Below are 136,502 nucleotides of genomic sequence, written 5' to 3'. Positions count from 1 at the left end.
ACCAGCAAAAAACAGCTGAATTTTATATTTTTGTTAAATGATCTTGTTATTAATCCATGTTTTATGGCTGCTGGGAGAAGTTTGACTTCAGAGCTTTAAGCCAGATAGTTTTCAGAAAAAGATCATGGTTTGGATTATCATGAAAATATTTCTCCCAGAAGGGGCTCTCTGACACAAAGCCCTGATGGTTAACTTAGCTGTTTTATGTGTTAGTGGAGTCAGTTTAAAGTAAAATTTACTGCACTTTAGCAGTTACAGTTATTTACATTATGTGTGGTTTTAATCTTTTATGGCCAAAAGCAGGAAAGAAAAAGGTGTCAGCTTCTTCTGTAACTGCTTGCATTATATGGGCAGATAATATCTTCTTATATTGATCACAGGCGCCTGAATCGCATCGAATCGTATCGTGGCAGACTTTGTTATATTGGCAAATACCGTATCATTTTCCATATAAACGATATAATATCTTATCGTGATAAAACTGGTAATTTACACCCCTTTTTATTTCTGCTGTAAAGTAATACATGGGAAACATTTTAACATGGGAGTCTTTGAGGATTGACTCACTTCTGAAGCCGGCCTCAAGTGGCCATTTTTAGCCTTGGTGGTTGCTGCTTGGTTTGGATACAACAGCTTTTGCCTCTGTTTCTCCAAAGGTTGTACTTTACTAAAGATCAGGGTGGAGCCCACAATTCAAATCATGTCTCCCACTAGCAGTCAGCATATTGTTGATCTCAAGTCTTTTATATCCTGATCATAACCTGCCTGAACATGCAAGGACATGGTTGGCATATGCTGGGCTCAACATGTTTTAGCAACACTGGAATCTCTGATGTCTTTTGCAGCATTTCTTTATTTAGTTGTGTTTTCTCAGTTTGCAGCCTTTTTTCAAAGCACGTGTTGTCAAATTGGTAAAGAAGTTTTCTTAATTTGCTTGTTTTTGTGTTTTTCCTAACGTGCAGTGTATTGATTCTCACAGCCATTGTAGGGCTGGTTTTTTTTTGCCTTGGGACAAACGAAATAGACTGTTTTGCATATCTTTGGAATTTGAGTTGTGCAATGGAGGCAAGTTTGTGAAGGTGTGTCATTTACAAATCAGATCATTGTGATACTCTGTTTAGGGAGTGAACAAGTCTAGGTAGTATGAACCAGAATCCCAACCACCATGTTGAGACGTTACTTGTCTGTCTCTCTGAGGCAGTGGACAAAAGCAGGCCAATGTGAACAAAGGGAAATTCTAAACAACGTTTTGTACAAGGATCCCAGGAAAAGAGGTGGGTCATATTTTGCCTAAAATCATGTACAGAAAAAGAAAGATATAGTATGTTTGTCATACATGCTAATGTTACATATGTTTTGGGTCACTTTGAACCCAACAAGCTCTAACTCTCTGTTAGAACAAACTGTTGTTACGACAAAGGGGAGACGTCCAGGGAGACGGGATGGGATTGGGTGCTGCGTAAAAAGTGCATTCAACACCAAGGAATTGTGTTTTTTTATAGAGGGAAAGAGCTGCTGTTAACTTTTCACAGTGAGTGTAGTTTCAAAAAAGATTTCTGTTTTAGTTGGTGAAATAAACTGATTCTGAGATTCTTCTTTCTGTGATAATAATAACAAAACCTGACTCAAGTAAGAAACAGTTATCAGCTATAACTCAGTAAACAAAGGGTTCCATGTAATTATTTAAAAAGCAGTTTGACATTCTCAACACTGCTGTGCATTAGTTAATATACTGTTGCATAAAAACGCGTAACGCTCACGTGATCTGACGCCATCACGCCGGTGCGTCCTACCACACATGACTGTGACACGGCAAAATGACAACCTCTGGTCGAACGCAGCAGGTAAGTTTTGACAAGCTGAAATAAACATACCTGTAACAGTATATGGTAAAACATATGGAATATTGCAGTTTAGGAAGTCACTGTATTGGGATGCAGATTGACTTGGTGAATTGATTGAATCAGAGATGAGTTTGTGTTCGTCTGAAAGATTAGCACTGTTAGCATTTCCTTCACATACAGCACTGTTAGCATGGGAAGGGATGTGACTTTAATTTGAGAAACTTGCTGTGAAAGTGATAGAGTTTGGTGATATATTGTGGGAATTACACAATGAATTTCACTATCGTAATGCATTTTGATGATTTTGCAGATTTCTCAGCAGTGTGCCAACAATGCTCATGGGTGTCCTGCTGTGGTCGTCTATGGTGATGCCACATTTCTCCTTCCCTTTCAACAAGTAAGATTTATGCTGTTTATTTTAGAGAACATTCACAGTGTTATCTGGTATTTGGGAGTAGTGCTGAGTAAAAAGTCCTGTCAACACCACAAACACGTTTTACAGCTGTAGTCTGTGATAGGTACTCACTGTCACTCCAACACATACACTTCATTTTCTGAAATAATACATACACAAAGAAGCAGAAGTGTTGCAAGTATGTGCAACTACTGCAGCTTCAAACAAAGACACTTTGATCACGATCAAAGTGTCTTTGTTTGAAACATTAATGTTGTTAGCATGTTGAGAAATTTGGCATAATTTAAGAAATGTGCTGTTAAAGTGTTACAGTTTGGTGTGGTAATATGGGAATTACATGGAGCAATTCATCATCGTTATACATTTTTACTGCAGATTTCCATCCAGTGCGTGGACAATGCTGATGGGTTCGGTGGTGTGATCGCCTATGGCAATCAAACATTTCCCCTTCGTTTTCAACGAGTAAGATTTATACCATTTCATTTGAAGTGTAGAATCTTATTCTGTTTAAATACACACTCTTACATAATACATTTTTATGTAGTGCATGTCATGTGTCTTGTTTTGTTTTCAGGATGCCATAGGCAGGACTGTTTTTGGTGATGGACAAGGCCCTTACAGGTTAGGAAATTTAAAGTCCTTTATGTGAGACACAGAGACGTACATACAAAAAGATACTTTTAAAGAAATAAAACAAAGAAAGCAAGAAAGTTTAAATAAGCTTATATGAAGACATATCAAAAAGTATAATCAAAATTATGGTGCAGCTACAGTGCAGTGCAAGATATGAATAAAGTCCCACATTTAAATTGATAAAATGTCTTAAGCACTATTATTTATCAGCTGAGGATTTTTTTTCTTTATGTCACTGACTGTTGTATCACCTGGATGCCTAATGCTTTAATTGTCTTACCGCTCATGTTTCTCACATAACAAGAGTTAATGTGATCTAACTTGTGCAATTTGTACATGCCATGTGTGGACTTAACTTACTTTACTAATCAATACTTGTTATTACTACAGACTTAACCTGTCTGATTTGTGTATCTCTCTGTGCAACTGCTTTACTGTAGTTCTGTGCGACCTTTCCAACCTGCCCATTATCAGAATGGAGACGTGGAGCCCATGGAGTGGGGTCCTTCACAGGCTGACATCAATTCATCAGCCAGGTAAAACCAGTCACAGCTTAATTTTTTTCTCTGTGTATGTCACAGACTGTTATACCACCTGCATAATGGTTTGTTTTACCACTTGCAGCATCTGTCATAGCAAGAGTTACTAAGTGGTGTACTTATTCCTGAGCCACCTAACAAAAACAATTGTGGTCAGAGATCATTTTGTCACACTAAGATCTGTAATGAAAACAAACACTACTACTACACTACTACTAAAACACTACCTGATGGAAGGACATAGCTCCACTGAATTGAAGCCCCATATCCATTTTTTTTTTTGTCTTACTGCTCATGTTTCTGATGGCAGCATCTGTCATAGCAAGAGTTAATGTGATCTAACTTGTACATGTTGTACAAGTTAGATCACAATGTTGTTGTAATGTGTGAACTAACTTCATCCAATTACCATTAATATCTGTTACTTTTACTTATCTGTCTATGCAAATTTTCTACTGTAGTTCTGTGCAACCTCCCAAACCTGTCTCCTCTGACAATGTAAACGTGGAGGCCATGGACTGGGATCCTCCACAGACTGGCAGTAATTCATCAGCCAGGTAAAGACAGTCGCAGCCTATATCTTTTTTCTCTTTGTGTCACAGACTGTTATACCACCTGGATAGTGTAATGTTTTATTGTCTTATCGCTCATGTTTCTGATAGCAGCATCGGCCATAGCAAGAGTTAATATGATCTAACTTGTACATGTTGTACATGTAATGTGCGAATTAACTTAATCAAATTACCAACATCTGTACCAACACCAATATCTGTTACTTTTACTTATCTGTCTGTGCAAATTTTTTTACTGTAGTTCTGTGCCACCTCCCAAACCTGTCTCCTCCGACAACAGAGATGTGGAGGCCATGGACTGGGATCCTCCACAGACTGGCAGTAATTCATCAGCCAGGTAAAGACAGTCGCAGCCTATATCTTTTTTCTCTTTGTGTCAAAGACTGTTACACCACCTGGGTAGTGTAATATTTTATTGTCTTACCGCTCATGTTTCTGATAGCAGCATAGCAAGAGTCAATGTGATCTAACTTGTACATGTACAAATTGCACACCAACACATGAACTGTATTTCTGCATAACAAAAACATTAAACTAAATTAAAAACACCACTATAGAAGTAATAAAACTGTAATACACACCACCTGCGTCGACCGACTCGAGCACAGTTCACAGTTCAATTCAGTTCAATCCACACAGTTCGCCAAACAAAAGAAAACTCCACCCCAGGTTTTCACGCAAACAAGGAGGTAAAGAAAATTCACTGTTTGCTCTGACTCAGTTCAGTTTCAAAACAATAAAGCAACCCGGCCCAAAGGTTCCACATAAGGAATAATGAAACAGAAAGTAACCCCCGACTTTTGCCAACTTCCGGGACCGTGTGTGAATGAATGCCATAATGCTCCGGTGTTGTTTCGGGCATGGAGGCTCTGTAGGATCCCTTGATATCCGTGGGCGGAATCTCTGAGGTGAGGCCGGTGGCCGGGTGGATGATATTCCACAGGGAAGCGTATATATTTCACAGACTTGAGCGGTGTAAAATGCCGTGGTAGGCCGAATACGCAGAATACTTCTGGCTCATTTCTCACTCGCCAGCGTCTCTCGTCATACTGCCAGGAGCGGCATAATGTAGGGGCCAGTCTACCTGGGCTCAGCTGACCGAGCCATCCCACTGGCGATAGCACCGGTGGGTGTGTCTGGAGGTACCTCAGTGTCTGAAGGTGAGCAAGCCATCAGTTGACTGTCGTACAAAAAAAAATGTGTTTATAAAATATACAGGATCGTCACACTTTATATATTGGAAAGCGGAGGTAACATTGAACAACATAGATGAAAAACCTGGCCATATTTGTTGTTTTGATTCCTCCAATCTTTTATTACCGATTCCGATAACGTGATCGGTGCCGATACCACATCCCTACTATTTAGTAAATAGGGTCGCAAAATAGCTAATGGTTATTAATCTCTCAAAACAGATTCTGCAATTTACATTGTAGAATAGAGTTTGAATGATGCTGCGCTTTAGCCAATCACAATGGAGGGTGGGGCCGAGACGTGCAGGTGTCCCCAGGAAATGTGTACCTACAGAAACAGCAAGCTCCACGTCCATGGCGACCGCTCCACCCAAAACGCTGTCTCGTCAACGTGAAAAAAATATTTTTTCCAGTGGATGTCTTAGTTACAACATGATTGAGCTAACTGGAGTAGTTTCATGTTGTATCCAACAACAGGAGGCTTTTAACAGATGACGTCCTGATGTTAGCTTTGCTGCTGCTGTTAGCTGTCCCTGTCAGCTGCAGCCACTGATGCTCTCTAGACATCGTAATTTCCCAAAACTGAATAAATACCACGCATAGCAACACAAGACTGCTTTGCCAACTCAATCATGTTGTAACTAAGATATCCACTGGAAAAAATATTTTTTTCACGGACCGTTTATTGAGTTACTGAGTTACTACAGACACCTCTAATGGGGCTAACAGCTAACGGTTAACCCAGCTAATCTACGATAACCATGTTATTAATTACAAAACCTGCACACACAGAAATAGTAATGCTATTTATATATATACATATATATATATATATATATATATATATATATAGCTAAACTCTGCTGGTTTTCTACCTGGAAGTTGTAAACAACAAGGCGATTCCCTGGGGGCACTGCCGGAAGTGATGAAGTTGAGCGATCCCAGAGGCCCCTGCACTTCCGTTAGTCGAAAAACTACAGGCAGTGCCTCCAGAGGTAAAGGAAGAAAAAAAAATCCTTTTTTTTTCTTTTTTTTTTTTTTTAACTGATGGATTTCCAGATTGAATGGTTATTAACTCCACGTGTTGGCTGTTAGCATAATGTTACAAACCTGGAATGGATGTAGATAAACTAGCTGTGCTAGGGCAGTCAAACACTGTACATCTTTCTGTCTGAATATGATGCACTTTCGCAAGGTGTTTTTGTTTTTGTGTGTGTGTGTCACTGGAACAACAGCCCCGCCCCCCTGCTCTCTCCACTCACACACAGCAGGCAGCCAGGGTGAGCGACACAGATCTCTCGTCTTCAGGGAGAATAGCGAAAATTATGATACAATGACGGATAATTGACAGAGTTGGTGAGATAAATGAGCAAGATAACGTTTAACTTGTGAAAAAAAAACGTGACTGCTCCAGTACCGATAGCAGAACCGTTAAGGTCAGAGCTTATCAATACTGCGGTCTTGAAGAATGTAGCCCCGGGGCTCGTTCAATACCAGGGTTCGGTACCCATCCCTATTTGTGTGACTCTCAGTTGACAGCTGTGCGTGTACACTTTGCACATGTAATGTGTGAACTAACTTTACCATTCATATCTGTTCATATTACTTACCTCTCTGCGCAACTTTTTTACTGTAGTTCTGTGCCACCTCCCAAAGCTGTCCCCTCTGACAATAGAGACGTGGAGGACATGGATTCGGATCCTCCACAGACTGATAACTCAACTGCCAGGTAAAAACAGTCGCAGCATAATATTAATTTTCTCTCCCCGCTAAACAGGCTGAGAAAAGAAAGTCGGAGGCAGAAAAGGCTGCGACGAAAAAGGCTTTGGATAAAGCAAGAGGGCAAACCAAACATCAACATCGGTGCAGCTAAACGGCAGAGACAACTGAGGGAGCTGAAGGGCCTGAAAAGTGATGCAGAGGTTGCTGTCTTTCTGTTGGACAGGTAATTATTTGTTTGCTTTGGGGGGGGATTTGTTATTTTACTCGGTTCTCCTCTGCTCTGCTGAGATGGATGCGTGTTCAAGTTTGTGGGGCCGTGGCTTTGGACGGAGCACTGACGGGAGGGGGAGGAGGGGGTGGAGCTTAGAGGAGGTGCCGCTTTCAAATCTTGCTAGCTCTCCAACATTACCAACTATAGCTTTAACTTGTCTAATGTATGTATCTCTCTGTGCAACTGTTTCCCTGTAGTTCTGTGGGACCTTTCCAACCTGCCCATTATCGGAATAAAGGTGTGGAAGACATGGATTGGGGTCCTCCACAGACTGATTAATTCACCGACCAGGTAAAAAAATAAAATAAATATCTTTCAATCTACAGTCTTTTCTAAAAAACGCCAAAAACTAAATACAGACTCAAAGTGCACACTTAATTATTTGAATGATCATATCTCGTTTTTCCCACAGTCTACAGGAGGGTGAAGACAACCACTGGAGGCAGCTACAGCCATCAGCATGGGTTTTCAAATTTTAAACATAATAAAATCTAATTTCATTTACAATTAATGGCCAATGTGTGTTCTTACATTCAGGATTATTTAAATATTTATGTACAACTGATGCTGTTCCAAACTCTGAACTACAAACCAGAATTTTATGTGTTGTCCTATTTCTTTTTTAGCATTTATTAGGCAGCAGAGACTGCAGCAAATCAAGCAATGGTCTACAATATAGGGGTAGGTGTTATGGCCCTAAAATATCATTGTATCTAAGGGTATTTTTGCAATAACAATATTCTGGACAATATAACAAATAAGTTAAAAAAAGATATATTTTTTATTATTAACTTAAGAAAACAGTATCGCAACAAACAAATATAGTTTACATATATATACTGTACACCTACATACACATACACCTACATACACATATACCTACATACACATAAGATACATATCTACCTATATACATACAGACGCATACGCATATACAATTAGTAAAATAAATGAGAGAGGCATGATGCATAGCTTACTAAGCAAACAAATATGTACATAACTTAAATACCTTATTCATTCATTCAAACCTTTATTTAAGACTTGAGAAATCAATTGAGGGAGACCCTCATTTTCAATGAACAAAGACATTAAAACAATTAATAGGCAAACAAAGAACAATCATGCATATCAATTAAAACAAAAATGAAAAATGAAAACAACCAACAACACGAGCAATAAGTGTGCTCTAAAAGGAGAAATACAGCGTGATAAACATGCTAAGGTGTAGATGTATAGTTAAAAACATTTACACTCAATTAAAACAAGATCCAAAATAAGGCACTTAAAGGAAATAACCACTTTAGAATGAAACTGCAGACAGTACTTACTCACCCTCATGCCGACAAGAAGTCCAGTGTAGTTTTTTAATCCACAAAACTTGTTTGGGGTATCGGAGGATAACAGCTAGCCGGATTTTTCCATACACTTGAAGTGCATGGAACCCACGTCCAAAATCATTTTGAAAATGTAATAAAACTCCGCTAATGCGTTTCAAAAATGTCAGAACGGCTTGTCCGTCGTAATCCAAGTGCCCTGAAGCTGCGGCATGCAAAATTGACTTGAAAAGACCTAACTGACTTCACTTTTATAGCATAATTTAGAGTTGCCATGTAAACACAGCACGCCTGCAGTTTAACTGACCACAGTGAGAAATTATGCTATAAAAGTGGAGTGAATTATGCTGTAAGGATCACCTGTAATGAACCTTAGAGCTGAGTGGTAGACAACATCAAGTGATTTCAATGTAGAGACAGCAGCTTTTCAGTATACAACATCACCATAGTCCAAAACAGACAAAAATACAGATTCTTCAATTATTTTCCTGTGTACAAAAGGAAAACAGCTCTTATTTCTGTACGAAAAGCCAAGTATTGTCCTCAATTTGGCAGACAAAATTTCAGTATGGTGCTTAAAATTAAGATTGTCATGCAGCCAGATACCAAGGCATTTATACTGTTTAACACCATTTCGCATTACACATACATATAATCAGAATCAGAATCAGAAATACTTTATTGATCCCAGGAGGGAAATTGTTGGCGTTACAGGTGCTCCTTACAAGAGTAGAAAGATATATCATATAGGGCAGTTCGAAGTGAAAATATAAGTAACAACATTATTTACAGTAACCTAAATCAAATATACACAGATACAGTGACATTAAAATAAATAATAAAGAGAATATATACAGTAAAGGTAAAATAAGGTTATTGCACAAGATAAATTATTGCGGAACTTGCATCTCCCCAATATATTACATGTTTCAGGAACCCCTTAAGAAGTTTAAGTATTTAGCCCACTCTCCATCGTACAGGTCCAGTCTACCAAGAAGTTTGTATGACATTTTTTCAAATGCTGCAACTTTTGCCATTTTTGCTGTCCAATCTTGCATCGAGGGCACCCCCTGTCTTCCAACCCCTGATAAGAATTTGTCTACCTATCATAATACTAGTTTGTACACAACTTTTAATATGGTTATCGCCTCTGATTAAAACTGATTGATCGCCCAAAACAAATAATCTAGGGCTCAATGGGATTGTCTTTTCTGCAATCTCACAGAGGTTGGCATGTATCCTGGCCCAGAATTGTTGAACTTTGTCGCAGGACCATAAAGTATGAAGTCCTTCCTCAGATTTACATCGCCAGCAGTTTGATGTAGCTAATAATCCTAATCTAAACAATCTAGAGGGAGTCCAATAGAAGCGATGTATAATTTTAAATTGGATGAGGCATACCCGTGCATCCCTTGACACTGTTTTAACATTCTTACAAATTCTGTCCCAGTCTTCATCATTGAATGTCAAATTTAGATCTCTCTCATGCCCTCTTCAGTACTGATATGGATCCATCACTTAGGCTCTGGATCAACATGCCGGAGTTGCAGGTACCTAAAAAATTGAGATTGGGGAATATTAAATTGTTGCACCAAATCCTCAAAGGATTTTAAGCAGCCATTATAATATAGATCCCCTAATGTGACCATACCCTTCTCTACCCATTCCCTCCAATAAATGGGAAATCTTCAGATACATAACTTCGGACTCAGCCAAGACAGGCATTTTTAAGTGTCTGTGTTCAGCTCTCAGTACATCTTCAGCATACATACATACTTCTGGTAATAGACAAGGCCCTTACAGTAAACTTCTTTTACCTGCCCTGCTGTGGAGAAACACATGCAGCAGTAGCCTACTTCTTAGTAAATACAGGGACATATATTGTGTATCGCCATTCTGCCTGAAAATACAGTGTTATTTTTGTCCATATCGCCCAGCCCATGAAGGAATGTCAGTTCAAATTCTGTTGTTTGTGGCACTTAATAAATATGATAAAGATAATAAGCTGTCTCTTTGCCTTTAATTTCACCCACCACCTGATATAGTCTTGGCCAACTTACATTTACAAACTGCACTTCTGCGTTCACTCAAGACAGTATGTAGCATTCATCATAAAAATAAAGTTTGATTACCCTTTTTTGTTTAGGATGTACAAGGACCATGAATTATGGTTAGTCAATTCTTTTCAGCTGGACCACAGCAAAGTGGGGCCAGCTCTATGAACAGGAAATTCTGTCCCTGAATTAATAGGTGAGTGCACAGTCAAAGTCTTTTTAAATATATGGTCTTACATACATTTTTGTATATTATTGTAATGCAAGTTATGTTTATAGCCAGGATGCCTTACAGTGGGCAGCTTCTGGTAATAGACAAGGCCCTTACAGGTCAGACAAGCAACACAAAGGAACTAAGGAACGTGACAAAGTGCTCAAGGTATTGACCTAGCTTTAGAATTCCCCAGATTCCAATCTGATAGAGCATTGGTAGGACAAACAGGTGCCCCAGAGGTCCTTTGTCCAGGCCTCGATAGGTCAGAGTCAAGTCCGATCTACAGTGGGGCCTCTAACCTGTTGAGGCCTGGACCTCTGGGGGTGTCCTGTGGTTTCTGGCACCATGGCGTTGTCGACGTATCCTTTGAGTCCTGTGGGTTGAGAGGTAAGGTACCAGCATGCCCAATGGAGTTTGATTGGATTGGAATCTGGGGAATTTGGAGGCCAGGTTGATGCCTTGAGCTCCTTGTTATGTCTCCCAGGCCGCTCCTGAGTAGTTTTGTGGTGTGACATGGTGCATTGTCCTGACTCGGGGGAGCACCTCCATCAGGGAGTGGAGTTGCCATGAGGGGGTGTAGAGTATCAAGTGGCATCTACATAATTGGCAGGACCCAAGGTTCCTTAGAAGAACATTGCACTGTAGCAAAGTGATCAATGTTATTTACTTCACCCGCCAGTGGTTTTAATGTTTTGGCTGATCGGTGTATCAGCTTTTAACAAGAAGGCAATTCAATGTGCTTTCATTATATTATAAAGGCATTAAGGTGATAGAAACACAAAGCACTATAAAGTAGAAATACCGCCCAGTGGTTGTATGCAGCCACTCACCCTGTCAAGTTTCTCCTACAGTTCACATTTGTGTGAAGTTTTGTCATAATTTGCTTGAGAATTCTTGAGTTAAGGCCAAAAAACATGTTTTGTGAGGTCACACTGACCTTGACCTTTGACTTTTGACCACCAAATTCTGATCAGTTTATTCTTCAGTCCAAGTGGATGTCTGTGCCACATTTGAATAAATTTCTTTTTAGGCATTCTTGAGATGTCACATTCACAAGAATGAGACAGATGCAAGATCACAGTGACCTTGACCTTTGACCACCAAAATTTAATCAGTTCATTGCTACGTCAAAGTGAACATTTGTGCCAAATTTAAACAAAATTCCCTCAAGGTGTTCTTGAGATATCACACTCACAAGAATGGGACCGATGAACAGACGCCCGAACGGACGGACCACCTGAAAACATAAGGCCTCCAGCTATGACCATTGCCAGCATGGAGGCATAAAAATACTATATAATTCATTATTAATACATATATGTACACACACATTTTTTTATCCAGCCCACTTTTTTAACATTAACTGTTGGCCTGGGTCTACCAACAAGTCATGGTTTCTTTGTTGTAAAGGGTCCCAACAGTCCAGAGGAAGTGGCAGAGGAAAGGTACGAGTGCCATATTACCCCACCAGAACACTGCGCTCTGAGAACGCAGGGTTACTCGTGGTCCCTAAAGTCTCCAAAAGTAAATCAGGAGCCAGAGCCTTCAGCTATCAGGCTCCTCTCCTGTGGAATCATCTTCCTGTTGCGGTCCGGGAGGCAGACACCGTCTCCACATTTAAGACTAGACTTAAGACTTTCCTCTTTGATAAAGCTTATAGTTAGGGCTGGCTGAGGCTTGCCCTGTACCAGCCCCTAGTTAGGCTGACTTAGGCCTAGTCTGCCGGAGGACCCCCCTATAATACACCGGGCACCTTCTCTCCTTCTCTCTCTCTCTCTCTCGTATTCTATTACTGCATCTTGCTAACTCGGCCATTCTGGATGTCACTAACTCGGCTTCTTCTCTGGAGCCTTTGTGCTCCACTGTCTCTCAGATTAACTCATATCACAGCGGTGCCTGGACAGCGTGACGTGTGTGGTTGTGCTGCTGCCGTGGTCCTGCCAGATGCCTCCTGCTGCTGCTGCCATCATTAGTCATTAGTCATTCTTCTACTGTTATACACATATGACTATTGTCACACATATATACTGCCAGATATTAATACATACTTTCAACATACAGTACAGGCCAAAAGTTTGGACACGCCTTCTTGGTCAAATAGCCCTTACACAGCCTGGAGGTGTGTTTGGGGTCATTGTCCTGTTGAAAAATAAATGATCATCCAACTAAACGCAAACCGGATGGGATGGCATGTCGCTGCAGGATGCTGTGGTAGCCATGCTGGTTCAGTGTGCCTTCAATTTTGAATAAATCCCCAACAGTGTCACCAGCAAAACACCCCCACACCATCACACCTCCTCCTCCATGCTTCACAGTGGGAACCAGGCATGTGGAATCCATCCGTTCACCTTTTCTGCGTCTCACAAAGACACGGTGGTTGGAACCAAAGATCTCAAATTTGGACTCATCAGACCAAAGCACAGATTTCCACTGGTCTAATGTCCATTCCTTGTGTTTCTTGGCCCAAACAAATCTCTTCTGCTTGTTGCCTCTCCTTAGCAGTGGTTTCCTAGCAGCTATTTGACCATGAAGGCCTGATTCGCGCAGTCTCCTCTTAACAGTTGTTCTAGAGATGGGTCTGCTGCTAGAACTCTGTGTGGCATTCATCTGGTCTCTGATCTGAGCTGCTGTTAACTTGCGATTTCTGAGGCTGGTGACTCGGATGAACTTATCCTCAGAAGCAGAGGTGACTCTTGGTCTTCCTTTCCTGGGTCGGTCCTCATGTGTGCCAGTTTCGTTGTAGCGCTTGATGGTTTTTGCGACTCCACTTGGGGACACATTTAAAGTTTTTGCAATTTTCCGGACTGACTGACCTTCATTTCTTAAAGTAATGATGGCCACTCATTTTTCTTTAGTTAGCTGATTGGTTCTTGCCATAATATGAATTTTAACAGTTGTCCAATAGGGCTGTCGGCTGTGTATTAACCTGACTTCTGCACAACACAACTGATGGTCCCAACCCCATTGATAAAGCAAGAAATTCCACTAATTAACCCTGATAAGGCACACCTGTGAAGTGGAAACCATTTCAGGTGACTACCTCTTGAAGCTCATGGAGAGAATGCCAAGAGTGTGCAAAGCAGTAATCAGAGCAAAGGGTGGCTATTTTGAAGAAACTAGAATATAAAACATGTTTTCAGTTATTTCACCTTTTTTTGTTAAGTACATAACTCCACATGTGTTCATTCATAGTTTTGATGCCTTCAGTGAGAATCTACAATGTAAATAGTCATGAAAATAAAGAAAATGCATTGAATGAGAAGGTGTGTCCAAACTTTTGGCCTGTACTGTATTGTACCACAGTAGCCAGAACTATAACTATAATATTATTACTTTCAATAATGTTGTTGTAAGCTACTGTCATTACCTGCATCTCTCTCTGTCTCTCTTTCTGTCTCATTGTGTCATATGGATTACTGTTAATTTATTATGCTGATCTGTTCTGTACGACATCTATTGCATGTCTGTCCGTCCTGGAAGAGGGATCCCTCCTCAGTTGCTCTTCCTGAGGTTTCTACCGTTTTTTTTCCCCGTTAAAGGGTTTTTTCTGGGGAGTTTTTCCTTATCCGCTGCGAGGGTCCAAAGGACAGAGGGATGTCGTATGCTGTAAAGCCCTGTGAGGCAAATTGTGATTTGTGATATTGGGCTTTATAAATAAAATTGATTGATTGATTGATTGATTGACGAGTGTCTTTTAATATTAAACAATGTCTGCCTGTGGTTGGACAAAGATTAACTTGTGTTGTCTTCAATTCACAGGCAAAGTGCTGACTGCTGTTTATTTTACATCCTATTTTATGCTAGTCATTGTAAATTGTTTCATCCGTATTTTAGTAAATTGGTTTTATTAATGTGTGGTTCTATGTTTTAGTGCTCCAGTTAGTGTTGGGCTCCAGTTCACCTTGGTGTGGTGATATAACTTAAGGTTTGGTGTGTCACTGGTAGAAGGTTGGGTGTTTCTCTGTTGGAAAAGTGTTTTATTTTGTGTGTAGTTCTGGTAATATCCACAGATAGTGTACTACAAGTGCACCCGCCTACAGATTGGTGTGGCACACCCCCTGCAGCAAGATGCTCCAACTTTTAATTGCTTTCATGATATCGCTGATTTAATAAAGCCTGTTCTGGACCCACACTGACTGTTGGCTTCCTTACTGAAGTTCACCTGCGGTTATATAAAGGCAAATTTGGATATTACATTACTATTCAACAAGTCATCACTTACTTGTATGCGCTGTCATTCTGTGATTGCGACTTCTGGCAGATGTCAATCAGCTGTCAGTGAGCTGTCATCTGTCTGCGGCTCAGTCAATGCGATGACGTATCGTCCAGTGCGCAGAGGATTGTGGGTCAGAATAGCCAGAAAAGCATGCTGGCTTGCATACTAAATTTTTGGCAAACTGCATTTGACATACTACGTACCGAGACGTACTAAATGTTTTTCTGGTGTACTAAATAGTATGCTAGTATGGGTATTGGAACACACAGCATGAACAAGCTGATCACATCTACCTCCATGACAGACCATGTGCTCACACTCGTCTTCCTCTACAATATAGGCTTGCAATGATGTGCCACAGATAAGTTACTCTGCCACCTAGTGGCGAGTGCTATAAATGTGTCATTTAAAAAAAAGCACTAAATGTTTATTATCCACGGAAGTGTATTGCATTCACTTGACAAATTAAAAAAATCTGTTTTTCTGAGTAATTTTTCTGTTTTTTTGTGGTAATTTTTTTTCTGTTTTCGTGGTAATTTTTTTCTGTTACTCGTGGTAATTTTTTTTGGGGGGGGGGGGAATTTTTTCTGTTTTTCTGAGTATTTTTTCTGAGTTAAGAGAACAATAGAACAGACACTTACATTCCATTCTTGAGAGCTCGATATAATGGAAGCAAACATGACCCGCTTGTTTAGTTTAATCCAGTTTTACTTTGTTTTGGGTTTGAGACACTGCGAGATACTCGTCTTTAAGTCATATAGCTGGTGTTATCATTAGTTTGTCGACTTTACGCAGGCACCTTAAGACTTTGCGGTTGTTCAGATGAAAAGCCCATTCAGATCTGCTGGACATTGCAGTGTTTCTCCAGAATCAGTTGGACACATAACCCAAAACCAAGTAAAACTGGATTAAACTAAACAAGCGGGTCATGTTTGCTTCCATTATATCGAGCTCTCAAGAAAGGAATGAAAGCGTCTGTTGTTCTATTGCTCTAACTCAGAAAAAAAATACTCAGAAAACCAGAAAAAATTACCCCGAAAAACAAAACAAAAAATACCACGAAAAACAGAAAAATAAAAAATTTACTCAATAAAACAGATTTTTTTAATTTGTCAAGTGAATTCAATACGCTTCCGTAATTATCAAACAAAATGTTGAATTAAAGGATAGAGTGGTGCATGAATGAGTCCTAAAGCCCACAATCCAGTTAGCATTTTAGCACCTCTGGTTCCCTCATCTTGAAATCGTTTTTGGCTGATGGCTAATAGTGCATTAGATCCAATTTTCCACTCGTTTCTTAGGTGACAGAGCACAGCTGTCAACTCCTAATTTGATGAATATGACACCCATGCAACTGTAGCAGTGCTGAATTGCTGAAGTACAATTTATTAATGTGATCTGCTGTAGCTACTCGAACAAAGCATCAATGTGAAATGACATCTCGTGCACGACTCTGGATGTGTTGGTGCAAAAATCAATTCAGTGTCTCACTGCTGTGACAGTTACAAATACAGACAAAAAGTGGATTTGGACAAACACGCTGAAACATTACAGAGAAGGAACAACAACAACAAAATATTGATCAGTGCACTTTAACACTTTAATACAATAAAAGAAGCTGAAACAGCAGTTGCATAGGACAGAGCTGTGTGAATCTCAGTACCCGCTGTTACTCGTTTCACTTGGTTGAGGTAAGAATTATAAGGCCTCACAAAGTGACGTTAGAGACGTTAAAGCAGGTAGCTACACTACTTAAACACATTATTTCACCTCAAGGTATCATTACTGTATGAATAACACTGGAAACTGTACAAAACAACCGTACCCAAACCCTTGTTCACAGTGAACTGAGTAACAAACGTACATTCAAGCCTCCCAACAAAGAAACATTGTTCATTGTGAGACAAACACTCCTACAAGAACAAAAGAATAACAGACAAACAAAAATAAAAAATGAAATGTACATCAGTAGCTGCAGTAGTAATCTGTCTGTGAGGCACATCTGTGGGAGCTGTTATTGGCTGATGGGGCGTCTGAGTTTGACATTTTGGGGTCAGATCGACAGGATCAGAGGTGGAGGCGACCCTGACTGCGTCTCATGTGGAGAGGGACCTGGAACAGAAGCATCAGATTAGAAGATCAGAGGTTTGTGAGAGCTGGGGTGTCTGTTTTTATTTATCTAACAGCTACTTAGCTGCAGCAGAGTTAGTTAGACACATCAGCTTCAGCAATAACAACAGCAACAACAATACAACCACAACATCAAGATATAACAAAATTTCGTAACGTTAGATCAAGTGTTAGAGTTAATGTGTTGATTCTCCAGACGTTGTCCGGAGTTCATATGTGAAAACGGCTTATGAGAAACAAACCTTGGGTGTTTCTGGACTGCCAAACGGCGAGAGCTCAAGCGAGTTCTCCTTATCAGAGGAATTGTTGTGGCGATGCTGAGCGAACTTTCTCTTCAACGCTTCTGCGATTAAAGCCGCTGGGTCACTGAGCAATGCTGTACCTCCCTTACTGCGTCTCTTTCTGACCGGTGTCCCCCCAGGTGATCTACGAAGACAAAAAAAGGAGGATGCCTTGTTTGTTGAATAAGTTATCACTAACCCTAACCCAAATGAGAATGAGGAGAGGATTCTACAGCATTAAGATGTAAACTATCACATGTAAGGATATTAACATTGGTACAAAAATTCAATCCTCGTGCCTACCTCTCCACTGATCGCAGTTTAACTTGATTTAAGTCCTTGAGAACATCCAGCATGGACGGCATCCCTTTAACTTTGGAGTCCTGCGGCTTGTCAAGGTCTTTCTCGTTCCTCCTGCGCTGGCGGATCAGCTCTAATACAGAGTCAGAGGAGGCGGCTGAGCAGGAAGGAAGAGGAGGAGGAGGTGGAGGCGGCGGTGGGGGAGGAGCAGCACAGCGAGGCGTGGAGGTGAGAGCTGGCAGAGGGGGAGGAGACATCAAAGGCGTGCCTATGGTATTCTGGGGCTCGGTCAGACCTGACAACACGTTGAAAGAGCACCAAAGGTTAATCATAAATCACAGCGCTGAACATATCTGTGAGAAGAAGAACTTCACGGAGCACTTGAGGTACCTGAGCCTGGAGCTGCAGTAACGATCATGGCTATCTGAGCTCGTAGTTTGAGCAGCTCGCACTCCAGCGCTGTGATCTTCCTCAGAGCCTCTGGATCAGCTGTCTGCCTCACAGGTATGCCTCCTCTCTGGGCTTTACTCGGCTGGGCCGGTCCTGGGTATCTCACCACATTCTGGTTTACAGTACTTTGCTTCTTTGGAGGTAAATGGTTCCTGTGGAGATCATACATCAGTTTTAAACTTATACTTACACCGCAGAATAAAAAGTAAGACACATTTTTGAAAACATTTTTAAAAAAACTGATTAAGTTTGAATATTTAATATTGCCCCGCCCTAACCAAACCATCCATACGTGTGTGTTTTCAAAGCTGTAAAACACAAATCCATGCAGATATGCACTTCCAAGATGAATCCTGAAGTGGTAGTGATTAAGGCCCTGATCACACTGAAAGTGTTGTAGCAGCTGTTGTTTTTAATGAAAATGAAGTTTTTGTGTTGCGACGTGCTTCGCGTTTCTGCGCTCTAGGCGCCTGGCATTTTTGCCAGAGCGCTCTGAACTCCTCCAGTTGAAAAAAACTCCAAGTCAAAGCAAAAAAATGCCCCATGTCATCTCTTTTTTTGTCATCGTTCTTCCCATCGTCCAATCAGATGATTTGAGAGACAGGCCTAACCGGGTGGACAACAAGTTTACAGTTGGTAAACTATGGAGGAGAAACTCGTGGTAGCGGTTGCTGGTTACCCAGAGCTATACGGCCTGACGATAGGCAGCAGGTTGTCAAACTGGAGAACGTCCATCATGGAGGAGAAGCTCCTGGACCAACTGGTGGTACTCCCCATGATCCACCCTCTTTTTTAGGGTCTCATGTAGCCACACAGATCTCTGTTTCCCTGTGCCCAACAAACTATTTGCTGACAGCCTCTCACCCTCAACCAGAGCTACAGCAAGCACCCTCTGCCTCAACATTTTAGGAACTAGATACTGATTACTGTGAAAAAACTAAAATAAATAAATGATAGATTGATGACACAGGAAGGTTAGAATAAAGTAGTAAGTCCATAGTTGCCTGGCAACAATAAAAAGGTGCAACCTGCAAAACTCTTTCTCTGTGATCAGGGCTTAAGGCAGTTAACACTTAACAGAATGTTTCACCTTTTTTTTGTACACTAAATAACTGGATCATGAAGTAAAAAGGGTGAAACATTCTGAATGTTATTCAGGTTATTCAAACATTCAGAATGTTTCACCCTTTTTACTTCATGATCCAATTATTTAGTGTACAGTAATAAATTGCAGTTATTCTCTGTAATCCAGTTCAGTGCTTTCATTTACAGGGGTCAGTGTTCTCCGGCACAGACAGACTGCCTACACATAGGTTACCAGTTTACACTGTGCCAGGAAGACAACAGATATATTTACCTGGCAGCATGAACTACTTTTTACACCTGCCTACAGAAAACAAGCCCCTTTTGCTTGAGAAAAGTACAAACACAATATGTGTTACAATATGTTCTTATGTACTGTTGCTAGGACTCATAATAGGGTTGTCAGTTATGGTTAATTTTGATCGGCTGACACTCATATACCAGCAACTAACTGGTTAATTTTTAAGGGGGGAAAAAGCTAAATGAATTACATACAAGAGGCCTTTCCTTTAACACACTGAGCTTTAGCTCCACATTTTTTCTATCAATTTAGAGGTAGCGGAATTTTAATGTTTTGTAATGTACATGTTTTGCCTTTTAATTTATTTTCTGATAGCTTAGCTGACAACCAGCTGGCTAGTTGTGTTTCCAGTGACCACCCTTCACTACTTCCTTGGCCACTCTGCAATGTGCACCATCCTGGTTGGGTGGAAGCTAGCTCAGTAATTCACTGATTATTGCTGTCCTGGTGGTGGGACATTAAGTGAACAGCCTACGTTCTCCCCCCAGCTAGCCCTGGAGAGCAAGTAGCTTCATTTTGAGTCGCAAAACACGTTTAGCACTGTTGACTATGTTAGCACCACTAGCCATGATGACACTGCTAACGGTGCTAACAGAGCCAGGGCTCAACAATAAGGATTCCCCGATTGCCCGGGGCAAGTAAAACTCACGGTCGGGCATGTAAACTAACAACTCACTTGCCCGATCGGGCAAGTTGCTAAAAATAGTAAAAGTTATTAACTAATTGATAAAATAAATGTATTTTAAAACGTGCTCTTCTGCAGCGGTCTCTCTGCCTGAAGTCACAGGCACAGCTGTGTAACAATGTCCTACCCACAGCCCCCATTGATATTATTTTGCGCGACGGACGCTTCATATAATAACATAACAATATACTATTTATGGTGTTATGCCATCATGTCATTTCTGTCTCTACATGGTCACACGTTAACAATTCTCCTCTGCTCTCTGTATCACGCACGGCGGAGTTCCGCCACACACAGGTGAGCACGCTAGAGCAGCTTGGGCCGCATTTTCCTGACCAAACCTGACCCCGAGCCCGGTGCAGTTTGTCAGCTGACAAAGTTATTGAAATGGACACTGTGTAAATAACCAACAGACTGCTGTTACGCACAGAGCAGTGTGTTTGTCTGTGCGTGTAGCACGGCACTCGTGCTAAGCTTGTGTTGCGTTCAGGCGTTGTCACGTAAATAACAACTTCCAACACTTAAATAGGTCATAGCACAGAACAGCAGCATGTCATGTGACTTTTTACTTTATTATATTCAATAAAATTGTATGTTCCTAAATCTTGAGACACCTCATATGTAAGCTAGACAGACATTTCACCTGCTCATTACTGTGCACACATGTACTGTATGTACTTAGTCCTAAAGAGCCCTTCTGGTGCCAGTAGATACATAGAAACATCCCAGCAGGCTGTGCTTTGCAAGCATACAAAAAAGTTTCACGCATGTGAAAATATTTTTCATGCGTGTGCGTCACCTCCGCTGCTACAACTCCATCCTAAGAGAAACACTGCTGTGTGTGTTCTGTGCAACAGGTGATGTTGTAGTCTACTGGTAGAGTAGAGAGAGAGCTAAGTAGCGTTGAAGTAGAGTAGAGCAGGGCAGAAAGATGGAAACAAAATATATTAAACCCGGTGTTAATACAGCAGAACTGGAGAGAGGGGTGAAAAATAAATAGAGGTGGGCATGGCTCAAGTAGAGCGCAAAATTATAGACGCAGAACGATTGACAAATTTTTCACTTTAAGCCTTGACAGTCATTTTTGTGTAGGAATTAAGCTACAATACATGACATATGTTGTTTTAATTAATAAATACAGTGTAAATAAAGATTACATAACATAAAAATAACTGCAGTCTTTGTTATTTGATAGCCGCTTAAATTAAACAATTTTTATAGGGCAAGTAAAAACAGACTTCGGGCAAGTAGATCTCTGACCAACTTGCCCGACCGGGCAAGTGAAAAAAAACCCTTAGTGTTGAACCCTGAGAGCTAACAGAGTTAAAATAGTTAACGATGCTTAAAGGAGGTTAAAGTAGCTTCATTTTGAGTCACAAACCCCCTTTAGCACTGTTGACAAAGTTAGCACCTTTTGCCTTGATGACCCTGCTAACAGAGCTAACAGTGTTAAAATGCTTAAATGAGGTTAAAGTAGCTTCATTTTGAGTTGCAAAACCTCTTCAGCGCTGTAGGCAATGTTAGCACCACTAGCCTTGATGACACTGGTAACAGTGCTAACACAGCTAACAGTGATAACATAGTTAACGTTGCTCCCACCAGACCCAGGAGATGCACAGTGCAGTAATCTATGAGCAGCAAAATTAACTTAAAAACCAACATGCGTAACTGGTCACAAATATTCTCTGTGGTCAACCAATGGTGGTCAGCTGTTGACATCCCTAACTCACACATGTAATCTTTGACTTATATGAAGTGGATTATGCACTGTTTGTTGATATGAGGACAAAATATTTTATCTGATGAACAGTTTATATGGTTTTGTTCTGTGTAAACTTGAACTATAAAAAAACATTGCTGTGTCTGTTATGTCCATTTGTGTCCTTACCTAGTCTTAGCAAAGCTCTCCCCTTCATCCTCGAACACCCACATGACGTCAGCAAACGAGGGGATGGACGGCGTCTCCGCGGTGAAGTCCACATAACCCTGGGGCCGATGGGTGAGAAGGGGGATCTGAGGACCAAACATGGACAAGGAGGGATTAAACACTGGGAAACATGACAAAAATAAAAGCAGATCACAGAAGTTAGGTGGCTTAAATTCGATCAAAATGTGAACATGATCCTGCAGAAGAAAGAGGGTATGACGTCAACGCAGAGCCTACGCTGTAGCTAAGGCATTGATTCAACACAAATTCTGCATTAGTCCTGGATCTCGGGACAAACAGAAGTCTTTGGTCAGACGATCTCAGCTCTCTCACAGTGTGATATGGTGAGAGGAGCTCTATGATGTAAGAGGGGCCCGTTAAATCTTAAAATATATTCTGTAGCTCACAGGCAGCCAGTGTAGGGAGGCAAGAACGGGAGTAATGTGCTCCTTTTTTTGACCGCGTTAAAACTCTTGCTGCTGCATTTTGGACAAGCTTAGCTGCAATGAATTTGACCAGGAAAAGACTGACATATAATTTCAGATAAGACAAGCAGCACAGTACCTGAAAGTGGATGCGTGGTGAAGGTGTCAGTGGGAGGTTGGTCCCAATCATCCGCACAATGCTGCGATACTGACCGCACAGCTGACTGTCCCACACTGGAACCAGCTGCAGGCAAGACAAGAAAATGTCCATCCTTACAAACTCACTCAGTCAGTTAACTTTCAGGGAGGAAGTAACACTACTGGTGATTTTTCTTGGCACCCATAAACACAACTAGTAAGCCCCTTGAAATCCCTGGATCACAAAACAGAAGTGTGTCTGTGTGCTCACCATGTCCGGAGGCACCCCAAAGTACTCCAGGACGACGCGCAGCACATCTAGAATATCCTCTATTAAAGACATTGGAAGGACTTTTTCATGCACCGGCTGATGACTGCAGAGCTCCAATTTCTGCTGACAGACTTGGTGAGAAGCCAACACACAATGGATGCCACTAAGTCACATACTTCACACCTGAAATGAAACAAAACACACAACACTTCAGCTATAACACACAAGAATTGAAAGTCAATCAGACAGTCTGACATCATCCACATTAGGACAATTACAGAAACTTTAAACCACTGCAAGAATTTAAGAACATATTTGACTCAGCAGGACAGAGCAACTCGCTTTTACCTACAGTAAGCTTGACTACAGCAGTGGAGATTTTACAGGTCTCCCTGAAATGTGGACGAGACAGCTGCAGCTGACTCAGAGCGCTGCTGCTGGAGTCCTAACTGAGACTAAGAAAGCTGACCGCATCACTCCAGAGCTTTAGTCTGACTTCCTGTGTGTCAAAGAATTGCCCCCCCATGGACATTTTCTCCTACACATCAAAAAGATGTACACAGAAATTGAAGCTGTGCGTGAGCCTTCTCATTCAAAGAATTGAGCTTACAGAGCCTACACTGTACCCTACGCCATAGCCTGACGTGGACCTACACGTTGCAGCGATGTAGACCTCGTGTCTATTTCTGTAAGCTGAAACCATTTCCCTCAGTTGTTTTGTCAGTGAACCTTGTGAGCTGTAATGGAGCTGAATTTTGCAACGTTACACCTCTATTAAACGTTGCTGTTGTCCCTGGCTTCATATGAGTAGAGATGTTCGCTAGCCGCTAGGCTAAATTATACAATGTAAAATGCCATAGGCTTGTGCTAAATCATTAGCATGTTGTATTTGTGGGGAAAATGTGTCCAGATAAAGACAAGTCAGTTGTCTGTGAATGCTGCGACTTATAGTGAAGCTGATTTGTGTACTTGTGTTTGAAATTATCGTTATTTAGCCGTGTTTAATGTGTGTTTTGAATCAACTAAACTTTACAGCACTTCACAGAAACCTCCACCGCCAACTAGTGTTTTGGAGGTGTAACTGCAGAGTGACACAGACACACCACCGCACAAGTATAAATGCTCACAACGGTGACAGTGTAGGCTCCGCATAGAGCTGATGCACAAGTATAAATCCTGCTTAACCAGGAAATATTGAGCTGATCGCAATGTGCAATCCTCACCACTAGATGTCACTAAATCCCCGTTTATCCTACACACTGCTCCTTTAAATGTCAGTAACTTTATAGGCAATCCAACCAAAAATGTACATTTTTTTTAATCAACAGCTGAATGTATTAACTTAAACAGGTCTAAATATTCAAGCTGGTGATGATTTTAGTTTAGAGACAAATCTTATAACCTGCCCTACACCCTGTTAACTAAGAAATTAGACACTTGCAAGCACAGAAAACACCCACTGTGGTTTTACTGGGGCATTTTCAGAGCTGGAGGTGCCAAACTGAAGTTATAAAACCTATTTGGATGTCCTATTTCAAACTTCAATTCTGTGCTCCCCTGACTGTAGTCCAGTAGTGATGCAACTGTCCAAGTGCCACCTAACATCACAAACTGATGCTCAGGGAGACAGGTGCCTCTGTACCGTTAGATGCTGACTCGGCTGTGAGGTCGCTCTCGGTGGATCATGAGGTGATTTTCTAACAACCCTACAACAGTAACCTTCTGTTCAGGACGGTGCAGGTAACACTAGCCCGCACAGGTACCGCAGTATGTCCTTCTGTAAAGCTGCATGGCTCATCGAAAGTAAACCAGGAAACACACGGGATAAACAGTAACTTAAGTGCGTACTCACCGTGGACTTTCCTCGTCAAAGCATGCGTGAGTAGCTACATTTGTCCGATATCTCCTTAAAAACAAATATTATAAACTATAACTGCAGATAAACACAAAGAACTTGCAGCTTCCCTCTGAGCTCACGAGTCTCAAGGCAGAAGATCTGTGAAGTCAAATAAAGCCGCAGCAGCAACGGCTCCTGTGATTGGCTGCAAAAACAGAAGTAGTACGAGGAGCCAATAGGAGGGCTCGACCATGCAGCGTCGCAACGGCTGCTCGACCAATAGCTTGTCCCGAAATGTGTGCACCAAATTTGTATTTTTGTGCACGAGCTGCTTCCCCTGTTGGGTAAGAACACCGCAAATACTTAATTTCATCATATTTATCGCACTTTCAGGAAGTTTATATTATCGATATGTGTAGATATCATTTTAATTCGTATGTAAACGGCGCAACGAAACAAATTAAAATGGCGTTTGCTTACGTTGGTCGACTTCTTCACGTTTTAAAAGCAGCTAACGTTAGCATCTTTAGCTAGCCTTAACGTTAGCGCTGCTGCTTGACAGGAGAACTTTTATTAAGCGTTTATAAACTAACGTCAGCTTTACTACCTCGAGTTTCCTAGCCTAAAATCATCTAGTTAACTTCTAAGTAACGATTGCTTATCAGAACTTAACTAATTAAGTTTAACGTTCACCGCAGCAGCGATTTTGTCCACCATTACTTTAACGTTCATCTTAAAACAGGCCACAAACACCTATAAATAACGTCACCACTCTCACTTTCAGGTCTAGTAAAGTTATCAAAGATGATGGATGCACTGTCGGTGGTGAGCCAGCTGCGGGACCTGGCCTCTGAGCCGCAGAATCGAGCGGTGATAGTCCAGGATCAGGGCTGTCTCCCCGGGTTGGTCCTCTTCCTGGACCACCAGAACCCAGAGGTGCTACTTGCGACTCTTCAGGTGGGTGATAGAGACTGTTCATGGTTGTACTGTCCTCCTGCTCAATACACATTAAAGGAAGCTGATTGTGCCTGATAATCAACATTATTATTATTATTATATTGAGAATGATATAACAATGAAAAGTAGTATTGCACATGACATTGACAAATGATCATGATATTGAAAAAGTGTCAGGTACATTTCAACATGCTGGGTAGCTGCAGGTTCCTGTTTTTATAAATGCTGTGCATATTTAATCCCTCTGATGTCTTCCTTTGCCCTCAGACCCTGCGCTACTTGGCTGAGTTGTCCCCCAACATCCCCACCATGAAGAATGAACTGGGTATGATGGTCAGCTTGGAGAATCTAATTGAGAGGTGAGGAGATTTTTATGTATTTTTAACTGCCTGTAGAGTATTTTCTTGTTCTCACTTGTGCACTAGATCTACGCCCAGAGAAGTGGGCAGTGATAGAAGTGGAACCAGGTTACATTAAGTATAATATTTCTTCACACAGGGACGGCTTGTCTGTTGACATCACAGCTTTGGCCCGGGAGGTGTTTGACATTCTGAGTGCGCCTGCTAATCCTGTGCCACGCTCACCTGAGAGGCAGAGGAGGAAGAAATCCCAGTTCTTTATCAACTCCTCCAACAAGAAGGCCAAGTCTGTCACTCTGCACATCCAGGGCCTGGACAGCACTGTGAGTCGGATCACACACACTTATATGCATGACAGGGTTGATTATTATCATTGCCAGCATGGTAACTAACACAGTCTCCCTCTCTTCTCAAGGACCAGCGAGGCCTGTGTGAGGAGGCTCTTCTGAAGGTCAGAGGAGTCATCAGCTTCACCTTCCAGATGGCTTCCAAGAGATGCACCGTCCGCATCCGTTCAGACCTGTCCACTGAGGTAACACACAAAGACAAACTTATACTGTCACCATGTGTTGAGGAAGAAGCCTGTTAAAGTATTAGGTTATATCCCTGCAGCTACTGATCTACACCTGGTGCAGTAATGTGGAGTGAGAAAACCCTACATCTGACCTCTGGTGTCACCTCCTTCCCTTGTGTTTCTTTGATTTGCAGAGTCTGGCATCAGCCATCGCTGCCACTAAGGTGTTGTCAGCCCAGCAGGTGGTGAAGAATGAGACAGGAGAAGAGGTGAGTGGTGGTCTGAGAGCACGTTTTGACAAAGAAGACTTGGTCGTGTACTGTTCAGTCCCTCAAGAAACAAGAATCACAGGTGTGTCTTCACACTTAACTCTCAGCTTCTCTCCCCTCAAACCACTTCACTCAGGTTTTAATCCCTCTGAACCCGTCTGGAGTGGAAGTGCAGCAGAACTCTGCTCTACCCGACTACCTCCCAGAGGAAGAGGAGAGCCCAGAGAGGGAGGTCAACCGAGCAATTTCCCGCACCACAGCTAAGGAGGATTCCAGCGGGAGCTGGCTCAACGCTGCCGCCGGCTTCCTCACCAAAACCTTCTACTGGTGAAACTGGTTTGATTCTCTGAGATCCAGTGACGCAAAGTCATGCTGAATGACTTTTCCCTGCCGCTGGGTTTGTTACTGGAGTGGACATTACTGGATGTTAGCACACCACAGGCCAAAATTGTGGCATCGTGTGCACGGTTTGAACTCACCATCAATTCTTGTGAAATACTACAGATTGTTAACGTGTAAAAGCACTTCTGATTTACTGAAGCCCCGTTTCCACCAAACACTTTCGGTATGGTACCTTTGGACCCTAGCGTTTCCACCACAAACAGGACTCTGAAATGTGGGCGGGGTTGTTGTCACTCACTGCTCCATCCAGCTCTCATGGATTTAGTTGAACGGAGTCACACACACTTGAAAAAATTACTAAACATGTACATAAACAAATTTTCTCTCTGGACTTACATGATGCTGATTTCTACCACTATTCTCATTAAATGTAAATATTTTCTTTAATTCTTTTGGTAAAACTGTCCATTTTCTCTCAATGTAAAAAGTGTTTGAACAACACTTTAATATACAGTTGGAATTTTACATTTTTTTTTGTATATTCGGCTGTTTGTTGGTCATGGTTTTGGTTTATGCTAAAATAAACGTATTACATTTTTTTTAGTGTGCATTAATTCTTTAATTTCTCCACCATTATTCTGTACTTTTGATAAAAAAGGACACAATCATTACATTACCACATCAGTAAATAAGTAATCAATTCAAAAAGTTTTATTTACTTGCCAAACGGTACAGCTGCAACAGTCGTACAGTGATTTCAGTTTTACAGTGGTTCAGAGATGTCACCCCACAGACCCTCCTGTGAAGTACAGGGCTCGTTAGTCGTTAGTCTCGTGGTCAGTCTTAGTAAAATACATCGACTTTTAAACATTATTTATAGGATATGTATGTATAATGTCATTTACAAGCAGTTTATCTTCAAGATAAGTTACAGCATGTTATGTACTGCTGGCAGAAACCAGCACTACATAACAAAGACATGGGTACGTCTCCTTCCATTTTGGTGATACTGCAGGATGTGAACAAAGAGGAAGTGCAAAGGTTTGAGAATCAAATGCTAAAAGAGCAGCTAAAAGATGAAAGTGAATATAACAGGAGGGCAACGGTTGGGTTCCAGTTATTTACCTTAAAGGGTGACTTCAGTATTTTTCAATCAGGGCCTCATATTTCCATGTTTTTGTGTCTAAGCGACTTATGGAAGAATAATTTTTGAAACTGGTCCAGTATTGAGAGAGATAGCGGTGACGCTTCGGGGCAATTGTGCACCGTCAATTTACATCCTCTAAAAATGCTTGTTTTTGTCACTGACAGCCCCAGATTGTTATTTTAAGCTTATGACAACAATATGGAAAGGATCCCTACAGAGATAGACCTTTTTGTTTAACCAGAAACAGCCCTGAAATCTTTATCAGCAAACCCACCAAACTCCATTTAAAAAAACAGTAATTTTAGCGTGCTTAGAGTCAGCATATTTCACATGTAACTTTGTGAATTTGGGGTTCATTTTAACCAAAAAAAGTTTGTGATTGTTGGAACAGTGGTAAGATGAGTCAAGATAGTTTTTGTGGGTATTATTTTGTTTTGTTCACCTTTGAATGAAGTGTGTTTTACTGTGATAAAATTACTGTTTAATTAAATGGAGTCTGGTGGGTTTGGCAAAACAGTTTCAGGGTTGTTTCTAGTTCAACCAAAAGGGATCATACTCTTTGACAAAAAGGTCTATCTCTGTAGGGATCCTTTCCAGTAATGCAGTCAGACACTTAGAATAACAATCTGAGCCTGTCAGTGGCAAAACCCAGCACTTTTAGAGGATGTAAATTGACAGTGCACAACTGTGCATTAACCCTTTGAAACCTGGAGCAACATCACGTTTGTTGTGCTGCTTTCAGACGCCTTTCACAAGTATTGTAACCCCTGAACCCTGAGCTGATTGATACAATTTCTTTCAAAAACATGGCAACTTGGTAAGAAATGTTACACAAATTGCAAAAAAAGAGATTTAGGGAATTATTTTTAAAAAGCTAGGGAAAAACTTTATTTATAATCATAATTATTATGTTACATAATTATCATACTTTTAAAGCTCTATTTCAAGGTTATTTCCTTGTTTGTTTTTATTAACTTTTTTTTTTCGTTTTTAATTTTTATAGAATTAAAAATTATAGTTTTTAATTAAAAAAAAAAAGCTAGGGAAAAACATTATTTAGAATGATTATATATTCAAAATTATGTTACATAATTATAACTTTTAAACCCTTTTGAGGTAATTTCCCTTTTTTTATTTATTAATTTTCTTGTTTTAAATTTTCTCCTTTTACAATTTCTTGCTAACTTCTTAGGTTAATTTCTTCTTGCATTGCTCATTGCCTTCTTCCCAGGTTATTGAAGGAAACCAAGCCAATTTGCTCAGGTTTTTCAGGGATAACATTTCATTGCAGCCTGTTTGCTCTCGCTCAATACTGGACCAGTTTCAAAAATTGTCTCCATTAGTCACATTGACAAAAAAACATGAGAAAACAGGGTTGGAAAATACTGTACGTACCCTTTAATTCCCCTCTTTTGTCTTTCATTAATGAAAATCTGCACAAAGGACCAGTAGTTTGTCATTATACCTCTCGTATGATGACTCACACTTCATCATGAGCTGTCATACTTTTAACATAAATCAAGATGCAACTGGAGAGTTGTGGCATGTGGCCAGAACCTCACAGCTCATGCTGGGAATGCATAACTTCATTTCAATGACAAAGACGAGTCATTCTTCCTACAGTGTGTCTGGTAAGGCAAAGGAACGTCAAAATTAGCAGCATTTCTTCTTAAATCCTTCATCAGAAAGATCAAACCAATCAGATTATTTCAGAATCAACATCAGCAAATTATTATTTTAATCTTTTTTTTTTACTTGGCCAAAACAAAAGTAAACCTCCTAAGCTACAGCGGAGTCCTCACACACCGGCTGGGTGTGACAGGAGGCAGCACTGACGGGGTTAACAAATGAAAATAAAGGGCAGTTAACGTTGAAGCAGGTTTTTCTTTTTTCAATTTAAACAAAGACAGGACGAAACAAAGAATCACATTTCATCTGTACAGCAATTAAATAAAACTAAACAAAGAATAATCAGTAGTTTACACCCTAATTCTCAGCTGAGAACAGTATTTTCATTTTGTCATTATTTAACTTAAACTCCATGATACTCCAACGCCCACGGCCTCGCCCCCCAAAAATACCCTCTAGTCTTAAACACTGTAGACACAGCAAAAATATATTACAAGACACTTTCCTGCAGTTTTAATACAACTTCATGCACTGACATCGTTCCTACATCTCGTCTCTTCTGTAACGCTGAAACGTGAGAATTAGGAGGTTCCAGTTAGCGCGTTAATGAAACCTCGTAATTCGGAGCCTGTTGTGTGAGTTCCAGTTACGCCACTGATTTCGTCAGTCTGATTACAGTGTGTTCTACAGCAACAAAAAAAAATCTCTTCAAGTATCACGGCTGAAGACTTTACAGCTGATCTCAGTTTACATTATTATTAGTCTCTCATTCACTCACACGCACACACACACGTTTATAGAGTCAATTCTGTGATTTCAGGACATTCACGTCAGAATCAGGGGTCGTCGGGGCCGCACACAGAACACTGTGACCGAGTGTGGTCAGAGACAGAGAAGACAATCTGTCCCCCAGAGAGTGTGTTGAAGGGAAAGTCTCTCTGGAGGTGTTTTAGGGAGATCTTTGGAGACACCATCTTTGGGAAATGGCTGCGGTGCTCTTCTGTTGTGGGAGGGTGAGAAAGTAAACCTCAGGAAGGGTCGGGCTGTGATGCTGCGAGTCCTTCCTTTGATTCAGTCCAACAGCGCTGTGTTACCTCTCTCTGGCCGTCTCACTTCCTGTCTCTCTGGGTGTGGAAGCATCTCGGCCTAACAGGACGTCAGGCAACATCTACAAACAAGGGGTAACAAAGAAAACTGTCAGTGCTATGAAGGCTAAGGTCAGGTAAATAACCCACCTCTTTAAAAAAAGATACAGAAAGTCTCTGCTTTACAGATAAGATAAGGCGAGACGAGACGAGCAAAAAGCTCACATCTGCAGCATCAAGTTTATGTTTGTGTAGCTAAAGTTAACCCCAACTTATAGGAGTGCTTCACTCCTCACTGCTACAAACCAGCTCTGGAGACAGACCCTCAGCAGCGGGGACCGGGGGGACTGAACTGCTTGGGCCGGATCGGTAAACTTTCTGTTGCTGCTGTTACACAGTTAAGACATGGTGTTGCGACTAGCCTGCTGTGGCACCTAGCACTGAAGGGTTTGCACTGGCCAAATTCAAGACGCTATATCCATCCCTCCATCCATTTTCAACTGCTTATCTGAAGCCAGGTCCCGAGGGCATCATGCCAAGCAAAGCACCCCAGATGTCCCTCTCCCCAGAAACACTTTCCAGCTCCTCCTGGGGGACCCCAAGGCATTCGCAGGCCAGATGAGATATATAATCCATCCAGCGTGTCCTGGGTCTGCCCCGGGGCCTCCTATTTGGTGGACAGGAGGCGCCTAGGAGGATCCTGATCAGATGCCTGAACCACCTCACCTGACCCCTTTTGATGCGAAGGAGCAGCGGCTCCACTCCAAGCCCCTCACCCTATCTCTAAGGCTGAGCCCAGACACCCCACGGAGGAAACTTGGCCGTTTGTATCCGCGATCTCATTCTTTTGGTCACTATTCAGAGCTCATGACCATAGGTGAGGGTTGGGACGTAGATGGACCAGTAAATTGAAAGCTTCACCTTCCAGCTCAGCTTCTTCTTAACCACGACAGTTCGGCACAGCACCCACATCACTGCAGACACCGCACCAAACCGCCGATCCATCTCACGCTCCATTCTACCCTCACCCATGAACAAGTTCCCGGGATACTTGACCTCCCTTGCTCACTATTTTTCCCAAATGCTGTGTATCGGCATTCATTATGTAAGATGATCACGCCCAAAGTTAACCACCACAACCAACTTCCTCTGGAACTTTATCAGGAGAATAAAGATGAGGAAATGTAGTAGATGATAACAAATGAAAGAGAGGGGTGAAGCAGACAGAGGAGGACACTTTCTGACCTGGTCCCTGCTGGGCTGATATGTCCTCTATTCCGCTCAGAGGCTTTAGGAGACCGTTCTCCCTGAAGGCTAAAACAGAAACTCCCTCCTCCTCCTGCTGCTGCTGCTGCTGCTCCTCTCCCTCAGGAGGAGACAACCTGGAATGTGAAGGCAGTACAATCACCTCCTCAAACTCCCCGTTCTCCCTGGAGAAAGATGACGGAGAGGAGATTTATTTAAATTTTAGCCACCTGGAGTACATCATGTTTTCTGTGAATGTACAGTACAGGCCAAAAGTTTGGACACACCTTCTCATTCAATGCGTTTTCTTTATTTTCATGACTATTTACATTGTAGATTCTCACTGAAGGCATCAAAACTATGAATGAACACATGTGGAGTTATGTACTTAACAAAAAAAGGTGAAATAACTGAAAACATGTTTTATATTCTAGTTTCTTCAAAATAGCCACCCTTTGCTCTGATTACTGCTTTGCACACTCTTGGCATTCTCTCGATGAGCTTCAAGAGGTAGTCACCTGAAATGGTTTTCCAACAGTCTTGAAGGAGTTCCCAGAGGTGTTTAGCACTTGTTGGCCCCTTTGCCTTCACTCTGCGGTCCAGCTCACCCCAAACCATCTCGATTGGGTTCAGGTCCGGTGACTGTGGAGGCCAGGTCATCTGCCGCAGCACTCCATCACTCTCCTTCTTGGTCAAATAGCCCTTACACAGCCTGGAGGTGTGTTTGGGGTCATTGTCCTGTTGAAAAATAAATGATCGTCCAACTAAACGCAAACCGGATGGGATGGCATGTCGCTGCAGGGTGCTGTGGTAGCCATGCTGGTTCAGTGTGCCTTCAATTTTGAATAAATCCCCAACAGTGTCACCAGCAAAACACCCCCACACCATCACACCTCCTCCTCCATGCTTCACAGTGGGAACCAGGCATGTGGAATCCATCCGTTCACCTTTTCTGCGTCTCACAAAGACACGGCGGTTGGAACCAAAGATCTCAAATTTGGACTCATCAGACCAAAGCACAGATTTCCACTGGTCTAATGTCCATTCCTTGTGTTTCTTGGCCCAAACAAATCTCTTCTGCTTGTTGCCTCTCCTTAGCAGTGGTTTCCTAGCAGCTATTTGACCATGAAGGCCTGATTGGCGCAGTCTCCTCTTAACAGTTGTTCTAGAGATGGGTCTGCTGCTAGAACTCTGTGTGGCATTCATCTGGTCTCTGATCTGAGCTGCTGTTAACTTGCGATTTCTGAGGCTGGTGACTCGGATGAACTTATCCTCAGAAGCAGAGGTGACTCTTGGTCTTCCTTTCCTGGGTCGGTCCTCATGTGTGCCAGTTTCGTTGTAGCGCTTGATGGTTTTTGCGACTCCACTTGGGGACACATTTAAAGTTTTTGCAATTATCCGGACTGACTGACCTTCATTTCTTAAAGTAATGATGGCCACTCGTTTTTCTTTAGTTAGCTGATTGGTTCTTGCCATAATATGAATTTTAACAGTTGTCCAATAGGGCTGTCGGCTGTGTATTAACCTGACTTCTGCACAACACAACTGATGGTCCCAACCCCATTGATAAAGCAAGAAATTCCACTAATTAACCCTGATAAGGCACACCTGTGAAGTGGAAACCATTTCAGGTGACTACCTCTTGAAGCTCATGGAGAGAATGCCAAGAGTGTGCAAAGCAGTAATCAGAGCAAAGGGTGGCTATTTTGAAGAAACTAGAATATAAAACATGTTTTCAGTTATTTCACCTGTTTTTGTTAAGTACATAACTCCACGTGTTCATTCATAGTTTTGATGCCTTCAGTGAGAATCTACAATGTAAATAGTCATGAAAATAAAGAAAACGCATTGAATGAGAAGGTGTGTCCAAACTTTTGGCCTGTACTGTATCTAAAACTCTACCTCTGGTCAGGGTGGCTCAGTGCGGTGGTGTTTGGGTCGGCTTGGCGGCCGTTGCTGTTGTGTGTTGGTGATGCAGTCACTGTGGATGGACTCGGAGCAGCAGGGGTCACTGATGACGAGATAATACCAACGCAGCAGTCAGAAACAGTGACATGGTAACAACTGAAGTGGCTACATTTCAAAATAAAAGAATGTATTATGATAGAAAAAGGTTTATTAAGGTACCTGCATTGTCTCCATTCCTGTTGGGAACAACTTTCTACAGATGGGAAAGAATAAAGAGAGAATGAACATGATGAACGACAGACTCTTTATGGTCAGTGAGACATTTCCGTGAGTCTTTACCTTCTCTGCTGTGTCTGAGCGTCGTGTTCTCTTCATGATCTCCTCCAGACGCTGATGGAAGAAACATAACTGTTACATGCACTGCACAAGAGGACTAACATGAAATACTACATGTGTGTGAACACGTGTCACCTTTTTCCTCTCCAGGCGTTCAGCCTCCTCTTTCTGGAAATGTTTCTCTCTCTCCTGCCTCAGTCGCTCTGCCTCCTCTCTCTGTCGAGACTCCTCTTCCTCTCTCTAACACACACACACACACACACACACACACACACACACACACACAGAGTTTGATTTTATTGTAAGATCAACAGACGTCTACTTTATAAGGTCGGCTTCAAAACTTTCTCTGACCTGTTTCTGGAGTCTCTCTGCCTCCTCTCTCTCTTTCTGAAGTCTCTCTTCCTCCGCCTTCCTCTCCTCCTCCTCCTTCCTTCTCATCTCCTCCGCCTGACGCTGAGCCTCCTCCTCTCTCTTTGCTCGCTCCTCGGCCTTACGGCGAGCCATCTCCTCCTGCGCCAATCTGTACAGACACACAAATGCATCACAGTCAAGAATGCAGACACACACCTTCAGTCATAGGTGCAGATTCAGAGGGTGCTTTGGGGCCAGAGCGCCACTTATGTGGCCTCCTGACCTCTGCAGCCCTGTTTTGTTTTTCTTGCTGATGTATTCAGTGTTATCCATCTCCTCGCATGCTACTCTAGATCACACAGGTTTGCATACAGCCCAGCCAGCTCACCTCCGCTGCTCCTCCTGTTGCTTGCGCTCCTCCTCTTCTCTCTCCCTCTGCTCACGGGCCAGCCGACGATTCTCAGCCAGGATGCGACTCGCCTCCTCTGGATCTGTAGTGCCAGCTGAGGGCTTGTAGGCTGGAGGACTGCTCACGCTCTCTAGAGGGCATCATAATGAAACTTTGACTAATCTATCTTATAAACGGACTGATAAAAGACAATCCAGACTGAGCGATAATGTGGGTGTGAAAAGGATTTGGCGTGGTAACTGACCGCTGTCTGCTGCTGGTGGTGTGAGCTCACTGCTGCTCTTGTTCTGACCCAGTGGCTGAGGTCGAGGCTGAGGAGGACTGAGGACCTGCTCTTCCTCCTCTTCCTCTCCGGGGGCTCTGGTGGGTTGGGGGCTCTCAGGTGTGACCCTGAAAGGACGAAGATTTCCAGGGTCCTCTGCCCCCGGAGACTTGAGCAGCTTGGGGGTCGGGGGGCGCCCTGCTGACTTCTGTGGAGGCCTGTTTGCAACAACAGACGCAGCAGTTTTATCTGTTTTTATTAAACCTAGTTTGATAGTTGTTACACCCTAACCCACCCTGCTCCCACCAGTCCATAACCCTAATCTGTCCTTCATATCATCAACCATCATGGGTGTGTTCTCCTACCTGCCAGGAGAGGGCGCTGTCACTTTGCTGTTCTTCTTGCCTGGAGAAGTGGAGCGCTTGCTGGGGGGCAAAGTGAGAACGGGAGCCAGTGGGAGTGACAGGTTGCTCCATGACTTCCTCACATTGTCACGGTCTTTCTGCTGTTGGTGCCAGAGATAAAGCGAAACAATAAAAAATTATTATTCAAAATGAGTAGGTGCATTTTTTTTTTAAAACACCTGATCAGGCTCCAGGTGAGCCAGCCGCGTAACGTCACCAGAATAGCACCTCACAAAAACATCCCTGATGACACACAGAGTAATCAGGTGATACAGAAGGTTCACAGAGCGAAGTTGTCCTGACAGCAGCAGCAGATGATCAGTAACAGGATTAGTCTCAGACAGCCTGCCTGTGGCCGTGTGTAACCTCTGGCACCGAGCCATGACATCAACATAAAAAAAAAAAAAATGTTGCCAAAATAAAAATCAACCTTTCCTCACTCAGACCAGCTCACAAGTTATTTATCATCTCCTGTTTGTAGAGGAGGCAGACATTATTACAGTCTGTGCGAGGCACTGAGCCCTCACTCACCTACAGTGTACTGTGCCTAAATATTATGACACATACATGTAAGAGGTGTAACTGGTGTATCACTGGTCTGCCGGATTGGGTCTGGATTATGGATTTGTGTGTCAGTGAGGGGTTTATACATGTGCCCGTAGGTCACAGTGTGGAATATAAAGTACAGAAGATGTCCTTCCTTCTAAGACCTTAATGGTATAAGCTGTGACAGCGCAGCAGACAGATGGACAGCAGGTACAGTATGTATGTGTCTGTGTGTTTGAGTTTGAGGAGCAGAGCAACAGAGATATATTGTGTGTGAGTGATCAGCAGTAAATTACAAACTTCTAATAGTAAAACACTGAAAAATAATAGAAAAATCAGCAGAAAGGATTCATACTACTGTTTGTGTACATAAAAGTGTGTTAAACAATAATACACACATTGGGTATGTGGTGCATAGTATGCGATTTTGGTCGTAGCGACGCACACAATCTGTCCAAAGCCATTGTTCAAGTAGATTATTATACAAAAAAAAAAAAAAATAAAAAAAAAGGAAGACTTAATTTTATCCCATCACGTCAGCACACAAGCACATTGTCTGAGCACCTAGCAGGTATCACAGGTTACATTTCTGACAATGTTGTAGTTGTCTTTTGTATTGAGAATCCATTAGGGATGCACAATATTGGATTTTTTTGCCGATATTCGATATTATGATATATAAAAACTTACTGTATTTGGCTGACTTCCTAGCAAGTCAACACTTAAATCCCCAGACCTACTTTGTTTGAACCAAACCAGCAGTTTCCAGTCAAGTTGCAGGAGAGAACCCTGAGGAACTAATGTTACATTGCTGAGCGCCAGTTGGAAAAAATGATACCAAAGATAGTTTCATTCATGTACAAAAAGCTGTGTCAAAAAAAACAAACTACTAACAGTATGCAAAATGTGCGGGTCGGAACTTACAGAAAAAGACGCAACAACTTCCAACTTCATTTGACATTTAAAGTTTAAAGAACGGTAAGCTGAGTCTAATGTTAGCATAGTTAGCAAGCTAACTGTTAGCTGTAGTTAGCTTAAAGGAAATGGCCACTTTAGAATGAAAATACAGACAGTACTTACTCACCCTCATGCCGACAAGTTTTTTAATCCACAAAACTCGTTCGGGGTATGGGAGGATAAGAACTTGCCGGAAATAATAGCTACACTTGAAAAGACGTAATTTACTCCACTTTTATAGCATAATTTCTCACTGTGGTCAGTTAGCCTGCAGGCGTGCTGTGTTTACATGGCAACTCTCGCGAGACTCGAGAACTAGCACCATCACTAGCCATCAGCTAGTCTCACGTGAGTTGCCATGTAAACACAGCACTCTATGCTATAAAAATGGAGTAAATTACGTCTTTTCAAGTCAATTTTGCATGCAAGCTCTTCAGGGCACTTGGATTACGATGGACGAGCCGTTTTTGAAATGCATTAGCAGAGTTTTATTACATTTTCAAAATGTGGGTGCCTTGCACTTCAAGTGTAGCTGTTATCCCGGCTAGCTGTTATCCTCCGATACCCCGAACGAGTTTTGTGGATTAAAAAAATACACTGGACTTCTTGTCGGCATGAGGGTCAGTAAGTACTGTCTGTATTTTCATTCTAAAGTGGCCATTTCCTTTAATAGCTAAATAATTTTTTAACAAACCTGTTTTAACAAATAAATACAAAAGTTAAGAAGCGCATTGCGACTTGTTAATGACTCGAAACTCAAAAGTCACGATTTGGGACTTGACTGTCTTGTCTTGGGACATGACTTCAAAGACTTGAGTAAAACAATGACTCGGTCCCACCTCTGACATTCAGTCAAAGACAGATGCAGGCTGATGCTGTGACCCACCTGTGTGGTGCCAGTGGTCCTCCTGCGGGGAGTTGTGGCGCAGGACGACACCGTCCCCCTGCTGAGGCTTCTGTCCTGGCTGCGGCAGTGAGGAAGCGGCTGGGCCTGCAGGGCTTTGAAGGACATGGAGCCCATGGGGTGGCACGACACTGAGCGAGGACAAACAGGCATGGCTACGATGACGTACAAGGTGGGAAGTTCGGAGTGTTTCAAGGAAGGTGTGGATCGGGACAGTGTGAGGGTTTGATGAGTAAAGGTTTGATACACAGGAGTGTGAAGCGAGAGATCAGGACGGAGAGGAAAGAATGAGAAGGATGTCAGGGGAGTTAATGAGGAGAAGGTGTGAGTTTGGGAAAACCAGCGAAGGGTGGAGAGGAATGAAAAAGATGTTTGGTGGAAACAGAGAAGAAGAGAAAGAAGGCGTTAGTGCTACTCACTACAAGCTCAACTACCAGCACACTGCAACCATCACCTGGGAACTGCATGTCAAAGAAATTAGTGTCATGCTTTTAAAAGAAGGTTTTAGTCAGGGTTAGACGTTAAGGAAAAAAATGTGACAGCTTTATAAACCACAACACAATATAGAAAATCTTCCATTCACTTTGTCCCATTATAGGAGTGGTTTGACAAACCAAACATGACTATGACAAGTCCCAGTGTTGGAAGCATCTCTAGTTTGAAAGTCATTCACTCAGAATAAACTACTTATTATGGATGCATTAGACCCGACACCACAGAGAGGACAGAGAGCATGCCGATAAACACACAAAACACAATAGGTTAAAGTGCACCTTCATACTGAAGACGTGTGTCAGAGTCGAGGAAAGCAAAATAAAGATACAGTGTGTTGTGTGTGGGTCAATGCAAGAGACTTCTTGTGTATGTGAGTGTAAAAACACAGCAATACAAACATAACAGACACAGGCAGAAACACACATTTTCAACAAGATGATGTGAACTGCCAGAGAAAGTAGTGCACTTCAACAAACAGGGCTGTCAAAGAAGGTCACATGGCCTTTTAACAACTGTTGTGGGCTCTCAGTCGCACAACATCTTCTGTCATACGATCATGTTTGCAGATGCCAGTGAAGCTGAGGTTGCCGCAGGTTACCATGGTTACACATCTCTAACCATTGAGGAGCCTCTCAGGAAGTGATGCTGATTTACAGCTCAGTGCAGCAGAAAGGATTCATACTACTGTTTGTGTACATAAAAGTGTGTTAAACAATAATACACACATTGGGTATGTGGTGCATAGTATGCGATTTTGGTCGTAGCGACGCACACAATCTGTCCAAAGCCATTGTTGCCGTGGTAACAACAGCAGGAGACAGGGAATGATATCAATAGGAGAACACTTCCTGAACAACTTACTTATTTAGACCTGTGTGTGTGTGTGTGTGTGTGTGTGAGCTTTGTATGCCTGATACAGGCTGGTGAGGGAAGTTTCAGACGGTGTAATGCTTTAAGTCTGGCCAAATCTGATTAACATCCGAAACTGTTCTGGTCAAGAGGCCAAAATAAAAGCAACATAAATATTTCTAAGAGCGGTGATTCTCAGGTAAAGATCCTCTTTTTCACTCACTACTGACCGGACGAGCTGCGAGGGGTCTTCACGTGGGATGTGTGTATATTACCTGCTTGTTCTCCAGACAGACTCATGGCGCTGCGGCTGCGAGCCAGGTAGGAGTGCGTAGGCTGCTGCAGGCGGTTCACCACATTGCTCTCCCATGGCGTCAGCGGAAGACGGCGCAGGCCTGAGCACACACACACACACACACACACACACATAACATTTGAGGTTTGATAACAACTTAAACTACTGACCGCCCACTGATTAGCCTGAGCGATCGGTCAAAGCAGATTAAAAATTATGCGTAATGACTGTATTTGTTTCTCATTCCTTCCCTCGCACTGCACAACAGTGGAGGCGAGAGCTTAAGTGAAGTCGTAACCATGCACAGGCTGCTATGTCACACCTTCACCTGCATGCACCAGTTTGTTAATTACAAAGGGAAGCAAACAGCCTGGAGTGAAGAGCAAACACAGGGAGGGAGAGCTTTCAAATAAACAGTGCAGAAGAGAGGACGTATTGCACCTGCGTTCCAGAAACAGTTTTTACTTGAGCTTTGAGAAATCTATGAATTAATCTGGCAAACAAGCATTTGGCCATGCAGAGTCCCCAGTGCCTGGGTAGACATGTACATGCAAACTGCATATAATGCGTCACTTATTAAAGGGTAACTTCGGTGTTTTCTAACCTGATAAACATTTTTGAAATTGGTCCAGTATTGAGAGAGACTGCTGCAGCTGCCAGCCGTGAAAATGGCTGCAGTTTAATCCTTACAAGCAAATGAGCACCATCAATGCACCAAAAGTGCTTGTGTCAGCCTGCCGCTAAAGGCTCAGATGTTATAAGTGTCTGACAACATTTTGGAAAGGATCCCTTTTTGTTTCAGAGTAAGATCCTTTTTGTTTAACCAGAAACAGCCCAGATATCACCATCACCAAACCCACCAAACTCCATTTATAGAAACAGTAGTTTTAACGTGTATAGACGCAGCATATTTTCACATCTACCTGGGTGAATTAAGGGTTTATTTCAATTAAACCAGAGTTGCAAATGGTTGGAACAGTGGAGAGACAAAGCAAGATGGCTTTTGTGAGTTTTATGATGGTGATGGTGATTTCTGGGCTGTTTCTGGTTAAACAAAAAGGATCTTACTCTTCAACAAAAAGGTCGACCTCTTACGTGATCCTTTCCATAATGTTGTCAGGCTACTGCAACTGGATTTGCCTCTTAGCAAAAGTAAGTGAGGACAGTAAACGCTGAGAGGTTGAAAACAGACAATTCTGACACTGGTAAATATGATAATTGTTTATTAACTGGCCCCTGGTCTACTGTAATTTTGCATAAGTGGCCCCTGGGGCAAAGCAAGTTGAGTTTCCCTGCTCTACAGGTTGGAAGGAGAGTATGGAGAGGGCAATAACAGAGACCTTATGTGAGAACGTATCAGAAATTAAGGCCTTGTTTACACAGATACCTATACAAATAAAAACAGATTTTTATTCATCACGTATAAAAAAAAATTCTGGGTTTACATGATCAGTTAAGAAAACGATATCCGATCCAATTAGCATGCCAGGACAGTAGGTGGGGATATGCCATATGTCAAACACCATAGAAGAACATTCTGGGTATGCACAGTGATTTGTTTTCCTCTTGGCGCTAGTGATAAAAACAATGATAAACTACATTTTAACCTTATGTAGCATAGTTAGCTGCTACGCACTTACTAATATTGGGCACAGCAGACGTCTTTGTGCGCTGATGTAGCGGAGATGTTGATGCAGCAGGGCTAAGTTCATTTGTAAGCTCGTAAGTAGTCCCAAAAGTGCTAACAAAACGTAAACAACCCGGCATATATCCGCCATTGTTGTTGTGGTTCCCGGGCGCCTAATGGGCATGCATGAACTGGATTGCAACGTCATCGTTTTCCGAAATCTCCATCTATCCTGTTTACACGTCTCCATAGAAACGGATATTTTTTAAAAACTTTCACTTTGGAAGCTGTTTTTGAAAATCTCCGTTTTCATCGAGAAAAACGCTGGTTACGTGTAAATGATAGGTGCAAACGCAAAGATAAATACCCGTTTTCAGAAATATACGGAACCGTATAAACAGGCCCTGAGAGTGTGCAGTGGTCTCATTAATAGTAGGTCCATGCTTGTTTTTCAATAAAAACTAGGGCTGTCAAAATAACATGTTCATTTTGATTAATTAATCACAGTAAAAGAAACGCATTAAGAAAAGTGCTGATTAATCACGCTCCGTGGTGCCCTTTAACCTGGTGTGTCATTGAAGGCAGTGGTTTTGTTACATAACGGAGGCAGATGAGACGACGCTGGTGGGCCCCATGAATGGGACATTTATGTTTAAGAAAGCCCTAGATGGAGGTGTTGATATGAGCACCGTTCTCTGCTGTAAGGAATTTTCATACCATCGGAGTACTTAAGCCTGAAATATCACCTCAGCGCAAAGCATTTAGGTCCGAGCTAGCAGAGCCTCCGATGCTAGCGCCAGCATCTAGCCTCGTCAAGCCACACTCGACTAGGCATTCAGAAGCAAACTGAGTCTACCTGTGACAGACTATCTCACTGAACAGCAGATTAGTTTTAGTGGTCAAGGACAGGGGGGCAGTTGTGTCCAAAATCCAGCAGCTTTACTACGACACATCTGCCAAAATTCATTTGAATTGACATTTTTAAAATACTTTCACAGCAAAAGTTGATGTATGTGATGTAGGCTCAAGAACCAGAGCTTATTTGGTGGAAAAGGGGTATGTGACAAAAACAAGCACTTTCACTGGACTTAAATTGAGGGTGCTGTAGCCTGTCTCGCTCAGCTCTGAACCAATTCCAAAAACTGTTGTTCCCATTAATCACTTTGACACAGAAACATGTAAAAATAGAGCCCAGGTTGAGAGATACTGAAATTACTCTTTAAGCAGACGTGGACAATGCAACAAGTAATTAATCTTCACAATAACCTGATTTGCCACTTAACAGAGACAAAGGACAGTTTATCAAACATGCAGCGCGGCTCGCTCTGATAATGAAGCACAAGGTTGCAAGTTCAGGGTGACGGGCAAAGATACAGCTGGGCTGGAAACTGTGCAAAGGAACCTGAGTCTCTAATCTACACCACTTTATATTCAGGGAACGCAGCACTTTCAGAGTTTGTGTTGCGCTTAGTGTGTGAAGTTTGTCCTGGCATGTATGTCTATATATATGTGGAAATGTCTGATTGTTGAAATGTTGGGTGTTCATTTTTCAGCTGGGATAAAAACAGCGGTACAGTGTTCCCACAAAAACAAAAAGATTATCCTCCAGAGGATTAGAGAAAGGGGTCACGCTAGAGGGGGGAGAAAAATCTTGATCCCTCTGATGAAACACAGAGAAGTGCAAACACATGCACATACATGGTACATGCCATTTGATGATTGTGTAGTAAATACTGCAGATCATATTATTCTGTACAGTAGGATCTCTACATTCTTTACTCAGTCATCAAATAAATAGCGTCCAGGTCCAAAGCTACGATGAAAATGCATGTAACCCATGTCTGTAATTCCTACACAGTTTCCAGCCCATGATCTTTTCTGCTTTGTAACATAATGTGTAACATTTAATATGAGGGACCAAGCTGTAAAAAGTTCCCAGAAAACACCTGTGTTTTTTTGCTGGCTGGTCTTTCCCTGGTGTAGGCGGGGTTTGGACTGAGCTTTGCTAATGACAGGGGAGGAGGCTGTTCTCATCTGTAAGCCTGTCAGCAACATACGGACATCAAAGAGTACATGATCTAATGGTTAAATACGCACTTAAATACATGTATACTTTAAGAAGAGATTGAGATTCTGAGAATTATGCTTATTCACTTTCTTGCCAAGAGTTGAGGACATTAATCTTATATCTGTCTGGTGGATATGAAGATACAGCAGAGAGCTTGTTCGCTTAGGGGGAAACAGCTAGAATGGTTTACTCCAAAGGTAATGAAATAAGCCTATGAGCAAGTCAAAAACTCACTAATTACTAGGGCCGCCCCTTAATAGTCGACCAAACCTTATTCGATCAGAAAGGTCATTAGTTGGCAAGATTTCATTGGTCGCTTAGACACAAAAAACCCCAAAACAAACAAAAAAAAAGAAGTAGTTAATAACATGAGACCCCCAAAAAGAGGGTGGATCATGGGGAGTACCACCAGTTGGTCCAGGAGCTTCTCCTCAATGATGGCTGTCTCCAGGCATATTTTAGGATGACTCAGGGGCAGTTTGACAACCTGCTGTCTATTGTCGGGCTGTATAGCTCTGGGTATCCAGCAACCACTACCACCAGTTTCTCCTCCATTGTTTGCCAACTGTAAACGTGTTGTCATGACCACCACAGAAGGCCTGCCTCTCGAATCATCCGAATTAAGAAAAGGCGGAGATGACGTGAGGTGTTTTTCTGCTCTGAGTTCAAGTTTTTTCAACTCGAGGTGTTCAGAGCGCTCCGGCAAAAACACCAGGCACCTAGATTGTAATAACACAAGGCGCGTTGCAACGCAAAACCACGGACAGCAAGCTTCGTTCTTGTTAAAAGCAATTACAAAAAGGCACCTCCAGCTGCTAAAACGCATCCTGTGTGATCAGGGCCTAAATTGGCCGTAGCTGTGAATGGTTGTCTGTCTCACAGAAAATGAATGATCTGTCTGCTCACTGTAGCTTCATATTAACCACATCACATTCAACTCTCAGCTGGAAAGTGAATAAGTGTATTTCCCAAAACGTCAAACTATTTTTAAAAAAATGTATAATTCTGTTTTTCCTCCATATCAGTGTCACTGTACCCCCATATCTCATTTAGTAAATAAAACAAAAACAACAATGAGCGTAGTCACAAGAGTCACAACAAACACAAATGACATCAGACACAGCCAAAGGCAGTGGATACCATCATGGATAACATAATGTGTGTTTGTGTTCATTTCCATTACCTCTGTCAGGTGAGTGCAGGAGTGTGGCAGAGGAGTAGGAGAGGCGCTTGGTAATGACAGGGTCTGTGTGTTTGGATAAATTCATTGTGGACACTGACCGCCTGTCAGCATCTGGAAACAAAGAAGAGACATGATAAATGAGTGCTATATTGAGCATGTGGAGCAGGGAGGAAAGAGAGAGTTGGAGTCAGTCATCTCTCTTTGAAGGGTTAATCTAGTCTATTGTGGTTAAATCAGGTTAGACATGAAGAAACTACCAACACGCTGCTAACAGGGGAAAAATATTAGACAATGAATTAGTGCTAAATGGGTCTGACGTCATCTAAAGATGGAGCTAAAATGGTTTGAATAAATGATCCTGTGTCTTGGGATACACGTTCAAGTTACAAAACTGTGCTGCTACATGCAGATAAACAACACACACTAATCATGCCATCCACATCGGCCTACGTTTACACTAGTGCCACTGCTATAACGGCGCTGTACGGTTACACTGCTAGAGCCAGCGCTCTAACGCTGGCTGCTATAATATTCACATTGGGAGGTGACTCCGTATCTGCGGTAGAGACTGAAAGCACCCTGCATGTGCTCCAGTCCAGCAAGGTCGAGTGGATAGAGGAAAGCCGACTCGACAAAACCTGGACCAGGAGGGGAGAGGACAATGGCAGAGAGACAAAGAGCAGAGAGGAGATCCGAGAGAGATGAAGTGAGTGTAAGTGAGAATAAGGGAGACAGAAAGAGAAAGAGGGAGGGGCAGAGCAGGGTGTGAGTCAGCAGTAACATCAGAGAGCAGGGGATCTGCAAAGTTCAAATACAAACATGGCAGAACAATACTGACACGCAGAGGCAGGCAGATATATTTACACAAGAGGACACACTGTCAGACATCTGGGAGATGAGATATCACAAGTATTCAACACGCATGAAAGCACCGATACTCTCCGCAGGTGCTGTGTGTGGGTCTGTGGTGTGTGAACGTACCGGCTGGCGTGCTGGGAGTGTTTGTGTGCAGCGCCCCTCCCCAGGACCATCGGTTGGGCTTCTGTCTGACTCTCTGGCTCCTCTCCATCGTCCGACGCATCACCGCCTCATGACGAGCCTTCAGTCACGGAAACAACAATACATAATTAGCATTCATAAAACACAACAACGCCCTGACATGCAAACACTGCTGACAGACTGGAACTGTACACGCTCTTAACGGACAGTTGCGGCGTATGTTTGATCTATGACAATGAGCTCAGCAGTTTTACAAGTGTCTGACAGATAAAATCTACATTGTGTTCATGCAACAGGCTCAAAATGAAAGCAAATCGTTTATCTGAGACTTGTCCTGAGAATTTATGGTACTCAGGAAGTGACAACCTCTGCTAGAATCCTCCAGTAACAAACATAGTACATGGGCAAGTATCTGAACAAGTACGATCACGACGCAGCCACAAGGCGCTACAGTTTAAAGAACATACACATTATTGACCCTGGTGGTAAATTTTGAGGATGTTTTTGGAGCAGTGAGACAGTTCTGTATGCTTTGGGGTGTGTTTGCACGAGACAGACGGCCTCAGCTTATCAGATTCAGCCATGGTGGTTTCCACATGCTCATCTCACCTCATCTCCAGCCACAACTTTGACAAGTTTTGTATTTCATAGCTTCAAAACATCCTGACAGAAATCTGTGGGTGACTTTGTAACATTGCTACACACTCTTTCCATGTTTCTCTGCAGTCTACGATACAGTGTGGGGATAAAAACTGGAAATAAGTTCAGGTTAGAAGATAGGAGCTGGCAGTAAAGGTCAAACTCCAACTCAGTAAAGAGGGAAAGGGCACAGGGCGTTTAATGGTTCACTAAAAACTGATATTTATTAGCCTGTTCAGAACCATGAGAATGGTGTTGCAGTCATATCTTGTAGTGACGGTGTGCACACATGAGTGTTTAGGATGTGAAACTCCTGGTTTTCCCTACCATTTCTAGTGTTTTTTTTTTCACAGTACATAAGCCAAACAGAAAAACTATTATGGTTACTCTGCTCCTTCCTCTGCTGTCTGTGTTGGTATTTCACAGAGGGCAGGGCTCAGCTCCTTCACACACATCAGGTGTACAAAGTTACGTCTGTGCAGTCGATACAATCAGCCAGATCATCTACTCTACTCTCCCATGCTCTGCTCTGCCTGTGCTGAATGAATGAATGAATGAATGAATGAATATATGGTTTGGCCACAAAGATGCGAATGACGGCTAACGTTAGCTCGACCGCAGTCTTTTTCCCAGTGAGCCCAGCTGGATCAAACCCTCCTGTGCTTCTCCTGTGGTCAAGAGGCAGCGTTTGATGTTTCGACATCAAGCTAGTTGTCGCATCTCTTTGGTCAAACCACCTGTTCATGCATTGAAACAACTACATCCCCTTTTCAAAATAAGGCGATAACCCCAAAAAATACATGTATTAAAATAAGATAAATTGGGTTATAATCACAAGAAGTTAAAACACATAATATGCGTCCCTTTGAATTAAGAAATCCCACTTGAATTTTGAGGGAAACTACGTATTACTTAATGTTGGGTTGACAACGAACGTTATTATTGGACCCTGAAGTCATCCAAAAAGTGGAAGATTTCGACACTAATGACTAAATTTAGAGCAGAGCAATGTGAAGCTCAGATGTGAAGCACTTTCTTTTACAAAAGCATAGCATGTTTTTTAACTGCTCTGCACTGGCATCCTGTTTCAAAGGTCCTCATCTTTGTGTACAAAGCCCTAAATGGGCTGGGACCGAGCGACATCGCTAACTCCCTTGTTTACTATTTGACCGCAAGAACACTGCCATCACCTGCTGCTGGTTTATTAGAGGTTCCTAGCAACAGCTGAAAGAAAATTGGGGATGCAGCCTTTGTCAATCATGCCCCAAAGCTACATATCGATATCAGAGATGTCAGCTCGCTTAGTGTTTTTGAGGGCCCTGAGTAGGTGCAGCACCATGTGTGTCAGACCTTGTCTTCCTCCAGTTTCTGCCGTCGTTTCTCCTCCACGGCGGCCCGTCTCTTGTCCTCCTTTATCCTCTGCTCCTCCAGCTTCCTCTTCCTCTCCTCCAGCTGCTTCTCATAGTGCTGCCTGGCTCGCTCCTCACGTGCCTGCCACTGGGCCTCCTTCAGAGCTGAGGCATTGTGTGCGCACGCGCACACACACACACACACACACACACACAGAAAGTTCATAATGATATGAGGCACATGCATGAGTGTTCATACACTGAAAAAAAAGAGAAAAGAAATCAAACATGTGTACAAACACACATGCCACATGCACACACACAGGCTTATAGCAGCAGTGTGATGATGGGTCAGCTGTAGATCATGTGACGAGGCTTTAGCTCTCAACACAAAGCAAATCCCTCGGCCCCTCAGCTGGGGTCGGACGTATGACCACTGTACAACACCACAAACACACTACAGTAACAAAACATACACAGAAACTCACTTCCTTTAACACATCTATTGCGGTATGTCACTCACACACTCTTACAAAAACACACCATCAAAACACCAGCCTCTCTTAAACCCTGTCCCACAGCCTGACCCATTATGTAAAAGTGGTGCCATGGCAACGGGGGGTGCCTGGCTTCAGCCTGGACTTTATGTAATGACCAGAGAAACGGGCACCACAGCTACCAGCTGAGTTCAGTCATGACATGTTGCGGTGAGGACAAAACAGAAAGTGAGGGATGCCTCCTACACACACACACACACACACACACACACACACAGAGGTAAAGAATACACACCATTCTGTTTCTCACGCTCCCCCCGGCGCTCACGGGCTAACCTCTGTCTCTCGTCGATCTTGTTGAATAGCAACGAGTCTGCAACACAAACAACCGTACAACAGCAGAGTAAACTACCGTGAATTAATAATAGATTATGTCTCATTAAATCTGTTAAAACATTAGAGACATTTTCCCCTGTGAGCCACGGTGCCTTACCTGTTTTGGTGGCAGCATTGTTACTGGGGCTGTTGCTGGTGGTGGTGCGAGATGGGGTCGGGGTGGGGATGGGAGTTGGGGTCAAGGTGGGAGTGTAGGTCTGCCCGGAGCCCGAGGAGCTGGGACGGGTGGCTGAGGACGCTCTGCCATCCCCATCCTCCGATTTATACTGGGAGTAAGACGCTGGAAAGAAAGACAAACCAAGAGAGTTGTTAGTGACGCAGAGACGCAGAGAGGGGAAACAAGGTGAAGCGTACATGACTAAGATCCATCACTGCAAAAAACTTCGTAATCATCTACAGCTGTAATTAAAGTTTTACAAATCAGTGAAACTCATAGTATTTTCCCCTTGGCTGACTGTTTTGGGGTGTTTGGGGGGTGGTTTACACCTTTTTATTTACACCTGCACCGCTCCTGTAGAGCCAGGAGGAGTATTTCCTCCCCGACAGCCAAGATATAACAAAGCCTGTCTTTCTGCAGCTGTGTCAGCAGGAGAGCCGCAAGCATCCTCGCTACTGGTGCCAAACTGAGGCTGGGCTGTGTGTTTAAAAGAAGCAGATATTTTAGCTTCATTTTCAGACATTTGGGGCAACTGACATCTGTCCTTCTTTAGTTTTTGGGAACTTGGGAACATCAACTCTCCTGTGCTCTACATGTGTTCACCCATCTACGCCATGGATGCCACACAGAGAAACAGAGAGGAGTCCATAAAAGACAGCAAACAAACAAACAAAAAAGGCAGCAAAGACTCACACAGAGCTCAAATGAAACATGTGCACATAAATCACATTTCGGAGCAGCACTGCAGAGTCCCCAACAAATAAAAATCACATCATGTTTTTCTAATGAATGGATATCTGGCATTAAAAAGTTTGTGGTTGGCTTGGCAGCCGTTCCCGTTGACCTGGAAGCTTGCCAGGTTTGTACAGTATTGCAGTTAAAGGGCAAACACTGTCACTGATTCAGCACAATCTTCATAGTATCTATCCTCCCTGAGGAAAATCAGGAAAGGTACTGCAGTGTTGAACAAACAGTCTTGAACGCTTCATAAATCCACTCCCAGTGATGCACCTATGCTGATGCTACAGTTTCCTCACCATGTCACTAAACACCCACAAAAAGCCGCTCTACCAACCTTGTCTTTCTTCAGTACTTTTCACCTCTGCACACTCAGATCTCTCTCTCTAGTTAGCAACTGGTTTGTATTAGGGATGTCACGATTACTTGATTTCACTATTAACCTCGATTTTAAATGCCACGGTTAATTATTCCCGTACATCAATCTGAATTTATCTAATGTAACATTGAATTAAAAGTATATGTTAGCGTGTCATTTGCAATTAATGGCGTAGTGGTATGATACGAGTTGGGCTTACAGTGCAACGTGACAAGCTGAGGCACGTCTCAAAAACTTTTTTGATGGATAGTTTTGTAGTTTGTGTGCACACAGCGTGAGGTTGTAATGGTTTTGGGTCCGTGTAGCTCTTTGGAGTGAGATGACAGGCAGAAACTCACGTCCACACGAGTGCGGGATTTCACAAATGCACGTCGTTTATTTTTACATCAACTTATAAACACTCCAAGCTTACCAAGCCCGGTTGTACGGCTACTACATTTTCATGCATGAACAAAATAGTCGCCACATGTACTTAAAACCATCACTGTTGTGTTGAGAGATAAAAGAAAAAGCAGGAGCACATAAGTATACGTCCGACCAGCATTGGGTGCGCTCAACAGACTCAAATCATAACAGGCGCTGTTTGACAACGTTGCTGCTAGGCAACACAGTATACACCATGTTAAAGGCACATTTCATATATTCGACTGTTACAAGTTCAAATCCTTTTTTTAGTCTCACTGTCAGACTGTTTCAGTGTCGGTGTGCAGTGTGGAAGATATACGTAATGTCTTTTCAAGATCCTCAGTCAGTGAACATTTAGCATTAGTATTACCTCCTGTTGCTTCCTCCCATCTGTGTTAAGTAAATGTTGGACTTGTCCTTCCAGCACGATGTCTGTTTCGTTTATTATTAACACTGCACGAGATATGCTCTCAATTTATTTGTGTAATTGTAATTTAAAGAGAACAAAAAGAAACACACATCCTAGAAAAAACTTAGACTGCTGGACCACAAAGAGGCATGTAGTAAAAGTAGAGTCCGCACACTACTTTTTGGTTACTTTTCTTTGTTGCTATATTATTTTTGTTATGTTGGCATGGAAATAAATTAAACTTAAAGATCTATAAGGAGTGTTCATGTGATTTTACACATTTATAGTGTGAAATTAATGAATGCATAATAATCGTGATAATCGTAAAACCGTGATTATTTCTCTGACAATAATCGTACCAAGAAAATCTATAATCGTGACATCCCTAGTTTGTATAAATAACTGTGATATGAATTTGACGGCAGGTGTTAATTTGCTCAGGTAAATCAGGCCTTATTGCCTGTGTTACTGCTCTCCTCTCACCTCTGATGCTTAAATCATACTTTTACACTTTGTTTACATGCACACTAATATTCTATTATTATTCTGAATATGACAGTAGTCTGAATTTGATACGAGTCATGTAAACACCAGTTTTGATATTCTAAAATAGGCCTTCTATGGCTTCTTCAGATTAAGACACATGGGATATACTGATAACATTCAGATTTTAGGAGCATTCTTTTGTTTTTCATGTATTCAGTGCATTCATAACATGTAACGTCGCATGAAAGACTTGAATATCAACAGGTTTTGGATATGTGTAAAATATCACAACGTTGATGGTGACTGACAGAATTTAAGAGGGAGGCTGCCTTTGTATGTTTGAACATGTCTGCCATAGGGCTGCCACTAACGATTATTTTCATTGTCGACTAATCTGTCGATTATTTCCTCGATTAGTCGACTAATCATTTCATCAAAAAATGTGTTAAAATGTTGAAAAATGTCGGTCTGTCTCGCCCAAACCCCAAAATTACGTCATCTAATGTCTTGTTTCATACTCACGCCAAAGGGTTTTAGTTCACTGTCATGGGAGAGTGTGTAAAGCTGCCAATATTTGAACGTAAGAAGCCGCAATAAGAGTATTTTGGGGTACTTTTAAAGTACATTTCTATGAAAAATGACTCAAACCGATTAGTTGACTACTAAAATAGTCACCGATTATTTTAATAGTCGATTAGTCATTGATTAGTCGACTAATTGTGGCAGCCCTAGTCCGCCACCAGTGGAAAATGTTTAAAAATCCTAATTTGATGCAAAGACGTAAAATGACAAGCCACTCCAGCTGTTTAACTTTTTATATTTTGACATGATTAACAGCATGTTAGGGGACATTAATCGGAGTATGCAGGGCTGCATGTAAACAGGAATATCTATTCTTATTAGCAACGTAAACAGCTTGGTAGGAACACTATCTTCTTCAGAATTAAAGGCAAAAAGACGAATTTTTTCTGCATTTAACGTGACGAAAAACGTGCCCTTTCAGTGTGGTCAGACACACAGTAATGTATGCTCTAAAAGCAGAATAAAAACAAGCAAGAGTGGAAAACTGCATGCAAAGTGGGGACACACAACATTGGCTTCGTTGGCGATATATGACAACTCATTTAGCCGATAACTGACACTGATACATCCATATATTATGGAAAATTATCCAATTTGTTCCCTGAATCCTCTGACTGAATACACCTCTTTATCTGTATCTTTACGTAGGCCGATTCATGTAATACCCTGGTTTAAGACCATGTATTTGTGCTTGCATGTTCTGATTTATAAAGAACATTCCCTTTAAAATGTGAAAAGCCCTAAGGGAAATAATAATTCACAGCCTTTTGTTTTCTAAAGGTGTTTTACTTAGTGGTGATTCAAGAAATTTGTAAAACTTTTTCAAGCCCTGACCTGCAGTGGTCAAAACATGTTGGCTCTTTAAACAATTTAGCCACGACAATAAAGGCTTTTTAATACTTCCTTCCTCGTTTTATATATTTTTGGAGTGCCTTCCTGTGTATCCTGATGTTTACCTTTCTCCATGAGAACCTGACACAAGGTTTTGATCTACGTTTGGCTATACAGAGCAACCAAGAGTCTATCTCTTTGTCTAAAAAAAAAACAAAACGGTTTGTCGTATCTGCAGATTCCGGTATTTCATTTTAAAGCCAGTATCAGCCATTATCGATGATGTGTCAATATTAATGGCATCCCTAATGCCAAGATAAGAAGGTGGTGCCAAAACAAATCTAAAATAAACTACCTTCAACCTGACAGTCTGCATGTGCTGCTTCCTCTGCACTGTCAAGCTATAGCTCTGGCAGCACTTACAGTACGGCCTCTGCAGTGCAGCCCGACAGGAAACAAATTGAGGTAAAACAATATATACAGTCCCACTGCTGTGTTCTCACATGTTCCCGGTGTGTTGCAGTGTTTCCACTCAGCTCAGAGCCAGGCTATTGATTAATGGCACTATCAGGCTCAGGGTGACTCAGCACTCTCAGGTCAGTCTCCTGAGCACAGACACAGAGCTTAAAGCACTGGGCTGAACAGATGAGCCTGTCCCACATGTTCCAATATGACAACACTTACACACTTTTGTGATACAAAGCTGGCTTGATTAGAGAAAGATCCAAAGATAAACAGTATTCAGACTAACTAACATAACTGTATACTGTGGGCGTGCAAGATAACTGTTCCAACACCTCCGTGTGTGTGAGAAGACAGAGAGACTCCACAGAGACCAATCTGTCCCAGAAAGTTGGAGACTGAACTAAATCAGCCGCCCTGACCCAGACTACACTGACAGACTACGACACCGAGGCTCAACCTGAAATAACACGGGCTACACACTAGCCTACATTTCCCTCTCGTACTCTTCTTTACATAGTTTCTTATCTCCTCACCTACATGACATGTTGGCTCAGCGGGGTAATTAATGCTGCGGTGGATGAGAGGAGCAAAGTACAGGTTTCATATTCACTGCTACAGGTGGACTCTAACACCTTAAAGAACAAGCTCAAGTGAACCTTGGATAGAGCTGCAACTAATGATTATTTTTATTGCTGATTAATCTGTCGATTGTTTTCTCGATTAGTTCTTTGGTCAATAAAATATCAGAAAATTATAAAAAAGGCCAAAGATGTTTCCCAGAGCCCAACATGACGTCTTCAAATGTGGTGTTTTGTCAACAACCCAAATACATTCAGATTACTGTCACAAAGGAGTAAAGAAACCAGAAAATATTCACATTTAAGAAGCTGGATTCAGAGAATTTTGTCTTTCTTTCTTTTCTTTTTTTGTTAAACATATTTTATTAGCATCTTAGGAACTGTCACAAAACAATTTAGTGACACAAGTTATTCCAACAATTTTTTTCAATCAGATTAAAGACCTTGGATGGACCAAACATTTTTGTGCCTCTTCTGTAAAAATAAACAGTATGGTGTGTTCGTCAGGGGTCTTAACTGAAAATACAGTTAGTAACCTTTACTTGCTTTCATGATCTTTATCACAGTGGAGGACTTCGCACTGTTACGGTGACTATGTTTGAGAATCTTTTTTCATCTGCAACAGCTCTGAGCAGTTTTTGAATTTCTCATCCGGTTCAAATGTCATCACTCTATTCAAAAAGGTGTTAATAGGGGTTATTAGTGTTATAGATATAGATTAAAAGGCTCCTGTTACACCGACTAGCATGTTTAGAATACCACTGTCAGTTATTACACAGCCGTGTTTCCTGTTATGTGATGACATGTATATGATGGGGTGGGAATCACAATACTTCAGACATCAAACAAAATTATTGCACTTGCAATTTTAAGTATGTTGTGATATGCTGAGCATTGTGATGAAATAAATTGTGATATATTTCGATTTATTACCTTTTTTCAACTGTAAATTACATCCCCAAAGAAAACTTTGTCAACATCTGTTCATCTCACCTCAGCCATGTTTTTATAGCAACAAAGTCTATGTAGTGGCTTGAAAAAGAAACTGATTATATCATTCTAGTAGACAACCTAAAATTTAATTTGTATTTGTCATATTAATCATTTACGAGCTGCCTTTGTTATCAGGAGGTGGAGGCTATGGTGGGTAGCGTGACATTTAGGTGAGACGGCTGCCAAGCTGCAGACCACCGTCCAAGACCAACGAACAACAACAACAGCAGTTGTTCATTCTCAAGACAAGGAGGCATTCCTCTTCTTCAAATGTGTTTTTTTTGGCAACCTGTCGCCGTATTTCTGGTAACCTTACTGCCCCCTAACATGAGTAATTTCTTAGCAACCTGTCACTGCATTTCTGATGATGTTTCTGCCCCCAAAGTGGGTGTTCTTTAGCAGCCTGTCACTGCATTTCTGATGGCGTTTCTGCCCCCAAAGTGGGTGTTCTTTTGCAGTCTGTCACTGCATTTCTGATGGTGTTTCTACTCCCAAAGTGGGTGTTCTTTAGCAGCCTGTGCTGCAATTCCAGCACCATTTCTGCCCCCTGAAAGCAGATGTTTTTTGGCAACCTGTCGCTGCATTTACAGAGGGTCTTGTGCCTTCAAATTGGGGTATTTTGGGCCAAAAACATGATCTTTTCCCAACCCCAACCAAAAGGTTTTTGCACCTAAACATGACCACATGTTGGAAAGTAATGAAATGTAAAGCTTTACCAACTACGTTTTAATTATCGGAATATACAGTACAAGTCAGTGTCATAGGAGCCTCCTAACCTACATCTATAGCAAATATTTCTACTACTAATGCCTATTTCAGTGACTGATAACATACAAAATGGGTGCATTTCTGGATGTTTGTGCCTCTACATCCAACAAAAAGACAACAAAGCATGATGCTTCTCACTTATTTCTACACTGATGTGGGATGTTGCAGAAACTCTCATAAATCCAAACTGCCGATGCCGTCTCCACCCTAACTCACTGAGATATTCTGAGGTAATTCACAAAGGACATGCTGGACAAAGACATGAGGTCATACCTGCAGAGGTATTGCATTTCCCAGTCTATGGGACATCAGCAGAGGTGTGTACACAAGTATTAACAGGTTTATCTTGCCTCAGGTGCACCAGCCCTGGAACTGGTTTTATAATGGCTATTGTATGACAGGAAAGGCTGGGCCGGGTTACAATAACGTCTAGGCAGTGTATTCCTTCCCCTGAAGTAATTTTCCTGAGGTAAAAGATTAGCTCATTGAGAGAGGAGCATGATGTGCTGTAGCCAAATACTACACTGGAGATTTGTGAATGGGTTTTAGCTAGGCGCCATAAGCAACTTCCACCAAGATGCCACATGACCATAAATTTGAATTGAAGACCCACTCGGGGACAGAATAAGGAGCTCTTTTCATCTGTGAAAGTTAACTTCAAGTGACTGATGAAGTGGACCGTCTGACAAGCTGAGTGGGCCACTACACAATAATCAGCCGGTGGTGACAGCCTAAAGGGCTGAACCACTTTCCTCATTTTGACAGCTTGGATTGGAGCACTTCACTGGAGAGAGCTGGGAACGCTCTGAACCACACAAATAACAATTTTCTTCTTTACAACGTCTGGCACAGAAACACAAAGATGTAAAGGAGAACAAGATGGAGACAAAGAGACGGACTGAGTCACGATAAATTATAAATTATAACATATTCTATTATTTGAACCCTAGCATTCAGCTAGCACCGAAATGATTGATCAGTATAATCTACATCTACTCCAACAGAAGCAGGGATGTAAGTGATTCTTGTGGGGAGTTAGGATCTCTGCAGCGGGAAGCAGTAACATGATACATCACTATATAAATGACTAACAGAGAGGAAAAGCAATAAAAACAGGCGTGTGTATTAAAGCATTCAGTACAGGAGGTGAACAAGACACCCATATTACTGTGATATTTTACCAATGTAATTTGAATAACAGCCAGATGTCCCCTTATCAAAGTATTTGCAAATATGACACACACTATGTTCAGTGATGACGCAGTTAATGGATGTCGAGTGATGCCATGTCAGATGTGTGTTTGCGTGTGTGTATGATACAATACTAGCCCTGTGAGTATATGCATGGGAGCTGTTTAAATGTGTAATTTGTGGTAGATTTTATTTTGTTGAACTATTAATATTGTAAACAGAACCTGAATCTCACTCTGAGTTACTGTTGTTGTTCACAAACTAAAGAAATGAGAGATCATTTTAGTTTTCACTGAATATTTGAAGGCAAACAAAACTATATCACTTATTTTGTTGCAATTCTATGTTCTTAAATTCATAATATACAGTACAGGCCAAAAGTTTGGACACACCTTCTCATTCAATGCGTTTTCTTTATTTTCATGACTATTTACATTGTAGATTCTCACTGAAGGCATCAAAACTATGAATGAACACATGTGGAGTTATGTACTTAACAAAAAAAGGTGAAATAACTGAAAACATGTTATATATTCTAGTTTCTTCAAAATAGCCACCCTTTGCTCTGATTACTGCTTTGCACACTCTTGGCATTCTCTCGATGAGCTTCAAGAGATAGTCACCTGAAATGGTTTCCACTTCACAGGTGTGCCTTATCAGGGTTAATTAGTGGAATTTCTTGCTTTATCAATGGGGTTGGGACCATCAGTTGTGTTGTGCAGAAGTCAGGTTAATACACAGTCGACAGCCCTATTGGACAACTGTTAAAATTCATATTATGGCAAGAACCAATCAGCTAACTAAAGAAAAACGAGTGGCCATCATTACTTTAAGAAATGAAGGTCAGTCAGTCCGGAAAATTGCAAAAACTTTAAATGTGTCCCCAAGTGGAGTCGCAAAAACCATCAAGCGCCACAACGAAACTGGCACACATGAGGACCGACCCAGGAAAGGAAGACCAAGAGTCACCTCTGCTTCTGAGGATAAGTTCATCCGAGTCACCAGCCTCAGAAATCGCAAGTTAACAGCAGCTCAGATCAGAGACCAGATGAATGCCACACAGAGTTCTAGCAGCAGACCCATCTCTAGAACAACTGTTAAGAGGAGACTGCGCTAATCAGGCCTTCATGGTCAAATAGCTGCTAGGAAACCACTGCTAAGGAGAGGCAACAAGCAGAAGAGATTTGTTTGGGCCAAGAAACACAAGGAATGGACATTAGACCAGTGGAAATCTGTGCTTTGGTCTGATGAGTCCAAATTTGAGATCTTTGGTTCCAACCGCCGTGTCTTTGTGAGACGCAGAAAAGGTGAATGGATGGATTCCACATGCCTGGTTCCCACTGTGAAGCATGGAGGAGGAGGTGTGATGGTGTGGGGGTGTTTTGCTGGTGACACTGTTGGGGATTTATTCAAAATTGAAGGCACACTGAACCAGCATGGCTACCACAGCATCCTGCAGCGACATGCCATCCCATCCGGTTTGCGTTTAGTTGGACGATCATTTATTTTTCAACAGGACAATGACCCCAAACACACCTCCAGGCTGTGTAAGGGCTATTTGACCAAGAAGGAGAGTGATGGAGTGCTGCGGCAGATGACCTGGCCTCCACAGTCACCGGACCTGAACCCAATCGAGATGGTTTGGGGTGAGCTGGACCGCAGAGTGAAGGCAAAGGGGCCAACAAGTGCTAAACACCTCTGGGAACTCCTTCAAGACTGTTGGAAAACCATTTCAGGTGACTACCTCTTGAAGCTCATGGAGAGAATGCCAAGAGTGTGCAAAGCAGTAATCAGAGCAAAGGGTGGCTATTTTGAAGAAACTAGAATATAAAACATGTTTTCAGTTATTTCACCTTTTTTTGTTAAGTACATAACTCCACGTGTTCATTCATAGTTTTGATGCCTTCAGTGAGAATCTACAATGTAAATAGTCATGAAAATAAAGAAAACGCATTGAATGAGAAGGTGTGTCCAAACTTTTGGCCTGTACTGTATATATATTTTTTTTTACTAATTTGTCACATTGTCAAATATATTGTTATCACAAAAATACCCTGAAATATCGTGATATTATTTTAGAGCCATATCGCCCACCCCTAGTCTACAGATTAAATTTCCGGCTCTTCAGTTTACTGCACTGTGCACCACAAAATGAAGCCGCTTATTCACTGAAGCTACCTGGGGTGAGACTGCAGGATGGCCACCATGTTTCTGCAGCAATGCTGTCCTGCCACAGGGATGTTGTTACACGTAGTTGTGAAAGAGGGGTGCCACTAGCTCGCTCCTACCTGACCTGGGCTAGCTAACCAGTGGAGACTGGAGGGAGGCCAGTGGACATTATGTTTCTGCATGTTAACGCAGCCAGCCGGCTGTCTGTCAGAAAAGCCAACAGAAAATAAAATAAAAGGCAAAACATTTACAACACAAAATTAATTAAAAAAATTCACCACCTCTAAATGGATAGTGCTTTGAAATGCAGCACTAAAGCTCACTGAGTCAATGGAGAGGGGGACTAAAAGGAAAGGCCTCTTGTGTTTCACTTCACTTTGCATTTTTTAGTTACCAGTTAATGGTTGTCGGTCTATCAAAAGCAAAATTAACCAGACATCCAGCCTGTCCAGCTTTGCTCTTCACACACTGTACTGAGTTGGACTAAAACAAGGCCTAATGCAGCAGCAGTCTCACTTTGACCGAACTTAAAATATCAATGGATATGGCTTTGCATAGCCCAGTTTCCCAGACAGCGCCTACCAAACACACAGACAGCCACAAACTGGGGTCATCCTGCATATAAGAAGAGGTCAGCTGAGGTCAAAGGGCATCCTGTTGCTCCGAGTTGCAGATGATGCTGCGCGCAGAGCAGAGCAGCACAGGGCTGAAGTTCGGGTATTTCAATTCAGAGATGAATGCTTTGAATGCAGTGTTCAACTCCCACACTTTGAAAATGAATTGCTAACCAAGCTTAATTTTCCCCATGCAATGCTTTAACAGCTTTGCACGTGATGTGAGGGACTTATTTCTGGTGCAGTTGTTTGCTCCTGCTGCATCTCTCAGCCGCCCATCTGTTGTCGAGGTCATTAAACAAACAAACCTCCAATAGCAGAAAGTATATTTGCTTGTGCACACTAGACAGCCATTTAACAGCCTTCGCAAACACACCAAAGACCGTTTTTACTCGGGGCATAGTGCTAGCTCCCGGTGCACCTAGAGAGGGCTTCACAAATACAAGGTGTAACAATACTGAGGTGATGCAAAGTCCTCCAATGAGAAAGGGAAAAAGACAAATCCCCAGGATGGGCAGTTTAGTCCTCTATGTTTGAGATATTTTAGCTTTATTTCAACACACCACTGGATCTAACAGGAAACAACAGCTTTAAGAATACAAATCCATATCAGTGTAGGACCTGTGCCCCTTCTTATGCTCACCTAAAGTGGATGTAAACACTCTTAACTTAAAACCAAATGCTGTACTTTAAACCTCAAATTCAAAATGCTGGACTACAAAGCCAAAATGAAACCATCCTGTTACTGACAGACTGCACCTGCACCTTGTTCAACCTTTGCAGATCTATCGATTAAATACGCAGGCGCCCTGAGATCAAATCACAAGTCTTTACCTGGATTTTGGTGCATGATTCCAGGGGTGTCAATGCCAGGATGAGACCTGTTGAACCCCTGGCAAGCGTCCCACTCCGTCTAGTAAGATCTGAGGGCCAGAATCAATGCTCCTACTTCCTGCAAACATCCTACACAGCTGAAGATAAGCTCACATCCAAAGTCCATGGTGCAGTGAGGGGGACGAAAGAAAAAGCAAAAAGAAGAGAATCCAAAAGAGACCACCCAAAACTCAACTTTTTGCAGAGTGAAGGGGGAAGCAGGACGGGATAAAGAGAGAGGGGTCAGCTTCGGTCGGTGTCACTGCTGTTGAGAGCTGACTGACTGTGAGACAGGTTGTGGCGACTCTCCAACCCCCATCCTTTTGTCCATGTGTGTGCGTGTTTATGCGTGTGTGTGTGTGTGTGTGTGTGTGTGTGTGTGTGTGTGTGTGTAAAAGAGACGGAGAGTGAGACATAGGGAGAGTGTGACTGTTTAATCTGCCCCTCCCTACCCTAGTGCTGAAGTGTGTGTGTTTGTGTGTGTGTGTGTGTGTATTTGTGTGTGTGTTTGTGCAGACGCTCCCCACCCCCAATCTATCTGCATTCACTGCCAGTCAGATTAAATGGTCAGAGTTAGCGATTAATGCTGTGCTGTTCGGGCCAGTGGGTAGCAGGCGAGCTCGCTGTGTGGCTCCTGCCTCCCCTGCAGCCTGAGAGGATTAGCCCGCTGCTAATGCTAGGCTAAACGCTAAGCTCCAGCCAACAGAGAGGCGAAGGGGACGGGGGGGCGGGAGTCCTCCTTTTTAGCCCCAAGACTGGCAGTCAGGCTTGGATAACAGGCGCCTGAGAGGAGGGTGGCACTGCGTTGGTTGCAAATGGCAGGTACAGGTTTCAGCTCAGATGACAGGAGCTACATCTAAGTCACCCTTCAAGGCTTTTGTCGACAAGTTTGACAAAGAGAGTCTCGAATAATAGACGCTGCTATTGTCCAATACTGAAATTTTCCTATCTCTTTTACAAGATGTTTTAAGGAGTTGTCATAATAAAAGAAACTTTGTTGAGCAACTTGCCATCGACATTTCTTGACATGCAGAGTTTGCACTCAAACTGTAGTGCAGTGGTTAGCACTATCACCTCACAGCAAGGGTTCCCGGTTTGAACTCGTGGGCCAGTTGGGGCCCTTCTGTGTGGAGTTTGCATGTTTTCCCTGTGTCAGCGTGGGTTTACTCCAGGTCCTCCGTCTTCCTCCCACAGTCCAAAGACATGCAGGTTAAGTGGTGACTCTAAATTGTCCGTAAGTGAGAATGTGAGCGTGAATGGCTGCTGTTACTACTTTACCTTGCCATTAGACAGCACTTTCTGACGGGAAACTGACCAAAGCCACCAGACTCCTTTGACGAAAACAGTCATTTTACCTCAAAGCACACAGGAATCACTGGTCTACCGCTGCCTCGACTGGTTTTTTTGTTTATGCTAATGAGCGGCTTTCAGATTCAAACTAACGCAGTGTCTATAGCAGTACACTGCTTAGCTTCCGTGCTGGTAAAGAGGCACCAGACACACCAAACCGACATCAAAGAACTAGTGGCAACTAAGGCCAACTGTTGCATCCCCTCATGTCGCCTGCGTGTTGGCCAAAAAGTTGCTCTTGAACACACTGCAAAGACTGCAGCCAACAGCCAGCTAACACATACGTTCTGCACTTGCATTGGGGGTAATAATTCTTCATACCAGCAGGCAGAGGTAGTCTGTATTTGTCTGTCAAAAAGGAAAACCAGAAGACAGACAGGATGGAGTCAAGATGCTAGTTAGCCAGTTAGCACAATAACAACACAACCTGATGTTGAACGAACATATGATAATTACCTTGAACTAGAAAACAATAACACAAGCAGTTATGAACCGTTTCTGCTAAAGATCTAAATGGCTTAAAAACATAATCTTAAGGGTTTTTTCTCTCTAGTTTTTCTAATAAAGGAATTTGTGAAGTCTCTTTTTGTGATGCCTCGTCACAGGTATATGGCCTTAGTTCAACCTCTCAGATTATTTGATTTTCCAAGGTCCCAAAAATGTAAAACTGTCCAATAATTCACAAAAATATAAACCAAAACTAAGAGAAAAGTTGGAAAAATAAAGTTAATGTTAGGTTTGTATTGACATCACGCCCTCTTGATTTGGCTGTTCCGCCGAGAAGGTGATTGGCTGCAATCTGCCCTCCCTCCAGGACCTGTACGCCTCCAGGACTCTGAGGCGTGCAGGAAAGATTGCGGCTGATCCCTCTCACCTTGGACACAACCTCTTTGAGACTCTCCGCTCTGGCAGGAGGCTGCAGTCCATCAGGACCAAAACCTCACGCCACAAAAACAGTTTCTCTCCATCTTCCATCTTTTTATATTCTATTATTATTCTAATTTGCATTCAGATTTTATATTTAATTGTTTATATTATTTCCTTTTTATATGTATGCTTCTAATTACTCTATATTTTTTATATTCGTTGTTATGCACCAAGCCAAATTCCTCGTATGTGAAAACCTACTTGGCAATAAAACCGATTTTGATTCTGATTTGTTTGCTATCCTCACTTCCCTTTCTCTTCTCGTGCGCAGAGCTGAACTGCCAATCAGAGTGATTTCATTCACCATAGGCTCCCCTGTCTATAACACCAATTCAATATGCTAAATTGGCTGGAAACGGCCACCTAGAGCCAGTGATGTGGGACACACTGCAGTAAACTAGGGCGACAAACCGTCACCAACGGCCCTGCATCGACCCAACAGCTGACCATTGGCTTGGTGTGTCAGGGCCTTAAAGGGAATATGGCTAATATAATGATTCTCATAGAAGGCTCAGCTCAGTTATGAAGGTGTACGAACAGGCTATGGGCTTTATATGTAGCAACCTTATCATGCAGAACCCTGTCAGGTCATGTGGGATGTTGCAATCTGCTGCTAAAATATGCTTCGACCGAAATAAAGTTTGGAAAGTTTGGATATAAAAACATAATGACACTACTGTACAATATGTTTGCTGATTATTTAGCCTCTTCCATACATAACACCTACACTTGGCATATTTAATACACCGTAAAGACAGTATTACAATGTGACTGTCATTTTAAAATCAAGAAAACTTAACAGTCACCTGATACTTTGAAATGATGCTTGCTGCAGGAGCCCACAATCATCCCTTTATCCACCCCTCTCTCCGTCTGTTCTCCTCTATTATTTATGGTTTAAGTGATCCGTACATGCTCACCCCATGAAGAGACGGCAGAGTACGAGAATCATGTCTTACACTAAATGTAATTATTTAGAAAAGTGACCTACTTTGTGTCTTGTCTTGTTCTTTTTCAATCACGCAGCGGCTGCAACCGCAACTACTTTAGCAGGAAGTAAGGTTTGCTTAGAGCTGGGTTAGACTAATTAAATAAAGTGGAAATCATAAGAACGTCATTATTAATATTTGATCAACCTCCTGTCTCCTCGAGTCAAACAAACCCTCTCTCAACCTATCTCCTTAGTTCTCCTGTCACCTTTTAAAAAGACAGATGTAATGGATGAATACTAGACACAAAATACAAATGAAATGGTGCTAAACTAAACCTCTCCGACCACTGCTAACTTAACATGACTACATTTCAGTATTACATTCTCTGATTAAAGTCCATTTAAAGGACCCTTAAAAGCTCAATTTGTTCTCTATATTCTTGTTGGTTGACCCACATTTACCCACACCACAAATCCAGTGACGGACAGGTTCAGTCTGTAGTACTACAATACCCATAAAACACTGCTCATAGCTTGTCTACTCTAGTTCTCTACTAATTCCTCAGGTCCTAATCCCAAATCAGACAGAAACAGGTTACTGAAACCAACTGCCCCTGGATATACGACACAACGGCAGCTCTCATAAACACTGAATGAAAAGCAATAAAATGAATGAATAATTAAGTAAATAATCGGGCTGACCTGAAGCTTCGATCATTGCCATGGTAATCAATGTCCAAATCAGTATTTAAATTCTTTGTTTTTCCGTACCATTCCCCCCAAATTCCAGAGTAGCCCATAAATAGAGAAATATTAGGGGGGGAATCGATGCAGCATAGTATCGCACGTGTGGCAAAAGTTGTTTCTTGGCAAGAAACTTGGCACCGTGTGGCTTCCTTTTAATTATATAAATTATAAATATTACAAATATTACAAATGAAACTTAAGGTAGTCTACTAGAATAATATAATTAATTGCTTTTCAGTCCACTAGATACATTTTACTGCTGCAAAAAATTGGCTGAGGTGAGATGAAGGGATGGAAAAATTTATGTTAGCTTAACTACGGTTGAAAAAAGGTAATATATCGCAATATATTTTATCGCAATATATTGCATAATGCAACAAATTTAAAATCGCAAAAACGTTGTATCATGACTTAAGTATCGGGATCATATCATGTCGTGGATCCTATGGTGGTTCCCACCCCTAAGAAATAGTAATCAGACATAATTTACTGTGCATCACCATTAATTATAAGTTATTTTCAGACAAGGACATTTAAACTCAGTGAGGGCCCTAGTTTTGTGACACACACTTTGACCCCCCGTGACAGGCTGACAGCTTTGCTCACAAGATGTTGGAAAAAGTCAAGCGTCTGGAATAGTTACAAAATTTACAAAGACGATCCCCTAAAAAAGTCCAGTGCCAGATATGGTAGAGGAAACTGGCTTGTTGCAGATCTACAACCAACTTGGCAAATCATGTGAAAACTGCAGGTAACAGGTAGCTTGGCCATTTTGCAAAGTATACTGTCTTCTAGCTATTATGGCTGATGTTACTGCGACCTGCACGCTAATAAAGAGGCTAATTGTCTAGTTATTTTCAAAAATGTCCTTTGGTCTCTCATCTCTCTTCCCAGCTCTCAAAGCTTGGATTAATCATAAATATTTCTCGACAAAGCTTTGATGCCCCAAAACTGGTGCCCGGGACAGCTCTAGTACAAAAACAATAAAGCAAATCTACTGCTTTTAGATGTTTGTAAAGCTCTGGGATAAAATGAAAACAACAAAAGAAGATCAGAACATTTCTACCTGCTGTGACTGCAGACACACGCTGTCCTGTTGACTGACTGCTCTGCTCACTGATGCATTATAACCACATACACGTGTGAAGTGGACTGCACCTTCGCTCTCATCTGCTGCCCTTGTGTTGACCCATTCTCGCCTCGTCAGCTGGTTTACACACACATGCACACACTGTGCTTTCTCATCAGACTTGTCAGCCTCCTGTCTCCAGATGGCTGAGCTTGATGGGTTAAGAGGACTTTTCACACAGTACACACACATCTGCTATCCAGGCTCTTGGCACATGTATTCATCATTAACATCCTATTCAATTTCAGATCGTTTTTCAGATTGTCTTCTCCTGTGACTCTCCAGCGACTGGCCACACATCTCTCTGTCCCAGATATTAAAGCACACACATGCACACAATTTGATGGTTTAAATGAAGCTCAAACTGCTTAAAGTACCACAGCATGCAGATTCACTGTGCTCTCCACCTTACACTCCAGTCAGTTTCCCTCTGTACCTTTTTTCTTCCTCCTGCGAGCATCTCTCCGTTTCTGCCCTTCCTCTTCCTCATTGATGGTGAAGAGTGCCGGGATGGCTGAACGGCTGCCTCCCTTCCTCAGCTTCCACTTGCCCCGCGAGCACCCACCTCCACCTCCTTCTTGTTCTCGTCCTTTACTCTCTGGCATCGCCTGCCCTGTTGCTAACCCTCGAGCCCTGGGCTAACTCACCCAGCCCCTGCCCATCCCACCCTGCAGTGGTGGGTGGGTGGGGGGCAGGTCAGCAGTGGGTGCCAGAGGATGGCGGTGGACGGGTGTCACCCCTAAAAGCCCTCTTCTCGATACAGACGCAGACAGCTAACAGCTAATGCTAACAGCTAATTCCTGCACATTGGTGCTCTGTGTCTGAGACAGCAGAAAGAAGGGAGAGGAGGAAGAGAGGAAGAGAGGAAGAGGAGGGCATGACAGAAAGAGCAGGAGAGATGGGAGAAATGAAAAGTAGTAGACGAGAGAAAAAAGAGACAGTTAAAGGAGGTAAAAGAGTAAAGTTCAGAGGGATGATGAGGTAGAGCGTGAAAGAGAGACAAACGGAGCTGCCCACTGTGCCATGTAAATACTGCCTGCGATGGCAGTGCCAGGCGGAGAGACAGAAAGTGAAAGAGACGGGGAGTGCGACAGAGTCTGAGGATGAGCTCTTGTAGTCTAGCTTAGAAAAGAAGACTTAATCCACAACACTGGCTCAGCCGAAAGCTGGAAAGATTGCACTTCCCTTGACTTCCTCACTCCTCAAGAGATGCTGCTGCTGCTGTTACTACTCTCACTGCAGCCCCCACTCCTCCCCTCCTCACCTCTCTCACGCTGGGCCTATTCTGTAAACGCAAACTTGTCAGAAGAATCACATCACACAGGCGCCCGCTGTACAGTACACACATATACACACTCCGGCCCACGGATACACGGGTAACAGAGGGCAGCGGGGCCGTTAAAATATTCAGTGCAAATCCAGCGGTGGAAGTTGAGCCGGTACCGGTTAAAAGGGTTTCCCTGACAACAGCAGCACATGGACCAATGATGCAGTGGCGGAGTGGAAGCGAGACAGCAGAGGACGGGCACACTTAAATGCAATGTACACACACACACACACACACACACACACACACACACACACAACTGGGGATGCACGCCTATGCACACACCAAAGCAAATAATGCAGTACAGGAGCTGTCCCTGTTGGAGGGGTGTGTTCACAGAGCACATGGTATATGTCCCCGCCCTATTCTCCACTTAAAGAGCCATCAGCTCCCTGACACAGCAGGGTAAGAAAGGAAATATGGAAATCTATCTACTCAGGTCCTGCTGGCTCTTCACAGGACACAGAAGCAACAACATGCAGATCAATAGTTACATCTGAGCAGTATTGACTAGTTTAATTAAAGGGAACTTCGGTGGTTTTTGACCTGGACCCTATTTTCCCATGTTTTTCTATCTAATACCCCCTTCCCACTGAAATGAGCATGGACATTAGGGCTGTATCTGACTCAGAGTTATGTCAGTCAAATGACAGCGGCAATCATGTAATATAGTGACAAGCTAATGGGGCTAACAACGGATCGGAAATGTGCAACAACAGTTTTTGCCGATATTACATATCAAACAAAAGCCGAAGACTGTGTCGCATTCGGTATCTGCAAGCTGCTAATTCACCACTTTCAAGCAGCGGGGCCTTACGGTGGAAAGTTTCTCCTCTGTGCTGCTGCATCACATCCACAGCTGCCTGAATCAAAACGTACTGTGAAGGTCAAGAGCACTAACTCCATAGCAAAATCCGGGAACCAAAATGCTCCCAGAAACACACTGCAAAAACGCTCAACCTGAAGAAACCTTAGTCGACTGAGTGGTCTCTGACTGGCGATTCAAATCTCCAACTTTCAAGGGCAGCCCTAGTGGGTATGCAGGATTTTTTAAAACCTGGAAGACCTGCTTAAAATAGTTGATTGACTCTTTTTCCGTTGCCAATAAACTACTATGCCTTTCAACTTTTCTTTTTGCTGGTGTGTCACATTTGACATCACAAACAAAAAATGAGTGTCGACCTGTGCAAAGACAAGTGAGGAGTCTGATGAGGTGGTTTAGGTTGATTAACATGATTGAGCATCAAGGACATTTTTATAGCAGATACTTAATTAATCATTTTGAGATCAAGAATGTTTTTGTAACTGGGCTTGAACTTATTAACCTATTAAAATAATTTGGCTTCAAATTTTTTTCTTTAATTTGGATTCAACATGATACCTTATTATCTCAATGTAATGTTACAAAACAAAAGTGTGACACAAAAAGGCAACTTATTATTTTGGCCAGTAAAAGAAATACACTTGGCCAGTGGACTTTTTCATCTACTAGTCCCCTTGGCTGGTGAGTCAGTAATTTTAAAATTGCTATCGCCGAAGTCATCAGACCTCATCTAAAGAAAGTCATTTTGGCATGTACAGAGTCGTCATATTTTCACATCCAACTGTACGAGTTAAGGGTTTATTTCAACCAAACCTGAGTTGGTGATTGTTGGAAAAATGGAAAGACGAACCGGGGTGGGTTCTCTTTCTGTTGACTTTGAATAAAGTGTGTTTAATATCCTTCATTTCACACACTGACTCTTATGCACTGGATATGAGAGGGTGAAACATAAAGATGGGAATGAGAGAAGATGCGTTCAGCATATGAGTCTGTCAGAGACTAAGTATGGCAGGTGCAGAAAATAATAATAGGGCAATAAAGTTACCATTATTGGAGGTCCAATAACTGAAAACATCAGCCTGAGCAACTATTATAGTGGCATGTGCTTACGTCTGCTTATCTCACATCGACCACAGCAAATACACAAAGAGATTAAACAACCAGCAAGACAGCTTGAAATTACTCTCTAAGATTCTGTGGCTGAAAACATAAGACACAACCACTGATAAGCGTTTTGGCTGAAACCCATGACAGGTGCACTTCTTCTTATAGCTGGCCTCACACTTAGGTAAACATTTGCAAAGTAATTATCCTGATATAGACTATTTCAGCACACGGACCGCATCCAATTCACAACTGCTCCAAACATCTATCATACAGTATAAAGGCATTCAGCTAAGACTTGCTGCCTCATCTCCTTGGGGAGCACATGCTGTACAAACACACATTCATGAAAGAGCAATCTGATCTTTGTCCCTGCAGGATAGAGTAATGCTGTAATCCTATACTCGGACTTAAACTGGAGAGGCTCGGCTACACACCCTTCTTCTCACACCTATTGAATATGTGACAGACACAGACACAAGAACAGATGAGTTATTTTTGACTGTTGTAAACGAACACATTTAGCGATGCAAGTATATAAGTTCATTGTTACATTTGATTATAAAGATAAACAGTAATTTTAGATATATGATATGCTCCCTTCAAGTAAAAGGGATGATTATCCTTCATGTGAATGCACATCGGCTGGCCCTAACATGTCGTGCTGTTGTGAGCATTTGTGCAGTGGTGTGTCGCTCTGCAGTTACACCTCCAAAACACTAGTTGGCGGCAGAGGTTTCTGTGAAGTGCTGTAAAGTTCAGTTGATTCAAAACACACCCAAAACACACATTAAACACACATTAAACACACATTAAACACACATTAAACACACATTAAACATGGCGTAATAGTGACAATTTCAAACACAAGTACACAAATCTGCTTCACTATAACTCGCAGCATTCACAGACAAACAATAGTGTTTATCTGGACACATTTTCCCCACAAATACAACATGCTAATGTTTTTAGCACAAGCCTATGGCATTTTACATTGTATAAATTAGCCTAGCGGCAAGCAGACTTCTCTCTACTCATATGAAGCCAGGGACAACAGCAGCATAACAAAGGTAATGTTCGTTGCAGAGCCTACGTAGGTATGGCGTTGATCCAACAAAGAAGCATAAATTTCGCCTTAACATCATCATCTGCATCACTAGTGTTCCCAGAGAAACCTCCACACAAGAAAATCCTACAACACGTATTGTGACAAGATGCCCAAACAGCAGGGACAATTCAGATGTCTATCATGCAAACAAGGGCTATTTAATGATCCCGCTCGGAGGGAAGAGTACAGAGCTGAAATGCAACACAATCACACCTGGTAACATGACCCAAACTCTGAGGTGACACACAGTTAGTTGCAAACAGTGACAAAAAATCAATTTGTCAGCTGATACAGAAACAGATATTAAACTGGTTTTCCCACAAGGTGAGAAAAAATACACAATGCATTTTTGCGCAGGCATATCATGGGGCAACTACTGGATGATACAGATTAGAAAATGGCAGATTTGAGGATACAGCTGATAATCCCATAGGGCAGTGATCACAACAGTGCAACAACAGTAGAGCCAGCGTCACTGGTCAAAGGTGCAGCGGTGCAGTGGATATTGTATCTTTACAGCTCACAGCAGCATGGAAATATAAGATAAATAATGCATATGGACGGAAGTTGTGTATGAATACTAAACTAGCAGGAGGATTTGAAAGCTTTAAAGCATCATGTTATAGAAATCAGATGCTGAGAGTATGAAGCAGGGTCATATTAGACCAATATATAAGCAGGCATTCATGAGGGAAACTATACAGATTAAACTTCCGAATATAAAGCTGCCCTTTTATTCGATTATTTCGGCTTATCGCATTATTACAAACTGAAACTTGAGTACACATGTGAAATTGTAAACTCATTGTAGCATAACTGCAGCTCAAGTTACATCAAAGTAGAGCTAATTTCCGAGTACTAGTAAAATAAAATATCATGCCCTCTCATTGACACAACCATCAACCTACAACATCTGTATTGGGGCTGGTGAATGATGATAATGCTTGTACCATGGTCTTGTAGATATACGGTGCACTACCTGGCCAAGGAAGCAGCAAAAATACATCACATACATCTCGATTACATACAATGTTACAGAGTAAGAACTGCTGTCCATACCTCAAAGGAAGAAGTCAAATAACCAGATAACGTACAATACATACAAACAAAAAGGCAAATGCTAAAATTGCTATGCCTTCTAGCAAGAACAGTTTGTGGTGAGGACTTAAAATGGTCCAACTCCTGAGGCAAACCTGATTAGACTAACCAAACATGGCGTACACTGTAGAATATTTACAACCGGAATGTCTCTTTGTTAAAACATGTTGGGCTAGCTCACTGAAAATGTTAAAGCTGAATTCATGAATTACAAAATAAACTTTCTATCAAATGTCATAGATTTCCACGACTGAAACTTTTATCATTCTCAAACCCTGGGAGAGATTACAGAGCATTTAGCATCAAGTTTGTGAGGTAATTTACTAAAGAACTAAAGATAGACAGCTTTGGCATGATCAACTGGACACCTACAATATTGGCAGGGCTCAACAATAAGGATTGCCCATTGCCCAGGCAAGTAAAACGCCTCATCGGGCTAGTAAACCCAGCAACTCACTGATCAGGGAAGATTGAAACACAGCATTTTCTGCACATGTGCAGCAACAATCGGACACTCGTGAGAAAATGGGGATGGGTATAGACAAAGTTCACGAGCTGAAGCGCAAGCAAGTGGTTCAAATATCCTGAAAACAGGAATTTAGTTGGCTGGTGTTAGAGGATGTGGGTGAAACTCCAGTTGCATGGCTGTATCGCACAGTTTGCCTTAAGTTTGGAAGCAAGGGGAATATTAAGGGAGCCGTTTATCACAACAATTATTTTCAGTCTGTTGTTATTTATAACTGCTAATCAATAAATCTACTTGTATAGCAAGTAAAAATTGACTTCAGGATTATCTACAGTATTTTTCCCTTTTGATTTTGGCGACAACAGTGGTGATAACTGTCCACTGCTTTACTGCTTTTCCCTGAACAGTCAGTTATTACTGACAGCAGCTCACACACGGCCAAACACATCACCGTTTGCCTTTAGGTTTTTATTTATTTTACTATGTAAACACATTTTAGGTTAAAATCAGCGGAGAAAAACGAACAGTAGCTTAAAAAACGTACTGTAGTGCAGCTATTTTAACATTCTTTATTTAAACAACGGCTCAGTATACAGTTAAAAGTATACAAACACAACAGAAAGCCAGGGGGATACCACACTACACAGATATTATAGGACATACAGATGTAAACACAGCCGATGTTTTAATGTTTATTCACTGCTGAATTATGTTTTGATTTTGAAAGATGAATCAATGTTGATTTCGCAATGTTGTTTCAATGTCGCGTTTTAAACATCAGTGAATTAAGGTCTTTTGTGTTAACGTTGAATTCAGATTTTTTAAATTAATTACTTAATTTTTTAAATTAATAACAAATAGACAGTACTAATTAAATGGTTTTTAACTAAATAATGCTAAATGAAATAAAGTGTGCACACAATGTTAGCCTGGTTTTATAATATGCCTTCCTTTAACTGGTAAAATATGATAATTTTGAAAAAAAAAAAAAAAAAGTTAAAAAAATATATAGGCTAAGTATCATCAATGGACATGAACTTTACCGACAATTATTGAATGACTCATTTATCCTGAGGGAAATTGCTGTGCAGCAGTTGCAATAAAAGTTGGTAGAGTGTGTATGCAAAGAGACAAAAAGACCAAAAAACAACAGTAGGAGCAAAATATAAAACTAGGCAACAGTAAGGTTCAAATAATTTGCAATCTAATTTAATACAGTGCCTCAAACAGGTTACCAGTATAGATGATAGCCTAAATGTAGCAGGGTTTCTTAAAAATGTGTTTGCACAGTACCAAATCTGAAGAGACCAAGAGTGCATGGTCTGCTGGGGTATTTACAAGTACATTTACATGTTTCATTCCACACACCTAATGACAACAGGTGTTTCCCATTAGTTGTTAATGTCAAAATACCTGCTGTGACACCACGGATTGGGTGTTAGATGTTGTTTTCTATGTAGTAATGCAGTACTGAATAACTACTGTTCAAAAGTGAAAAATATCTAAGTGGTGGAACACTGAAATGTTTATCAGTCAGGGTTCAACGCTGCATTGAGTTGCTGCCACGTGATTGGCGGTTTAGCTATTTGCGTTAGGAGCACCTCAACAGGTATACCTAATGAAGTGGCCGATGAGTGTCTTTCTGCACATAGTGACTGGCAGGGTCATATTTATGAATCATTTTGAAGGACGCCTCTTTAACCTTGCTCACAATTAGGTATTTATGAGGAAGCATCCAAACCTTCTTCCAACATAAATCATTAAAAACCGATTCCAATATGCCATGACATATCCTCCTGAGACCCTGTGTCCTCTTATGATTGAGGACATAACATTTTGGGTTTCCTGCACTTTATACTTCATTCTGCTTAACTTAGGCCTGTTGTCCTTGTTTGTGGACACTCCATGTAAAAACAAGATGGCAGCCATCTCTGCAGAGTCAGTCTGCAGCCGATCCTGACACAAAAATGGACAAAACCTGATCATGTTTTATGGTTGAAATTAGTTTAAAATAATGTTTGTCGTTTGATATGGCAACAAATTTGTCCAACTAAGACGCTGTTAATTCGGAAGTACTCGTCTTAGGACATTGGGACTTTAGTGTCAGCTCATTTGAGGATGTTGGGACCAATTAGGTGTGACAGACAAAAGGACATTCTTTGCTTGGAGTATGAAACAAGGACAATTCTTCCAGAAAGTTTAAGATTTGTTGCGTTATTTTCATAATTTAGTTTTTGCACAATGACTTTCAGTCACTGAAATAAACTATTTCATACTTATTACACACTGTGACTATCAAAAATAAACTCTAAAACTACTTCCTGTTCAAAGACAAACTTATCTACTGATCCCAATCAGCTCAGAGACATTAAAATGTGCACCAAACAGAAGCTGAGGTCTCAGGAAGATATGGAATAGAGACAACATCTTGTTAAAACAGGACATCTATGGCTCTATTAATATTTTGGGGGGAGACATGGCAAGAAACAGACTTTTCCTACTAGTTATGAGTGGTCCCTTTGAGTCCTAATGACAATAAATGACACCATTAATTAACAGCTTGTGTCACAGGTGTTGTAAAATAAACTTTGAGTTATTTAAAAGCCAGTCCAAACCGCATAAAAGCCATAGAGAACAAAGTTGTAGCCTAAAGACACGTTAGCTAGCTGCTGCCATCAGAACAAGCCTCGGCTCATTTCCATTAATTCACCTGTCAACGTCAACTGAAGGAGCTGCTCGACAAAATGTCAGCAACAGGTGTCTGCCGACGCACGAGGACCTCAAAATGTCTATCAACACCGACGACAAAGGTAAAAACGAGCACATTTGTGTAGTTTACAGAACATGTCGTGTTCAATAAACGTTAAAGCAACCGGTTGGGTGAGTCGGTTTCACAGTTAATCCCACTCCCGTGACCGACCGGCTCCGGGTGCCTCGGTCTCTGTGTAGTTCAGCGTCAACCGTCAAACACCGATAAAACCAACGGAAGCCCCTCAGCTGAGGAGTACTAAACTACTTCAAACGACACGACGCCATTTTAAAAAAGTTAGTCCAAAGTGAACTTTTCTGTCTGTAGGAACTCACCTTGGGACTCTGGAGGAGATGCGTCGCTGCCATCCTGGTCCGCCATTTCTCCTGACGTCAGCTGAGAGGGTTTAGCGGGAGGAACCCGAGGGACCTGCTGCAGTGATCCCGAGACCGGCCGGGCACCCTCCCACGGACAGGTGGGGGACGACACGGGCAAATACCTGACCTTACAGGTAACATAAACCCATAACAGTGTGCTATACTCACACACCAGGGGCAGAATAAAGTTTTCACACACTATAAGTCTTAATTATTCACACATGTGCTTCATTTTGGGCCCTTGAATGCACCTTAAAAGACAATAACTCTCACCTGCTACCCTGTAGAGTCTGAATTTTTGCCTTCCTTGCTAATAATTTACATTTATTTAATCTCTGAATACTTACACTCCTTGAAAATGAAACACATTTACTCACACGTGCTTTATTTGGGCCTTAAACGCACCTTATAAGACACTAACCCTCACCTGCTACCATGTAGAGTTTGAATTCACACCACCCTCCCAAGTTTTTCTCTTAACAATGATACTTATACTGCTTGAAAATGAACCTCTGTTCCTACTGAAATGCTGAGATGGGGCAAGGTGTACAAGTGTCATCAGCTGGTCTCAGGTCTTTCTAAAGTATAATGCTGACATCTACTGGCAACCTGGGTACATAAGGTTAGGTCAGATTACTTCAGCCAGTTACTGAATACTAATTACATGGCAATTTTTAATTAGTAATGCAATTATTGGATTTAAAAAGTGTAATCTAAACTTAATACTTTTGGATTACTTCAAATTTAAACACTGAAAGTATTCACCTGAAAAAAACAAACAGATGCAGCCGCAAAAAATGATCTCTCTTTTTCTTTTTAAACAATCTCAGAACATTTTCAATGCAAATAAAATGCAGAATGTACAGCTGGTCAAATCAAATTTAACCACATTATTTACTACCGCAGAATGGAACACTTGTCTTAGAAACTCTGTGTGTCACATGTGCTTTTTATGAGTTAATTGAGTGCTGGTTATCCTGAAAGAAAAGTTTCATCATTTTAAAACTGCTATATTTTAAAGACATAATCACATAGTTCAGTGGTGTAGTGGTGGTAGTTGATGAGGTGTGTGTATTACTAGTAGGAGTGGGAATCACCAGAGGCTCCATGATAAGGTGTTATCACTAAGTCACGATACAATATTATTGCAATTTTAAATATGTTGCAATACGCTGGATATTGCTATGAAATATATTGTGATTTATTACCTTTTTTTAACTGTAAATTATGTCCCCAAAGGAAAACTATCAATCTGTTTCATCTAATAAGATTTCAGTCTGTTTATCTCACCTCAGCCATTTTTTTGCAGCGGCAAAATGTATCTAGTGGACTGAAAAAACGCAATTGATTGTATTATTCTAATAGTCTATCTAAAGTTTAATTTGTATTTGTCATATTAATGATTTGTTTAATAAAAAGGTGGCACTGTGTGACAATATGATATTGCCACACAAAAATATTGGGATACTATGCTGTATAGATATTTACCTTTACTGGGTACAGAGAAAGAAGTGGGTATACTCTCCTATATATTCCAATAGCTTTTTGGCTGATTGGTGGGTTTACTGCCACCTATACAGCCAGGAAATAAAGATGGGTACACCCTGTATACCTGTGTATACCCTCCACTGCACCACTGACATAGTTACATGACATAGTCAAGTAAATTTTGACAGTGTAGCCTAACTATAGTATAATAATGCATATTTAGTAATCTGAGCACTTAATCCTGATCACATGTGAGCAGTTACTACCCAACACTATTTTGCCATGCTATTGCTATGGTCTTCTGACCAATAGTTTGGTGTCTGTGCAAGTTTAGTAAAACTGTCAGTCATACCCATTTATAATAGATAACGTTTTCACATTTATTTAAGAATTATTGTATTTATTTAGTATAATGAGCCATAAGGAACATTAATTATGGTTTACACAAAGTCAGGGGAACAGAAATGAGTTTAAGAAAAGCCTCACAGGGGCCTTTAAAATCAGGAACGCAGCTTTGCCCACAAACAGCAATTTACACAACAGCAGTTTTATGCTATTTGGAAATATTACTTTAAAATTACACCTAAAAGAGAAAAATAACACTAGCCAAATTTGAAGACTACAGTATTATAGCAGATGTTCACCATTTAATACAACTGCTTCCAATGTAACCCACATGTTATCACTTAACACACCTATTTAAGCACCCCTTTCTTACTTCACGCAAGCAAAAACAATAACATTTTGTAGTTTTATTCATTTATTTTTTACTCATAATACAGTATATAATATAATACATAATATAATACAATATTCAGGTATTAGGGATAAGAGGAGATTATCTCACGAGTCATGGCCACAATTTTATCTTGAACATTGGTAACTTGAAGGCCCTGTGCACTCTCACAGGTGTTTTCAATAACTCTGCAAATTAAACCTCAAGTCAGGTTGAAGTGGGTGGAGCACAGGTGTTACTAATAACATTAACGATGGCTCAAGTGTCCCAGTAAGCCGTGACAGTGGGACAGTGAGCTGGCATGGGCTGCGGTTGAGTAGTCTTTTTTGCTCAGAAAGGTTCCTAACTGAGTGAGATAACCTGGAGGTAGGCCTGTCTAAGAGGCAGCCATCATAGGAGCTGGCTGAATTCTCTAAATGCTAAGGAGAGGTGCTTCAGTGCTTCCTTTCCTATTTCCTTTAGCATAGAGTACACTAGACCGTTCTTTAGGAAAGGGAAGGAGACAATGTCGTCCCATAATTTGTTACGGCAGCAACATTTGAAGCGATGCACCATTCAGCAGGTGACAAAAACAAACTGTATGACTATCTTGCGTAAATTCAAACACATCTTTCATACAATCATACGAACTGGGATTCAGGTTGATGAATATGCATGGACATGAGGGTGAGCGTGAGCAACCATTCTCAATGAGACAACTATCTAATTTCACTCTTGTGACTGGTGGCCTATATTCCCTTTTTTTTTTTAATTTTAATTCCTACCTCAGGGATGAGGTCATATTTTTCACAGGGTTGTCTACATGTAGCCTGCATGAAACAAAATGATAAGCAAGTGGTGAAGTAGCTAAGATGCACCTTTTGTAGTCCATCTTTGGACTGTTGTGAGTTTACCACGGCAGAGCCACTTCAGTAACATCTGCAGCTATATAATCACGTAGCACCCTGGTTGTCTGAGGTCAAGGAACAGTGTTCATTAAAAGACATAGGGCATCATGTTTTTTTGATTTTTTGACTGCAGTTCAGGACCTTGACACTGGAGCCACTAAATGAAATGCTGCTGTCATTCATTTTGTTATTTACAACTGTGCTTTTCTGACCTATCAGAATTTCTTCCATGAAGAAGGCCTATAATAACGGTGTAAACAGTCCACTTGTGCCAGGTGCAACAAAATGAACATGAGAGTGAAGGAGCTGTCAATCAAACACAGTCTAACCAAGCAATTTAAGTGATGTCTGAGTGGACTACCTAAAGTGTATATAGGGCTTTAATGCACTGGGCTCGTTCCGAATCACACACTTTTTCTTTTTAATTTTAGTATGTTCTGCAGCTGCCTTTAGAAAGTACGTACTGTTGCATGCAGTATGCACACAATCGGGACGTACCACTTCTTCATAACATTGCGCCCTGAACTTTGACCCTCTTGCTTTTATATCCATCACCTTGGAGATAAATGAACGCCACTCACTCAGAGTTCGCCAGAGACAGCGGTCAACCAGAGAGCTCTGCTGTTGATACTTTGCAATGTATGTAGATTAACTTTAAAGTCATAACTGCACAGATTGTAGATTCTGACATATATTTGGAGCAGAGAAATTACATCTGCAGTTCTCTGACGTTATTTTCAAAGTTATGTCCTGTTGTTGTTTGTGATATTTATGATTATTTTGTTCACTTGAACAATTGATATTCCTATTATTACTGTTTGACTGATCATCATTTAGTTTAATGCGCTGTCATCTGTCATTGGGACTTCTGAGAGCTGATTAACAGCTGTCGCCTGTTTGCAGCTGAGTTGATGTGACAGATCGTCCACTGCGCAGAGGATTGTGGGTCAGAATAGCCAGAAAAGCATGCTGGATTGCATACTGAAAAATTGGACCTGATGTAGTGGAACATCCTGGTATTTTTGGCATACTGCATTTGACATACTATGCATTGGTACATACTAAATCTTTTTCTGGCATAGTATATATGATAGTATAGGTATTGGAACGCACAGACTATCTTGCCTCGTTTCCCAGTACTAAAGAAAAAGTTGGGCTCTTTTACAGCTTCATTCTGACAAATGTGAATATGTGAATTCGTAGCTGTCTGATTAAAGTTGTGCATCTTTGAGAAAAACAGCCTTGTTATCGGCTTTGTGTCTCTGCGTTTTTCCAGTGATCCAGATGGTTTTTTAAAGTTTTATTTGGCTTCACAAGTAGGATAATTTTTAAATTTAAAATCACCAAATGTGGCTCTCTCTGGACATCGATTATAAAACAAATTTAAGTAATAGCTAGAGGTTTAAACTGGCAAACAAAATTCTCTGGTTGCTACTGTCCCATATGACCAGCAGAGGGAGCCCTCTTCTTACATTAATAATGTTTGACTCATCAAAACTGCACTCAAACCCTTTATAGGGGTTCAATACCTTTCCCATTAGGTTTCATTGATACATCAATAAGATGTTTAAATCATGAGATTCAGCTAAATGCAGAGCTATTAAAAATTAATTAAGTATTGTTTAATGTGCAGAATATTTATGGATGAGTCAACAGTAGCTTTGGGTGTATCCATCACTTTACCACAAATGTATCACTTCACCAAAAATATCAATTAATAACACAGTGCATAAAGATATAAAGGGTGTTTCAGCTCACAGTTAACAAAGAAGTGTTTCAGTCACACAAAATGAGACAAAAATGAAGCAGACCACTGTTATTTGAAGTAACTCAGTGATGTTTGAGGAAGGATTTGCTGTTCCTGGCTGAATGTATGCTAATCTCCGCTCATATCACTGCTATTTGCCAGACCGTACAGGCTTACCCCCCCCCTAGACCCCCAGTAAAATGGCTACTGATTGGTGCATGGAAAACTGAAACCATGGCAACCAGCTGTTTGGCAATTCCTCTGATGGAGGAGGCGAAGGGAGGAGGTATTGGCCTGGAAGGTATATACTCACCCACAGACAGGGTCGGGGATAGAAAGGATGGGAGAAGGCTGATATGCAAACAACTTTACTTTATCAGCTCTCTTGTAGATATATTTACTTACTAACCTGGGTTTAACCCAACCCCCCTTTTTCCTGCTTATTTTTTAGACTAAACCCCTCTAAACAAAGCTGCTCCTCTTCTTCAGCAATTAGTGTCTGTTTTTCTGTCTTTGTTCGCTGCTTTTGTCAGAAGCCAATATGGTTAGTCATGGGGTACAGGGTTCAGTCAGTAGGTGGCGGTTAAGCCTAGAGTGACGTTGGGGGTCACGTGCATGATGAAAGCTTCCTCAGACTGTCTGTAATTGGTTCCCAAGGGAGACGGATCTTGAGATTCCCCCTACACAAGAATCGATCCACACATGTGTCTCTGCATGGTATAGACAGGGGTGTAGTGCTGTCAGAGTGCACCACAGCAACACTCAATTACTCTTTTTCTCCAATTGAGGAAGCAGAATATTCGCAGTTCACATAATCTGCTTTTAATTCATTAATATTTTTTAAGCATTTGAAGATTGACATTCAAGGTATGTTGATTGATCATGGAGTGGATAATTGATCTGCTGATCTGGTCAGAGCTGATCAGATCAATGGATGAGAGGAGCAGCTGCTGCAGAGGCAAGTGAAAACAAACTTTTAGACCCAGACCACTGAACAGTTAATTTCGCTTTAACTGCGCTTGGTGGGGTGTCGGTAGCGTAGTGGATAGTGCCGGTGCCCCATGTACAGAGGTATTGCGTCTTTTATTGTAGTGGGCCAACACAAATAAATAAACATGTGGGAAACCCTGATTGAGTAACATACAAGAAAATATTTCACCTTAAAAGCTGCCAGTACGTGACAGCAGTAGCCTTGAAGTGGCACAGTGAATTACATTTTTTTTTCTCAGCCTACAACTGGCTAACTGTCAGGCAGCAAGATATCCTTTTTTATTTTTTGAAACAGCAAATAAAGTTTATGATGATGTACCGTTAGTTAGACAACAATAAAGCAGACCCACATCCACCTCGGGCTAGCTAGCTGGTTGACGTCTAGTAATGTTAGCTAGCTAATTATCATCATGGATGTATTAAGAAACCTGGATACAGTGTTGGAGATGGGACCCTGTTAATTCCTATAAAAGTTCATCAGTGACACATGGAGCCAAAAAAAGCTCTATTTCTGCAGCATGAAATTACCTGGATGATCCATCAGCATCACTGGGCCCATACAGCAAGCGCACCAGAGACTTTGCCGGCCCAGCTGGCTACGTCCAGCTTTGCGCTCTGCTAACTTGAATGGGGATAAAATGATCTTGCAGCTCTTCTAGATTTTCCTAATGTTATTGGACCAAATGGATTAAACCCTGATAGTTAAAGGATAACTTCAGTATTTTTCGCCAGTGCTATTTACAGAGATAGCACTGGCGATCTGAACCGGTCAGTGGCGATATAAAGCACTTTTAATGCGCAAACTTATACAGGATGCATTTGCCCCCATATTTACCTCGCGGCTGCCAGCTGCATCCGCCTCTCTTAATACTGAACCAATTTTAAAACAAGTTGTACCTATGAATCATACGCACACATACACATGGGGAAATAGGGCCCAGGTTGAAAAATACTGAAGTTATCCTTTAAACAAGTCATTTCGCGGATGATGTGACAATATCTAAAAAATTATCTACTGATTTACAAATGTCTTTTTCTCAGTGTAAGTCTATGGGAGAAAATCTTTTTGGACCCATTAGCATTGCATGACAGGCTCTGGTGTCTAAATTCCACTGTTTGGCCACTACAAAAATTGGCTTCAAAGCCCATCGCACTTTCTGGGGTCCTGACTGGCATTGATGACAATACAACAGGCTTGATTCCAGAACAAAATGCATCTGATATTAGTGGAGGTGCACTTGTAGCAGTGCGGGCTCACAACTACAATGAAAAATAGTGTAGTGTAGTGGGTCCTGAGCGTGGTGGCCAATGAACAGATTATGGTACACAGCTATAAAAAGTTGTACAGTAGTAAGGTAATACAGTGTGCTGTTGATTTGTGAGTCAGAACCACACTCAAACCCTTAAACCTTTGTCCCCAGAAGAATTAAGGTTCAATTAAGGTTAAATACTACCATCTTCTGACAGACAAGATCTTAACAGGACATTAAGGGACAAAAATTCTCGACTAGATCAAACTGTTCACAAAGTCTGTCTAACATTTGGTTGTATGATCATAGTTTACTGATGTGCCACCATCAGAACAGTGGTTACGTAACCTCCAAAACGTGCCACAACTTAACTGAGCGCGTGCACACATGTGGGCACATCATAGGTGCGCACCGGTACTTGAACAAATAGCACTTCATTACCGGGTGTGGAGTATTTACTTGCAGATTTGTGTGTTTTTGTGTGTTTGCTTGACCTAAATGTGCACCAGATTTAGAGGGAATGGATGTCAGACGTTTGGGATGCTGATCCTCTGGTTGATTAATGCTCGCGGCTCGTCATGGATGATCAGCCAAAGGTGGCAGTGGCGCTGCCGTGGAATAAGCAGATCGAGGAACTGATTGGTTTTGAGCACAAGCGAGCCTCTTTGCTCCTCCCTGATTGATTTGGATTAATTTGTGTGCTTGTGTTTGTGTGAGTGCGCTTGCACAGGACCCACAGCATGGGCTACTAAGCATCAAAGTGGGGATCAGATATGTTTCTAGGCTGGTTTAACAAGCAGGATCAACAACCAAGGGACAAACTGCTTCTTTTAATATGTAGAGAGATGTGACATTAAAGCCCCATAAAACTCTCTTTTAACATCAGCAATCAAAAGTAGTAAGTTTGGTGAAAAATATCTTCACTGGTTTTATTCAAGTGTTCGATGTTCAAAAACTCAAACCAGTCTGCTTCATTAGGACTGTACAGTTGGGGTTTGATTGGTTCAAGTACTTTAATGTCAAATGATTGCAGAAAAGCCGTTGTTGGCAGTGAAAATCTTGGATCTCAGGCTCCCTCTAACAATGCCCATTAAGTATGTGTCAAAGAAAACCATGCAAGTAAAATATTAAATGAGAATTTAAGCCATAAAATAGAGCAGAAGTCAGATCTTCGGGTAGCAGTTTAATTTTTCACTGGGCAAAAATCCCATAATAATGTTTGATCATATTGTAATTCGAGTGGACTCAGAGAAAACTAGACTTCTGCACCTCCTCTTTGTTTTTAGGCTTTAGAAAATTTGGCCTGTGACGGGAGACTTTGGCTACGCTGCAAAGCAACCCAAACATAGAAGGTGGACCTATCAAAAAGTTTCAGAGATTAAGAGAAAATGTTGCTAATAGTTTAGCATTCTGTTTACCAGAGTCAAAGGCTCACGGATGTGCCTTCAAGTTCATGTTTTTGTCAACCCGGTCTCACTCCGAAGTCATCGAAATCTGGTGCTTGGGCAGTGACTTGTGGCGTCAGACACCAACGAAAAAGCCGTATTTTAACGTCAGCATGATACACAGCCGGTCAGGAGGAAATGCGACAGGACAAGAACGAACGTTTAGCAGCGAAATTCCGAGTAGGGCAGGTGGGAGGGGTGGTGGACGGGTCCAACAAACACCGATTTTCACCTGGGAGAGTAGTGTTTGCGTCCCATAAGATTATAAAGCCAAACCCTGTTCTTTTTTCTGTGTGGTAGTTGTTGGAGTCAAAAAAACATCAATTCGCAGTGTTGAAAAGAGACTGTATGTAAATATTACATTTCCTGTGAAAACGGAAGTGTATTTCGAAAGACGACAATGCATGTAACAGGCAGAAGTTGACACAACGTCCAACAACGCCAACAACCAACGCACCCAGGGTACCTTTCACGTACTACCATCTGGATGTGGAAGGTCCATGACCAAATGTCAATATGTGACGAGGTCGGAGTGAGAATGTGTTGTTTATGTAGCTAACCTTAGCTAGAGCTTCCAATCATAGTGTGTTCTCCGCTTCTCTTCCGACTTTATTCTCATAGATTTGTGACGTAGTTCTCTTAGATTTACAACGTTATTCTTGTAATATTATGACTTTATTCTCGTAGATTTCAGCTTTCTTCTCGTAGACTTATTCTCGTAAATTTCCAACTTTATCCAGAAACGTAAGATGTTTTTTTTCCTTTAACATGACCCTAAGCCTCCTTTGTACTCATATTAACAAAATATATTTTAGTGCCTTAAAAGTCTCATAGTTGAAGGTGATTTTTTTTTTAAGCTGCTTTGAATTAGAGGACAATATTGGAAAACAAAATCCTTATTGCCACCATTAGAAACTTTAATATAAAAAAAAAAATCTGATTTGTAAAAGTGAGAACGTCACATTTGAATTTTGAATGTCACATTAATTGAAGCTTTCCTATTGTATTTAATGTATTTAATTTGTAGTATTTCCAACAGCAACTGAAGGCAGCACCGCAGCTAATTATGTGGTGCTGAACAAGTGTAGATAGAAAACCTCGGAGATAAGGAGGTAAACAATGCATAGGCTGCAAAAATCCATTTAAAACCAGCCTGTAGAGACATGCTGCCATGTCGACGATAGTAACACATCGCCACCTACAAAACACTCGTCTCTTCAACAGAAAATACAAATAAACAGATGTCGGTAATATCACTTTAGCAATTGATATTCACAGCTTCGCTTCCAATTTTCACAACTCCCATAATCGTTTTTCTCACATTTAGTTTCCCACCAAACGAGACTGTGCTTGATCTTTCATTTATTCAGCTTTGCAGATGTTCACACGTTCTCTGGCAATTAATAATGGAGCACATTGCTGTGCAGGTTTAAGTGCTGTCATCTACCAACCCATGTGCTCGAACACTGCTGCACATGATAGTTAATGCCATGATTGTACCACATATTACTTTTGCACTTTCTTTTTATCTTCCCACTTTTCCTTTAAGACCGACTCCAGCTGCCTCTTTGTGTCTGTTGCTGCGTCTGCCTCAGTTGCCCTGTCTCTATCCTCACATTACCTTTCAACCAGCAGACGGTGAGGACAATCTTTTCCATAGCAACACATCGTCTCGTCTCACTGCCGAGACAACTGGGACCCCCTTTCTTAAACCTCACTATTTATTCATCGCATTTCCCACACAAAGGCAACCAGAAAATCAGAGGATTTATGCAGCTTTAATTTGCCCAAAATACCTTTCTGTGGTTCCCTGTTGGTCATTTTTGTTATTTCTTTTAATTAGATGAACCAAATACGACCATATTAGGCACTAAGCATGTAGCCTGTGTTGTTTTGGTAGCATAATAGCCCCTTTAATTATCTCTGTCTCTACATAATTCACTAGAAACAGATGGCATAATGGAGAATGATCTGAACTCACCCCCTGCAGATAGACAGATCCCCCCACCAGGACTCCCCCCATGTCGTCTAAATAGACGTGCCCTGCCTTTAATACACACTTACGAATAAACAAACACACACTCAACTGTGCAGTGCATCTCAGTACGAGACCCTTAACTGTGGACCAAACTCGTCCCTTTTGGATATGTTTGGATATGCGCAGACAGGGCCAATCACGAGAAAGGAAAAACAAACCTCAAAAACAAGTCGTTCATACACAAACAGGCCAGCAGACATATGGCTATGTGACCCACGTTAATAGTGCTATTAATTCTAAATCCCTGCCATTAATCCCTTGGGTGATCGCAGTGGTATTGTCCACACTGCGGTGTTTATGACAGCAGTGTTTACTGACAACCAGGCATTTATTGTGTTGGGGAGGCTTAGTGGGCTGCTGAACTATAAAGCTTTAGATACACAACATCCAGGGTCCGTATGCGTCTCTGCTGAATACTGTCTAAGACCTGTCAGATGATTTCAGATGACTGAATGTACACTAATTAGCACGAATGTTGTCTGTTGTTTATCTAGTAGCTACGTCATTATTGATGTACAATGAAAGTGTTTAATAACCCCACAAAGCACATTCAGTGCTTGAATATGGATCATTATGTTTCCTTTATTACAGTTACTCAGACTGAAGTTGAATAATGAAGAATAAATAATACAATACAGCTCCAGTGGTGGAAAGTAACTAAGTACATTTACTCAAAATGTGTGCTTACAATAATTGACCTTTCACTAAGTCCCGCCTACGGACGCAGACTGGTCAATCTGGAGCTAAATGTTGTGCCTGGGGCACGTCGTGTATTAATGATACTCGTTACTTGGAGCGGCTGGAAAATGAAATACGTTTCTTCCCTGTTCCAAAACCAAAATCAAACCCTGAAAAGTGTAGGGTTAGCTAGCTAGCTACGGAAGATATAGCCTACTGAATGTATACACATGCTGCTTTTGGTTTTTAATGATTATAACAGTGAAACAAAGACCGACCCTGCTGCACAGGAACCAGTGAAGGGAAGCAGGGAAACTTTGCTGATATTCAACCAGCTGTGTGTCATCACAGTGTGCGCAGATGAAGGTTATTTGACTTTCGAAGCCAAACAGTGTTCATCTGCACACACTGTGATGCCACACAGCTGGTTCAGTATCAGCAAAGTTTCCCTTTATATTCATTGTCTTGTGTGGCGATCAGCAGTGATGTGGTGGTTCACTTTTACACTGTGATCTGTAGCCTGTAGTTCAGCTTTAGCTTCTAACTATCTTTGTCTTTTAACCTGTTGTTGCTGCTGAGTCAGTTTGACATCCTGGATATATCCTTCAAACACAGACTGTAGACCCCTCTGTCTGCTTCTCTCTGGAATCACTCTTTCATTTCTCCAAATATATGATAATATTTATTCAGGGAGTGCAGTTAGTGACAGTGTGGGCTACATGCTTACTCTGACAGCTTGTCGGACCATCACAGAGGGGCGGGGCTTAGCGAAGGGTCAGTTACAATTTTGAGGTATTTGTACTTTACTTGAGTATCCTCATTTTATGCTACTTTATATGTCTACTTCACTTAATGTCAGAGAGAGATACTTTTTACTCTGTAGACGTGTAATCCTTTGGAAGAGGCTTGACCCCCTAGGTTAAGAACCACAGGCGTAGATTTTAGGGGGGGACGAGGGGACAAGTCCCCCTCAGTATTTAGAACACATGCCTTTGTCTCCCCCAGTTAAAACAAGTCTTATTTTGCCGAAATTAAAGATATTTTCACCATGAATTGTTGAAGAAAAGGCAAAAAAATCACCAGAAGGCAGGAAATTAAGATTTGATGTTCAAACGTTCCTAGGGAAGGACCCCCGCAACCCTCGCCTTTCATATGTGTCTCCCCCGATGTTGAAATGAAACCTACGCCCTTATAGAACTATTGGACTAAAAGACTTTAAACTTAATCTCACCAAAACTGCTGCATTAAAGCAATTCGACTCACTCAGTCAAATCTGCTGCTTGTGTTCACCTCCAGCTGTAGTAGCAGTTGCAACAGCAGAAACGGTCAATGTTGGCACAAAGTCTGTGTGATCTTGTACACGCCTACATCTTTTTATGCTTGAAGAGCAAGAGTTGTAACATTAATGTCTGGAGCACTGGAAAATTGAATGGACTCAGCGTAGTGAAATTAAATGGATTTCCCACAAGATGCGCTGCAGGTTTTTGCCACACACACACACATGTACAAGCTGTGTAAGTGGAACACGTGCATGTGTGTTATATAGTATTTATAGAGTTGTGGAAGGAGGTTGTTCCCAGGGATTAGGTTGTACTCTAAATTGAAGAAGAATGAAATATTCAGTAAATGTCAGAAACACACAATGTTGCTGGGAAATTACACAATTTGGCATAATGCGTCTGGCCCACTTTTGCAATGCACTTTATTTATTTGTTAGTAAAGTTCCGGTTGTAGTAAATCACTACAGGTTACAGTAGGGATGGTAGGAAGGGTTTCCTGTGTACTCTGTCTTCCGTACTGACAATGCAGCACACGGGCACATGCACAGATAGACTCCAAGCACCTGCCCTTTTGGCCTCTGACTTGGTAAGTGCCCCTTTGCATGAAAATCTTTTCTATTCTTTTTAATAAGTTTTTAAATTTGGCCCATTGCATCAATTCTTAATTAAAAGCATGTTGTATGCCAGACAGCTGCATTTGAGTCCAGCCCCCGCTTCTCCCTCTGCAGCTTCCCGTCTCTCAGCCACCACAGTTAACACACGCAAAGTGAACGCCCTGCAAAGCTGCATCCAAGTCTCCCTGACCTGCCTTCACAGCCAGCCAGGTAACAATAGTGTTTGCCCTGAGATCCAGCGTTGTTCGACACCGTTGTGAAATCAAACCACTATCAAAACATCTCTATTCAGGCAGCCTAATTTAGGGAATAACCCAAGATTAAGCTTCACAACAAGTAAGCTAGTCTCCTTCCACCTCTAGCTGATTCAGGTTCACCAAATGCCCGGTGTGAGTGGCGACAGACGCTGAATTGGTTTCTTACTTCCACGTGTCTTTATTAACCAAAATTCAACTTGAAATAATGTTGACGTCTCCCACACTGCCGCTCTGATAATTAATTGAAAAAAAAAAATCTGATTATGACTATGCATTGTGATGCTGCACAAACATGTCATGCGCAAAGAGCACAGAGGAGGAGAGGAGGAGAGGAGGAGCGCAGAACTGCAGCCGCTGCACACATCTGTTCTCTGGGATTCTTTAAGAATATTTAAAGCTTATTGAGATTAAGATTATTGATTAGTTAGCCCTTGACTATTAAAAAAAAGAGGAGAAGAAGAGAACAAACTGAGAAGAGGAAAGCAAAGGAAACAAGTGGAGAAAAAGCGGGAAGAAGAAAACAAAATGAGGAGAGGAGAGCAGAACGCACTTAGGGCTAATTTATGCTCAATATTAGATACAGACAAGGATGAAGCCCTCTGTCCGTACTCTGCGTTCCTTTCATCTTCATTTGTGTACATTTTCTGAAAGCTCACAGATACAGACAAAATAGAGCAGGACTTCTGGAGAACATGGGAGCGGCGTGGCGTAGTTCAAGCAAGATACAACCGTAGGACACGATGAAAACATTTAAAAAATGGCGGAACATAACTCTGTAACACAATGAAAAAAGTTCTCCTCTCACGTAGCAGTGTGTTTAATGGCTGCACAGTCTACAATGTTGCCTCCGTTAAAAGGTACATTATACCCAGGAGGTGGGTATAACGTGGGGGGAAACGTCACGGGACGAGAACAAAAGTTAAGGCAGCGAAAGTCCGAGTAGGGTGGGAGCAAGGGGTGGTTTATGGGTTGAACAAACACCGACTTTCACCCAGGAGAGCAGTGTTCACGTCCTGTGAGATAAAGCCAAACCCTGTTCTATTTTCCTAAACCCAACCACATGCGTTTGTTAGTTAAAGAAAAAAAAACAAATGTCAATTAGTGTAGTTGCACCGACGTAATGCTTTTATTTTGAAAGAGACTGTACATAAACACTAAATTTCCTGTGAAAATGGAAGCGTATTTTGAAAGAAGACAATGCACGGCGTCCCAGAACATCAACAACCAACATGTTTCATGTTGTGTTTGGACGTGAAAAGTCCATGACCAAAAGTCGATATATGACGAGGTCGGAGTGCGAATGTGTTGGTGTAGCAGCTGCGGGGTGCATATAGTATAAATATTGAGAAACTAATAGGCCTCGAGCCCTTCTGGTGATGACAGATGCATAAAAATGCAGGAGGGGGGTGTTCTTTTTATTACTTGAGCACCTGCCCTACAAAATGTCTGCACACGGCACTGATGCAGCAGGTAAACACAGCTTTGTGTCATGGAGCTGACAGAAGAATTCACCCCCACTTCTCCTTCTCTCTGTCTGGATAATAAGTGATGCTGCATGGCTGAATTGCCTGTCATGTGAATGAATGAGTAGGCTATCACAGCGGGACACGTCGGCCCAGCATTTGTCTGATGCTGCAGTTGGGTTCCACAGCAGTGGAGACGAGATGGGATCTATCTTCCAGCTGAGGGGAACTGGCGGGCGGGCGGAGAGGGGCGCTGCCGGTGTCAAAGCTATCTCTCATCTTTCTCTTTACCACCCTGGTCATATACAGTGTCTGTCTTTTTCTGTTCTCAATCTGCTCCTCTTCTCTTTCTCTCTGTCTCTCTGAAGTATTGGCATGATGGATCACTGCATCCACAAGGGGACGGGGGGGAAATATAGTAGAAGAAGAGAGTGTGGGGGGTGGAGAGGAACGTATTGGATCAAGAGGGAGGATGACAAAATGAGGAGGGGGATGGGAGGACATGAAATTTACAGTAGGGTCTGCTGGGCCATTTCACATGATGATGTATGTATGAGGTGTATTGTATTCAACAAACCGATACAGCGAACATAAAAGGCACTTCCTGTCTTGTGCCAGTCTTGTTTCATTTCATACATCCATATAATTTTTTCCCTCCTGTCAAACAACTGTCTCCATTCACATCACTTTTAATATTCCGGAGCACCATGACCGACAGCGATTTGAGGAGCGAGCTGGTGTGAGATGTGCTGGTGTGCAGCCAGCTGACTGAGCCGGGCACGCTGGCTGTCGAGGGGGGGGGGGGTGCTCCCGTCCTTAACGATTCTCCTCACATTCACCTTGCAGTCCCAATTATTCAAGGCAGCGTGCACGAGCGCTCCCTGCCAGCCAGCCCCAGCTGTGAAAAGTGGGTCATGGAATTTAAAGGCACACGCAGCCTTGTTGCACCGCACAGTCGCGCTGGCGCCGCTTTCGGCTCGATGTTCCTCCCATCATGCACTGTGTATGTGTGTATGTGTGTGTGTGTGTGTGTGCAATTCTGTTTTCCTGCAGTGAAATCCACGAGGCTGTTTGGGACTGCGTGTCAGTGAATCAGAAGACATTCATTATCACATTCTCTGCGGGAATAAAAGCTGTGGCGTGTTGGCCAAGTGTGTCTCTGCCTGTCTGTCTCCCCTGTAAACTGGCCTATATTCTTCCACATGACTTCCCCTTACACATAAAAATATACGAGCTTTGAGCTGCAGCGAGGTTGGCTTGTTCCCTGGCAGATCGGTGATCATGCAACTTTAAGTTTCAGTGTGATTATTCCATCTTAGCGCTCTCTTAAATCTGAGATCAGTGAACACTTTCTACCTAGCAACAGTGTACAGTAGGCCAGTCCATATGGGGCTATACGCGCCGCAGAGAAAGGCTACTCATGCACACATTGAGCAATAATGTCATACCCTGATGAGCTCTTTACAGAATCAGACAGGGCTGTCCTACTAAACTGCTGCCACATTGTGCGGCACTGAGGAGCAACACATTGGCAGCCACAATGCTCTAATATGCCCCTTGTGCAGGACCAGGCACGTGAACGCACACACACCAAGGACCACACACACAGATCTCAACACATCTGACTAATGGCACATACTCAGCATTACTCAAATTTGCTGTCTTGTGAAGAATTGGAAGGATCAATACCACTCTTATATCTTTCCTAAGAACACAGCTACAGCTGGACTCCAGTTAGCTTAGCTTAGCATAAGAAGAAGTAGATACTTTATTAATCCCTGAGGGGAAATACAGTTTTTCTCTCTGTTGTCATACACACACATGCACAAACAGGACCTATACATTAAATGCAGATATGTCAGAGTGAGGGTGCTGCCCATGGACAGGCTCCTCGAGCAGTTGGGGGTTCTGTGCCTTGCTCATGGGCACTGCGGCAGTGTACAGAAAGCAAACTGGCACCTCTCAAGCTACCAGTCCACACTCCATACTTGGTCCAGACGGGTCCTTGAATTGGTGACCCTCCGGATTCCTTGGTGTCGTACATTTACCGTACAGACATGAAAGTGTTCTCATCTACACTGTAAAACCTAACAAATTAATCACACTTAAAAATTTAGGGAATTGATTCCCTTGAAAAAGGTAAGTAAATATAACTATTAGTCTTAAGTTATGTTAACTTATAACTTGTGACTAATAACTATATTTACTTAGCTTTTTCAATCGGTGTCCTAGATTTTTTTGAAGTAAGATTAACTTTTTAAAAAACAACCCTATGGACAAGAACGCAAACAAGTGTGTATTTTTACACCAATTTGTAAGTTCATCAACCGCTAAAATGTATACACAGTACATGCTATGCTGTCCACTGAGCTTGACAGTACATATGTTATTTATTCATTTTCTGTAATTGCTTATCCTGTTGGGGGTTGTGTGGAGGCTGGAGCCTATCCCAGCTGACACTGGGCGAGAGGCAGGGTTCACCCTGGACAGGTCACCAGACTATCACAGGGCTGACACATAGAGACAGACAACCATTCACACTCACATTCACACCTACGGACAATTTAGAGTCACCAACTAACCTGCATGTCTTTGGACTGTGGGAGGGAAACTAATCAAACTATCTGTCCACTGTGACAGATCAGAAACTGAAAAAGACTATGTACAGACTCAGTGATCACAGTCACAGAGACTGGCAGACACGGGCAGACCTGGCTGCCTAGAGAAGACCGGCTGTGTCAGCTCTGTCCTCAGAGACAGGTGGAGACAGAGTCACATTTATTGCTACAGTGTGGCACATATGAAGACACCAGGACAAAGTACTTTACAAAAATTAAATGTGAACTCCAGCATTTTGATTCACTCTCTGACCAGACTAAAATGCAACATGTACTTGGAGAAAATAGAGTCAGTGTCAATATGTCCATGCATGTCACAGCCGAAAAGAACAGTTCATCTCATCACAGATCACACTCTGCCTTTTTATTTACTCTTTCACTTAATATTTTTCCCTTCAAAATATATGTCTAATCATATGTAATAACACATTTTGTTAATTGTTTTTTGAATTTTCACCATCTTAAAGTGGAATTGTGCTTTGGCAACACATAAGATATGCCGCCATTTTAACATTATATATTTAAATTGTACTGACATAAAAATTCCAACACAAGTTTAGATTGCAATGGAGGTTTAAATTTAATGTTGCTTTGACAATTTTTTACTAAATTATGTGAACTAGAAAATAAGAAGTTGGCAAAAGACACAATAAAATGTGACAGTTTTATGTTAAGACAGCAAAAAACAGTGTTCAGCGTAACTCTGCAACTGTTGTAATTATCGTTTTGTTATGTAAAATTAACATAAATCTTTCATTTTATCGAACAAGACAGGGACTAATTGTTATTTGAACATTAAAAACTGAGTAGATATTTTTACAACAGTTGGTTACAGATCATTAAACTATGAAAATAAATGCTAAGTGCACAATGTATGTGTTTTTAATTGGCCTTAAACAAATTAGGCTATTATGGCTTTATTAATTTAAGTAAAAATAAGTAAAAAATGACTTAACATAAAAAAATATTATTAAATTCTAACAGATCTGAACATTTGTTTAGATTTTACAATAAATAATAATAATAATTTTGTGTCATCGATGGATTGGGATTGGACTGTTGCTTTAAATGAAGCACAATGACATATACCTTTTTACCCATTAAAAATAAATAAATAAAATCACACAGGGAAGGCGTCTGTTTAAATAGTACAGAGTCCTGCATTTTTATTATCAGCAAAAACAAACCACACACCACATTACATTTTAAAAACAAGAACGCTTATTGTGGATGTACAGAAAAACAAAACTGCAGCTGAAAAACAATATTTTAGTCTCAATAATAATAATAATAATAATAATAATAATAATAATAATAATAATAATAATAATAATAATAAAGGTATAAAAAGGAAAGTGTTTCATTTTGTAAAATAAAAACCCTTGGGCCAACAAAATGTCCCCCTTGACATGCGACTTTAAAAATACATGCAAACGTAAAGCTTTCTAGTATGGACGCTTTCAAAATACTCTCCACATGAAATCCCATAAATTATAAAATATCAGCCTACTGCCCCTGAACTGTTTGCTGACAGAGAAAATCCTATGGAGTACCTCGACATGAGTCCTGGATGCATTTCCTATAAGGGCTTCCTCTTTGACTTTTCTTTCCGATTCACTGATCCAGAAACGCATGATCTTTCTCCGACAAATCACTGAGTGTAGCGATGTCTATTCAGCTCATTTCAGACTGAGGAAAGAAAACGCAAAGAGGACGCCGCTTTAGACTGAACGCACCCCATCAATAAAGACAGACACGCTTCTTCCAGACACATTTCTCTGGCATCAATCGACAGTGAAAATGTCTTTTAAACAACCGAAACCTGGGAAGAACATCAAAAACAGCACCATTTTTAAAATTTTCCTGGATTCTCTCCAACGTGACCATCACGTTGTTTCAACACAAAATGTTCTACAAAGTCAGACATGGTAGTTAAGTCAGAAAAGTATTTTTTGCTTGATTATAAGTTCGTAATATCTATACTCTTTATCAGTGTTTTTCTTCTCTCTCTGTTGTTAGCATGCAAGACGGGTGCTTTGCAAGTGTTATGTTAAAATCAAACATTGCCCTGCTTTTGTCTTTGGCAGCTGAGGGTTTATGTCACATGGCAGATTTCTGTCTGCTCCATTCCGGTCGGTACACGATTGACTGCTCGGACGTGAAACTGGGCCCAACCCTTTAACAGAGTCATGATTGTACCAGAGCTTTTTGAGTGTGTTGGTGCACATTAACATCAATAAATATCTAAATCCACCTCTTTAAACCTGGGATTATGAGATTACAACATCTGCAACCTGGAAAAGTTTTAAACATCTTAAAAAATTCTGCGGCTGCTCGAAGATGTTTCACAAACGTAACAAACTATCTCTGTGGAAATACCGTGTCACACTAATGCCTCCATGACGTATGACGTTCGAGATGTGATACTCCCAGTTTTGGCACACCTACCCCTTACAGGACCTGACAGGTTTAAGTGTCAAAGTTTCAAGTTGTCCTCAGGTTCTGACTCAGCTGTGTTTGCCTTTGTAGGTTGTCAGTAGTTAAGGTTCAGTGCTGAGAAATCCTGAATGTCCCTAAAGGCAACGTCAACCACTGTTAGAGTTAGTTAAGTGAACCAGAGTGTGAGAAACAATGTTTGGGGTTTTGTGCTTGAACCTAAAACTGATATGTAACCTGATGAGGGACGACACCGCGTAACATTGTAAGTGAAAGGCTGCCAATCATACAGGTTTTGTAGTCTCGTGTGGAGAACTGCAACACCCATCATGCCTTGCTGTGGTGAAAAGTATACTGGAACAGTGGGTAAAAAAAAAAGCAAGAATATTCGCGCTGTTTTCGCCTCGCTTGCTAAGATGTCCCCACATTTTCCAGCGTTTACACGTCACAAAAAGGACAGAGTTGATGTATTAACGCCTTGTGCTTAAAATAAAACTACAGAGCTCCCTTACGTTTGCAGCAAGCACTGACGGAGTAAGGACAAGCGGGGTGACTTTAAAGTAGGACAAAAAAGACCACATTTCAACCACATGAACAATAAATGGCAACATACAGTACATCTTTTAAAAGAAGTAACAGCACCTCAGTAAAAAAATGACAAACTCATGAAGCACTGTGTTTACATAGTGCTACAGCTAATTTCACACCTACTGCAGTACAAACATTTTTTTTTATTTATTTACCACCTCCCTTCATGTTGGTGTTTTAGTCTGTATGGCTGTTGGGATTATAGCGTCAGCTTGTAACATGGCTCTGAAATGTGAAATCAGGTGGTGTTCATGTTGAAGCACGGTTGCAGTTCTGGCACGTTCCAGGGCTTTTGACATTTTATTGTGACTGTATGCTTTTAAACCATGTTGGTTCCGTTTCGCTTGCGTACCTTTCAACAGTCAAATATAATAATACACCTTGTTATTCTACGTGATGGTGAAATGAATGACTAGTGCTATATGTATATGGAGTTTATGGTGCCTGTTTGCAGGTTGCAGAGTAGTTACTAATGCTGTTATGTTTAGATAAGTTATTCTGTGTGATGACAGTCCATGTTGGGTGGGTTAAGTAGGTGGAGCTGAGATGACGCAGTTTATGGTTGATTGATGGTTGACCACACGGCCATTATAGGCCCTTCTTGGTTGGCGCACTGAGTTTTCTCATCCCCCTTATCCTGCCCAGCAGCTCGCGGACAAAGTCCTGCAAGACAGAGAGAAACAGAGAGTTAGACAGTTGCACACAAATTTCAACTCAATCGCCAGGATAAATATTGGTATTTTAAGTCTTTGCAAACCACGGATACTTTATATTTGGACGTAATTATGTAGCTGATATGTTAAAACTTTACACTTCTTAACATGTGGTTAGGTCAGGAGTAGGCAACCTGCGGCTCCAGAGCCACATGCGGCTCATTGGCCCCTCACTAATGGCTCCCTGTGGCTATGACAGAAAATTATATGGAAATGAATAACCGTTATTTGTTTTAACATTTTAATTTTCATTTATTATTGTAGGCCTCAAGTGATTCTTACATTATTCAACTGCAGAAATGCGCAGCCTAAACACCGAATTAAAAAAAAGTTTTAACATTTTGTCAACTAAAATGTGCGTCATACATCTGTGGCCTGTCGCATTTTTTTATCTACAAGCATCACTAGCGATTGCTACAGTAGTCTTGAGTCTCGCTAGCTAGGTTAGCTGTGGATTCCAAATCCAAAAAGGGAAAAATCTCAGAGTAAAATGGAGAATTTAATAGTGCATGGACACATTTGTTTGCTTTCATCGGCAACGCTGCAAATTTAAAGTACCAAATAATCAAACATAGCCCACTGCGGAGGAGCCATCTTGTGCTAAAATATATTAATGATTGCTTATTTAGATCTATTAGTCATGTTGATGGGCTCAATCCAACTTAAAAGGGTGTGTTACCTTTATTATGAGGCTCAAATAGGTTTTGTGGCTCCAGACAGATAGTCTTTTTCTTTTTTGGCCAAAAGTAGCTCTATTGATGCTAAAGGCTGTCGATCCCTGGGTAAAGTTTAGGCACAAAACCACTTGGTTATGGTCTGGAAAAAAATTGTACCCATTTTTGGTGGCACAATTCCAGCAGGAAACGCAGTGATGTCTCAGTGAAAAAACAACTACTTTTCACTGCAATATCTCGGCAGAACATGTACTGTTGGCGACTGAAATTCCACTGGAAATGCAGCAATGTCTCACTGAAAAAACTGGTCTCAGTGGTCGGCAGGTTGGCATGCATCTTACCTAGGTGACATGCCATCCACCATCCTCTCCAACTCCCTATGAGAAAGTCAGCTCACATACTACGCCACTATATTTATGCACTTATTTGAACTCATTTTATTTTATGTGTCTTTTAATATTACTGTGGTGTTGTTGATGAGCGGAAGTGTGGTTGTTGGTTTTTGTCTTTTATGAGCTGCTGGACAGCTGAATGTACCCTTAGGGGATAAATAAAGTTCTTTCTATTCTATTCTATTGAGAAATGTTGATATAAAATGCGCAAAAATAACATATCCATGGTTTGCAGACGCGTACAATGCCAACATTTTCCCCTGGCGACTGGGCTGCTTTTTCACCCAAAGACATATAAGCAATCATACAGTTAGAAATATTTCTTTCAGTAAAGAAAAATAACAGAATATGAATCTTTAGATGTCTACAATCTCTCCACAATTTCTGTTTGATTTTGCAGACGAAAGCAGGCAGAAGTGTCCTCCTTTTATTTGTGTGATAGCTTGATTGGAATATACCGTAAAACTTCAATTAAACGCCTCGTCCCTTTTTACTAGCCCGGTTTGCCTACACATTTAGACAAATGTCTTAGACACATGATCTGGTTGCCAAGCAGTTCATTTTTTTTCTAGAAGTTCTTCAGATGTATAAAAGCAGGTTGTTGGCTACCTCAAATTATGTGTCCATTCCTCCATTACCCTGAAAGTTATTCATATTCCTTTGGTCTATAAGGGTCCTCAGATCAAAAGAATCAAAAGGGTTTCTCATAAAAAATGAATCCAAGTTGTGAGTATTGATTTTACAGGATAAAGCGCGGTTGTGTCAGTTTCCCGGGTGGCGTAATCCTCTGATGCGCTGCCTGTCAGAGCGAGATCAAATGAATGATTCATAATTGATATGTTATCTGAAGCCACATTTTCATACAAGTAATATTCATACTGGTTTAAATAAACAATTTGATTGTATTTCCTGATCTTTGCTGAGCAACAGTTTTGTGTGAAATGAATTAAAGGCCTGTCCCAAATACAAGCCCATTGAGTTCAGTGATTTGAGCAAATAATAGCCCGGGCTAATTAAAGTTTTACGCTAGTTGTACACAAACATTGTGGTATGGTGTTTTACACGGCTTACTTGATTCTGATTGGTCAATCATGGCAGTCTATGGTCTCTAATTTCTGAAGAGCAGACTGCTGTCATGAATAACAGACCATGGCCAGAGAGGCAGTTCTCATCGTAGATGCTTAGTGGAAGCAATACGATCATTTTTAAATCCATATTTTGTGTCAAATCATTGATTTTGTTTGTCAATAGCTGTGTAAAAAGCACAGTTAAAGACCCCTCTGCTCAGTGTCAGGGTAAAGCATCATCCTGTCAGGTTCATTTCACAATAATGACCCACTCGCTTTACATTATCCCTTACATATCGGCATCGAAGTGATACTAAAAGGATGGAAAACAAACACGAATCAAGTCAGTAGGGGAGGAGGACAGAGAACCCACATCCTGGGTTTAAGCAGGAGGTGGTATGGAGGTCCACAATGGTGTCACAGTGGTAGAGAATATGCTGGAATATAATCCCTCTCATTATACCAGGGGTGACTCTGCTCATGACCCAATTACTGACGCCTCCCCCTCTTCTCTTTCCCTCTGTACCTCTTCTCCTCCTCCTCTCCCCTACACTCTTGTCTGTCCTTCTGCCTCTAGCTGTCCTTTCATATATCCCTCTGCATCCCTCTCCTCCCATCTCTTTGCCTCTATTCCTCACTCTCCGCCCTTCATCTCCTGTTATTCTCCCAGTATACTTTTTTCTAACAGCACTCTTGTTCCTTCTTTCATCCTCCCTCCATCACACCCTACTTTTTCTCTCCAATGCTTCTGCCTTTCATTGTTTATCCCCAGCTGATGCCTCTTCTGTGGGATTGTGTTGAAAATGGCATCAGTGCTTCTCCATTCTCAAGGGATTACAGTGTATTTGTGTGGGTGGGCGTGTGTGTGTGTGAGGGTAGGTGTGACACTTCTGCAGCTTTGGATACCAGTGACCTTGTAGTAATTGTCACAGTCTGACCTTAAGCCACACACACACTTAGAGATGACAGATGGGGAGTCCAGGCTGGACGAGCTCGCCGTATGTAGAGATAATGTGATTGGTCTGTACTACCTGTAAGCACCAAAATAGCTTAACCCCATCTCACCCGAACCCAAACACCTTTACACGCACAGACACACCTTCAAACACAGTCAACAAAATCCCTTTACTAGTAAACAAATTTAACGTGGGCGTAGGCGTGTGTGTGCGTGTTGTATTTAGGTCAGGTTGACGGTGGAAAGAGAAAACAAATGTGTGTGAGTGTCACAAGACATTAATTAACCACACACATCTGGGACACAATGCTTCAACATACAGTGCTCTACATACTGCGAATCGAGTGGCACATGTGAGCATCAATAATGTCTATCTACACACAAGCTGCTGGGTCATTGAAATCGAGTGTTTTATTGTCTGACAGACACACTGAACCGACTCACCTCTGTTGGTTTGTAGCAGTCTATTAATGATTCCTGTGTGGGAAGCAAAGAGGAGAAAAAAAAACAGTGAGTTGTTGAGGGATTAGATGTTTTTAGACATCATCTTGACAGCGCTTGGACTTTTCATTTTTTATTTACTGGGATAAAATGTAAAATTAATGTACAATTCTGCTTCTATGGGTCTGTTTAGCTAGTGGTTGGAGAGCATGAATTCAGGCTTTGGTACCAGAATAAAACAACAAGAGCATTAAGAATCATACAGGGAGAAATCCAACATACAGTAGTTAGATTTTTCTACTGACCAGAGACTCAAAAGACCTGACCATGATAAGTTTGACTGCAAAGCAAGTATTTGGCTTTATCCCATCTAGGAAACATTGTGTCTTGCTGTTAAAGGGGACCTATTATGTTCATTTTAAGTTTCATACCTTTATTTTGGGTCTCCACCAGAGCATGTTTACATGCTTTATTGGTCAAAAAACACTTTATTTTCCTTATACTGTCTGTACTGGAACATCTGTACTCTGAAACGCTTCGTTTTAGCGCCTTTCTTGAAGCCCCTCTTCCAAAAAAAACCTGCTCTGATTGGTCAGAATTTCTGGGTCTTTCACATCTCGGCAACTCTGCGCTGTCATTGCAATGACTGTAACGGAGAATAGTGGCTCTTTTTACTATGATAAAGCACCAGTAAAAGCTTCTAAACTAAAATCATGTTTCCCTGACGTTAGCATGTAGCTACATGTAGCACTATACTTTCAGCCAAGGAATGACTGCGTATAGCAGTACTTTGTCACATTGAAAAAATCACCAATAAAAGTTTCTAAACCAAAATTTTTACAACCGGACATGTACCAGCAGGAGTATGATTCGAAATTGGGAAGAAATTAACAAAATCTGCAACTAAGATTTCATGTTTCCTTGACGTAAGCATGCAGCTACATGCAGCAGTGTACTTGCAGCGAGGAAATGACTGTGTATAGCAGCACTTTCTAAAAGCCTCTAAACACAAGCAGACATGTCCAGCAGGAATATGATCCAAAATCGGGAAGAAATTAACAACTTCAGTGACTAAGATTACATGTTTCTCTGACTTTAGCATGTAGCTACATGTAGCAGTGTGCTTGCACCGGGGAATGACTGTATAGCGTCACTTTCCCTTGTTAAAAGTCACCAATAAAAGCTTCTAAAAACAACTGGACATGTTCCAGCAGCAGTATGTTCCTAAATCTAGCAGAAATTTACAACATGGGCTAAGAAGTTTACATGTTTCCCTGATGTTAGCATGTAGCTTCATGTAGCAGTGTAGGCTAACATATGTAAATGCTTGCACTAGCATGCCTGAAGCAGTTGACCATATAAAGAAAAGGTCGTAAAGGTTGTAAACAGTATTCTGATTGATCTTAAGTCTTAGATTTTTGATCACAGGGATTACTTTACGTTTCCCTTATTATTTTAAACTTTGGCCACGTTTAACATGAACATCCGACATAATAAGATTATATACATGACCAAAAATAAGGACAGTAAGATAAAAGTGTTGCACAGCCTGGCTCCATGTGCATTTCTCCTTTATCCTGATGACATTTCAGCCCTCAGGACTTCTTCAACATCAGCAATCACAGTCAGACACAGGCACACTGGCCTGTTATATAGGCCACACCCTCGTTACACAGCTGATATTGATTAGGTAATCATGCTACACCATTAGGTTGAGCAAAAAACAATCAAGAGGCCTTCGACTCAAAAAAATAAGGGAAAGCATAATAGGTCCCCTTGTGTGTTCAGAGAGAACAAAAAGCACTGACTCAAGTATATAGGTACCTATACATTGATTCATGTTCAGTATACAACAATGGTGTGTGCTAAAAATACACATATAGGTACAAAGACAAACACACACACACAGAGTCTCAGGGGTATACCTGCAGTTTGCTGGCTCTCTCGTCGTCACTGTTGACCTCCAACAGGTCATCTATGTCTATCTCTACCTCTGGCATCTCCTCCTCCTGAAACACAGAAACACTGTTGGTTAGTGAGCTGCTGAAACAGATTCATGTCATGCAGACGATGACATCAAACCAGCGAGAGGAAACGAGGCATACAGGACATGAAAATGCAAAACTAAAGAGTGCTGGAATGATTTTAGCAAAACATCTGATGCACCGACTTGTCATGTTTTTGCACCATTTTGTCTTTTTTTAGACACTAACTCCTCACCAAAATCACACGTTCTCTCACTTTCATCTCACCTCTGTGTTCAAAACATCGCTTCCACGTCTCTGCACTCCAAGCTCTAAACAGCCCGAACATGTATTTGCCTATTAGGAGCAGACATCATATGGAAATGTCATTGTGCTATGCCGCGCTGCCAGGGCTGGGTCGTTTAGTGGCTCGGTGGTTTGAGGCTGTATTCTGCTCAACACCACTTCAAAAGGTCCTGTGTTCCTCTGGTTCGTTTTATTTTACCACAAGGCTTGTGCAAAAGAGGCACGCAGGGAGGATCAACCCTTTCCTCTGCAGCTACCACATGATGTATCTTCCAAACTCTCCCTTCTGGGAATTAAAGCCCAAAGAAAGTGTATGCAAGTGCAGCTTCTTCATCCAAGTGGTGGCCTTTACCAACAGCTGAATTACTCAGTAACAACATACAGCACTGCATTATTGCAGCAAAATAGACTCTACCATACCGCTCTGATAAATACGTCCATATTGGATGATTCTGCACTTCACAGTTGACGTCCAGTGCTAACATTTACTGTCAATGGAGGAAGTAGTGTGCCCTCATTGGAAAATGGTGGTGAGTGGGTGTGTAGCAAATAAGACTTTCATGCTGTAGACCGTCCCGTTGCAGACTTGCACTTATGTTTGCCTATTTCTTACCCATAACCACGATCTTTCAGTAATCTTTACCAGGTTTTCTAGTTGCCTAACCTTTACCATAACTAAACCATCTACCATAACAAACATTTTTTAAAAGCACTTTGACACTTAACATATCCTGGGGGTTTGCAGAGATATCTAATATGGACGTTCTTGTCTTCCTGGCTATTGTCACTGTCATGTCCTTCTACTGCATCACAGTGCAATATGTTCTAGACTAGTGGTTTCCAACTGGTGGGTCAAAATGAACCAAAATAAAAACTCAAAGTACACATCAAATACATTTTTCCTAAAGATGGTTTCTGTCATTTAAGGTAGTTTAAATCATGCTGCTGTTTATTCAAGTGTTCGTCTTTCTGATAAGTTTCGTTTTAATCAGTTATTTAATGCTATAAATGGGGATATTACAACATGATTGACAACTATGTGAGGCTTGCATTCAGTTGTGTTGCTCGCAATTGGGCGGACGGGTGTATAAGCGGGAAACTTGACATCACCAGGAGCAAGATGGCGGCTGCCGTATCCTGGATATTTTAGCTCCACTTCTGTACAGTGGGTGTTAGTGGAGACGAGTCATCCATCTATACACACAGCCTATGCGCTGAGTGTATTAAACCTGGACCCTGTGGATGTATCAGTTGGGAACCACTGTTCTAGACCAACTTCTATAATTTTCCATCAGTGCAGTCAGGTTTCAATAAAGAGCCACGTCCGAGCTCTGTTGAGTATCATTTTGGGCCTTTTGACAATCCCACAGAAAATTAAGTACCATCTTCTTAGCTATCTGCTGCATTCGGTCGCTTTCAGCTCATTGATTTGGTCTTTTAGTTGAATCATAATGGCTCTCACCAGTCCCTGACCTCATCCACAGTCAGCTGTTTTCAGTATATACAGTAAATTCAGAGCCAAAGTAAATAGATGATAATACAGCTGTGTATCGGCAAGAATCTGGCGATACGATACGTATCATGATACAGGGGTTACGATTCAATACGTTGCGATATATTGGGATACTATAAGTATGAAAATGTATTTCTTACATCTAATTTTAGGAGAATTGTCAATGCTAGTGGTGCACCTTTACGACCAGGCCTTTGTTCTTTGTGTTTACTCTAGCGACATGTTGTGTAAGGGGCTGAGGGGCAGGGTAATTGAAGCCAACTACTATCCTGCCAGGTGGCTACACACACACTCCCAACTGACCTTATTTTGGAGCAGGTGTGGGAAGCCACACACCTGCAGCTGAACTCCTGGAGGGGAGATTAAAGGACGGTGGGAGAGTGCATTTGATGTGGCTCATGCTGAGAATGGGAAGCTCTCAGTCTCTCCCTCTGAGGTATCCAAAATATAATACCATGATAGCCAGGCATATTGGTGTTTTCTCGCACTCCTAGATGATATAGGTTTTTGTTGCTGTTGCATCTGGTTCAGTGGTTCTCTGAAATTAGCTGTAACCTACATGAAAATGAAGAGGTCCTATTTTAGATTGAACGCCCTTTTTTTGGTAGCGAACACAACTTTAATACCTTTTTTTGATGCATGGTGGGTGATCCCTGGTTCCCTTTGCCCAGGATGCTACAACACTAAAATGGTTACTAGTTTTAAATGCTGTTTGTGTGCATGTGTGTGTGTTGATGTGCTCTCAGAGGACTCGTGTATCTTTTGCCTGGAGCATGCGCTGGTATTCAGACACAGGGATGAGAGGATGGAAGGACGGTTTCATTTTAGCTCGCAGCATTAAAGGCTCAGTCGTTGTGATTTCACTTTGTGCGTGGGTGGGCTGATGTGCAAAGACTAGAATAAGCTCGCAATTATAACTTTGAAATTACACTACCAAATGTAAGATAAATTGTAGGTGTGGTACATTGTGTGCTCTGTGTTTGACAGATGAATTACCTCACCTATTGCAGCTGGAGTTCTTCGGATAAATCATTAACTGTGAGGATATAAAACAAGGGGAATGCAGGCTTCAGGTAAGCAATAAACAAGAGCCAGCAAAGAGCCAACTTAAAAAATTCCACTTGACATCAGTGACACTCGCACTTTGCTTGCACATACCTCATTTGCATTTGTTCACACACTTGACACTCACACACACACACACACTTGCGCACGAGGCTACCCCACCTTCATCCTCATTCCTGAGCCGTTAAGAGGCATTTACACAACCTGCATTTTAAGCATCTCTGTCTCTCTACAGACGAGCGTCCCCTTCGACCTCCTCCTCAGAAATCTCTCCCCGTGTCTTAGCGCGAGGGTCTCACTCTGAAATCCCCCCTTCGTTAAGGAAACAGAAATGAAAGGCGGAGAAACGAGGGAATATGGCAGAACATATCAAACCCCGTCATCTATTAGTACAGAAGTGTGTGTGTGCTGTGGAACCAGAGGACTGAGGTTATATGCAAATGTGAAAAACATCAGAGGAGTTATTTCAAACTGAGAAGAGATAAATGGGTGAATGCTGCTGGCATTTAAAATTCTCATGTAATTAGCTTTTGTGTGTTTCATTTTCATGTCAGTGTGGTCCTCTGTACTGTCCAGAGTGCAATGCTTGTTAGTTGGTCAAAGCTGAAAAAATACCATTTGGAATAATTACACATAGAAATGTACAAGTTTGTAAGAAACATATAAGATTTGCAAGAGCAGAGGTAAAAACCAAGCTGCGATATTCATAGAAATCAATTTTGATACTCTGAAATCTTAGTAATTGAATCTGTTACACCACATAAATAAAGAACAAAATCAAAATACTATTACCAAACAAAACAATCCAATCACCAGAAGAAAAAGTTGACATTTTGCAGTTCTGCAAACCACAACTGCTTTGCATTTGTACATTTTATATGCGTTAGTTTAATGTTTAAAGTGACGTGACGTTTATAAGATGACTTTATCACTGGAAGGTGGAAGGATGTTGGATGGCAAGATGCCTGCCAAACTGCAGACCACTTTTTGAGACCAACAGACAATAAAAAACGTTTTTTTTATTTAATGAGACATTGCCGTGTTTCCACCAGCTTTTTAGCCACCAAACGTGGCAGCTCTTAGCGACCCATCACTGTTTTTCCACCGGCAATAGTGCCATGAATAGTGTAATTTTTTACAGAAACATCACTGCATTTCCTGCTGGAATACTGCCTTAGAAGTGGTTGTTATTTTTCTAAGTGAGCTCTGCTTTTCTAGTTTGGGATTGTGCCACCAAAACCCAGTATTTGAAAAACATTCAAAACATGATCTTTTCCTGGTGAAGTAGTTTTGTGTCTAAATTTAACAGCATATTGAAACATACGTACTTATGTAGAAACGTACAATACCAACGTTTATTCTGGAGACTGGTTTGGGGAAAAAACACATACCACCAGATAAACAAGTCCTGCTAAAAGGTAGCTTAGCAGAGAGAATCATGTGGCAGGGCTTTGAAGCTGAACTTGCCATTTAAAAACCTCTTACTTTATCTATTTCTGCTCACGGAGGTTTGTTTCCACTTGCCATTCACAACGTTGCTGCATCGCTTCCTGATTTCCCAAACTACAGAATGGGCCCAGGGTCATAATTAGAAAAGGTACGTGGATCAATCGCACATCAAAAATATTAGCGGCATTAAAAAGGAATTTGCATTAACTTGTTATTAACACATTAACTTTGACAGCCCTATCATGTATCTCTTATGTATATCTTTTCTCTCATCTCCACTGTTTCTGTAGTCACTGCTCTCTTGTAAGGCACAGTAGGTTGACAAACTCCCCCTCCATTTGGGCGGCTTATTACAAAAACTCAAAATGGCCAAGCAACACCTCTCTCAACTCTCAACTCTCAATCTGAAGTCCCAAAAAGGTCAAGCAGGTTTCTGCCCTCAGGGCGGATGAAACCCATTAAAGATCCAAACTAGAATTTCAAGACTGAATCATCGCAGATCGCTGCTCCTTCTCCAAAGGTCATCTTATTTACACCTCACAGCAGCTACCTGCCAGCTCTGAAATGTGGGCAGGGCTCAGAGATCATGGCCTCTGTCATGAATGCCAAAAACAAGAGGCGAGATGTCAAAAAAACACAACAGCAAGTGGAGTCCTGCTCGCATAGCGTGGTCTATTGGGTCTCTGTAGGCCACAGAGAGAAGATTTAACTTAATAGCGGAGATGAATAAGTGAATTAGAGTAAGAGGGAAGTAAAAGGCCATCAGGAGAGTGAATGCAACACACTGACCTACTTCTTAAAGAGGGTGGAGGGGAAAGACACCGCTATCTATCCATCTATGTATAGTATTGTGGTTATCACTCAGTCTGACTGCTGTGTATGTATGTGTGTGTGTGTGTGGGACCATTCCACTTGTCAGCAGGCAGTCCGTCACCCTCTGTCACTGTGATCGGTGATGACTAGGGCAAGCATGGCCTGTGTGTGTGAAGCATGACTGCAGGCAATCGCCAACAACGTGCAAATCTTCACACACACAAGATTCTTTTTGCCACCATCAATCAGAGAAACGCTCACCACAGGGCTTTGTCTCTCCGCAGAGCTTCTGAGAAAGTACCTAAGTGTGTTATATACACTGGCTGCAATGACAGGAATGGAAACACTCGCACACACTTAGCATGCAGATAAACACTGAACTCGTTGCCATTCTGCTGGTGATTGAGAGCCTGAAATAGTCGAGGTCACACCCACTGCCCCCAGGGGAAAATCATCTTCCATCTTGCCAGCAGTGGAAGGGTGACAAAATGACAGCACACAATGCCAGGAGACATAAAGGGACAGGCAAGACACACACAGACACACACTCCCACAGGAATACATTCAAAAGTGACGAAAAAAGATCCAGATTTGCTCTGAGTTTACAAGACGGCAGATTCATACAACTCATACAGAACCTCAACTGAACAATACATATTTGATGGGAGATATAGGAAGGTGTTAGCTGTGCAACCACAGGAGATGTTTTTGGTGTTTCTTTGATTTGATCCCAGGAAGCAGAAACCACACAAACATAGAAATATAGAGATTCCGACACCAAAATGGCAAATTTCAGACGGACAAATCAGGAGAAAATTTACTTTGTTCAAGACCTGTCTCTGTCTCAACAACACACTCTCGCGAGATCCGGGGCAACAGGTATGTCCTCTCTGGTGCTGAAATCAGTGCAGTTTCACCAAAGATACTGGATTAAAAAAATATTTTTTCCAGCGGATGTCTTAGTTACAACATGATTGAGCTAACTGGAGTAGTTTCATGTCGTATCTGACAACGGCTTTTAACAGATGATGTCCTGATGTTAGCTTTGCTGCTGCTGTTAGCTGTCCCTGTCCGCTGCAGTCATTGATGCTTTCTAGACATCGTACCACACATAGCAACACAAAACTGCTTTGCTAGCTCAATCATGTTGTAACTAAGATATCCGCTGGAAAAAATATTTTTTTCACGGACCGTTTAATGAGTTATTACCTATTACAGACACCGCTAACGGCTAACGTTTAGCCCAGCTAATCTACGATAACCAAGCGAGGTTAGGGATACTCGTCTTTGATTGGCGGTTCTCCATCGTCTTTGATTGGAATACGGGGGACAACGCCTACTTAGGAGACCGGAAATGTATACCATTTCATACAATGGGGGTATATTGTAGGTGGGCCATCTTGTTATAATACAGTATCTTTGACTACATGTCACAGTGATGCAGACTTCCTGTCTATTTTTGTAATCTGAAACCATTTCCCTCAGTGGAGACCAAGCTTTTATTTACTTTAATTTCACAGATAAGAAACAATAAATAAATTGAAGACAATAAAGCCTCCACAAAAATAGCATTTTAAGTCTTGTGTGTGATTTATCCTGGCTTCATATGAGCAGAGGAAATCTCCGCTCATCACTAGGCTAGTTCATACAATGTAAAATTACATAGGCTTGTGCTAATAACGTTAGCATTAGCATTTTTTATTTGGAAACGTGTTTAATATAAGACAATTGTTTTGTGAGTTGTTATGGAGACAAATTTTATAACGTTACCTTAGTTAAATGTTGCTAATGTCCCTGGCTTCATATGAGTAGGGAGAAGTCTTCGAGTTGCTAGGCTAAATACAATGCAAAATGCCATTAGGCTTGTGCTAATAACGTTAGCTTGTTGTATTTGTTTGGAAAACATGTTTAGTATAAGACAGTTGTTTTGTCAGTGAACCTTGTGAGTTGTAATAGAGCCTTATTTTGTAGTGTTGCCTTTGTTAAATGTTGTTGTTGTCCCTGGCTTCATATGAGTAGAGAAAATCTATGCTAGCAACTGGGCTAATTTATACATTGTAAAATGCCATAGGCTTTTGCTAATAATGTTAGCATGTTGTATTTGTGGGGAAAATGTGTCCAGATAAAGACAAGTGCTTTGTCTGTGAATGCTGTGAGTTATAGTGAAGCTGATTTGTGTACTTGAGTTTGAAATTGTGTCTATTAACATGCAGAACCTATGCCATGGCCTACACATGTAGCCTACGCTGTTGTGAGCATTTATACTTATGCGGTGGTGTGTCTGTGTCACTCTGCAGTTACACCTCCAAAACACTAGTCACAGCGGAGGTTTCTGCAAAGTGCTGTAAAGTTTAGTTGATTCAAAACACACATTAAACATGTCTTCTTACATGGATTATTTTCAATGCCAAAACTTAATGTTTTAGCTCTGTAAATCATGCTGTCCTTGCCCCTCCCCTCAAAATTAAACAGTGACAGAAAATTGAAACTGAAAAAAAAAGCTGTCATCATAAAAAAATACACTTAACATCAGAATGCAAATATATTAAAATAAAAGAATTGTTTCTGATGCCCAATTTATTTTTCAGTGGATTTTTCTTCAATGCCAACTTTTATTTTCAATGCCGAAAGTTACTGTCACCATTTTAACTCCAACACTACACTCAAAAATAAATATTTAACATATTTTATTTGTCATGTGAGTGTCCAACATGCTCAAAACTTGTGGAGCTTAAAAAAAATCAGACTGAAAAACACATAAAAATAAAATAGAAATACATTTGAATGCCTGTTTCATTTTTCAGTGGATTTTTTAAATGCCAAATTTTATTTTCGTTGCCAAAATTTACTGTCACCATCCTAGGCTCTATAGTGACACTGTTGATTGACTTGTGGAGGTTATTCACAGATAGATGAAAGGGTGAAAAATTGTAGAGAAGCACGTGTTGGCAGCCAAAGTTATTAGTTTAATGTTATTAAATTTGCAGCGTTTGTTGCAAATGAGGACACATTTGTGTATTTTCATATGCAGAAGAAAGAGACAGTGATGAAATCAGGAAAAGAGAGTTAGTGTGTGTACTATGTGTAGAGGATAGTGTGTGCAACAGAAACAACAAGGAGCCAAGTGTTTGTTGCAATGAAGAGCAACTTTGAGTCGACTTTGTGTGAGAGCCAGCGAGCAGCAGAGAGCGAGACAGGCCGGCCTGTGTGTTTGTTGTTGTGTTGTTTGTGCAGAGAAAGTGTGTGTGCATGTGTGTCAGACTTGTTTTCACCAACAGCTAAGCAGCCAGCAGCGTTTTCAGTCTGGTTCGTCTGCGAGGAGGTGAATCAAAACTAATGGCCCGACCCTGTGACTCACCGCAAACTCTATTCAGACTCTATTCAAACACTCTCAGAGAACAAAGAGTCAAACTCTCTGTGACAGGGAATCACTTCACTTGGCCAAGTGATTCATGATTGTTCCTATTCATAGCCTGCTTCCAATGAACTAGATCTACCAGTTGTATTGAACAGCAGCTAAGACTTGTTAAGGCCAGTTAGATAACTGTGTAGACTTTCGTGCACAGAAGTTTCACCTCAGAAATAAATTTGTCATCCTGTTGAGTCATACTGACAGAAGTTCATCAAAGAAAAAGCACAGAGCAACTGTCCCAGAAAAATTACAGCTCTACAGCAAAGGAAAACACTGAGTCCTGATCAGATGCCCGAACCACTTCAACTGACCCCTTTCGACGCTATGAATAGGAAGGAGCAGCGGCTCTACTCTGAGCTCCTCACCCTATCTTTAAGGCTGAGCCCAGCCACCCTTCTTCTAAGGGTACTGACTGCATTATGTCGGTACTGACGAGCACAGATTCACATTTGTGAGAGAAACCTGGTTTAGACAAGAGGCAGAAGTGCCCCGAAGCCAGGAAGACGGCCCCAGCTCCTTCAGCTTTCCAGCAAGTCAAAACTAATGCTGCAGTCCCAATCTGCTGCATGGTTTTAGCATCTGGTCTATTTTCTTTTCTGTATTATTTTAGTAATAGTCTGGTACCACTGCTAGATGAGCAGACACATGCACACACAAGCAGACAGACAGACCGAGACAGGGCCAGAGGATTAGCTCTGAGTGTGATTAGAACAGAGCAGAATTGTGCTTTAGTCTACTACGTCACCCCTGGAGCTTGTTCAAAAATGAAATTTTTGTTATTACAGAGAAAGTAATGTAGAGAAAAAAGGTACCATTGGGTACTGGTATCAGATTCCAGGTACCAGAACCTGTATTGCTTCAAACATGAATGGAACCCAACCTTAGTCACAACCTTCGCAATATGGCTTGTTTCTCAAGAATTGATCTATTTGGTCTGATAACATTTCCGAAGTCTAGAAGAACTGTATGATTACATAATTTTATCCCTATTAAACTTAGCAGAAAGCTAAACCAGGAGTTAGCCACTCTAGTGTGCTTGCCCTATAGGTCCCACAATGGGGACGATCTGAGTTATTTTATACCCAGGAAGAGAGAGTAATGCACAGAAAAATGGTACCATGGGGGTACCAAATTCAAGGTACCAGATCCGGTATTGCTTCAAACATGAACGGTACCCAACCTGAGTCACACCCTTCACAAAATGGCCTGTTTCACTCTTGGGATTTGATCTATTTGGTCCGATAGCGTTTCCAAAGTCTGGAAGAGCTGCATGATTCAATCATTTTGTCCCCAGTAAAGTTAGTAGAGGGCTAAACCAGAAGTTACCTACTCAGCCAGCAAAACTCTCTAGTGCACTTGCTTCACAGGCCCCACAATGCAGAAGATCCGAGTTACATCATACCCGGGAAGTCGAACTTTCTTGGCTTCATGTGCCATTGTGCAACTTTCAAGGGAACAAACGGGTACTGACTTATGTTGGATCCATTGGTGCCAAATTTCGGTACCTGACAGCACATCTGTGTGAGAACGCCATGCTTAGACAAGAGGCAGAAGTGCTGTGAAGCCAGGGAGATGGTTGCAACCGGTTCAAACATGAACGGTACCCAACCTTAGTCTCAACCTTCAAAAAAATGGCTCTTTCATTCTTGGGATTTGATCTATTTGGTCCGGTGGGATTTCCAAAGTCTAGGTGAGCCGCATGATTAAATAATTTTGTCCCCATTAAAGTTAGCGGAGGGCTAAACCAGAAGTTAGCTGTTGGCAGGCAAAACTTTCTAGTGTGCTTGCTCCACAGGCCCCACAATGCGGAGGATCCGAGTTACTTTCTACCTAGGAAGTTGAAGTTTCTTGGCTTCTTGTACCACTGTGCAACTTCTAAGGGAACAAACAAGTACTGACTCATGTTAGATCTGTTGATGCCAGATTTCGATACCTGAGAGCATAACAGAGTGAGACCGCCAGGTTTAGACAAGAGGCGAAAGTTCCGTGAAGCCAGGGAGATGGCCACAGCTCCTTCAGCTTCCCAGTGAGCCAAAAACAATGCGACGTCTAGTATCACTGCTAGATGAGCATAGAGAGTAATGTACAGAAAAAAAGGTAATATGGGGTACCCAATTCCAGGTACCCGATCCGGTAATGCCAAACCTTAGTCTCAACCTTCGCAAAATGGCGTGTTTCACTATCGGGATTTGATCTGTTCGGTCTGAACATTTCCAAAGTCTGGAAGAGACACATGATTAAATTATTTTATCCCCATTAGAGTTAGCTGAGAGCTAAACTGGAGGTTAGCCGTTCAGCAGGCACATCTTTCTAGTGTGCTTGCTCCACAGGCCCCACAATGCGGAGGATCCGAGTTACTTTATACCTAGGAAGTTGAACTTGGCTTCCTGTGCCACTTTACAACTTTAATGGGAACAAACAGGTCCTGCCTTTAACACTGTTCTCCAGCTCTCTTTGTACATCCATGGTTTGCAGAGTGTATTATGAAGTGAGAAATGAAAGCATTAAACCACCACACCAGGCAGATACTGAGTGCTACTACGGCTAAATGATTTTGTCAGGACAATCATGGCAGCTGTCACGTACAGATGCTGAAAATGGAGGCTTAGCAGTCGACACCGCCGTCTATCAGTTGTCATTTTCTCTCCGGGCATTTTCAGAGTGTGTGTGTGTGTGTGTGTGTGTGTGTGTGTGTGCGCGCGCTTGAGAGAGACACAGACAGAGACAGTGTGGTTATGTTCCAGTGGTACTAAGAGCACAGGAACATTCAGTCTCTGCCTGTAATGGTATATTGAAACTGAGTGTTTCAGTAGCACACAGAATGTGGCCGACTTTGACATATCCCCCACATAACTGAGCGCACACACACACAGTCTGAAAAGGTTTCAAGGAGAAGTTTTCCAGTAAATAAAGCAATAACACCAGGCCTTCTTTAATCACAGCTCTGTTTGCAAGTGATACAGATTATAGAGAAAAGAAGCGGGAAACTGAATTGGCAGAGAAACATGGTGGAACAGGAAGAAAGGAAGGTGAATTTTAATAGGAGACGCTAAAATATTCAGATAACATTGTAAACAAGGAAAAGTGATTAAAGAAAAGAAGAAAGAAAGCAAAGGAAGGAAAGATTTAACAAGTCAAACATTGAAATAAGAAGGGATGTTATTAAATTAGGGAGCATGCAGAGATGAGAGTAACAGAGGGGTAAACAAGACCACAGAAAGGAAGCGAGAAGAAACGGGGAGAGATAGCTATGTACGAGAGCAGCAATTAGAATACATAAGAGGAGAGAATAAGATGCAGGGAGATGGGGAGCGCACAGATAAGTGGGTCACTGTGATGATGAGGCAGAGGAGGATTGTGCAACACAGTAAAAACCTCACAGCTCAGCTTTCTTCCTCTCTCTACACTGCCATGCTGTGTCACATCAAAGGGATGAATTCATCTTAGGAGATTGTGTGAGCCGAGCGAGAGGGAGAGATGACTGCATGCCAGAGAATGGAGGGTGAGGATGGGACTAGTAAAAGGAAAGGACAAAGGTTTCCATGTCTCACAAAGTAAAAGGAAAACAGAAAAAATACTTGGTGCAGTGAAAACATGAGGTGCGATGTGTTTCTACAACTATTTCCACCGCCCTTCTTTGTCTTCAAGCGCCTCCGTCCTCCCCCTGCAGCGATGCAATTTGCTGAAACCATACAGCACGGATGATGTGACTTCACTGGGTAAAGTTAGCTGCTGCAGCAAAAGCTCTTTCCCACGCTGATTCAGCTGTACTCTAGAGGACACTATATCAGAGAGGGGAACTGGTAGAAAACGAGGGCTGGGAGGGAGGAATTAATCCTCAAAGGAGAATTCCAGTCAGAAATAACAATGATTCTGTAAGCTGAATTTTGGAAGCTAATTGTGATATAAATTGCCTCAGTTGCTGCTCCACATTATGGCTCTAGTAGCCCTGATAGTGTTTTCCTTCCCAACTTTGATCTGCGAGCTCACAGGTCAGCTAAGTTGTGGTATCCAACCATTTCCTTGTCTTGCTCATCTTATACGCCAATAATTTTTGGGAGATAAAGCTACAAACTCCGACGTTAGCTAGAGCCAGTATGTGTCTTATCGGTTATACAACCCACCTGAGATTAAACCATGCCCACTTCTTCATGACGAAACAGGCTGCCAGACATCAAGGCCAAAAGGTTGGCTGCAAGCCTACTGCTAACCAGTGCTACTGAAAGAGACTGCTGCTAGCGAGCCAGCCCACCTCACATCCCTCCTCCTCACTCCACACTGCTTGGAGACAACAAAGCCGGATTTAGCCTATCCATCAGGGAGCTGTCCATGATCAGACCCCTGAACCTAGGGTCTGCTTAGGCTAAATTCACAGTCATGGAAGGTCGTCTCCACAAAATGTAATAGCTACAGTAGCTTGGAAAATAGTCAATTGTGTTAAAGGGAAACTTTACTGATATTGAGCTAGCTCTGTCGTCACAGAAACAGTATTTGGTTTCAAGCTCAACACAACACATTCTAACTCCGATCTTGTCACATATCGATGTTTGGTCATGGACACTTCCATGTCCAGATACAATGTGCAAGGTACCCTAGGTGCGTTGGTTGTTGATGTTCTGGGATGCCGTGTCAAGTTCGGCCTTACAGGAATCGTCTTCTTTCAAAATACACTTCAGTTTTTACAAGAAATTTACTTTAATTGTCTTACAAAGCGTCAAGCTAAGATGCAAGGAAGAGACACAAGTCAGGGAAACGTGGACGTGAGATCAGGTATTGGGATGAACCCGTTATATTACCTGTAACAATTTTGTAAGACCAGGCTACGGCTGCACCAGCTGGATAATGAAACGTAGTGGATGTAAACATGAGCGTCGTATTTATGTTGTAAGCTAGGCTATTTCTTGAGTTTTGGTGAGGATAGCTAAGCATGTGTAACCGCAGATGGATACAATCCGACTGCCACCACCTGGCTCGGTATCAGTGATTCTGGCCCTGTGTTACTTGGTATTGGATCAACACCACTTTCTGTGGTATCGCCTACCACCAGTGAGGTTAGCCAAGTGTGAGAGACCGCAGATGGATACAATCTGACCACCACCTCCTGGCTTAAAAGCTAGCACGTGGAAGCATTTTGGCTTCATTGAAGGTGATGGGAAAAGGGACCTGAACAAATCCACACTGTATGCAAGTAAATCCATTTGTTTAACTATGGATCATAACAAATACGCTAGGTTTTAAAAGTAGCAAGTAGACACACAGTGGGAATTCAAATAATTATGTATAGAAATAAAACATTTATGTTACAAGATCCATTGATAGTCATTTTATAACTGCATCTTTGCCCTCTGAATCAGAATGGTATCGTAGTAGATTTGAGGGGAGTCCTCCTTGTTGGCATCTCACGTCCACCTTGAACAATTCTTTTTTAAATCTTTGTGTAGCCGCTGCTGACACACACATGCTCTGTTATATTATTACTGTACAAGGTCAAAATCCCTGAAACCATCTCATCCTCCTTTGGTTAAAATCCTGATGTAAAGCACGGACAGAGTATTGTTGTCGATTCAACCATGAAACTGCCAGCATCCGTCTTGTGACTCTATTTCACAGTTTTGTGATTCGAGGGGCGCATGATTCATTTTATTGTGTTTACCAGGCACACAGTTCTTCCTTGAGGCTAAAGTATTGACAGCTGAGGCCCATTTGGACCTTTGCTCTCATTGCGAAGCTTCCAGCCAAACTGGACTTAAAACGTCAATAACACCAGGGTCATAAGCTGCCAGCCAGTCAAATTAATGGATTTATTCAAATTCAGAGGCCATTAGAAAACCCTTTGTGGTGAGGACAAAGTGTAAGCCGGGATGTAGCAGAGATAAACCAACTTAAACAAGAATACGTGTTTTACTTACAGTAAATAAGAGTTCTCAATTTCTGATTGAATCAATCACCGCCAAATGTGCAGAGTCATTCAACACATGCAAAGGTCGACATACAAGTAAACTACACACCCACAAGAACACACCCCGCTGACTTTGAAAGTCAAAACAATAATCATCCCTCTCTCCGTCTTCCCCTTGGTCTCCCTCTCACAGACACGTGTGAATGACGCCAGTGTTTTTGCATCTTTTCGCAGCGCCAACCACAGAGAGTGAGTCAGTGTTTGTACACAGCCAGTTTATAAATTGTGTCGGCTCGCTGACAATGAAACCAGTGATTAACTGGATCATCTCGGGAATGGGAGGGGGTGTCATAGGAAGACAAGAAAGTCAGTGTGTGAGTGTGAAATTTCAGCTTCTCTTAGGTTTCACGGTCTCAGTGGCTTTCCAGTTTTGCAACTGGCATGTCACTCAATTATTGCTGATTGCACTTGACATTTAAGATTTTTTTTTTTTGTACCACTATTTCTTGGTACTTGAGGGTTGTATTTGCAAGACCTTTAATTCAAGTTAATAACCTGCAGGAATTTTGTTCTTTCTGGATCATTTTATTTTTCACCCCATCCATCTTTATTTTCACTTATATGCAGCAGGCAGATTAATATGCCTTCCTGGGGTTTGTAGAAACATCTAAAACAACCATGACAGCATTAGAGTACCACATCTAAGCCTATAAACAGCATACAGAGTTATTAGAGTGGGAAAACCATAGACTGTATAAAAAAAATAATGGGCGTAGCCACCATGATGTCACCCACTGGTTTGTGAACTACTGTTTTCAAGCTTTGAGTTTGGCTTTTGGCCATCTTGGATTTTTGGAGCCAGAAGTGACCATATTTGGTTGGGAGGGGGGTGATAACCCTAATGCTAGCTGCTAGCTTGGTTAGCATAGTGCATGTACAGTCGCTGGTAACTGCAATAATGCTAATGCTAATTTTGCTAGCCAAAAACAGGCCTAAAACCAGATATATTCCCTGGAAAAGCTGAACAGAGGAGAGTTTTTTTGGTACAACTAGACTCTGAGCAAGACCTTTTTAGGTAACCAAAACTTCACAGTTAACTTTCACGGACTGAAAACACACTGAAATAGCATTAGCTACAGCTATAAAAATAATGGACGTAGCCACCTTGAAGTCACCCTTTGGTTTGTGGACTCCCATTTTGAGGCTTTGAGTTTGGCTTTTGGCCATATTGGATTTTTGGAGCCAGAGGTGACCATATTTGGTGTGCACTATGCTAACACTAGCTGCTAGCTTTGTTAGCATAGTGCCAGTCTCTGGTTAACTGTGATAATGCTAATGCTAATTTTGCTAGCCAAAAACAGGCTTACAACCATTAGAATGAGATTTTCTCCCTGGAAAAGCAAAACATACACCTCCTTAGAGGGTTTTTTAGTAGAACCAGACACTGAACAAGAAGAAGTGAACAGCACCCACTTGGCCCTTCAAGCAGCCACGTCCTTAATTATGTATAGCTTTAAGCCTTAATAACATACCAGTGGGTGAATGACCAAAACCTTATTTGTGGTATGAGGCTGTAAAAATGTGTGTATTTCTGATGTAAATTTTAACATTTTTACATGGGGGTCTATGGGGATCAACTCTCTCTTTGAACCAGCCTCTAGTGGACATTAGAGGAACTGCAGGCTTTGGCACTTCCGTTGGTTGCCACATGGGGAAACCACGAACGACAGGGAGAAAAGGGAGCAGGAAAGACGTAGGCTTATAACAAGAACGAAAAAAATACTAAAAAAAATCTTGGTCATTTCAGTATTCTAACCTCATTTTATCACATTTTGGTATAATGATATTCAACACTGTGCTCTGTGGTGGCCTCATTTTTAATGAGGTTATTACATTGCTGATGTAACAGTTGAACCTTTTTGTTCACTTGTAATGCACATGTGATTAATGCTGTGCAATCCCGACACAAAATGGCTCTACATGTATGTGATAGCCACAGGGGTGACAGCAGAACAAAACACTCGAGGGAGAATCACAGAGAGGAGGAGGCGGAGGAGGATAAAGTAACAGGTGGGTGGGTGTCCCGGTGGGTCGGAAGTTGAGACAAGAGAGAGGAAAAGTGAAGGAGAATGACAGAAGGATAAAGCATGTAGAGAGATGACAAGAGGGGAACAAACACACTGTAACCTTGCGCCCAGTTTCACTTTTGAGATATTTGACACCTTTCTGCTGTTTATAACTGTTTCACAGCTGGTCGCTAAAAGGCCGCCTTGTCAACACCTCTGATTTGTTTAGCAGCAGATTCATGCGTCTGCAGGTGCTATGAGAAATGTGTCAACACGTGCTCGGACACTAAGCGAGCATCTATTTTTGTCCGTGCAATGTCAATGGCAGCGAGATAAACGTGCGCGCTCCCAAGCACAGAAAACAAAACACAACAATGACCTTCCCCGCCAGATCCATAAACACATCAGGGTCACCCATTTAAACAAACATCCAATTGACTGTCTAAATCTCCCAGTGGGTGGATCTGTCAGCACGGCTGTAATTAAATTAAGGGTGGCCATTCTGGATCTGAGTTTATAACGCGTGTATGTATTTGTCCTTTCTCTTTTTCTGTTTAATTCCCACACTTTCCCCTCGCTCCCCTCTCTTTTTGTAAAATTTTGACCTTCAGCTGAGTATAAATGGACTCAGAGCTGTCAAAATAATGAGGTAATCAAGCTTAGCGCTCACTTCCTGTCATCAGTCAGACTGAGATATGTTCAACTGATCACTGACTTGAATCACATCCATCAGCTGTCAGAGGTGATGGATTCACATATTAATAGGCTAATAAAAGGGAAATAATGAAGACAACCTTGATATATACCTCAAGTATATATCATACAATATTAGCTGCATACATGGATATCTGCATTATGTGTATCCAGTAAACTTAAAGGAATACTTCACCCCTCAAATGACACATCAATTACTCAGCCTGTGTTAGATTGAATTTGTAAAGAAAACCTTTTTTTCACATGCAGAAGAATGAACGAAGAATCCGAAAATAGAGAAATTCTTGATGAATTCAAGTCATAGGGGGCAAAACTATATCAAAACATCTGTTTACAAACTTTCACACACCTCTTGCAGTGTTATCCAAGTCCCATTTATCCAGTCAAACGTTCAGTACCTCCCAAACAGACAGCCCTTTCCAACAGGAAGCTTAACGGACAGTGAAACTTACCTATGCTCTCTTCAATGCCAGACTCAACTGACAAAAACAGTAATTTTACCTCACTGAACACAGGAGCTGCTGGTCCACTGTTGCCTCGATCAGTTAGTTAGTTTGTAGTATTGTGTGACTTTGGCATCTTAAATAGTTAGTTCAGATTCACACGTCACATGATAACACAAACAAACCAACACATTGAGGCAGTGGTAGACCGAAAGCTCCTGTATCCAGCAAGGTAAAATTACTGGTTTTGTCAATGGAGTCTGGTTATGAGGAGAACACAGGTAAGTTTCACCTTCTGTTCAGTTACCTGTTGAAAAGGACTGTCTGTTTGGGATGTACTGAGCATACTACTGGATAAATGAGACTTGGGTTATACTGCATGAGTTGTGTGAGAGCTTGTAAACAGATGTTTTGATATAGTTTTGCTGTCGTTAAACATGGACCCCTATGATTTCAATTCCTCAAGACTTTTCTGCGTTTTTGGATTCCTCGTTCACCATGGAAGTATATGAGAAAATTCAACATGACACAGGTTCAATAATTGATATACAAATGGTCATTTGGAGGGTAAAGTTATCCTTTAATGGTAACACAATGCCTGTGAGTGTCAATACCCGTGTGTTTAGCCCCTCTGTGCTATTCCTAAATCTATTGAACGTTGCTAATGACTTGGCTTGAATTGCACTGTTTACTCTTCCTCTGCTGCCCAATGAGGTTCACATGATACACGGCCGCCTCCTCCCCAGCAAGAACAACATGAAAGACAAGCAAAAGGGAATGTTATTGACAAGGTCACAGCGCCTGGATGTCAGTGCTGATATCAGCAAGAAAACCCACATTCCTTTGTCCAAGGCACACACACAGACATACACATACACTAACACCGCCTTGAGACAGTCCTCCTACACATTAACATTAACATTAACCAACCCCCCATATTGTGGTGATGATCCAGAAAGAAAGAGAGCAGCAGACATAAGAGGTAGAATTATACGGGAGAAGATGCTCCATCTCTGAGTTCCTCTTGCTCCATTTGGTCCCAATATGTACACTGACCTATGTGTGTATGTGTGTGTGTTTGTGTGTGTTACAACTGAGCTCGTGCTCATCCATTCATGGAAAAGTACCCCTGACCGCTCGCCACCCCATATCTGCCAAAGAGCAGCGGAATATCATCAACCCAAAAAAGCATGTAGGGCCTCAATTACCCACATCCATATAAACCCATTGACACACACACACACACAAGGCCTGAGGGGCAGAGCGCTGTATGTCGGCAGTGTCTGTGCCCACACACATGAATAAGCTTCACTGAGTGGGGCTCTACTGATGCAGAGCCACGAAAAAAAGTAGGGCATCACCGAGTCTCTCTACCCTCATTCTGCTGCATGCACCCCAACAGCACACACACGAAACTGCAGAGTCAGATTTACTGCTCTATCAGTTCCTGTTATTCTCTCCCACACACACACACACACACACACATACTGACTAAAAGTCTGTTTCTCAACAAGCTCCATTGATTATGCTGAGGCGCTCGCAGACGGACATCACCGCACTGACACATTCTGCCTTTTACTATCACCTGGACTTGACCTCAGCATTTATCTGCACTCCAGACTGTCACAGTGGGCTACTGAGCGAGGGGGTGAACTAGTGTTTTTTTGTAGACAAAGACAAAGAAGGTATGCAAAGGATGGAGAAATGTGGAGTATAACCCGTGGAATAACAAATAGGAAAACCTACATAACTGACCCTTCACTAAGTCCCGCCTGGCCAGTCATAGCGTAGCATCGGGCCGGCTCAGTGGATTTGGAGCTAAATGTTGTGTCTGGGGCACTTTGTGTATTAATGATACTCGTTACCTAGAGAGGTTGGATAAAGATATACGTTTCTTCCCTGTTCCAAAACCAAAATCAAACCCTGAAAAGTGTAGGGTTAGCTATCTAGCTAGCTACTGAAGATATAGCCTACAGGGCTTAGCAAATGTAAAGACAAATGACTTTCTTTTTTCTTTTAGATTGATTTTAACTTCAAGATGAAATCAAGATTAGAACTGAAACAAGTTTACAATTAATTACAGGCTAATTTTAAACAAAAATACCAAAGATTGTTTGTTCTTGATTCTCAAGTGTGAGGATCTGCTGCTTCCCTTTGTCTGGCATAACAACAAAACAAATATCTTTGGATTTTGGACTGTTGGTTGGGCAATTTCATGACATCCCCTTCAGCTGAATGATCTTTGTTTCAGCACGTTGCACGTTTTTCTTACATTATTTAGACCAAACTTACTTCATACTTCACCTATTTCAACAGAACATACTTTAACTAATCGATGAAGTGTAATATGAGATTGTTTGTAACCAACTAGACGCCGTATTGCTTTGTGTCAAAACGAACAAGCTTGCATTATGTCACCACCCAGCCAACATTTGTATGTAGGTCCCATGTAGGTAGTAAATGGGCTGAAAAATGGGCCCCTAATGGGACTACCCTTGGGCTCCATTTTGACCCCATGCCAATTGCCCACATGGGCGAGTTTACCCAAGCTAGTGCTCCCTGGGTACCAAGAAGGTAAGGGTCCAAAACGGGCATCTAATCTGGGGCCCACTTGGATATCCCACTCATGTGAGCAAATGGCATGTGGTCAATATGGAATCCGAGGACAATCCCATTGGGGGCCCATTTTACAGCGCACTTACGACCTACATGGGACCCACATACAGATGTTGGGTGGGTAGCCGGAGCATTTATTGGTCTGGTTCAGGGCAGTGCATACTGGTAGTTGTAGGTTTTGAGGAAAAGTGAGCGCAACAGCACTTTATCTCTGGTTCTTTTGGTCCTTTATGAAAACTGCATCTTTACAGCAGTGAAATACTTCTTTAATTAATGACTAACGAATACTGAAAACCATCTGCCCTTATCAAGATAAAGCCGATTCACTGCTATTTTACACCAGTCATGGATAGCAGCAAAATTGCTATTTCTTTATGCAGAAGTGTTGCTGATTATCATTATAATAATTATAATTTGAGTTGTGTGTGCACTCATCTAAGCAGCTGACTTGATCTGCAGCGATACCACAACATGCTGGAACAAAGTGACAACGTTTTTTTACACAAAGACAGACAATTTATGTTTGAATAATTTACACCAAGGCAGGATTAATTATTAATTTGTTGTAGATAGCGTTCACAGAGTTTATAAAGTTACCCCTGAACTCAGCAACTCACACAACAGTGTGATTTTTAAGGCCGTCTGAGGACTTCTTGTTCAGCCTGTTATTATATGATTTAACGTGTTTATCGTCCAAAAATGGTCTTTTTCATAAATGTAGTGTAATGATGTAACCGGTTGAAACAGACAGTGTCAAACATTTTCTGCTTGCAAAGTAAACTTGTGGTCAAACCACCTCTGTACCACATAAAATTTGTGGGCCACAACACAACCAGTGAGGAGAAGGTCTGAGTGTAAAGCATCTAAAGGGTGAAAACGCTGCAGCACCTGGATTATACTGTAATGTAATTACAAACAGTAGCTTTGTCAGACAACCACATGGCAGAAAATGAAATGGAGAGAATAAGCTGCTGTAGTTTTAGGTCTGCACTGTATTAAGAGCTGTGCTGGGAGCGCTCAGGGTCCTTGGCTTTTCTGTCCTCCTCTCTGTTCTCTCCTCTTTCTCCTCTCTCCTCTCTGTCCTTTGAACAACAGAATGAACAGAGGCAACACATCCCAGGAGAGCAGAGGGGAATCCATCTCTGACAGAACTCACCTTCTGTTATCCTCTCACCCAGAGAAACAGAGGAGTGAGGAGGGAGACGAGAGGCTCGAGGCAAATTAAAACCAATGTTGGACAAAAATATTTTAGTGAAAGACAGTAAGACAGAGGGAGAGACAGAGAGAGAGAGAGGAAAACAGCCTACAACTGTAATAAAACCTGCTGGCCTCTATTTGTTTTCTTGCAGGGAGTTATATGAGAAAATTGATACCACTCTTATGTTTGTGTGTTAAGTATGTAGCTTGAGCCAGCTGATGGTTAGCTTAGCTTGGCATTAAGACTGGAAACAAGGTGGAAATAGCCTGGCTCTGTCCAAAGGTAACAAAATCTGCCCACTAGACCCTCTAAAGCTCACTTATTAACAAGTGTATTTTTCAATGTTTAATCTGTATAAAAACAGAAGAGAAACCTTACAGCTAGCTTGCACTGTTCATAGCTTCCTATTTACCATGTTTTTATGCTGAAAAGGAAGCTAGGCCTACATTGTTTTGTTTTTAAACTGCATGTCCTGTTTTTGTTGATATGTTCAAAGAAGTCTTTTGAACTGTATGACCTGTTTTTTTGTTTTGTATTGGTTTGTTTTTTTTGTTTGTTTTTTTGTGCATTGTCGTATTTTAGGTAGCCTTGTGTAACATCTTGGCCAAGGGACTACAGATGAAAAATAGCCTTTTGGCTAATGCTGGCATTTTTATACCATGCCCATTTATTGATTTGCACAGTCCCTTCTTAATTAAATTAAACTAAATCTACGAAAAACTGTTAGCTTAGCTTAGCATCGAGACTGGAAACAAGGGGGAAACAGTTAGCCTGGCTCTGTCTAAACATAACAAAATCTGCCTGAGAGAGCATCACTCTTAAGCTCTGATGAGTTTTATGTCTACTCTGGTACAAAAACAGAAGAGAAAGCTTCAGCTAATGTTTACTGTTTTTAGCCCTTTATTTATTATATGTTCATACACTAAATAGGAAGCTAAGCTTACATCTTGGAGACAGGTGGCTTTGTTTTGCATGAAGACTGGAAACAAGGACACAAGTAAACTGGCAGTGTCTGAACGTAACAAAATGTGCTAAGGAGAACCTCTAAAGCCTACTTATTTACAAGTTTTATCACATTTGTTTTATACTTAATAGGAAGCTAGGTCTACATCTATGACACAGTTAGCTTAAATTGGGGTTTGTCCAGAGTAACAAAATCTGTCTCAGAACTGGAAAACATACTTATTTACAAGTTGTATCTCAGATGAGAAAGCTTCAGCTAATCTGCTTCTGTTTGTAGCTTCATATTTACCAAATGTTTGCACACTAAATATGAAGCTAGGCCTACATATAGGGAGCAGTCAGCTCAACTTAGCTAAGCTTAGCATAGCAAGTGGAAACGGGGACATTTTTAGCCTGGCTCTTTTAACAATTTGGGGTTTTTTTTTGTATAAATACTGTGCTTATTAGTGAGCTTCAGACGTTCTGGGAGATTTTGATGCCCTTTGATGGATCCATGGATAGCTGTTACCCCCTGTTTCCAGACTTTATGCGAAGCTAAGCTAACTGGCAGCTAGTTGTAGCTTCATATTTAGCTCAGGCATGAAAATGGTATTAATTTTCTCATCTAAAGGCATGGTCACACATGAGAGATTGCAGGCAAGAAATAGTCGTGCTGAATGTGGGCGGTGCCTGATGTGAAGGACACGGAAAGCTACCTTGCTAGCTAATATTAGCTATCCGTCTAATACTCGCTGCCAGCTAGGCAGCATCTTTCATGTGGGGCATTTTGTATTTTTTAATGGACAATGTCAACAGTATCGGCTGATAAAACATGGCAACCATCAATGTTTCCACCACACAAGTTCACAAAAGTTGAACTCCACATGATGCAAATTTGCTTTGCCACCAGAAGCAAATGTTTTACTTGCCCCTCTGTTCGCATTGAATGGAAGTTAATGGGAAGCAAATGTTCGCCAGTGTTAATTTTGTGCATGTGTGACTGTTCCCTAACTCTGAGCAACAGATAAGCATATCAGACAAATTGTGTTAGAATCTTTGCTTGTCCTGAGTTTGTTAACCTCGACCCCAGATGTATTTTGGACAGGACAAATTGGTAACAGAGAGTCTCACCTGCCTGTTATTGAAAACAAAATTCAATTTCATCTGCATTAACTCTTTTTGCACTCCATTACCTTAAGCATCAGCACACAGCCACCACCCCCACACTAACACTCTGTGATGCTCTCTAGTATCAGGTTTTCTTATGAAACTGATACAGAGGCTGACCTTTGAGCCAGACCAGCACTGCCAAATCAGCAGTCTCTCCCTCTCTCTATCACACATACACAGTCGATGCATAAAAATACACCTGTGTCTATCTTAGGTCTGAACATGGAGGTGTTAACAGGCATTAAGGGAGTGTGACTTCCTGTTTACAGTCATGTGGCCAAACATCATCAGCAAAGCAGTAAAAGTCCACCTGCTCAAACACTGTCATCATGTAGCTATTCATGGACGAATGGACAGATGAAAGTAAGCCTTAACAATGCACTACCGTGACAACGTGTCACAATAATGAAGTAGTGGTTTCATTACCTTCTGTCCTCTGAAATACTGCCAGCTTTCATGTCTTTCTACCACCAGTCCGCACTGTGCTTACTGCAGCAGCCAGCATGATATCAGAGCGGCAACAACGCCGGAGAGCCAGGGGATTATCATGTGATATTATCCCATTTGCTGTGTGAAAGACATAATATGAGGAGGTGTCATGCTGCTGGGAATATCTGCACTGAAATCTGGATTGAAGTCAGGGAGAAAGGGACGTCTGCAGACAAGAGAGTGGAGTCTTTACACGGCAAAGATAAAACAGCGAAATAAAAGATTGATTTCTATCCAGAAGTCACAGCAGAGACCACCTGAATGCCAGGAAAAAATGTTAGCATTGTACGTTTCTGCAAACTGAGGATATGTGACATTTGTATTATATTGTTATGTAGCGGATGCGTTGAACCTTTACTTTTCTTTACATTTCAGTAGCGCTGTGGTTAATGTGTGGTTAGGTTTAGGCATTAAATCCACTTGGTTATGGTTAGGCGCACAATCACAGACAGAGACACCGTCAATGTCTCGCAAAAAAACTGTCAGCAGGAAACGCAGCGGTGTCTCAGTAAAAAACAACTGCTTTTTGTGGCACTATCCCGGGAGGAATCAGCGATTTCTCTGTAAAAAGCAACCACTTTTTGTGGCACTATGCCAACAGGAAATGCAGCGATGTCTCAAGAAAAACCACTGCCTTTTGTGGCACTATCCAGACAGGAAACACAACAATGTCTCGGTAAAAAACAACCTCTTTTAATCGCTCTATCCACACAGGAAATGCTGCGGTGTCTCAGTAACATTAAACGCTTTTCATGGCACTATCCTGGCAGGAAACACAGCAATGCCTCAAGAAAAACAACTGCTTTTTGTGGCACTATCACAGTAGAAAATGCAGCGATGTCTCAGTACAAAACATTCGCTTTTTGTGGCACTATCATGGCAGTAAATGCAGCAGTGTCTCAGTAACAAGTGGTTTTTGTGGCACCATCCAGGCAGGAAATGCAGCAATGTCTCAGTACAAAACAACCACTTTTCGTGGCACTATCATGGCAGGAAACACAGCAATGTCTCAGTACAAAACAACTGGTTTTCCTGGCACTATCACGGCAGGAAATGCAACTGTCTTGGTAAAAAAGAACTACTTTTCATGGCACTATCCGGGCTGGAAATGCAGCGATGTCTCAAGAATAACAACTGCTTTTTGTGGCACTATCATGGCATGAAACACAGCGATGTCTCAGTACAAAACAACCGCTTTTCGTGGCACTGTCATGGCAGGAAACGCAGCAATGTCTCAGTACAAAACAACCACTTTTCGTGGCACTATCATGGCAGGAAACGCAGCGATGTCTCAGTACAAAACAACCGGTTTTCCTGGCACTATCACGGCAGGAAATGCAACTGTCTTGGTAAAAAAGAACTACTTTTCATGGCACTATCCGGGCTGGAAATGCAGCGATGTCTCAAGAATAACAACTGCTTTTTGTGGCACTATCTTGGCGTGAAACACAGCGATGTCTCAGTACAAAACAACCACTTTTCGTGGCACTATCATGGCAGGAAATGCAGCAGTGTCCCAGTTAAAACAACCAGAAAGAACAAAAATAGTTTGAGGATCGCACACAGATATGTCCATCAGCAGATAAAAAGCCTTTCAAGCATTTTTAAGGACAAAGCGCTTTCAGCCATCCGGCCTTCATCAGTGTGAGTTACAAGACTAGCAGTGCATGCACTGATTTAACAGCTGCAGTGGAGTCTGCAGATCAGCTGTGTTCAATAAACAATCACCTGCAGACCAGGTGAGTCTGCAGATCAGCTGTGTTCAATCAACAATCACCGATACAGACCCTAGAGTGGCATGTAAGATGGTACATGCTTCACACAATATATTGAAAACAAAAGACAATGAACAGACAATCCAATATCACATTCATATGTGCTGAGTTAAAAAACATGTCTATCAACAACTCCAACTGTTACTGAAAACATCAGGTAGTTGATTAAATATATAACAGTTGATCATAATTTGGACATACTAAGGTTCCCAACATAGACTCCATGTAACCCGTTTGGGAAACTCTAAATGTCAGATGTAATTTGTATTCATATTTATAGATGTAAGGTTCCTCAGAAAAACCAATCTTCGAAAAATCTATCAGAATTTCCTAAAAAAGATTTAATTTTTTCAATTTCTTTTAATGACATGGGTGGAGAGAAACATGGAGGCAAGTTTGTGTCAACTGTTACAAAAACGGGCACATATTGAAATCCTCGTTCATGCCAGATGGAAAAAGAGTTTTTAGTTTGTGGATCCAGGCACATTCGCGTTGTTACAGTCTTTTTTCCTGGTCGCCACCTCTGCGGTTCAACACCACCTTCTCAATGCCGATACATTTGAGATCTTTAACCCTGTGTCCATGTTCACAGAAGTGGCGTGCTACAGGGGATGTCATGTCGGCCCGTTTAATGCTGCTTCTATGTTCATTCAGTCTGATTTTTAATTTGTGGGCTGTCTGACCTATATAGCATTTCCTACATGGGCAAAACAGTAAGTAAATGACATGAGATGTGTTACAGGTAATGAGAGATCTAATGTTATACTCCTTTCCAGTATGCAGATCGTGGAATTTGTCAGTTTTTACCATATTGTCGCACGAAGTGCAAGATCTACAAGGAAAACTACCACAAATAAATGATTTAAGTCTAGCAGGACAAGAATCAGCCTTCACTATACGGTCTCTCAAACTAGTGGATCTTTTGTAGGTGAATAGAGGTGGGTATTGAAACGTGTTATTTAGCACTCTGTCAGATGATAAAATGTGCCAGTGTTTCAAGACAGTAGATTTGATCACAGAGCTGAAAGGGTTGTATGTAAGGATGTAATTTGTAGAATGTACTTTGTTTTGCTTGTTTGTCTTGGTAAATAGTGTTTTCCTTTCAGTTTTGCTTACAGTCTCCAACGCTGAGTGAAGGCATGATTTGGGATAGCCTTTCTGTCTGAACCTGTGGAGCATGTTTTCACTTTGACAGTTGAACTCCTCCAGTTAAAACAACCGCCTTTTGTGGCGCTATCCAGGCAGGAAACGCAGTGGTGTCTTAGTAACAACAACTGCTTTTCGTGGCACTGTCACAGCAGGAAATGCAGCAATGACTGTGTACAAAACAACCACTATTTGTGGCACATAGCATCTGATTGCTAAAAAACACCCATGATTGGCAGCTAAAAAGTCACTGGAAACAGCAATGACTCGCTGAAAAACAACTGGTCTTGTTGTTTGTTGGTCTCAAACTGTGAGCTGCAGTGGTCTGCAGTTTGGCAGGCATTTCACCCAGGTGTTACACTATCCACCAAACCCTCCATCTCCTGATGAAAAAGTCAGCTCATCTATGAAATGTTTAAGTCTAACATATTCATGCTTTGCAGAAACGTACCATGCCAACATTTTCCTCTGGCGATGGGCTGACAGAGACAGACTGCACACACTGTGATTTGCCAAAGTGTTTTTGACTATGGAGCTTTACGTGCATTTGCGTTAAACAAATCACAGTCTAACATCCATTGGAAGAGAAAGGCAAATGCTGCATGACCGAGATGTGACTCTCTGAGGTGTACGCTGGGGTCAGTGCACTCCAGCCCTCATTGAAACATCAAACACATGAGTCGATCCGCGTGGGGGGGGGGGGCATCATATGACTTGTAGATCAAGAGCACCTGCTGACGGCAGACTGACACACAGCTAAGAGCTCATCCGGCTTTGAAATGTAAACCAGTCCACGCTCAGACGGGGCTATGCAGTGCTTCTCAACTTAAGTGAGAACCACAGCAGGACCATAAAGGGAGGAGGAAGCTTGCAAACAAGATGACAGCCGTAAAAACACAGCAGCTTAGGGTTATAGATGGCTCTGACAAGATTGCATGTACGCAAACAGTGTGTTTGCCTTCAGTGTGGGGAGGAAACATTTGCATTGCAATGCTCTGTCAGCAGACAAACCACTGACACAGACAATGATGCTTTGATGTTGACATTCAGCGTCCTGCTGTGATTTGAGCAGGTGTTCCCTTCTGCACATGCGCACACAACGCAATCAATCTCAGTGACAGTCAGGGATGCAGAACAAACCAATAACCACATGTGCACCTTCATATTTAAATAAAACATCCCCTCACTGTATCCTGATTTCAGTCTGATTGCATGTGTGCAGCAGGCACGTGTAGATGCACGCTCACACCGCCTGTTTCATCTCTGATTGGCTGCATGAGGTGACAGACTAACTGTATGCCTGCGGTGCATGTGTGTGCGTGTGTGTGCATATGTGCGCGCTTGTGCAAGACCCTCTGTTGCGAGGAAGGGGGTCAGAGCCAGAGGAGGTGATTGGCTGGTGAGGAGAGTCACAGCATCAGCACATCCTTAACCCACTGCCCTTCTTTTCTCTCCTCCAGTCCACCCCCCCATTAACTTGACTCTGGCAGCATACTGTAGGGGCACACACACACACATGCACTTACACGTCACCTATAGAATCTCTCTGTCTCTGCACCCCCATCTCTTTCTCCCCACACGCACTCAGACCTGCACGCACACAAATCCCCACTGCGCCTCCCCCCTTTAAATGTTAAAGAATGCGACTTGTGAACGTGAGAGTGCAGAGTAATGAGGCTGTCAATATCGTCTGGCGACAGATCATCCCTCGAAAGGTGAAGAGGGTTTAAAAGGTCAGAAATGTGGCTCGCGAAACGACCGAGGAATTAATTCCAACGCACACAGCAAACAGGGACACTGAAATCATGGCCTCTGAGGGTGCCTTTTGCTCTCGATGACTACCCGATTTGGAAATGAGCATCATCGACAGGGGATGAAATGATACCAGGATGCAGTTTCTTAATCTTAAATTGCTAGAATCGGAAAACAGAATCCAGAAAGACCGAGGTGCGTAAAAGGCGCAACCGTGCGGTTTCTCCCTTCTCAATCTGGACTTCTTTGAACCAGCCATCCCTTTTTATTTCTCCCTCAGCGACACAGACGATCAGAGAGGAGACAATAAATGGAGCCAAAGTCAACCACATCATGAAACCAGACAGCTTTTGTGTCGCTTAGACAGACAGCCCTGCTATTCTCGCCTCAGCAGGTATCAGTGTTGCGGAGGACAAAGAGACACCAATGAACCCAAAGACACAGGATGGTTAATGGAGGGTGTTAGGGGCTCGATGTAAATGTGGGTGCACTGTTCTGAGAGGATCGGAGCATCGACACAGGGGCTGAGCTGCAGCTCTGGCTGATGCAGATAGTCGGTATTCATCATTTAATTCTATTAAGTGAGTCTAAATTTGATAAAAGGTTTGTTTTCAGCCATAAAGCCATTAAAATGATAGAGCATGTATTAATGGGCAGCCTTTCTGTGTGTCATTCCGTCCACCTGTCTCCATAAATGTCCATATGTTTATGAAGGTGTCGGTTCCAAGTGCGCGCACTGACCGTCTGTGATTTAATGCCCCACTCACCTCGCAGTCATACAACTCGCTGAGCTGCTCGATGATCCACTCCTCCAGCACGAGTCTTTTCCGCAGCTCTTTCCTGTCGTACTTGACCGTCACTTTGCCCTGTTTCTTCTGCACCGGGTCGTCCGAGCCGGTGATGGGGCCGGAGCCCACGCAGCCGACTCCGGGCGCACCTTGGAAGAAGACGCGGCTGCCGGCGGTGGGCAGCGGGGCGCTCGTCTCGGTGCTGGCGGCCGACATTGCAGGGGGGAAAAAAAGCGAAAGGGTTTGTTGTTTGAGAAATAAAATGTATGAATGAGCGGGGGCTGCTGTGCTGAGGGGGAGACTGCGAGCTGCACAGCAGACAGGAGAGCGGTGAGGAGCTTTTAAACAGCTGCTATTTAAAGCGCAGCGCCGGAGACAGCCGAAGAGGCGGAGCGTGCGCTGCAAGAAGTGAGCATCCGAGGAGCGTGTCTGGGGTTAAAATTAAAATCTGTGTTTTCATTACAAAGGAGAAGATTACCAGTTGCCAAGTCTATGTTTCATACGGGGACTTTGATGTAATAATTGTAAAACACAGCAGCACGTGATCAATCCACCATTCCTCAAATTGGCACAGTATTGATGGAAGCTCTGCTGTGATTTCAACTGGAGACACTTAACTCTAAAAGATGTCATTTCAGGTTCTGACGCTTGTTTAAAAAGTAAAAACGTCTTTAAAGAGCTACCGATGTGATAAAAACACATCTTAAAGTTGGTATTTTTTGCAGTGGGCCAGCCAAATTCCCTCAATGGCGCTCGTCTGTGCACCAGCACGAGCAGATGCTGGACAGCTTCAGCAGAGGGTTTTCCCCACTTCTGGCCGAGCTCTCCTGCCACCTTGTGTCAGTATTTATCTACCGAACTACATCTACTGAGTATATTTATGTTTGTGTGATTCATATATGTGTGTAGGAGAGTATGATGTGCACCTGACACTGGATCACCAGCATGTTTTCAAGTCAGACAATTCTGGACCCAAAGATTTCAGCCTGACGCAGGAGGAGAAGTCTTTGCGCCATCTGTTGGTCATGTGAGAATTTTTAGATTTTCATCTCATGAATACTGTATGGAAATCAGCAGCATGAGCCTGATCACATGTACACAGTATTTACATACTGTGTACATGGCAAAACATCATGCTGTTCAGTGACTGTGCACTTCTGTTCACATCACATTTTTTGGCTTATATAAAGTAAAATAATCCAAGTATAAAGTCCTACGATGCACACCTGGTCCTGCAGTTTTCATATACATACATACATGTATATATTTATCTATTTATTTATTATGTCATTAAGTTGCAGCCTTAAGCTAAAATTGTTTAAATATATATATATTTTTTTGCCTTCATCAAACTGCACTCAGTACCCCCAAAATGACAAAGCAAAAATGGATTTTTATTTATTTTATTATTATTTATTTATAATGATGATAATAATGATGATTATTATGATGATGATTATTATTATTATTGTTATACATTTTTTAAGTCAAATTTGATTTTGGTTAGGGTGGTTCTGCCCATCAAATGAGACATTCAATCTTGACAAACAAAAATAATACAAACAGGGTAATAGAGATCTGTTCAAGAGGGGTACATCACCTCCCAATCTGCCAAAAAAACAATCAAAATAATACAATTAAATTTGAATAAATAAACACATTCAAATTAACAGTGATAATAATATATATAAAAAGGAAAAAAATGTATTTATTCCTTTTTATATTATTATTATTAATATTATTATTATTGTTATCATATTTATTTATTTATTTTTATCCACAAATTCAATGAAAAGGAAAATAGCAAAATGTCACATTGACATACAGTGCCCTCCAAAAGTATTGGAACAGTGAGTCCAATTCGTTTACTTTTGTTGTAGACTGAAAACATTTGGGTTTGACATCAAAAGATGAATATGGGTCAAGAGATCAACATTTCAGCTTTTATTTCCAGGTATTTACATCTGGATCTGATACACAACTTAGAAGATAGCATTATTTGTAATGGAACACAAAATTTTTAGGTGAGCAAAAGTATTGGAACATATAAACTTAAAATAGATTAAAGTGAATGAGACTTAATATTTAGTTGCAAATCCTTTGCTTTCAATAACTGCATCAAGCCTGTGACCCATTGACATCACCAAACTTTTGCATTCTTCTTTTGTGATGCTTTTCCAGGCTTTCACCGCAGCCTCTTTCAGTTGTTGTTTGTTTTGGGGGGTTACTCCCTTCAGTCTCCTCTTCAGCAGGTAAAATGCATGCTCTATTGGGTTTAAGTCTGGAGACTGACTTGGCCAGTCTAAAACCTTCCACTTCTTGCCCCTGATGAACTCCTTTGTTGTTTTGGCAGTGTGTTTTGGGTCGTTATCTTGCTGCATGATGAAGGATCTCCCAATCAGTTTGGTTGCATCTTTCTTTAAATTAGCAGACAAAATGTTTCTGTAGACTTCTGAGTTCATTTTGCTGCTGCCATCATGTGTTACATCATCAATGAAGATGAAAGCGCCCGTCCCAGAAGAAGCCATGCAAGCCCAAGCCATGACATTACCTCCACCGTGTTTCACAGATGAGCTTGTATGTTTGGGATCATGAGCAGATCCTTTCTTTCTCCAAACTTTCGCCTTTCCATCACTTTGGAAAAAGTTAATCTTTGTCTCATCAGTCCATAAAACTTTTTCCCAGAATTTTTGAGGCTCATCTCTGTACCTTTTGGCAAATTCCAGCCTGGCCTTCCTATTCTTCTTGCTAATGAGTGGTTTGCATCTTCTGGTGTAGCCTCTGTACCTTTGTTCATGAAGTCTTCTGCGAACAGTAGATTGTGATACCTTCACTCCTGCCCTCTGGAGGTTGTTGCTGATGTCACTAACAGTTGTTTTAGGGTCTTTCTTTACAGCTCTCACAATCTTTCTGTCATCAACTGCTGATGTTTTCCTTGGTCTACCTGTTCGACGTCTGTTGCTTAGTACACCAGTGGTTTCTTTCTTCTTCAGGACATTCCAAATGGTTGTACTGGCTATGGCCAATGTTTGTGCAATGGCTCTGATTGATTGTCCATCTTCTCTCAGATTCACAATTGCTTCTTTTTCACCCATAGACAGCTCTCTGGTTTTCATGTTGGTTCCACCTCTAAATGCAGTCTGCACAGGCAAAACCTATCGTACCCAATCTGAAACTGAGCTCAGACATCCAGTGCTATTTATTGTTTGAATAATCAATGTAAATGGGAGACACCTGGGCAACAAAACACACCTGTCAGTCACATGTTCCAATACTTTTGCTCTCATGAAAAATGGGTGGGTTCAAACAAAAGGTGCTATCTTCTAAGTTGTGTATCAGATCCAGATGTAAATACCTGGAAATGAAAGCTGAAATGTTGATCTCTTGTCCCATATTCATCTTTTGATGTCAAACCCAAATATTTTCAGTCTACAGCAAAAATAAAGGAATTGGCCTCACTGTTCCAATACTTTTGGAGGGCACTGTAAGTGTTCAGACCCTTTGCTGTCACACTAGAAATTTAGTTCAGGTGCCTTCTATTTCTCTTGATCATCTATGAGATGTGTCTACATTTTGATTGGCTCCTACCTGAGGTAAATTCAACTGATTGGTTGTGTTGGGGAAGCTACTTTTAAAAGCTTTGCAAGCTACCAGTTACTTAACAGTGAAAGAAGTTGAGCCACAGCAAAGCTATGCAAGAAATAAATCTGGTTTGGTGTCTGAAAGCTACTTAGAAAAAGTAGTTTGGACTGTTTTGTTTAAAAAAAGATTCAATTGATAAAGTACATGTGATATGAAATTCAAACAAACAAGTCACATGCCAACAGAGAATGCCACTCAACTGAGTTTATTGCAAAAATTGCTGACTTGACAGGTCATAGCTACACCAAAATAAAACCCACTCTTCATGGAAAAGTGCAGGAATGCCAGCTTTGGCTTTTTCGACAGTGTCCATCAGTCAGGCATCTGCCTTCAGAAGCTATATTCCACATTACACTAGGATTACCCAGTTAGCGAGGTATCATGCAACACCTTCTCTGAATAATTGTAGTGAAAAGAGGTTACATTACAGTAGCACTGGAAAAATAAGATTTAAAAACCTTCCCTTTTATGGCCCAAAATTGTAGTTTCAGAACCATGGCCGCAGATTTGGAGGTGCTGACGCTCATCCTAGCCTCCTCACATTTGGCTGCAAACTGCCCAGTGCATGCTGGAGGTGTGATGAAGCCAACAGAACCACATCATCTGCAAAAAGAGATGCAATTCCGAGGCCCCCCAAACCGGACCCCTTCCTCCCCTTGGCTGTGCCTCGAAATCCTGTCCATGAATATCACAAACAGAATCATAGACAAGGGGCAACCCTGGTGGAGGCCAACACCTACTGAGCACGTGTTTCACTTTGTGCCAAGTGCATGAACGCAGCTCTCACTTTGGTTATACAAGGACCGGATGGCTCGTAACAGCAACACCGGTACACCCTAGTCCCGCAGTACCCCCACAAGACTCCCTGAGGGACGTGGTCATAAGTCTTCTCTGAGTCCACAAAGCACCTGTAGACTGGATGGACATAAAGCTGCAACATAATGAATGAACACTGTATGTCACAGCAGACAGAGGTAGAGATTCTCACTTCAGGATAAAGTAGGCAAGGCAAGGCAAGGCAAGTTTATTTGTAGAGCACAATTCGTACACAAAGTAATTCAAAGTGCTTTACAGAACAAGAAAATGCATTAAAATCACAATATAAAATAAAAACATAAATAATCATTATAAAATGAACTTTAAAAGAGAAGAGTGCAGATAAGATCCTTTCAGTCATATGCACAGTGAAATGGAGCTGTTTTGAGCCTAGATTTGAACATTGTCAGAGTAGAGGCCTGTCTCACATCTTCAGAAAGACTGTTCCAGATTTTAGCTGCATAAAACTGGAATCCTGATTCCCCGTGTTTAGTCCTGACTCTGGGCACCAGCACGAGGCCGGTCCCTGAGGTCCTCAGAGTCCAAGATGGTTCATATGGCACTAACATGTCAGAGATGTACTTTGGTGCTAGGCCGTGGAGAGACTTGTACACAAGCAGGGCTGCTTTAAAGTCTATTCTCTCAGCCACAGGAAGCCAGTGTAGAGACCTGAGCACAGGACTAATGTGCTCGTACTTCCTGGTTCTGGTCAGGACCCGAGCAGCAGCATTCTGGATGTACTGCAGCTGTCTTACGGCCCGTTTGGAGAGGCCAGTGAGCAGGCCGTTACAGTAGTCTAACCTACTAGAGACAAATGCATGGATAAGTCTCTCCAAGTCAGGTTTAGACACTATACCTTTGATTTTGGCAATGTTTTTTAGATGGTAAAAAGCTGCTGATGTTATTGATTTGATGTGGCTGTTAAAGTTCAAGTCTGAGTCCATTATTACCCTGAGATTTCTAACCTGATTTGTAGGTTTTAGAGAGAGAGACTGGAGGTGACTGCTGACACTTTCTCTTTGTTTCTGTGGACCAAATACGATGACTTCAGTCTTGTCTGAATTTAGCTGGAGAAAGTTGTTTTGCATCCACACACTGACCTGTTGGATGCAGTGACAGAGTGAATCCACTGGT

General features: G+C 41.8%; 5 protein-coding genes across 15 annotated transcripts; 2 read left to right on the top strand and 3 right to left on the bottom strand.

Moving 5' to 3' along the window:
• Window positions 1-1,281: 1,281 nt before the first annotated feature.
• Window positions 1,282-7,696, top strand: LOC144466525 (uncharacterized). Of its 3 annotated transcripts, XM_078173766.1 has the most exons (9): window positions 1,282-2,241; window positions 2,635-2,721; window positions 2,834-2,880; window positions 3,333-3,428; window positions 3,893-3,988; window positions 4,245-4,340; window positions 6,974-7,141; window positions 7,387-7,480; window positions 7,602-7,696. In XM_078173766.1, the coding sequence occupies exons 1-8, from the start codon at window positions 2,143-2,145 to the stop codon at window positions 7,466-7,468; spliced, it is 771 nt and encodes a 256-aa protein (XP_078029892.1). In that variant the 5' UTR covers window positions 1,282-2,142; the 3' UTR covers window positions 7,469-7,480; window positions 7,602-7,696. The 3 variants fall into 3 exon arrangements, with proteins under 3 accessions (XP_078029892.1, XP_078029893.1, XP_078029894.1); XM_078173767.1 differs by lacking the exon at window positions 3,893-3,988; XM_078173768.1 differs by lacking the exons at window positions 6,974-7,141; window positions 7,387-7,480; window positions 7,602-7,696 and adding an exon at window positions 6,833-6,961.
• Window positions 7,697-16,585: 8,889 nt separating this feature from the next.
• On the bottom strand, window positions 16,586-25,006 carry mtfr2 (mitochondrial fission regulator 2). Its single transcript, XM_033648349.2, has 8 exons — window positions 24,851-25,006; window positions 22,999-23,181; window positions 22,729-22,833; window positions 22,126-22,250; window positions 18,109-18,320; window positions 17,722-18,013; window positions 17,380-17,563; window positions 16,586-17,119 (listed from the first exon to the last, which is right to left on the bottom strand). The coding sequence occupies exons 2-8, from the start codon at window positions 23,068-23,070 to the stop codon at window positions 17,075-17,077; spliced, it is 1,035 nt and encodes a 344-aa protein (XP_033504240.2). The 5' UTR covers window positions 23,071-23,181; window positions 24,851-25,006; the 3' UTR covers window positions 16,586-17,074.
• A 118-nt stretch (window positions 25,007-25,124) lies between these two features.
• armc1l (armadillo repeat containing 1, like) lies at window positions 25,125-27,875 on the top strand. The gene is made up of 7 exons (XM_033648219.2): window positions 25,125-25,179; window positions 25,620-25,792; window positions 26,060-26,151; window positions 26,291-26,474; window positions 26,567-26,683; window positions 26,860-26,934; window positions 27,071-27,875. Exons 2-7 carry the CDS (start codon window positions 25,640-25,642, stop codon window positions 27,263-27,265), a joined length of 816 nt encoding a protein of 271 aa, XP_033504110.1. The 5' UTR covers window positions 25,125-25,179; window positions 25,620-25,639; the 3' UTR covers window positions 27,266-27,875.
• Window positions 27,876-27,972: 97 nt separating this feature from the next.
• On the bottom strand, window positions 27,973-74,765 carry map7b (microtubule-associated protein 7b). 9 transcript variants are annotated; one of them, XM_033649454.2, is made up of 20 exons: window positions 74,592-74,765; window positions 48,957-49,139; window positions 48,759-48,836; window positions 47,968-48,131; window positions 45,961-46,078; window positions 45,516-45,617; window positions 44,980-45,090; window positions 43,675-43,770; window positions 40,082-40,201; window positions 38,445-38,617; window positions 36,017-36,156; window positions 35,634-35,869; window positions 35,369-35,519; window positions 34,981-35,149; window positions 34,762-34,866; window positions 34,630-34,680; window positions 34,510-34,543; window positions 34,285-34,393; window positions 32,383-32,567; window positions 27,973-31,220 (listed from the first exon to the last, which is right to left on the bottom strand). In XM_033649454.2, the coding sequence occupies exons 1-20, from the start codon at window positions 74,635-74,637 to the stop codon at window positions 31,210-31,212; spliced, it is 2,382 nt and encodes a 793-aa protein (XP_033505345.2). In that variant the 5' UTR covers window positions 74,638-74,765; the 3' UTR covers window positions 27,973-31,209. The 9 variants fall into 9 exon arrangements, with proteins under 9 accessions (XP_033505345.2, XP_078029884.1, XP_078029885.1 ...); XM_078173758.1 differs by lacking the exon at window positions 74,592-74,765 and adding an exon at window positions 66,018-67,208; XM_078173759.1 differs by lacking the exon at window positions 74,592-74,765 and adding an exon at window positions 66,018-67,208 and having other exon boundaries at window positions 38,445-38,593.
• Window positions 74,766-93,264: 18,499 nt separating this feature from the next.
• ppp1r14c (protein phosphatase 1, regulatory (inhibitor) subunit 14C) lies at window positions 93,265-131,250 on the bottom strand. Its single transcript, XM_033649456.2, has 4 exons — window positions 130,890-131,250; window positions 101,316-101,399; window positions 99,394-99,426; window positions 93,265-95,811 (listed from the first exon to the last, which is right to left on the bottom strand). Exons 1-4 carry the CDS (start codon window positions 131,124-131,126, stop codon window positions 95,737-95,739), a joined length of 429 nt encoding a protein of 142 aa, XP_033505347.1. The 5' UTR covers window positions 131,127-131,250; the 3' UTR covers window positions 93,265-95,736.
• Between the last annotated feature and the right edge of the window lie 5,252 nt (window positions 131,251-136,502).

Source organism: Epinephelus lanceolatus, chromosome 13 (assembly GCF_041903045.1).
Source record: "Epinephelus lanceolatus isolate andai-2023 chromosome 13, ASM4190304v1, whole genome shotgun sequence".
NCBI lineage: Eukaryota > Metazoa > Chordata > Actinopteri > Perciformes > Serranidae > Epinephelus > Epinephelus lanceolatus.
Note: the sequence above shows the minus strand (reverse complement) of the source record. Positions and strands in the feature narration are given on the sequence as shown.

Coding starts and splice junctions, on each gene's coding strand:
- LOC144466525 (XM_078173766.1), top strand. CDS start 2,143: ATGATTTTGCAGATTTCTCAGCAGTGTGCCAACAATGCTCATGGGTGT. Junction 2,242..2,634: donor TTCTCCTTCCCTTTCAACAA/GTAAGATTTATG, acceptor TTTTTACTGCAG/ATTTCCATCCAGTGCGTGGA. Junction 2,722..2,833: donor TTCCCCTTCGTTTTCAACGA/GTAAGATTTATA, acceptor TTTTGTTTTCAG/GATGCCATAGGCAGGACTGT.
- mtfr2 (XM_033648349.2), bottom strand. CDS start 23,070: ATGTCTTTAATAGAGGATATTCTAGATGTGCTGCGCGTCGTCCTGGAG. Junction 22,251..22,728: donor CACCACGCATCCACTTTCAG/GTACTGTGCTGC, acceptor TTTGGTCCTCAG/ATCCCCCTTCTCACCCATCG. Junction 17,564..17,721: donor AAACTGCGATCAGTGGAGAG/GTAGGCACGAGG, acceptor TTGTCTTCGTAG/ATCACCTGGGGGGACACCGG.
- armc1l (XM_033648219.2), top strand. CDS start 25,640: ATGATGGATGCACTGTCGGTGGTGAGCCAGCTGCGGGACCTGGCCTCT. Junction 26,475..26,566: donor TCCAGGGCCTGGACAGCACT/GTGAGTCGGATC, acceptor TCTCTTCTCAAG/GACCAGCGAGGCCTGTGTGA. Junction 26,684..26,859: donor GTTCAGACCTGTCCACTGAG/GTAACACACAAA, acceptor TTTGATTTGCAG/AGTCTGGCATCAGCCATCGC.
- map7b (XM_078173758.1), bottom strand. CDS start 66,186: ATGCCAGAGAGTAAAGGACGAGAACAAGAAGGAGGTGGAGGTGGGTGC. Junction 48,132..48,758: donor GGAGCGTGAGAAACAGAATG/GTGTGTATTCTT, acceptor ACAATGCCTCAG/CTCTGAAGGAGGCCCAGTGG. Junction 40,202..43,674: donor CAGCCAGCAAAAAAACACAG/GTGTTTTCTGGG, acceptor GTGTGTGCTCAG/GCCTGCGCCGTCTTCCGCTG.
- ppp1r14c (XM_033649456.2), bottom strand. CDS start 131,126: ATGTCGGCCGCCAGCACCGAGACGAGCGCCCCGCTGCCCACCGCCGGC. Junction 101,400..130,889: donor GCGAGTTGTATGACTGCGAG/GTGAGTGGGGCA, acceptor TCTGTGTTTCAG/GAGGAGGAGATGCCAGAGGT. Junction 99,427..101,315: donor AGAGAGCCAGCAAACTGCAG/GTATACCCCTGA, acceptor CTTCCCACACAG/GAATCATTAATAGACTGCTA.